The 144,179-nt window shown below is 39.2% G+C and overlaps 2 protein-coding genes across 2 annotated transcripts in view; both read left to right on the top strand.

The window, feature by feature from the left end:
• Positions 1–28,478: 28,478 nt before the first annotated feature.
• On the top strand, positions 28,479–100,198 carry cdh12a (cadherin 12, type 2a (N-cadherin 2)). Its single transcript, XM_053486965.1, has 12 exons — positions 28,479–29,068; positions 52,036–52,411; positions 59,153–59,447; positions 66,530–66,649; positions 67,124–67,291; positions 69,113–69,300; positions 87,480–87,730; positions 89,097–89,233; positions 90,652–90,773; positions 91,999–92,113; positions 96,659–96,910; positions 99,529–100,198. Exons 2-12 carry the CDS (start codon positions 52,193–52,195, stop codon positions 100,038–100,040), a joined length of 2,379 nt encoding a protein of 792 aa, XP_053342940.1. The 5' UTR covers positions 28,479–29,068; positions 52,036–52,192; the 3' UTR covers positions 100,041–100,198.
• A 33,339-nt stretch (positions 100,199–133,537) lies between these two features.
• Positions 133,538–144,179, top strand: part of cdh18a (cadherin 18, type 2a) — a 135,336-nt gene continuing 124,694 nt past the window's right edge. The window contains exon 1 of the mRNA XM_053487031.1: positions 133,538–133,723. The gene's annotated coding sequence lies outside the window, so the exon portion shown is untranslated. The remainder of the gene's footprint in view (positions 133,724–144,179) is intronic.

Genomic DNA, 144,179 nt, shown 5'->3' with positions numbered 1-144,179 from the left:
GCATCACGGCGTGGATGACGAGGCCACTTTGTGCTGCTCGAAATACAAATTACACACACACACACACACACACACACACACGATGTATTGCATTACAAACCCAGAAAACACACCGAGCATTTAAATGAAAAACTGCAGTCAGGTAATATATGGGAAAATATGATGATTTCAGGTTGTTGTTTTTTTTCACAGACATTTTCAGATGACTTCCTGCTCTCTCTTCAGCCTCTGAGTCCGTGAGCGAGTCTCGTCTGTGTTGCATGTCTGCTACATCATCCATAATCCTGCCTACAAGGTGCAGCGCCCACGATAACAGCAAACAACCCGACTGTAAAGCAAACAATTCCTGAGTTCTTTCACCCTGATTTAATAATAATACGCTGCTGAAAGCGACACTATGTTTAAAGGATGTGGAGTTTATCGGACAAAACATGGTGTCGGTGATAAAAAGTGTATCACCTGGGTGAACAAAGGGAACTTTAGGACAGGATAATATAACACAGTTATGCTTCTAATCTCCCGATCCATGCAAAAAAAAGTATATCTTTATCAGAAACTAAATACTAAAAGAAGCTGAATACAATTTCATGCCCTTTTATTTCCGTAGTGTCTGTAACTTTTTTAAAATTAAAATCTTTCGACGACCTCAACTGTCATTCAGATGAAACTTGGCCAGATTTCACATGAAAGGACATAAACCTGAAAAAGTATATTATTCTAAAATGCAAATATTTTAAGATATCGCAACATGAATTTGACAAGGTTACGGACACTACAGATTTGTCTCTTTTTAAGCTTTTATACCCAAAAAAAAAGTTAAGCAAAAAATTTTTACAAGTCATATGCTTCTAGATGCTTTTCCCTAATTTTACTCTTATTATAATTCCCTATTAATATTTTAATAAGCATTTTAAATGATTATTGTTTGAAGCCAAACACCAGTATTTCTTTGATTCTGTAAGCATTGGATTGTTAAAAAGCACTAAAACTGGAGACTCCTTCCATAAACATTAAATATAACTAAATATTGTAAGGCCCTGTGAATGTGTTGTTACCATGGAAACAGTAACACATCATATCGAGCATGTTACATAAATACAGCGTATAAATAGCTTTATTTAACTACTTGCCATGTTCCTGTCTAGCTAACTACAGTAAAAGCCAAAGCTTTAACAGTGGCAATAAATATTAATATTGTAAAAGAAAAATAAATTTATGATGTTTAAATATTTGGAAATTAATTGTTAATGTTTATTGTTATTTTATTTATTGTATTTTAGATATTAGCTATTGCCTGGCCACATCATTTCGGCTACACGATTTTTAATCCTGTGAAACGGAGCATCACCTTGTTTTTCCTCAAAGCTTCTCCAGCGCTCTTTTTCTTTTCTCAGAATCGATAATTAATACTCTTTAAACCTTCATTCCCGTGCCGAGACTCGTACTTTGATCGTGTAATCAGAATGCATGGGACAAGTAGATCACATCACGACCGGGCAGCGAGAGGTCTCGTTTCCATGGCAATAAGCCCCTGTTCACTGTGAAACCACGCTGTCAGTGAAGGTCTCCAATGATGGTGGCCTCCACACACGGTCACATTCGGTTTCTCAGGTTTTTTTAGGGTTTCACCTTATTTGGGGAGCTAACAACATTGTTAAGGACGATAAAAAAAAAAAAAATCCCTCAAACAGTGAAGGTCATCACCACCATCAGCATCAGCATCATTATCACGGTGAGACCAGAAGAGAGGACGGTTTTTCCTTTTCGGTTTCTCTTTAAACTCATCCGGCAGTAATCCCAGACCTGACAATCATTACATATTGTGCTTTGCTTTTTGACATGACTGCGCTAGTATGAGTTATAACTCAGACCCCAAAGAAGCTGTTTTCTTTTTCTTCTCCACAAAAATGGCAGATGAGTCATTCAGCGTATGAATTGGCGATGACTGACAGTTGCCTAGGTTTTTTTTTTTTTCCTTTTTAAAAAAGAGAAGACACAAAACACCAATATTAACAGACACACCCTGGAATAGGATGAGATCCTTTACGACCCAGAGAAGAGACTTGAAAAGACAATGGCGATGATATAAACGTCACAATGGACCCGACGATATTAAAAAGAAATGTATTCCAAAATGAAAATATATAATAAATAAGAATAAGAATAAATGAATGAAAAAAAAAATGCTCCTTGTAAGACACACTTTCGTAAAACTTGGTTATGTCATACACAATGTTAACCGACAGCAGCTAGACTGCCCTCTATTAACCCATACCAGCGCTTTTTAAATGACTTTTTACCACGATCATTGTGGTCTATAGATAAGTTATACTTTAAATTACACTAGTAGTACGTGTCGTTGACGGTTAAGGAGTTTGTATAAAAAGTTAATGTAATAAAGTCTTTAATGTAATCAGTGATGATATTATTATTATTATTATTATTATTATTATTATTATTTGAAGTTGAAGCCCACGTACATGTCTGTGTGTCTCTCTGTACAGCAGAACTCTCTGTCTAACTTATTAATACAAAGAAATCCCATTCTGTAAGGTTGAGTATCTTACGCCTTGTTTACACTAAGTTGTCCTTCTTTGGTGCTCAGACAAATACACTCCCTGTTCGGTAATCGGAGAGTGAATCACAGATGAGAAATGGAAAAAGTAGATCAAAGGATAAAGATGAAGTTTTGTCTTAAAACCACTCCAGCGTGTTAAAATTCACTTATACCACTTCAGCACTGTTATTTCAGCCAAAGTGAAAATATGAACTAATCCCAGTAAAAATATTCACTTTATCTTTTCTAATTAATATCTATTGGTGCAGGTGTTTGTTTACATTGAGACAGTAGCGCATTAGTAGATTATTTTACAGTAGATTATTAAATCCCACACATAACTGTTCATAACATCACTTTTACTAAACATTTAGATTCACTGATGGTGCAGATTAAACTTCAGCCAGAGATCTAAGGACTGCAGGAGATTCGGTAACGTCTAGACAGACAGTTTGTGTGATGCTGAGACAAAATCGGTCTGGACAGACATACAGACATACAGACAGACAGAAATGTTTCTTAAACTGGTTTCTGGGCCTCCAATGTATGAAATATAAAGATATAATTGAAAGATTAAGTTCTGACCAATGTACAGACAAAACGTCTTTTATTTAAGGAAGTTCTCTGTAGACCAGACTGTCTCATTTCGGTCTGTGCAGTTAGTTCCTTTTGAAGGATGCGACTGCCGACATGAAATATGTTTCTATCTCTGTTTCTTTTTCTGTCTTTCTTTCTCTCTTTTCTCTCTCTCTCTCCCCCTTTTCTTCTCTCTCTCTCTCTCTCTCACTCCTTTCAGGCTGTGTTTTCCTCACTGTTTGCAACCACTTCTGCTTTTGATTTCAAGCACCTGCTACATGATGAAATGTTTCACAGAGGGAAGGTAACTCACATAATTATGTATAATAGTCAGCAGGTGGCGATATTACAGCTGCAAATACTTTACTGTGTGTGTGTGTGTGTGTGTGTGTGTATATATTTAGATAGATCTTTATATATATATATTATAAGTCATGTATTCCACAAAATCAGTCAATTATTTCATCCATTGTCAATAATAAAAGAGACAGATAATGCAGCAGACAATATGTATTTACAGAAATACAGAAAATCTTACAGTCAAATTCTGTTCCATTGTTTCTGTTTATTACAGGTTTTAGACTCAGCTGATTAATAAACTGCTGAAGTTTTGACTTGATTGTTGTTGGAAGCAGCTGACGATAATCAGCACGCTTTTTGATTAAATGTTTTAACAACAAAAAATTATCCAATATCATTCATTCATCTTCTGAAATGCTTATACTTATACAGGGTCTAAGGGAGCCTGGAGCCTATCCCAGGAGATTTTAGGCATGAGGCAGGGTGCCAATCCACTGAAGGGCACAAATGCCACACACACCACACACTTATTCACACACTACGGGCAATCTAAGGAACACGAATTAGCCTAATCTGCATATCTTTGGACTGTTGGAAGAAACCAGAGCACCCGGAGGGAACCCACCAAGCACGGGGGAAAACATGCGAACTCCACGCACACAGACCCTGAGGTGGGAATCGAACACGGACCCTGGAGGTGGGGGCTGACGGTGTTAACCACCACGCCACCCTGACGCCCAATGTAATATTAAATTGTTTAAATATCTTACACATCATTTAAACATTTAGTCATAGCAATGATGATACATGTAGTGCAATTGATTGAGATTAAAAAAGAATTAATAAGCTGAATATATTTATAAGAAGTATAATAGCGCATGAAAGGGGACATCAGTGACCCTAAAATGGAAATAATAATAAATAAAAAGACCAAATTGTTTACTTCTAGAGTGAAATTTACAGAATGTCTCTGGTGATATGAGAGACATACAGGTAAAAAATAATCATGTTGTATTGATTTATAGCTTTTAATGCATTACTTATACAGTGGGTCAATGCTGTGTATCCAGTGCTAGCTAGCAAAGGAGACAAAAAAAAGGCTGAGACCTTTAACCAACACAATTACAAATGAGAAAAAATAATTATAATTAATGCAACAACAAAAAAAAAGTGATTTGTTTACCCGTTCTGGTTAGCGCAGAAAAAATATTAGCTAAAACGTCCTATATTTATGCCCTTTTTAATGACTTTGTATTGTTAAAAGTTTTTTTAATTATTTAATTAATTATTATTATTATTATTTTTTTGCTCTGTGCTCCAGTGGGAGTGTCCAAATGAAATGAAACAGTTCGAGAACAAAACCACCCCGTGAGCGATGATGAGAGAGCTGGACTGCGGGTGACTAGATGGATGACTTAATTGTGTAGTCACTGCAACGTCCCCGCCGCTTAGCCGCGGTGTCCTTATTTTGCGGCCAGCCCGAGGCAATTAACTCCTCTTTTTAACCGCTTGCTCAGACCTCCCCGTCCTTCCGCTCAGTATTCAGCTTTTGTCTCCATATTGCTGAGCTCTGCAGTACGCTTTGTCCCTGGATTTTGTAAACTTTTCCATTTACACCTGCTTTGTATTTTTATGAATATTGTATTAACCATGTGTGTGTGTGTGTGTGTGTGTGTGTGTGTGTTTTTACATCAAACACCAGGAGCAAGTCAGTGAGAAAACCGTTCATGATCACTCGTATGACTGACTTTACATCAAACGCAATTTTAAAATCAAACATCGTACCGCCAGAACAAACACTCCATCTCGGGTTCAAGCTGCAGCGCGCGGAATAATAATGTAAGTGATAAAGAATTTAGAAAGAAAATGTATAAGATCTGCCATGACTCTTTGACAGTCGCAGCCCATGAGCTGTCTTTCTGGCTCGCTCATATTCCATTTACGCTATATTAAATATGAATAAAGCACATTAGATTAGCATTCCAAACAACTATTGGCACCCATCTTCACCTCCAACTAGTCCCTGGGACACACTCAAACACTCTGAACAGTAAAATTTGCTTGTGTCTTATTAGCGCCTGCACAATAATTTTTTGACATTTCTGTTGTTGTTTTTGTTTTCTGTTTTTTATTTCCTGATTGTTTCGAAGCTGTTGATTAATTTTCCACGACAGCAGCTCTGACAGTGGCGCTGCTACAAATCACAGGTTTACTCTGAAATTAAAGCATCCGTCCTAAATCGGGTTCGTTTCTATGGCAACAGCTCATTCACAGAGACGGTGGACACTCCGCTAACAATAAACAGATATATTTTCTTAATAATTAAAGTTTTCTGTAAAGAGGTTGTTATGTAACATTTATCAAAGAAATCCCCAGCGTGGGCTTTTTGCAACATTCAGAGGTAAAGCTGAAACTTTTTTTTGTTTTTCTAAAATTTTCAGGACAGAAGAGGTTTACGCTCTGTGGTGTTTTTGCTGAGAGGATGAAAATCAAATTCAAATTCAAATTTTATTTGTCACATACACAAACATACACAGTACGAAATGTAGTGAAATGCATTATACGACTGCCATTGACCCTAGAAGAGAATTAAGTTTACAAATAAGAAATAAATATGAATAAAAGAAATACGATAGAAATTAAATAAAAAATTAAATTAAACTAGGAAAAATAGAACTAAAAATAAAAATAGAAATGTGCTAGGAAAAATAGAACTAAAAATAAAAATAGAAATATGATGTGCAAAAATAGAAATATACTGTACAAATTGAAATATACTGTGCTGTGTGTGCAAATATGCATAGAACAAAGTGTCTTTGTGCAGAGGTTATTAAAGTGTCTTTGTGCACTGGTCCAGGATGTAAACGTAAAACTGTAAAATGTAGTGTAGTTGTGAAGGTAGGTGTGCAAAGTTATTAAAGTGTCTTTGTGCAATGGTGCAGGATGTAAACGTACGACATGTAGTGTATATATGAAGGAAGGTGAGCGTGTAATTGTCAATAGTGTTCATGGATGTCAGAAGATTGATAGATTTGATCAATTATGAAAAAGATGAAAAGATTGTTAGTTCTGCATAGTGGTGTGGTTGTGGTTGAGAGACCTTATCGCCTGCGGGAAGAAGCTCCTCCTCAGTCTCTCTGTGTTGGCCTTCAAGGAGCGGAATCGCTTCCCAGACCGCAACAGAGTAAACAGTCCGTTATTGGGGTGGCTGAGGTCCTTCACGATCTTCCTGGCTTTGGTCAAGCACCACTTGCTGTAGATTGAGTGCAGGTCAGGGAGCTCGATGCGGATGATGCGCTCAGCTGATCGCACCACCCTCTGTAGAGCTCGTCTGTCCTGCATGGTGCTGTTCCCGAATCAGGTCGTGATATTTCCCGTCAGGATGCTCTCTATGGTGCAGGAGTAGAAATTCCTGAGCACCTTGGAGGGCAGTCTAAAGTCTCTCAAGCGTCTGAGGTGGTAGAGACGCTGCCGGGCCTTTTTTACCACGGTGTTGATGTGACAGGACCATGCCAGGTCCTGCGTGATGTGAACACCGAGGTATCTGAAGCTGTCCACTCTCTCCACTGGGCTCCTGTTGATGACGGGGGTCTTTTAGTTCCTCACCTGCTTTGTACTAAAGTCCACTATCAGCTCCTTTGTCTTACTGACGTTCAGGAGGAGATTGTTTCTCTGGCACCAGTTCTCCAGATTTCCAACCTCCTCCACGTAGGCCGTCTCATCGTTGTTCGTGATCAGGCCCACCACAACAGTGTCGTCAGCGAACTTGATGATGGTGGTGGAGCTGGTAGTGGCCACGCAGTCGTGGGTGTACAGAGAGTACAGCAGGGGGCTCAGAACACAACCCTGGGGGGCTCCAGTGCTGAGAGTGAGGGAGGCTGAGACATGTCCGCCCATCCTTACTGCCTGTGGTCTGCCAGTCAGAAAATTGGAGATCCACTGAAACATTGATGAGCTGAGTCCCAGGTGCTCCAGCTTGGTGGTAAGTGTGGAGGGAATTATGGTATTAAATGCAGAACTGTAGTCGATGAAGAGCATTTTCACATAATTCCCCCTCCGAGTGTCCAGGTGAGTGAGAGATGTATGGAGGAGATGAGAGATTGCATCGTCCGTGGAACGGTTTGGACGATAAGCGAACTGTAGTGGGTCTAGTGTGTCTGGTAGTGAAGAGATGATGAAGTCTCTGACCAGGCGTTCAAAGCACTTCATCACTACTGAGGTGAGGACTACAGGGCGATAATCATTGAGGGAAGCAGGATGAGGTTTCTTTGGGACAGGAACAATGATGGACTCTTTGAAGCATGTGGGGATCACCGACTGAGATAAAGAGATGTTGAATATCTCAGTGAACACAGGTGCTAGCTGGTCTGCGCAGGCTCTGAGGATACGGCCTGAGATGCCGTCTGGTCCTGCTGCTTTCCTGGTGTTCACTCTCTTGAAGGCTCTCCTCACGTCATGCTCTGAGATGATGAACGCGCTTCCGGTGCTGGCAGTGACTTCCTGTCTGCAGCCGTTAGCGCCGCTAGCATTAGCATCACTAGCGTCTTTAGCTGCAGCCTCGAAGCGAGCATAGAAAGTGTTCAGCTCGTCTGCCAGAGACACGTCTGCGTTCGTCATACCGGATGTTGGTGCTTTATAATCCGTTATTGTTCTTAATCCCTGCCACAGGCTCCAAGAGTCACTCTGTTGGAGTTGTGACTCCCGTAGTTTCCTCCCGTAGCGCTGCTTCGCCTCTTTCACCGCCTTCCGGACGCTGTATGACGCAGCCTTATATGGTTCCATGTCCCCCGACGCGAGTCCCGTGTTGTAGGCAGCGGTGCGAGATCTCAGAGCATCGCGGATGGTTTTATCCACCCACGGCTTCTGGTTGGGAAACATTTTAATAGTCTTTTTTTCTACGGTATCGTCCGCTAGTTTCCCGATGAATCCCACAACCGCTTCCGTAAACACGCTGACGTCACCATCGGAGCTGTTTCTAAACATGTCCCAGTCTGCGTCATCGAGTGCGTCCTGTAACGCGGCCACCGATTGGTCCGTCCAGCACGCGACCTCCCTCTGAACCGGAACTTCCTGTTTCAGCCTTTGTTTGTATTTTGGCATGAGGAAGATGGCGGCGTGGTCGGATTTACCAAACGGTGGACAAGATTGTGCCTTGTAGCCATCCTTGACCGTTGTATAGCAATGGTCCAGTGTCCTTTCGCCCCTGGTGGGGCAGGTGATGTGCTGATAAAAGTTCGGCGCTGCGCGTTTGAGGTTGGCACTGTTAAAATCCCCCACCACAATAAGCGCAGCGTCCCGGTGCTGTGTCTGATGCTGTGTGAGTGCCTCATGCAGCTCGCATAAGGCAGTGTCCGTGTCCGCTTGTGGTGGAATATAAACGGCGCTGATTATGACCGATGTAAACTCCCGAGGAAGGTAAAAAGGACGACACATGATGGACAGTAGTTCCAGGTTGGGTGTGCAGGAGCGTGTGAGAGGAACAACGCTTGCGCTGTTGCACCAGCTGCTGTTCACCATTAAAATCACGCCGCCTCCCCTTGACTTCCCCGAGTCCCGTGTCCTGTCCATACGGTGAACCGAGAAGAACTCGGCCGGCTGGATGGCGTGGTCCGGCACCGCTGGGTTCAGCCATGTCTCGGTGAAGCAGAGGAGATTGCAGTCCCGAATGTCTCTCTGGAACTTTATCCTGGCCCTGAGGTCATCGAGCTTGTTTTCCAGTGACTGGACGTTGGCGAGCAGGATGCTAGGCAGAGGTGTGCGGTGTGCACGGGCTCTTAGCCTGTTCCTGACGCCGGCTCTTTTCCCTCGGGGCCGCCGCTTTGCGTCGCGTCCTTTGTTGTCCCTCAGGATCTCACTCGGCCAGCTCGGATCCGGAGTTAAAAACGTTGAATTGTGAGTACATTGTATACCAATAGAAACAAGAGTGTCTCTATCATAACCATGGTGGTAATTTTGCCAGTTTTAAAACGCTGTAAACTAACTTAAAGAACAAAAACAAAGAAAAGGTGGTCGGAGCAGTCGTGACGGCAGCCGACCTCACCGGCGCCATCTTGGTAATCTCCAAGGATTGTGAGAGAACAAACATTTATAGCTGCTATAACGTAAGGGAGATTATATCAGTGAAGGTCACTGGATCTTGGATTTAACATTTATTATCATTTATCATTTGATATCGTTTGATATCGTTTGATAATGATATACTTTAAGTAGTTTTGTAAACATGTCATCACCATCTTCACTAAGTCATGTATCTAACTGTTCCTTAAGGACTAAGCACATGCAAAAGTGAAAGCACAAACATACAATTACAAAAGCACAGGAATTACCAATGAATGAGACATCAATCCGAGTTTCCAAGAAGTAAATAAACACATTCAACTGTTGATTTTCAGGTTATTAATACAGTTGTGTCGTGTCTTATTGTGGAATAAAGTGTTATAGTTTATATTAACTGCATTTAAATTAAACGTAGACCTTTAACCATGTGCTTTGAATTTATTTGCTTATGCTTTGATGTTAGTATCCAGCAGTTTTACAAAATGTTGGTCCTTTTTTTGCCTAACTTGGGCTAATGTTTGTTCTAGTTTGGGCTAGCACTCATAGCCATCATTTAATTTCAAACGCTTTTGTTTAATTTCATGAAATCTCTCATGTGATTAAATCCCACCACGAGCCCTTGCTTTTAATTTCTTTCTTCCTCTCCTTCTTGATGTGGCTGAGCCAAGTCTGAAGCTGTCGAGCCTCATTAGGTGCTGCGTTTGTCCAGAACCATTCTGAAATGTTTTTGGGTTCAGTCCTGACAGGTAGAGGAGATGGAGGAAGAGGAGGACAATGAGGAAGGGGACGGGGAGGAGAAGGTACAGATATACTCGGGTTATTTTCGGGCTTGTGCTTTCACTTTTAGAAGCGTTTTGTCCCAAGCGGAACACTTTAGTTATGTGATCCATAGGCGATGCAACTTGCCAAAAATGGTGACATGAACTTGCCGAAATGTTTATTCTGTAATCTGTTTGATTTGAACTTATATTAAAAATAACTGCAAACAAATACATATATATCCTTAAGGCCTCCAGCACCGATCGGTGCATAGGGCAACGAGCGTTCTCCATTGTGTTCGATTGAACTTGTATAGAATTCTTGTTGTTTCCGTAGCGGTTGGGTTTTTACGGGGGGAGGGGGGTCGCATTGCTAGCTTAACGCCCACCCCTTCGGCACTTGAGAACCAGCAACGGCGGATTTCTAGACCTCCGGCTGCGAGATGTTTCAGCATCACCCGGGAACCGAACCAGCGATCTCCGGATGAAAGAGCAAGCAGTTTACCACTGCGCCACTCGGAGGTATGTGTATATATATATATATATATATATATATATATATATATATAAATTATTTATTAATAAACATTGTATTCAATGGGAAATCTCTCATGACACGATGTTATAAAAAAATAAACAATTTCTTATTATAGACTAGCTATGCCTGTGACTTTGTTTGCGTGGAATTTAATCACACACTCATAAGCACCTTTTAAAAAATGTGCAGCACCATCTGTTGAATTTTGGATTCGACAAAAAATTTTACTTGTTACCTTGAAGTGCGCGGAATAAAAGTGTAAGAGAGCATTTATTAAGTAGATTATAATTGCACACTTATAAGCAAGTATTAAAAAATGTACACCACCATCAGTTGAATTTTAAAATTAACTAAGGATTTTTTCGAAGTCCATTTTTTATAATATAGGGGCGTTGTTGATTTTAATTCCAAAAACAATCTCGATGTGTTCTACTGCTCATCTTATGTCCCCCACATAGCATTTTTTTGCAAATATCTTCAATGTACAGACACGCCCACTTTACAATTTTATTATGTGGATAGAAAAACATAAACACACACATACATAAAAATGACATTCTCTCATTGTAACTGGTGAATTGTCAGCTTATAAGAAGCTTTAACTTCTCAAGTACCGCACACAGTTACACTCTACTCTTCACATTTCCCAGCTTGTTAGGGAATTGGGGTCAGAGCACAGGATCAGCTGTGATACGGCTCCTCCAGAGCGAAGAGGGTTAAAAGCCTTGATTAAGAGGTCAATAGAGGCAGATTGGTAATGCTGGGACTTGAACCCCTGACCTGCTGATCAGTAACCCAGCATCTTTTCACTACCGAGCACAACCTGCACACAGAACCTGGCCACTGCTCTTTAGCAATTCAACACCAAATTTTCCTGAAGGTCTAATGCCATGGAAACTAATTTATGTTTTACCTTGTAAGGACGGCATCATAACTCCGCCCCCTCACCCATACAGAACTTTAACTCATAATTCACCTAATGTGTATTTGTAAGAATCATGAAATACGGCTATGCTTCATTCTTATGCAATAAAAATACGATCCAGGATAAGATCACAGATAGAGGCTTAGGTAGCACTCGTATCTTTCCCAATCAAGCCCTTTTGTTTAAATTCATGGAAATCGCTCATGTGATTAAATCCCACTACGAGCCCTTACTTCTAATTCCTTTCTTCCTCTCCTTCTTGACGACGCTGAGCCTGGTCTGAAGCTGTCGAGCCTCATTAGGTGCCGTGTTCGTCCCGAAGCATTTCTGGGTTCAGTCCTGACAGGTAGAAGAAGAGGAAGAGGAAGAAGATGAGGAAGAGGAGGGGGAGGAGGGGAAGGTAAGTGATGCTATGTCTTGCAACTCTACTTACATGAACTGCACCCGCGCTGCCAAACCCCACGCAATAAGGTTCCCTTAAACATGGCCGGGCTTTTAGCGCGAGAGAACATCACAGCCTAGTTCTAGGGTTAAACTTTTGACTGACCATTATATCGATGAATGAAACACTTGCTTTTTAAATCGAAAATTGTAACGTGTTTGGTTCGACCAGCAAGTTTTTAAACCTGTAATAAGAGAAGTTACAGTTGTGTAAAAAAGACATCTGTACTTATATTTTGTCGTTACATTTTACAAGATATCAAACCCTATAGTGAGAAAGACAGAAAAGGAAACAAAAGAGCGGCGTCCCCTAGCACACGTTCTGGCACCACATTCACGCGTAGGCGAACTTGACGTGTCACTTAGACTCGAAGCGCTTTTCATTCCCTAAAGGATCCCAATCACATGCGTCTCAGTCTACCAGAAGAATTAATCGGGCCTGTCAGATCCTATTTGATGCGTCAGGCACTGAGGTAAAATTACATTCTTTAATACGTCTCTGCATCGCCTCCTCATAAGCACGGCCTGTTTTATTTGTATTTATTTATTTATTTTTTTCTATACAACATTGTCTGGATTGTCTTTCAAACACCCTTATTCTAAAGACGTTCCCATCTGGTGCGAGTTTGTATGCAATCCCCTACTGACTCTCCATCAAAAACTTTTTTTTTTTTTGTTTTTGACATTGACGTCACTTTGCATTAGTGTGTTTTGGACGTGTTTGGATGGCAGGCACGGTTCACTTTCTGCATCGCATTTTCCTTCATGCACTTTCTTTGATGGCACTGGCTCGCTCGCTGCGCTGTTTGCATGCTGGGAAAAGATTCATTCAGAAGCCATCTACCTACATTCTCGACATCTTGATGGCCATCTTGAAAATGGAGGTATCATTTTAGTCAAAGCAGCGAGCGTGAACGATTTCAGACCTAAAAACAAATTCATGTAAAAAAAATAATAAAAGTGCAGTTCCAACATTATATATATATATATATAGGTCATAGTAGGACTTTTGATTGTACAGAATAACAGAACACAGTTCTGAAAAATGCCTTTATTTCTCTCTATAATCTCCTGCTACACTAATGCACTTATCCCAGTTTTTCACTAGTGCTTAAACACTATCAAGGTAAAAAGTTTTCTTAGAATGCCGGAACCATGATTTATGTTATATGCTATACTCCACACCATGACGGTTTTGCAGGCTTACCAGCCTGACCTGCTCAAAGGGTTGAGCATTGGCGGGGCTCTTCAACATCAATCCTGGAATTATGCATTGCCACAGACCTGTCTCTTCATGCAACAAAGCAGACGGCCGTGCTATCGGCTGTTTTTATGGCTGCGATGGTCCTTCACGGAGAGTTGCCTGTGGCTAAATCTCACGGGAATCAAGGATAAGGATTGTGTGTTCCTCCTTGAAGCCCCTATCTTTGCCCTCTGGCCGTTTGGCGACGCTGTTGACGTCACCACTAGGTCTGGGAGGCGAAATTATATGAACAAGCCTTCAGGAAATTCCTTCCCCGCCATGCTCAAGATTGCATCTCGGGATTGTAGTGAGAGCTACAGAATCCAGCTCTCACATCGCCCTTCGTGTTTCGATGGCGTGGTCTCCACTTCCGTCAAACCGGAATGGGTGCATCTGCTCTGGAGTTACAGATGTTGCTGGAAAAGGGGCCATAGAACATGTTCCTCTACCAGGCAGAGGGTCAGGCTACTACAGTCGGTATTTTTTGGTTCCCAAGAGGAACGGAGGGCTGTGTCCGATTTTAGATCTTCCCTGGCTAACCGCTATCCAAAAAAAAAAAAAAAAAAAGACAGGTTCAAAATAATGACTGTCAAAGTGATTGTTTCTCAAATCCAACCAAGGGATTGGTTTGTGAAAATTGATCTAAAGGACGCATATTTTCAATATGTATCTGGAAATATTGCCACAACACAGTAAGTTCCTGGGGTTCGCTTTCGAGGGCGAAGCTTACCAGTATCGGGTCCTACCATTTGGTCTAGCTCACCCCGCACATTAGACAACTGGCTGATTTTGGCTTAGTCTCAGGAGCTAGCGCTTCGACATTGGGATGTCGTCCTAGCTCATCTCCGTTCCTTAGGATTGAGATTAAACGCCAGGAAAGCATTCTCTTTCCTGCTCAGAACACAACATATTTGGGTGTCACGTAGGATTTGATTGCAATGCAGGCACAGGTGTCTCTTGCATGTGTCGAATCCATCTTCAACACCCTGAAGGAAACCAAGCTAGGCCAAAAAGTGACTGTTCATCACTTTCAGAGATTTTAGGTCTCATTGCAGCTGCGTCCACGGTGATACCTTTGGGTCTTCTGCACATGAGATTGTTTCAGTTGTGGCTAAATGCAAGGAGATTTTACTCAGGGCCAATCCCCGTAGGCAAGTAAGGGTTATGTGCCAAGGTCTTCATACCCTTTCTATGTGGTTCAGACCCCGGTTTCTGACTTTGGGTCCCACTCTATGTGTGTTTTTGTCATCGTGAGATGCTAACGACAGACGCTTCCCTCACGGGCTGGGGTGCGGTCTTAGATGGCTGTCCAGCCCAAGGGAGCTGGAGAGGCTATCTTCTCGCGTGGCACATCAATTGCCCCGAACTGATGGCTTTATTTTGGCCCTGAAACACCTCATCCAGCAGTTGAGGCTACTATGTCCTAGTGCGGGTGGACAACACTATGGTAGTCTCGTATATAATCACCAGAGCAGACTGTGCTCGCACCACTTGAATAAGCTAGCGCACCAGATTCTGCTTTGGGCACAGGAAGAGTTCCTGTCTCTCAAGGCGATTTACATTCCAGGGCATATGAAGAGGGAAGCCCTGGAACCTTTACGCACTAGAGAAACTTATGCCCTCAAGGTGAGGGTATTTGAAAGGGGTGCTTAGCGAAACATGTAGTCCACTGCCGAATTGTTTCAGTGCTGGAGTTCTGCAAGAAAAGTTGTCCTCGGGCTTATGCCCTAGTACCCTCAGAATGTACGTAGTCGCTATTTCGGCTTGTCATGTTCTGACTGATGGGGTCTGGTTGACACCCCTTCCAAACCGCTAGAGTCAGCTCCTGTCTGGCTTCTGACTCTTAAGATGTTTTTTCTTTTAGTTACTTCTTTCAAGAGAACGAGATTTGCAGGGCCTCCCATCTTGCCCAAACTTTGCCCCTGGGCTAGTCAGAGCTATTCTGCATTCTCACCGGAACTATTTTCATTCTTGACCATGCACCCATTCTTTCTCGAAGCCTCTGTCCTCTGCCTTTACAGCTTCAGAGCAGAAAGGTTTCACTTACTGTCTTCAGTACGCACTCTTCAGATTTACATCCACCGCACTAGCCTGTGGCGTAAGTCAGAGCAGCCTTTTTTATGCCAAACACTGCCACATTAGGTGGGAGATGCTATTGCCCTAGCCTACAAGGCGCGTGGTCGCACTTCGCCTCTAGGATACAGGGCTCATTCATCCAGGGGGGATTGCCTCATCTATTGCGCTGGCAAGAGGTGTTCCCCTGCAGCAAGTGTGTATACGGCAGGTTGGTCCTCTCCGCACACATTTGTGAGATTTTATAATTTGAATGTTCACGCTACTCCGGGCTCACGGGTCTTCGAGACAGCCTCCCAGAGCTAGCTCTGAGATCTCCTTGGCTTTTGTGCACATACGCTACACAACCTTAAGGGTCCAGACACTTGCAGTGCGGCGGCATTGGTATTCTCGTTCCCATAGCGTTTTCATGCAGCATCAAGTGTAGCTTTTAAAAGGGAACGTCTGGGGTTACTTTGCTGTAACCCTGTTCCCTGAAAAAGCGAGATGCTGCGCTCCAATGGCACACTGCTTGCGTGACTGGACGTATTTTCAGACAAAATTGGTCTGAGGAATGTTCTGGTTTACTCCTATTTTTAACCTGCAGTTGCGCTTCATCAGATGACGTCACCTGATCAAGGTTATACAGAAAGATGTTCCCATAGCGTTTTCACACAGCATCTCGTTCCTGCTTTTAGAGAACAGGGTTACAGCAAAGTAACCGGAGATGTTTTTTTTTTTTTAAGATATAGGTTTAGTCTAAGCTGATTTTAAGATTTTAAATCTGCTGTACCTTTATAAAATTGTACCCGATATGGTTATATGTACTGTAAGTTTGTGTTTTGGTTCCGGGGATGAATTCTCGCGAAGATACGCAGCCGTGTCACAAGGTCATCTCTATGACGTAACAGGGTCAAAGGGTCCTATAAAAGGACCCCCCGAGGAGAAGCTCAAAGAGGAGAGTTTGAGGAGTACAGCACGCTATTATGTTAATGAACTCGCAAGCAAAAGCTATTGTAAAGCTTGTTATTGGCAGATATCCAGTATTGTCGGATTATCACCCCTGGTTAACTTCACCACTTCGCTTCTGCTCCATTATCGTGCTCTCGGATTTTTACCAACACTTCCAGTGAGGTCGATCCAGCTCTCCCACAGCACACTCACATTTATTCACTACTATAACTCAGACTTTGGACTTTTGAATCACTTTACTTACTAACTCTCCATCTCGGTTTTGTATATATTTTGTAAATATTATTACACTTCAGGTTTCTGTTTACAATTGGTGTTGGTGTCTTTTCTTGTTCTGAGCGGCTAGCGCAGTACCAGAGGCTAGATTAAAGTTCCCTCGTTAGTGTAAACTAGTTATTAAATCATCCGAGCGTTACATCTGTTCTTGAATTTCTTTAGATCGTGGTCATAATGTTTTGCTTTTTGAGATATTTTTGTGTGCTTTACTTTGTCAGACAGGTCCCATTTAAGTCATTTCTTAATTCAACAAGCCTGGCAGCAATCAGGCCTGGGTGTGGCAAGTGAAATTTAACTTCGCTTTCCAAAACAATATTTTAATTATAATTAACCAGTTAATTCATGACTTATCAAGGGGGTTCATTACTTTTTCACATAGGGTGGAGAGTAAATGAAATCATCATTTAAAAAACAACTTTTTTTATTTACTTAGATTATCTTTGTTTAATATTAAAATTAGTTTGATGACCTTTTGTGTGACATATACAGTATGCCCCAAAAAATAAATAAATAAAAAAATCAGGAAGGGACAAATACTTTTTCACAGCACTGTACTGCAGCTAATAGGCTCATGTACTTGATGCACTTCACCGTGCTTGAAGTCTTCTATAATTGTCCATCGATTTTACGGCTTCATTCATCGCGAGTCCCGGCTTGACTCGAACGCCCCGAGACTCCTTCCGTAATATCACATAAACGTCTCCTTGTGTTTTTGTTAATCAGGTTACTGTGAGTGTGCACGACCCTGTAAGTGAGCTGTTACTATAGAAACGCTAATTTATTAGAACGAGTGTATTAATACAGAGTATCTCTATGATTTACCCTGTGTGTGTGTGTGTGTGTGTGTGTGTGTGTGTGTGAGAGAGAGAGAGAGGGGTTGAACAGAGATCAAAGGCTTTGGCCTGCCTCCACCAGCAGCTTGTATGTGATCTGATGTTTATGCCCGTGAGGTCTCGGGCGTCTCTCTAATGAAGCAAATGAACCTGTGGCTTTGTTCCAACACACACTGATGCAGAGCGTTTCTGCTGCGCGGGGAGGACGATTTTGCATATATATATATGTATACACACTCCGCACCATCTGCTCAGGGGTTAATCAGAGGCAGGGAATCCCACACACGTTGCCGCCGATAGTGAATGGAGGAAATAACACACTATAGTGTTTAGGCTTTATGCCTACACACATAAATAAGAGCAGAAGAGCGCGACATTTCGTAGCTGCACCATTAGCATCCTCCATCAGTGGCTTGGCTAGTTTAGAGCTGTAATTATGCCGCATAAAGCCTTGGGGTCATCGCTAATGGTCCGTATACAGGAAGAGGATGCTAATGCTGTGCAGTTGTGAATTATGCACTCACACACATATATAGTACACACATACGCAAATATGGTTTAATGAGTTGCTATAGGAAGACGTAAATTTGGCAATATGAGATAGAAAAATATTCTGTTTGAAACTTATTTTACTTCTTTTTGTATTATGGTTTCCTACATTACCCATGATGCCTTTCTGCCAGCTGATAATGAATCTAGTGGGACCTAAGGAGAGTCATGCAGCAGCACTTTAATCCCATTTATTGTCAACACGCATCATGTTTGTCCTCTCATAACTAGCCAGGCCTCAATGGTGGCGTATGGCTGCCTGCATTGCATTCTGGGACTTCAAGTTGAGGATTTGCATCAATATTATATCCTATCCTTTAGAATATCCTTTTCTGACATTATGGTATTATTATCCACCACAAGAAGAAGAAGAAAGCGGGAAATCAGCACCAAAATCACTAAACACCTGACAAGTGTTTCATAATAAACGTTTGTTTTTTTTTTAATATCCATATTAAGAGCTTTTTAAACGTAGGCTGGTTTTATGATGAAGCTTACCTCAAGCAGTATTCCTCTATTCCCATCCCACCTGTGTGTGTAGGTGTGTATTGTGGTAAAAACAAAACAAAAAAAACTGTGACTCATTTAGGCAAAAAAAGAAGAAGAAGTGTTTAGAATGTGTAAATGTGCCTCTGATCAGAATTCCAGTTCATGCAGAGACTTCCGAGCTGAGAATAGATGAGAGCAGCGCGAGGATCGATTCACACTGAATACAAAGTACATTCGGAAAAATCTTTAATTGGAAAACTGGCAACCGTTTCAGCGCAAAAACGGCTGGAACTGGGCCGGGGATGAGATAGATTCAGATTGAGTGGCGATGTTTAGCTCTAAATACGTCCAATTTACTTTTCCGGAGAAAAAGCTAGGATTTGTTCGCATCCTAATTTGTACCTATTAAGAGGAACTGGTGGTTTTCATCTAAATCGCTTTACCGGGGACAAGAGTCTTTACTTCAAAAAGGCTTAACAGAGACGGGATTTTAGAGATACAGTGTCGACTTTAATACCTGCAGAGCGAAATCGATGCGGAATCGGAACCTGAAGGTTTGGAAAGATTTGAAAAAGATTTTGTGTTTGTATGTGGAGTCAGGTTCGGGTAGGGACAAACGATTCAGTAAAATAATATGATTAATTTGTGTCGCACTTCGTGTTTTAATACATTGACACCAATTTCTTTAATACATTTATAATTTCTAAATGTTTACATTTGATATTTATAATGTTGCAGTTCCTCTATAATCCTACATGTGGTGCTCTAAACCAGTGGTCCCCAACCCACAGTCCGCCAACTGGTACCGGTCTGTGGATCAAATGGTACCAGGCCGCACAATAAATAATTAAATATTTCCGTTTTCTGTATTATCTTAGTCTAAACGTTATTTTATTTAAAAAAGAACTTTTATTTTGAGAAATGACCAGATACTCTCGGTTACGTCTTGCGCGCCATTACGAGAGCAGCTGCAAAGATTTCTTTTAAAAAAGAAGTCACCGCTGGCAGCACATTTCAGTGATGAGGAATGGGTCGCAAAACTGGCTTTCCGGTGTTCTGGAGAGGAGTAGAGTGAGTATTAGCGGACACACCAACATGCAGAAGTCCGCAGTAAAATTGTCAAGCGTTGACCGGTCCGCGGTGATAAAAAGGTTGGGGATTACTGGGGACCACTGCTCAAAACTATTTACATGTGGGCAGGCAGCACAGCGACCTGTGTGCCATTCGATTTGCTAATTTACTTTAAGAAATGCAACAAAATCTTAAATAAATTAATCAAATCAGGATACTTATAGACTCGCAATACAGTTACTTAGTAGTTGCGTTTTACTGAAAAAAGTGTCATTTTGTATAAGTGACGTTTTCAATTATGCAGTTCATCACAGTTTTGTTTTTATTGTTAAATGCTATAAAATTAAAAATTTGGTTTAACATTTTAAAAGAAAAAAATATGATCAATAAATAAATATATCTACAGTAGCTAAGAACTAACGTACCAGGGTCAGTACTGTTGTCAAGAAAATGCTAAATATATTTAAGAGTTTGTGCCATCTCTAGTTGTTCTAAAATGTTTTGATGCATCTTTAGTCTGGTTATTTCATTTCAAAACATGGCTGTCAAAATGCTTTTTTTTTTTTTTTACATGAAAACACAAATATAGCATATTTAGCACTCTTACCTAGCATCTTGGCTAACCAGCTAGCCTATGAAATGCTAAAACAACAACATTTTTGGAACCACAAATAGACATAATAGAAAAAAAAAAACGATACAAATCTCATTGAAACGTTCCAAGTCAACAATGTTCCTAGAACATCCAGAAAACCAAACAACCTGTTCTACAACAGCTGGGGTGCTGTCTCAATTAGCTCTAGCATTAACAAAGATAGAATAACTGTCATATTATATCATATTCACTCAATAACACTTGAGGTGATCAGAAGAATCCTAAGACATCCTTGAGATACGTCTGAAGGTTTGAACCTTCCTGCAACATTCTTTGTCATTTTATCATTTTATATTAATTCTATATTTCCATTCATTCCATTCCTATTACTTTTACTGGAAACACTTTTACAGAGTGAAAAACAGAGGGCGGAGCCAATGCAAATTGATTCATTCAGCACTGCAGTGTGATTTACTGCACCTTGAGTCTGAGTCAATATGACTGAAGAGCAGGTACTACATTTTTCATGAAGCTGTTTCTGCACGTTGATGCAAAATAAATATATAAATAAATAAAAAAATCACATTACTGAAAACGTTTTCTTAAATTATAACCTTTCATTACAGCAGTGTTCTATTAGGTATTCGCCTCTCTCTCTCTCTCTCTCTCTCACACACACACACACACACACACACACATAGACAGAGAGAGAGAGAAAATTTAGAAAGTTTCTGTGAAAAAGTTTTTTCTATCTTTGCATTTTTGATAGAAACACACACACACACACACACACACACACACACACACATCAGATAACTGTCAATCACTAATGTCCATGCACTCATCACACCCATTAGGTTTTTAGATAGAATGAGACTGTATGTCTGATGGTCCACAGATATGTATAATCACCAGCATTTGGCTGCATATGTATCTGCTTTGTCTTCAGATCTGTTAACTCACTCACTTAGATCTTAGCTATGTCTGATTATCAGCTGTAGGTCCTCAGATTTGCCTGTTTACTCACAAGGTCTTCAGATCTGTTTGCTCACCCTCTAAGTCCTGAGATAATCTTATGTCCTTAGATCACCTTTTAAGTCCTCATTTTAGATTTCTCTAAATACTTATTACATCTAACTACCCACAAGGTTCCCAGACATTATTGCTCAACCACGAGGTCCTCAGATATGTTTCATTCTCTTTTATGTCCTACAATACTGTATGTCTGACCCATGTCTTTATGAGCTTCGCTTTGTGAACTGGTCATGTTGGAACAGGAAGGGGCCTTCCCCAAACAAGTATGAAATCATCCAAAATGTCTTGAGTTCCTTTTACTGGAAGTAAGGGTCCGAACCCAACTCCGGGAAAACCACCCCACACTAGTTCCAACATGACTGCGCAGGTCCATAAAGACATGGATGAGCAAGTTTGGACACTGTATTGGCCTGCACAAAGTCCTGACCTTAACCCAATAGAACACCTTTGGCATTAATTAATTAGAGCAGAGACTGCAAGCCAGGCTTTCTCGTCCAACATCATGGTGAACTGTATATCTGGCTACCCACAAGGTCCCCGCTAGGTCCTCAGATTTGGATGATTACCTATTACCTTCTGTAATACGTCAGATTACCTGCGAGGTCTTCCTATCTTTAAGGTCACCTACTAAAACCTTAGATACAGTATGTCTGATTACCTGCTATAGGGATTCAGATTTGTCTGATTACTCACAAGGTCTTCAATCTGTTTGCCCACTGACTAGGTCCTGCGATACCATATGTCTGATTACTTATTATGTCCTTTCTGTAATATGTCAGATTACCTGCAAGGTCTTCTGATCCTTCTGGTCACCGACTAAATCCTTAGATACAGTGGTGTGAAAAACTATTTGCCCCCTTCCTGATTTCTTATTCTTTTGCATGTTTGTCACACAAAATGTTTCTGATCATCAAACACATTTAACTATTAGTCAAAGATAACACAAGTAAACACAAAATGCAGTTTTTAAATGATGGTTTTTATTATTTAGGGAGAAAAAAAATCCAAACCTACATGGCCCTGTGTGAAAAAGTAATTGCCCCCTGAACCTAATAACTGGTTGGCCCACCCTTAGCAGCAATAACTGCAATCAAGCGTTAGCGATAACTTGCAACGAGTCTTTTACAGCGCTCTGGAGGAATTTTGGCCCACTCATCTTTGCAGAATTGTTGTAATTCAGCTTTATTTGAGGGTTTTCTAGCATGAACCACCTTTTTAAGGTCATGCCACAACATCTCAATAGGATTCAGGTCAGGACTTTGACTAGGCCACTCCAAAGTCTTCATTTTGTTTTTCTTCAGCCATTCAGAGGTGGATTTGCTAGTGTGTTTTGGGTCATTGTCCTGCTGCAGCACCCAAGATCGCTTTAGCTTGAGTTGACGAACAGATGGCTGGACATTCTCCTTCAGGATTTTTTGGTAGACAGTTGAATTTATGGTTCCATCTATCACAGCAAGCCTTCCAGGTCCTGAAGCAGCAAAACAACCCCAGACCATCACACTACCACCACCATATTTTACTGTTGGTATGATGTTCTTTTTCTGGAATGCTGTGTTACTTTTACGCCAGATGTAACGGGACACGCACCTTCCAAAAAGTTAAACTTTTGTCTCGTCGGTCCACAAGGTATTTTCCCAAAAGTCTTGGCAATCATTAAGATGTTTTTTAGCAAAATTGAGACGAGCCTTAATGTTCTTTTTGCTTAAAAGTGGTTTGCGCCTTGGAAATCTGCCATGCAGGCCATTTTTGCCCAGTCTCTTTCTTATGGTGGAGTCGTGAACACTGACCTTAATTGAGGCAAGTGAGGCCTGCAGTTCTTTAGATGTTGTCCTGGGGTCTATTGTGGCCTCTCGGATGAGTTGTCTCTGCGCTCTTGGGGTAATTTTGGTCGGCCGGCCACTCCTGGGAAGGTTCACCACTGTTCCATCTTTTTGCCATTTGTGGATAATGGCTCTCACTGTGGTTCGCTGGAGTCCCAAAGCTTTAGAAATAGCTTTATAACCTTTACCAGACTGATAGATCTCAATTACTTTTGTTCTCATTTGTTGCTGAATTTCTTTGGATCTTGGCATGGTGTCTAGCTTTTAAGGTGCTTTTGGTCTACTTCTCTGTGTCAGGTAGCTCCTATTTAAGTGATTTCTTGATTGAAACAGGTGTGTCAGTAATCAGGCCTGGGAGTGACTACAGAAATTGAACTCAGGTGTGATAAACCACAGTTAAGTTATTTTTTAACAAGGGGGGCAATTACTTTTTCACACAGGGCCATGTAGGTTTGGATTTTTTTTCTTCCTAAATAATAAAAACGATCATTTAAAAACTGCATTTTGTGTTTACTTGTGTTATCTTTGACTAATAGTTAAATGTGTTTGATGATCAGAAACATTTTGTGTGACAAACATGCAAAAGAATAAGAAATCAGGAAGGGGGCAAATAGTTTTTCACACCACTGTATGTCTGATTCCATGCTAGGTCCATTGATCACCTGATCAAACAGCCTTGTTTGATTACTTATTAGGTCCTCAGAACTGCCTGCAGAACCATTAGGTTCTCCAAAATGTCTCAGATCTGTCTTCTTCTTTCTTTCTCAACTCATGAAAAGATCCCCTGCCCCCCCCACAATTTTCTCCTAATTTACTCATGTCCAGTTCCCACTTTCTTGTTAGACCACATGCCCATCAGCAACAGCTATCAACAAGGAAAGGTGTTTCCTCCTCCAGACGTGAAGGCTCTGACCACATTGTATCGAACTGCTGTTCATGGACTGTTACTGAGCGATGCAACACACTCGGAGAAATCAATATCCGTCCCTTCTGCTTGCATGAGCTCGCGTATGCCTGTGATGGTCTAGTGTCGGTATGATTGATGTGGGAGTGCGGCTATTCCATACCCCCAAACACTGACAGGGCATGCACAATCGGCCATCTCGTGGGCTCCCGGCTACGGATGGCTGTAGCGACACCCAGGAATCGAATTCTCAATTTTTATTATTTTTACAAACAGCAAGGGAATTTATCTGCACGTATAAATCAGTAATTTGCAAAAACAAATCTAGTGTGAAATTAAACACACACGGCATTGCAATTTCACATGAGCCACACATTCACACATATATACGGACGTGTGCACGTGAGTGTTGGTCTTTTTGCCATGAACACCACAGAGAACACCGTAGGCATGAGAAAATTGCTTTCAGAGCAAGTTCCTTATAAAATAGGTCAGCCCATATTGAAGGATCCATACGTCAAAAGTAATAAAACATTAAAAAGCAGCGGGAGCGTTTGTGCTAAAAATGAAAGTCGCCTGTTTGGAGAGAGAGAAAGAAAGAGAGGGGTCACTTATCACCACAACTCAGACGTGTTGCACCCAATATTACCTGAGTAAATTTTTAAACAGTGGACAAACCCACAAGATCCCTGAAGGGAAAAGGGCAGAGGAGACGTCCTACATGTGTGCTGTTTATCTAAAGAAAAAAAAGCTGTTCTCCTTCTAAGGACCAGACAAATAATGCATTACTTTTATCCTTGCAGAGACACTCGATTTACATCAACATATAAACGCACACACACACACACACACACACACACACACAGTGTTTCTCACAAGCTGAGATGTTGGTCCCCGTTATGTCTTTCGTGTCCTCATAATGTACATATGTGTGACAAGTCAAGTGAAGAAAGCCGGTAAGAGAAAGAGGTGCTGCAGTTTATAAACACGTGCACACACATAGACACACACACACTTTTCACAAATGTCCCTGTTACATCTTTATTCTCCTTGTCATATACAGATATCTCAAAACAAGAAAAAGCAAGAAAAAAAGCAGGAGGAAGAGATGCTACAGTTAATATAAAGCACACAAACACATAAATCTTTTTTGAGTCATTTATGTTCATTTTGTCCTTTTGATCAGAAATAAAATTACATGTTACATTTTCAATAAACAGACCCCCAACACGTCTACATACACAACTTTTGGCTCTAGTTCCAGTAATAAAAAATATTATAATGCAGCTATGGACATAATATAAAAAACAGAATGAGCAGCTCATCTCTTATATCTTCTAGTCCGAGTCGTTCGTTCTTTTGAATCTATTGCATTGCATAGTGTCACTGCATAGCGTCACTGCATAGCGTCACTGCGTAGCGTCTATGGGAGTCACATGACAAAAGAACAAACAACTCAGACCAAGAGATTTAAAGGTAACTACTCATTTCTGTTTCCTGAACATAACCTACGGAGATTTTGTAATGCTTTGAGTATGCGGGTCTAGTAGAAAATGAACGAATCACTTTCTGAGACTATTCGTTCATCTGAGTCACGTTAAAGACTCAGTTAAAAAGAATGAATCGTTCATGAACAACCCATCACTAACACACACACACACACACACACACTTGACTGTTATAATTATGGCATGTCTTCATATTGGTATTGGTCCCTATAATGATGTTACAGCTAATATACAGTAAAACATTCACAAACAAACACACACACACACACACACACTTGCACTGTTATAATTATGCCATGTCCTTATAATTGTCTTGGTCCCAATAATGACGTTTTTGCCTTTATAGTGTACAAACATGACAAATTAAAGGGAAAACATGTGAAAAAAAAGATGAAAAGATGAAACACACACAAACACAGAGACACTCTACTCGTCACAACCTGAGATGTTGGTCCCCGTTATGTCTTTTGTGTCCTCATAATGTACAAAAGTGTGACAAGTCATGTGTAGAAAGCCGGTAAGAGAAGGAGATGCTGCAGGTTATAAATACACACACACACACACACACACACACACACACACACACACACTCTTTCACAAACTGCAGCTTTGGTCCCCGTTACGTCTTTATACTTCTCGTCATGTACAGACGTGTGACAAATCAAATAAAGAAAAAAAAAGCAGGAGAAAGAGATGCTACAGCTAATATAAACACACACACAAACACACACACACACACATACTTGTATTGTTATAATTATGGGATGTCCTCATAATGGTCCTGGTCCTCATAAGAACAATACATATACAAACATGACAAATTAACGAGAAAACAGGTGAGAAAAGAGATTAAAAGCGGAACACGCACACGCACGCACACACACACACACACACACACACACATTTTTCACAAACTGTAACTCGGGTCCCCGTTACGTCTTTCTTCACCTTGTCATCACAGATGTATCAAAAAGAAAGAAAAAAAAGAAGGAGGAAGAGATTCTGCAATTATATCATATAAAGCAAACACACACACACACACACACACACACACACACACACACTTGCACTGTTATAATTATGGGATGTCCTTATAATTGTCTTGGTCCCCATAATGACGTCTCTGTCTCTATAATGTACAAACGTGTGACAAATTAAAGGAAAAGCAGGTGAGAAAAGAGATGAAAAGAGGAAAACTCTCTCTCTCTCTCTCTCTCTCTCTCTCACACACACACACACACACATTAATTATGTAATTGCTGTACAGTGGTGATGGTATTTACTCATAAACACAGCGAGAGGACAGAGGTGTTTCTGCTCATCTTAAAATTGTTGAGTATTTATTGCTGTATTTGGGAATGATCCCAAAATGACTCTCACACACACACACACACACACACACACACACACACACACATTGAATCCACAATGAGCATAAGGCTCCTGATTACTGTGTCTCCTAAATATTTATAGGGACCAGATTTTTTCGTCTTTAGTCCCCATGAGGTTATAGCTGGCTGCAGATCTGAATACAAATGCATACACACATGTACACACACACACAGACACACACAGAGACACACACACACACACATGCACACAAGTGTGATGTCTGTGAGAAAAATCCTAAGAGGGTCCTTTTATGGCAAGTTTCCATTTTTCTTGGAGTTAACGCACACAAATAAACCCTCAAAACACAAGTGTGTGTGTGTGTGTGTGTGTGTGTGTGTGTTCTGAGCTTCTGATTTATAATCTGTAGATTGTTGAGGAGATAGCACACCCACGTCCACCTCCGTCCCTACGCTACACAGTGTAACAGTGCCAAGCGGCCACACACACACACACACACACACACACACACACACACACACACACAGTCCATCCCTCTTTGACACTGCACTCAGTAGTGGGTTCAGAGCGCTCAGATCAAAGAGAGAGGAAAGGGAAAGGGATGGAGAGAATGTGGCTAAGGGATAAAGAGAATAGGATAAAGGTCAAGAATAAAATTGTTCAAAGTAAGAAAAGGAAAGAGGAGACAGAGGATGAGAAAAAAAAAGGAAAAATAAGTTTCAATTTTCTAGGAAAGAGGGATAAGGAAAAATGGAAGACAAAGGGGAAAATAAAGAGTGATAGACACTGAGACGGAGGGGTAGACCGTTTAAGGAAAGGAAAATAGACAGAATAAGGAAGGATAAGAGTCACTGAGAGGACGTGACAGAGATGGTGAGAACTGGAGAGAGAGAGAGAGAGAGAGAACAGGGACGGGGATGATGGAGAGCAGCAAGGAAAAGGGACACAGTGATGTAGAGGTAAAAAGAGAGGGAAAGTAAGATAAAGAGACGGAGTAAGAATAAGAAAGGAAGGGGTCGAAAAGAAGAGAGACGGAGAGGAATCAAAAGATAATGAGAGAAAAATAATTAAAGAAGGAGTAGGAGAGAAACAGGGGACATAAAGCTGGAGAGAGAGAGAGAGAGAGAGAGAGAGAGAGAGAGCAGGGAAAACCGATCAGAGACAGAGCAAAAAGGAGAGAGAAAGATAGAGATAGAGATGGGAGAAGAGGAGGATTGAAACAGACAGAGAGATAGATGCAGAGGGATTGAGAAAGGGTATGAAAGAAAGAGAGAGAGAGATGGAGAGAGAGCAAGAGAGAGAGGGGGAAAAGAAGGGATAAACAGAGTGAAATAGAAAGATAATGAGAAAAACATTAATAAGGGAAGAATAAAGGAGAAACAGAGAGAGAAAACAGCCTGAGAGGAAGAAACAGAGAGAGGGAGAGAGAGAGAGAGTGAGGGGGAAGAGAGTGAGAGAGGAATCAAGCGATAATGAGAGTAGAAATAAAGAAAGAAAGAGTCGGAGAGAAACACATAGAGGCAGAAAGCCAGCGAGGGGGGAAACAGAGAGAGTGAGAGAGAGAGAGAGGGAGAGAGAGAAGGAGAGGGAGAGAACAGTAAAGAGTGAGTAAGAGGAGCAAATGGAGGCGGGACGTGTGTGAAAGCCGCAGCGTGTTTTTCCAGATCGGATCTCCGAGACCTTTGGACACCGATTTACCCGAGACGAGCTCCTGAGGGATGGACAGAGGAATAGGCACAGGGACGGAGAAAACAAAAGAGAGAAAGATAGATGGATAGATGCAGAGGCAGATAAAGAAACAGACACAGGTAGGTTTGGATTCTACTGCTTCTCCTCTTCCACTCAGGGGGAAACAGCTTGTCGGTGTCCGGAGCCGAGCGGATCAGAACGCTCACAGACGAGTCACGCTCTGCCTCTAATCAGACACTTTCTCATGTCGGCTCGCTGCTCGCTGTGACGGGAGGTCGGCCGTGACAGATGTGTCCAGGTGTTCGTCGACGAGTTCTGCAGCTTTTCTGTCCTTTTCTGTCGATGTGACTGCGGCACCTGAGGGTCAGGACGCTTCACACGCTGACACACTGACAGGTTGCAGATTTACACCGCTGGTGAGGGACGGATCAGGACGCCGTGCTGCCCGGGAGGAAAGTGAAGAGCGTTTGAGCGTTTATTTCACACCGCGTCCGGCTGAAGTTCCGATAAAGTCTCCAGAATCTCGGCTGGTACGTTCGATTTAATATTCAGGCTTTGCAGCTCATCTGATCATTTGACTGAGAGTCAGTGCCATATGAAGACATAATACGGTAATAAAATACTTAATCATGTGCATTGAACATAATTGTCAGGCAGGCAATGATTTAATACGACATTTAGAGTTGATATATTTGAATTTAAGCAAAATAAAATAGAGCAGTGGTAGCTATGAGAAGTGAGCATCCACGCCCCCATTATTAAAATTCATACAGGCCACACCTCTTTTCAGTTGATTGACAGGTCGTCTTTACTGTTACTAAAAGCATACAGGGCACTTCTTCTTCCTAAATCAATGGCAACGTCCCCTGCCTTTAAACTGACAGACAAACCCATGCCTTCTTTACCGCACCTGACTAACACTGAGGCCACACCTCCTTCACTAGGACTGAAGGCATTTAGGCCACGCCTTCTCCTAACGAGGTCTGACACTACATAGGCAACGCCTTCTGTCAACTCGAGCTGCGTTCCGATTAGCAAGTAGTTCCCTGAGAAGTGGACTGCACAGGGTGTTCTGCCCCGCTAAGTTCAATTCCAAACCGCAACTGCTAAGTTGAAAGGGAACTTAGAGCGGTGTAGGGAACAAGTGAACAATACTTCATGACTTCACCGGAAGTGGACATGAAAAATCACCCATCAGTCACTGCGCCTTGCTGGAGCAAAAAATGAAGCTCAAAATGGGATTATTATCGTTATTTTCGGGGATGACATGATATTAATATGTCATAATAAGAATTTGTAATTAATGTGAATTTTAATTTAATTTAAAAAAAGTATTATCAAACAATAAATCAGCACCTGGCTAAGTGGTTAGCACTGTCACCTTGCACCCCTAGGGTCAGAATTCAAATCCCGCCTCGGGTCTGTGTGCATGGAGTTCGCATGTTCTCCCCGTGCTTGGTGGGTTTCCTCCGGGTATTCTGGTTTCCTCCTACACTCTAAAGACATGCAAATTAGGCTAATTGGCGTCCCCAAGTTGGCCAAGATGTGTAAGTGTCTGTGTGCCCTGTAATAGATTGGCCCCCTGTCCAGGGTGTACTCGTACAAGTCTCCTGGGATAGGCTCCAGACTCCCCGTGACCCTGTTTACAGAATTAAGTGGTATAGACGATGAGTAAGTGAGAGTAAATTATTACTATTCTGCTAATAATCATAAAATAATCAATGATAATAAAAATTCTCTGTAATTTCTCTGTATATTTTGTAGATGAATCAAATATTCATGAGTTATACATATTTCACCAGCATACTTTTCTTTTTTCAAAAATCAAAATTGAAACTATTGTAAACACCTATCTGTTTCTTAGGTATTTGGGTTAAACACCCTGCCTCACCCCTGTTAGGAAGGGGGTGAGGGGTTTGGCTAATGGTACTTAAAGTAAGCACTTGTGTAATATACGAGCACTTGTGTAATATACTCTGGATAAGATGCTCTAGATAAGAGCATCTGCCAAATGTCCAAATGTCGATGTAATGGTATCAGTTTTTGTTGTAGTAAAAATTCAATATTTAATTTCAGTAAAGTTTAATGTCTACGGTATCAGCAAGAGGTGTTTGAGGTTCTTATGTTACCAGGCTAATGCACAGAGGAAGTGAACTTTACGTTGGTGACTTTTTGGTTCTTCCAAATGTTGGAATTTTGTCAAGTGCCCCTTAATTCCCCTTTACTGACTTTCCTTGCACAGGGTGCACAAAGTAGGGATCACGCTTTAAAGTACACTGTGGAATGAAACACAGTGATGAGCCAAAGGGAAATACATTAGGCCACGCCCTCTCTTAACATGGACTGAAGGCACATGGACCACTCCTTTCTTTTAACCAGGATTGACAGCACATATGGTTATGCCAGTCCATCTCTCAAGTGAGGCAGTGGTGGCTCAAACAGTTAAGGCTCGGGTTGGGGGTTCAAGCCCTGCGACTGCCAAGTTGCCGCTGTTGAGCCCTTGAGGATGGGCCTTAACCCTATCTGCTCCAGGGGCACTGTGTCCTGATTGGCCCTGCGCTCTCACACAGAGCTCTGACCCCAGCTTCTAAACTGGGATATGCAAAAAAATATTAATAATAATAATCTTACTGTGCTGTAAAGTTCATGTGACAAATAATTAAATCTTAACTAGCACCGATGACACATCACAAGTTTGAAGGCACACTGGCCACGCCTCCTTCAATGGCCACATTGGCCACACCTCCTTTACTAGTGCTGAATAATTATAGGGCACAACCACATCATAGTGACTGATTGAGACAAAAAATATCTATTTTTCATTTCAGATAAATATGTTATAAAACAGAAGAAAGGAAAAAAATGCACAGTTTCACCGGAAACACGGAATATCAATCATCTTTCCCGTAAAAGCAGGAAAATTAATCTAAACAGCATGAGGCATTTTTCATTTCTGAAGTCTTGACAGGTCATTTGCCGTGTGAGTCAGTAACAAACGAGCAAAATCCAACAACTATTACTTACATCACAACACCACATGACACTGATGAACACGAAAACACTTAAAGTGTCACGGAACCTGACTGTTAGACATGTGATGTGATAAAAAGCCGTAGCGATGGGGGCGTGGTCTAAAAAATTCTAATAAGTAGCTTGACTGAGTGCCCCTTAGCACACCTCTTACACTCTACAAAATCCAACACACTCATTTAGCACTGTAGCTACTTCGGCCATGTTGGTTATTAGTTGAGCACCTCTTGCTAGGTTACTTAGTTAGCTGTTGGTTACAAACTTAGCTTTTGCTCACATGCTTCAATTTTGTTGGCTTGGTTAGCTTAGTTGTTTTTCATTAAGTTAGATGTGGTTAGCTCTCATGTGATTGTAGGTTAGTTGGTTTGGGTTTCTTTGCCTTTTCCATATGGATTCGATCATTAGGTTCTGATTAAGCTTCCAATTACTACCTTAGCGTTCTCTGACTAGTTTTTTTGTTGCTTTCTCGGTTAACTTCTGTAATTTTCTTCTCTCATGTCATAAGAGATGACTTTTATTCATTAGCTTAGCTTTTGCATAAAAGGCTAGCTCTGGTTAATTTTGAGATTAGGTTCACTAGCTTGCTAGCATTGACGCTATTGGTCTGTTTTTTCAGGAGTTTTCTGTGAAGTTATTGTGATTAGTGATGAGTAGTGATTTTACAATTAGCATCACTGTTACTTTAACTAGCGAGCTGATGGTGTTGCTTAGTTTTAAACGGCCTAACATGCGAGAACTTAATGTTTTATTGATCAGGGGGGTTCAGGGTTTTTATTTGGTGAAAGAGCTTGTGTAGCTCAAGGATATTTCTTTTGTTTTTCCTCAAAGGTACTTTATTCTTTAACAGATGCTTAAGGTCAGCGCTAACATCGACAGCATTGTGAAGTAATCCTTACAGGTTCCTCTGTAGCTCTTAAAAATCACCGCCATCTAAGACTAATAGGGCATTAAATTAGATTCGGGACACAGCCCTGCAATGATCTTTTATCTTCCAGAATGTTCCACCGCGGCCAGTTTAGCTCAGTGAGCTTCGCCGTTGCTAGAAGTGTCGTCATGTCAGAGTGAGATGAGGAAGCGCCTTGGCCGGCGGCTGCCTGTTGAGTTTCATGAGACTGGAGGAGGCATCGAAATAAAAGTGCTGACATCTTCACTGTACTTCTTTTTTTTTTAATGAATCGATGCAGTGGAGCTGGTTGTTACGGAAAACATGGAGAACTTCCACAGAAGACGAGCTCGAGTTACTAATACTGTGTGAAATAAATATAGACGTCATTTTTGTCAGGCAGCGTGTTATGATTAGCGGCATCGGTGTAATTAGGATTCTTTGACTATTACATCAATATCTTTATTCTAAATGAGAGTCATAGGTGCAGTATGCGTACAATTTTTTTTATTTTTTATTTTTTATCTAGCGCAAGTTTGGAACTTTAACCTACTTAAAGTGGCCCCACCCACTTTACACATCTTCTTAAATTCCGCTCACAATTTCGAAAATATGATCTCTCGTGATATAATTTTTAATATTTAATTATTTTAAATTTAAATTTTTTTAATTACATAAATTATTTATTACAAGTTTGGTTTCATTAAAGAACAAATATACTTTTTATCTGCTCCCTGGCAGTAGTTACGTTATAGCAGCTACAGTCATTCTATTAACAGCATGTCCAAAAGTTTTGGCACCCTAGTGCTTCAAAATAGAATTTATTACTTTATTATAATATAATCTATAATAATTATTTTAGTTACTATTTACTTTATCGTGACTTATCGTCACTATAATCCATTGAAAATTAGGGTTAATAAAATTTTTTCGAATGTTGAAAAGTTACTATAACAGTAAAATTATTAGATTATATTCTAATGTTTCTAAATAACAGGCCACGCCCCTAAATTGTAGCATTCCATAATATTTAGTGCACATTAAATGTGATGGATTTATTTTTTTCTAGAAGGAATTAAGTTAAATTAAACATTAAAGCAATGAGGTGTGTGTGTTTATGTGTGTGTAGCTATCCCCTTTGTTGTCTCTATCACATGACATTCTCACAATTTCATTAAAATGAATTCCTTTAATGTTGTGCAGCATTAACATACAATGGCTTTGTTCCTCACCGCTGTTTTTTGACAGTTCTCCTGAGAAACGCTCCCACTGAGAACTATTATGAACAAGCATAGCCTTGGCCGTGTGTGTGTGAGCGTGTGCGTGTGGAGACTCAAATGCTGCTTTGTGAATACCAAGGCTGTTCATTTGAGCTTTATCTAGAAGGTCCACTGATCCTGTGAATGCAAGATTAGACTCCGCGTCCGAGCCTCAGAGGGAACGGACGCACAATGAAACGCACACATACATCTGTGTATTTACCCTGGCCTTTGTGAACAGAAAATACGCCAGAGGGTAAGGACAACAAAAAATGAGAGAGGATTGAAAGCAGACAGGACTTGGATACAAACTGTACAGAAACACACAATGTTTTGCTCTATACAGATTTATTTATTTCAGAAAGAGAAATCTGATAGAGTAAAAATAAATAAATAAATAGAATGAAATGCCGGATGGAGACTTGAGTCCTGCACAATGGTTCTTTCTAAAGGTCTGATCGGACGTGGTGCAAATTGTAATAGCATTTAGGTTTCTGTGAAATGTAAAACTTATCCTGGATAAAGTGGATTAGCATGTGGCGAGTGGTTTAGAGTCTGCATGGTTTGGAGAATAGCCGTTATTAAAAACCCTTAAACCTTAAGATGTATTCTGGCACCACAGCACAAGTCAGACATCACCCGGTGCATTTGAGTTTTTTTTGGTTTAAGAAATTTATCATTAGTTTTATACTGTGTACATTTTTAAGCTATATGTACTATAAATGGAAATGATGTCGCAAAAATGTAGAACTCTTAAAATGAGCATATTATTATTTTGGTCACAGAAACAACGGAAAACAACCATAAAAAGCCTTATATGATATACACTAGGGGTGTTTTCCATTTACTGTAAATTTCAAAGTAACATATCTTTTCTTCCCGCGAGCCGACTGCGATTAAAGAAAGGCTATATGTTACCTCAAGCTCGGCCAAATACACCACATTGAAATTCCTTCAGTAGTTTTTACGTGATGTGTGCACAAACAAACAGACTAACAAAAATTCCAAAAACCATCTTAATGTGTTCTGTTACTCATCTCATGTCCCCACAAATGGATGGAGTTTTAAATTTTCATTATGTTGCATATTCATGTTATAAAATCTTATGTCACACTATTCTATACTGCATTGTATGATGTCACAATAGGGAGAAAAGCTAATCGGCTCATTTAAGCGCTATACAAAAACGAAGAAAAGGACAAAAATCAGAGAGCGTTTGTGTCTCAATTTTTATTTGGTAAATCTTTGCAAATTTAGCAAAATTGGTGCTCTTTAAGCATTTGATATAAGAGCATGCGTAGCAGACGTTTTCTATGTACCGGTTGTTGTGTATACTGTAATGTAGAGTATAAAAGATAAAAAGACGTGTGAAATATTTATAAATACACAATACATAGTTTAACAACAGGAGCAGGAGCGTGCAGGTGCAGGCAAAACTTTTCTCACTCTGAGCGTCAGGACTGAAGAAAAAGGCGTAGATTAAAAGTGCTGCAGCTCATCTAGTGAATCTCCTACCGTCAAGCCAGGACTGGATCTGCCTTTGTAGTCGTGGACGATCCACACCACCTTGCCACGAGCGCAGTGACTCAGAGCCCTCGCTCTGGGAGTCGCTTTGTCCTTGCGCTCCTTCTTCGCAGAGGTGAAAGCGTTTGAAATGTCATAGCGGGGATTTCTGAGAAGCCCCTTGTCTCCTTGTCACCCGAGTTAAAAGCGCGGACCGGTGCTTAAGGTCTGGTACCATTAAAATGACGGTGTCGTGTTCTGTGTTAGAAGACATTCTCACTCAGCTCAGTGCCGGGACGTTCAGCCTGGTGCTTAATGATCAGAAACACTTTCACTGCTACACAGGGTTTTATAGCAAGAACAAGAACGCAACTTCAAAATCCTTCTGAAGACCTTTAAAAGTTAAGAGGGTGTTATTGTGTAGAGCCAATCAAATGTACGAAGGACAGCGCAGGGAGTTTAACAATAGATTACACCAAGACAGAAAGTGAAATGTCTCTCCGAGTGTCCTTCAAGCCTTATCACACAGAGAACATTAATTTTTGTAGTGCATGGGAATTTTATTAAGAGGCATCCTTCTGGATTTTTGAACGCTTTTCCTGAACCTAATTTTAAGATTTCTCGAAAATGTTTCCATAAAACCATAAATAAAAATAACACACTGATTTACTGTAATTAACTACAAATGTAGTATGTGTGAAAAATGATTTACAGCGGTCTTTATATAAAAGTTAAACATTACAAAAATGCTTAGTAATATATAAATATAAGTTTTTTTTTAATATAATTTGCTAAATAATTACTGACAGTTAAAACAAAAACTTAAATAAACAACTAAACTCCATTTCATTCTTTAACAAAAACTAAAATAATTTTAAACTGTGGATTTAAAAGAGAAATACTGATTCATACTGGAGTGTAAACAAAGTGGCAAATACAGTGAAAATGACAAACAATTAAAAATATAATTTTAAACTATACACATTGGAAAAAATAACTTACTGTACATTAAATGACTTGTAAATGAGTAAAAAACTGTAAATAAAATAGGATAAGAAACATACATGTGTGTGTGTGTGTGTGTGTGTGTGTGTGTGATTTACAAATATAGTTCGCTAATTACTGACTTACATTGGAATTAAAGTAAAAATAGAATACAACTAAACATATATTTTAAATTGTACTGTATACAGAAAATCTGATTTCCAGTAAGGAGTAAATAAAATTAATTAAATACAAGTGTCAAAACTGAAACATAAATAAAGCAACAAGCAATAAAAATGTTTTTAAACAGTAATAATGTTTACAAAAAATGTAAACCTATTTTAATTAAAACTGTCTAGAATCTTCCTGTGTGGTGTCGCCCAGCGGAACATGGAAAGACAAACAACAACAGTTCAACCAAAACCCAAAGTGTATTAAGTGATAAACAAAACCAAAAAGGTGCACTGAAAAACCCACAATATATACAAAAATGGATGAGTGTGTGTGTAGATGGAAGGAAATGTCCTGAGCCCAGGTTATTACTGAGTGTGTGTTGCAGGAGAGATGGCTCGGTCTCACTGGTATGATGGATTCTGTCCGGGAGCACAAAAACTGAACAAGAGGTTTAGTGACTGAATCCGGTAAAGATAAATCCAGTGAAACGGGATGATCCACGTCAATCTCTCTTTCTCTTGTCACAATAAAAGCGCTGTCTCCTTATACTCTCCCCCTTGAGTCGTTTTTGTGGGTCCTCTTTAATGCCGGAATGCTTTGGTTCATGTTAGGGGATGTTGCTTGGTCTGGAGTGGGTGGTTGGTTGGTAGCCCGAGCCGGTGGTCCCTACAATGGCAAGTAGAGCCATCTGGCTTTCTTTCTGCTGAGCTCCTAATATCTCATACAGGTTACTGGGCAGGGCGGAGGACAACGCAGAGGTAAGTTGCGGAGGGTCTGCCTTTGGGAGCAAGGCGTAATAGAGATTAGAGGCAATGGAGAGCCCAGGCAGGGGTGGTGTAGGCTCATTGTCTATTGCTCCTTTATCCACCCCCCCCCCTTCTGCAGATAATCTTTCGCCATATGCGGTCCTTTCCTACTCTCGTTGCCTACCTAACCAAATGCTCACCAGTGCTTACTGCGCCTCTGAAACGAAGGTTGCGACTCCTCAGCTCTTCATCTGCGATGTTTAGCAGACTCTGTAGAGTCTCTTAGTACTGGAAATTTCAAGTGGATGGGTGGTCGCGCACAAGGGAGGAGGTAGCTGGCATATCCATGGAGGAAAGCAGGGTGAATGAGTGTGCTCGGATAGAAGGAGAAATGTCACAGGTTACCTGGTTGATTTTGTGTTGGATGTTTAGCCTAGATGCCACAACTGGTGTCTTGGGTGAAAGCAGATCAGACGGGTGTGATGGCACAGAGTGGCCAGCTTGGTGCAGCGTAGGCATGCTAGTGAGATGTAGCTTCTTCAGTTGCCTCTCCCAGATAGCATCTCTTTGCTGTGACCGCTCTCTCCAGCTTTTCTAGGGCCTCCTGGACGTAGTTCTCCAACTCTGCTAAGCTAGCATCCACAGCCTGCCGAAAACTAGTTTTTCTGTTTATAGTACTATTGGTAGATTTTTTGAAAGCAAGCTCTAACGAGTTAACTTTCTTAGGAAGAGCCAATAAATCCACTTTACATTGATTTACTTCTATCTGCAGTGTTTTTACAACAGCCATATTGGACACCTTATTATCATCCTCATCATCATTATGTTTGTTAGATATACTGTATATAATGAGGTTAATACTGTAGGGATGTTATTTTGGCTGCAGGGTTACACAGCAGCACCTAAAACATCAGTACCCTGCCTATAACCTGAACCAACTGGGTCGACTATATTGATATGAAAATGTCCTGAGCCCGGGTTATTACCGAGGGTGTTTGAGTGTGTGTTGCGGGAGAGATGGCTCGGTCTCACTGGTATGATGGATTCTGTCCAGGAGCACAAAAATGGGACAAGAGGTTTAGTGACTGAGTCTGGTGAGGATAAATCCAGCGAACGGGATGATCCACGGCAATCTCTTTCTCTCTTGTCACAATAACAGCGCTGTCTCCTCATGCTCTCCCCCTCGAGACGTTTTCCGGGTCCTCTTCAATGCCGAACCCCATCACCTAGCAGTCCCTCGAGTTGTAGCCGCGCATGCTCACGAGAGCTTACCCCCGTGACCAAAACACAGTCTTTTGGGTACAAAAAATTAACCATATCGGGTTCAGTTTGTAAGGCCCGGCAGTTTTACTTTTCATTTAACTGCATTTAAAAGTGTAATAATGTATGTATATAAGTAATTAGAGTAAAAAAAAGTAAGAGTGAAAATGTACAATGTAAAAGTATTAATCAATAAAAGTAGAAGTATAATTTACAACTGTACATACTGTATGTAAAAAAGATCAGATTTACAGAGGAGTTTAAATGAAAAAAAAAACTAATAGAAGTGTAAAAACTACTAGTTTGCTAACAACAAAACAAACCTGTGAACATGCTAAAACATTAATCAGCGCTCTTAGCGTTGAAGCTAACATCCAACATGAAACACATTTAATTTATTTGATTGTTTGTTTATATTGAAAACTTTGTGATTACTGATTCTGCTGCTAGTTTGTTGGTTTGTGTTGCGTTGTCGTGAGTTCTGCCAGAGGTTAGAGATTGTGTCGTGCTGACTTCAGTGTTGTTAAGATTGTTAATGAACTTACAATGGAGTTTAACAGGATGGTGATCAGACTTAATGTCAAATACAGCATGGAGAAGTGGAGACATTAACACACACTGTGGACTCCAAATCCCAGAACGCAGTGCGGCTGTAGGAAGCTGATGTTTGAGCAGAAATTCCAGATGAGGAGGTGAGAGTGAATGGACTAAAAGACTAAAGCACTGCTGCATCAGCACTACTGTCAGCACGGCATTGTGGGTAACATAGGTAACATGACTACTTAAAACAGTAAAAAAACAAAAACAACATTTTGCTATGCATTTGAGATAAGAATTCTCTTCAAATATCAATTTATTGTATAAAACTTTATAAAAATATAAATAATAATAAAACAAATGTATTGTTTGAATACAGTTTTTGAACTAAATGCATTAATCATTATTTGTTTTTAAGTTAATTATAAACGGACAATAGATTGTTTAAAAAAAAAGACCTGGCAACCCTGTAAGTCAATAGTCAAAAAGGTTATTTGAACCATATACAGTTCAGTACACAGTGAAATGAAACAACATTACTCTGGGAGCGTGAGGCTACAGAAAACAACACGACTGCACAAGACTATGTCTAGCTAAAGAAAATACATTTATATATTTAGTGCCGACCAGTACATATATATATATATATATAATATATATATATATATATATACTTTTTCCATTTCTCATCTGTGATTCACTCTCCGATTACCGAACAGGGAGTGTATTTGTCTGACGATGAAAGAAGGACAACTTAGTGTAAACAAGGCGTAAGATACTCAACCTTACAGAATGGGATTTCTTTGTATTAATAAGTTAGACAGAGAGTTCTGCTGTACAGAGAGACACACAGACATGGACGTGGGCTTCAACCTCAAATAATAATAATAATAATAATAATAATAATAATAATATCATCACTGATTACATTAAAGATCAGCAGATTATTTATAGTTTTAACCTTTTTTTTGTGTCTGGAGAATATTTTCTCTCGTTGGTTAGCGTACTTACTGTACACAAGTTGATCATAAATCTGATGCGTGTAAACAGGACATGCAGCCATAATTCAGTTTAATAAAATACAGTATTGTTAGTGATTAATCAGCCAGGTCAAAAAAGTGAAGACAAAAAAAAGACAAATTACAAGAAGACTGAAATGGGCCGGTATCCAGTGTAGTGTTTACTGTATGTGTACACAGGTGTGTCCCTCAGATGGGTTCCTGGATGTTAAAGAGTCTGGTTTCTTGTGGAAATAAACTGTCACACAGTCTGTTTGTGTGGCTCAGATGCTTCGGTACCTTTTTCCAGATGGCCGAAGGGTAAAAAGTGTGTGTGAGGTGTGTGTGGGGTCATCCACAGTGCTGGTGGCTTTGCGGTTGCAGAGTGCGATGGAAATGTTTGTGATGGAACAGTAGAAAGACCCCGATGATCTTCTCAGCTGTGCAGTTCCCAACCCAGGCAGTGATACAGCTGCTCCGGATGCTCTCTGTAGTCTCTCTGTAAAACGTGGTGAGGGTGGGAGGAGGAAGATGTGCTTTTCTCAGAAAGTAGAGACGCTGCTGGGATTTCTTGGTTATGGAGCTGGTGTTTAGGGACCAGTTGAGGTTCTGCTCCAGGAGACAACATCAAGAAATCGGGTCTCTATGGAGGAGCCGTTGATGTAGAGTGTGAAGAAGTCCTTCTCAGTTCTCCTGAAGTCAACAACCAATCTTCTTTGTTTTGTTCACATTCAGAAACACTCCCATTCAGTTGTTGCTGATGAGACCCACCACAGTCGTGTCATCGGTGAACTTGATGACGTGGGTCGAGCCGTGCGTTGCTGCACAGTCGTGAGTCAGCAGAGTAAACAGCAAAAACAGAATCATTGTAGTTTGCAGAACAATATTATGAGAGTTAGAGAAAGCTGAGGTGTATTATAGCATCAGCTTCTCGCCCATTTTTGTCTGAGAGTTTTTTCCCCATCAGGCCGAGGTCTATCATTTATACTATTTGTGAGAGCCTGTAAGTGTAGAGGACATCGCCATTTCTCATAGGTACTTTCCAAATATTTGACATCCTTTCACAGTGCCCGGAAAAGAGAGGAAGTCAACATTTAAAACAGAGAAAGTAGCCGGGGGCAGAGTCCCATTAACCAGCTGTCTGAGGAAAATACTGAAAAGAGAGAGAGAGAGAGAGAGAGAGAGAGAGAGAGAGTTCTGTCGAGTTCCTGAATTATAACTTTTAAAAGGTGGGAGATGTTTCAGAGTTTAAGAAGTTGAGACGATGGATGTGGCCGATCAGGAGAAGAAAGGACGTGAGTGATGAGAGCAAAGAGAGGACGATTAGGACGGAGGACAGCAGTCACAGGTTGGAGGAGAAAAGCAAGGAGATTAATTACGATTTGTTTTGTGCTTAAAATGTGTAGCTGAAAATGTTTGTCTTTTATAAACTCTTTAAATGTATTAGTATTCCTTAAGAAGCCATAATTCTTTATCCACCCATAAGACAATCTATTAATTAGAGGTTCCTGTCGCTCGTTGTAATGTACACAGGTTTATTAGAGTAAACATAACATAAACAGATGAATATGTTCTTAACAGACATGATTTAGATTATCACACACTACTCGTTTTAGTACAGAATTTATAGCGTCAGGACGCGTCGTTAAGTTTTTAGTAATAGTTAAAAGGTTAAAGCTAAAACTAATCTGATCAGCTTTATTGTAATCAGTGATATTATTATTTCAGATTGAAGCCCACGTACATGTTTGTCTGTCTGTCCAAATCCAGGGTGTTAAAATTCACTTATACCACTTCAGCGCTGTTATTTTAGTCAAAGTGAAAATATGAACTAATCCCAGTCAAAATATTCACTTTATCTTTTCTAATTAATATCTATTGGTGCAGGTGTTCGTTTACATTGAGGCAGTAGCGCATTAGTAGATTATTTTTAATAGATAATTACATCCAACACATACTGTAAGGGTTCATAACATCCCTTTTACTCAACATTTAGATTTGTGTGATGCTATGAGAAAATCTGGCTGGACAGACAGACAGACAGAGAGACAGACAGACAGAGAGACAGACAGTAAGGAGACCAGAGGTCTGCACTGAGATTAAGATCTTACTGGACTCGATAAAATAAACACCACATTCACATTCACATTTACACATTCATTTAACTAACATTAACACACACACACATGCAGTACACTGTGCTGCTCCACCATTCAGTCATTCTGGTCCTTTATCCTCAGTAACTGCCTGGTCAGGGTCACAGCGGGTTAAGCTCCCCTACACGTTTCTTTTTATTCTAGGAAATAAATCAAACCTAATTTGGTGTAAAGTATCGCAGGCAGGTAAAGAACAAGGTAAAAATTTTAAACATAGCAGAACAAAATAATGAAGTATTTGTGTAAATAAAGAATCCCTGTAGGAATCGCATGTGGAATTTAATTAATTGAGTGGGAATCAAATTTTGGGAGAAAGAATCACCTAGAAATCATAAAAAATATATATATTATTTTGTGGGAATTGCAAAGGAAAATAAACAAATTGTGTGCGTACTGTATAATGTGTAAAAAGGAATAAATGTGTAGGAATTATGTGAAAATGAATGAATCATCTAAAAATTGCATGAGGAAAATCTATGAATGTAGAAATCACATTCAGAAATAATGAATCATGCAGGAATCAAACATAAGGATATGTAAACTGTTTAGGAATCACTTGCGGAAATAAACAATCGGCCAAAACACAGTATTGGTGCTGATTTTAAATTTTTATGTTTTATATACATATAATACAGAAAGTGTGTCAAAGAAGCTGCTTCTGAAGTTAATGCATAAAAATTTTTAAGTTGCTAACTTCAGCCGTTTTAGACAGATGATTTTATATGTGTATCAAAAATGGGCATTATTCAGTGTTATACTGTCTTGCTTCAAACAATATTTATTTAGAATCCAAATTATGTATATTTCTTTGTAAGTATTGATATTTAAACTGGTGTAATCTTCTAAACATATGGCCTGTAAACCTTGTTGCTTTAATTGGTATTTGGCAAAAGCTTAAAAAGCAAAAAAATCTGTAGTGTCCGTAACCATGTCAAATTCATGTTGCAATATCTTAATAATTAAGCATTTTATAATAATAACATTTTTCATGTTTATGTCTTTTTATGTGAAATTTAAATTGGCCGAGTTTAATCTGAATGACAGAGCACTAAAAACGAGTGATAAAGTCCATATTTCTAATACAAACTTCATTACACAGGAAAATTAAAACAAATCTTTAAATGCGAGCGGTGGATGGGCGGCCACTTCTTCTTGAGTCTGATCTCATCAGCTTTGCATAAAATTTTTTCATTGTCTCCGGACGTACTGTAGTGTTGCATTCCTCCGTTTTACTTTATATCACCATCTCAGCACAAGAACAATGGGATTCTACACTTCATAGCGTGCCACGATCTTAGCTCGCTTCTAAACAGTCAAAAGGTCGGCCATCTTTGCTTACGCTGCATGTGCTGCCTCTCGCGGCTGATGCGCGTACCATCGACGCGAGAAATATGAAATCCTTTTTACTATGGTCTATTTATGACTCCAGTGATACTACAAGTTCTGTAGCTATTACATATTGCTGAGTTCGTTTTCACCCACACTGTACACACTGTACAAGGGCATGAAATTGTATTTATAATATCTGTACGCATGTTTATAAAAAATGAAGCATGGATCGGAAGATAAGAAGCATTAGGTATTATGAAAAATAGTGTAAAATGATCCTATTTGAAAATTCACTTTTTCATCTAAATGAGACACTTTTTAGCACCAATACCATGTTGTTGTTGTTGTTGTTGTTTTTTCCGGAATCACATTCAGATGAAAACAATGAATCATACAGGCATCAAACACAAATACGTTAATTATGTGGGGATCATGCGGAAATAAACGATTCTTGTAGGAATCACAAGTGGAAAAAATGAAAGGTGCTGGAATCAGACATGAACATTAATTAATCAAGTACAAATAATGTGAAAGTGAATGAATCATGCAAGAACTGTGTGTGACAAATCATTTAAAAAATCACTTAACCCTGTGAAAACATTCCATGTAGAAAGAAATGGATTAAAAAAAAAAAATTCAAGCCATTATAACAGCTGTGTGTGTGTGTGTGTGTGTGTGTGTGTGTCTGGATTATACAAAGCTGAAACTGGAGTGATGAATCTGTCAGAGCCACAGTGTAGAGCTGACATTGCTGTTGTTCCTCCATCTGGGTATTTTCCAGAGTTTTCCAGGGACATTTTTAACATCCACTCCGGGTCATAACGTGCCACGGCGCTACACGGCTACTCTGTATAAACACTGCCACAGCTCTACATTCCTTTTGATTTAATGATGCTTTTAAACCTCCAGTAAACCCACATCTATATTAAACTCCGCTCCATAAACCCAAGAAGCTCAATCCATAGCTGTCACGCCGGCGCTTGTGTCACTGTTTGTTACCACGTCACATGATTAGCGTCATGTTAATCTTATTAATAAATGGTAATCCTGATGCACATGTAATCTTTTGGGTTTTAGTTCAACATTTGAAGTAATGAAATAATTTGGGAGTATCCTGCGAGAATGCGGTAAATCGTATATAATCATTGATCGCTGCGACTTTCCTTTTCTCCTCTCTGGTGTTTCTGGACAGCACTGAAACTCGGAATGGCTTTTCTGTCCCCTGGGCCGAGCCATCCTCCACTCCCACACCCAGATTCTCAGCTCACTGGTCTGTGCCAGCATCAGAAATGGCTGGATGGATATTAACTCCTGTTTCACCCAAAGCTCACATACAGGGAGCAGAAATATAACCCGAGTTCATGTAAATAACATCAGGAGAGGCAGATAAAACCCAAGTGAAAGGAATCATGTGAAACAGAAACCAATCGGAATGTGTTAAAATCACAGAAAGGAGTAAATGAATAAATAAATAGATCATGTGATCATTTTTAAAAAAATGCATATGAACATAACAATGTGTGAAATGGTTGTGAGAGAGATCGTACAGGAGTTGTGTTAAAGAATAATATGGAAACAAATGAGTCAAATATATATATATATATATATATATATATATATATATATATATTTATATATATATATTTTTTTTCAAATCAGGTAAAAAATAATGATGGTTAAAAAAACCTTGTATTAAAAAATTATTTAAAAAAAGAAAAGAAAAAGAATTATACGTTTTATGTACGAATTGCATATAAAAATAAATAAAATGTGTAGAATATGTGAATCTTTTAATACATTATAATAATTATTTATTAATTATAAATACATTTCCAACGTAGAAATCTTCTGTAATCCTAATCAGGTGAAAAGTATTAAATTATGTAAAAGAGATGATATAAGTAAGAATCCTGTAAATAAGAAAAAAATGTAGTAAGTATGGATCACGTGAAACTTGTTTACACTTAATACAGTAAACAGGTTATGGGAGAAAGTCATTTGATCCTGTGTAATTACAAAATATTTTTTGTTTGTTTGTTTGTTTGTTTTAACTTACTCACTCACTCATTGTCTATACCACTTTATCCTGTATACAGGGTCGCAGGGGGTACGCGGCGGGGTACACACTGGATAGTGTGCCAATCCACCACAGAGCACACACACTACAGGCAATTTGGAAACAGCAATGTATGTAATTATGTAGCAATCTGTATGTCTTTGGACTGTATGCAGACAGAGATAGGAATTGAACCAAGACCCTGGAGGTGCAAGGCGACAGTGCTAACCACTACATCACTGTGCCACCGTTTATTTTTAATTTTTTTTTTTTGGAAATCATGTAAAAAGGACTAAATTATTATGTGTAAAAATTATGGAAAAAAATGACTTGTGTGTTAAAAGTGCACATGACTTTTTCACAAAAAAAGGTAAAGTGAGAAAAAAAAAACAGAAAAAGAAAACCTGAGAACGCTTTTAAACATGTTTGCCAGGTGTGTAAATACACCAGCACAATTCTCACTCTGTTCCACTGGGGTTTAATTTTGGATATAAATATGAGTTCTAGGCCTTTAGAGGAGCACATGTGCATGTAGTCATTTGCTTTTCACCTTGTTGAATGTGACAGCAGCGCAAATAAACTGCACGGTGCTTCATGTCACGTACTAATTAAGTCTCTTAAGAGCTGTTGACGAGCCTGGCTTCGAAAAGGTCAGTAAGCTCTTCAAACACAGAGACCAAGAACACTTTAATGCATGTGATATGTTTCTTCTTCTTCTTTATATATATATATAAAAAAAACAGAAGGGCTTAAAGGAAGACGACATTGACGATGTCCTTCGCTCCTATAGAGGGACGCAGCCGGGTAGCAAATCTCCAGCCCTTGAGAATCTGCTAAACGCTGCACAGACCTCGCTGCTGATTGCTGAACAGTGTTTCCTTCCTGCTTGACAATAATCTCAGACAGGATCTAATCTCTGCGTCAGATTTTCTCCCAGCTTCAGGTTTTAGCGCGGATTTGTACTCTGCATCTAAAGCTTGTCGTATCCATGTATTTTACACGAGTCCAGGATCAAATTACGCTGCAGTTCTGAGACCAGCGTGGCCCGAATGTGTCCCTTCCCCTGAAAGACTCGCAGTGAAAAATGAGCGAAGAGAGGAGTGCGGCCAATACGGCCGTGTGTTAATAATAATGAATGATGTCGTTAAAAGACAGTCTCTTCGCTCCATGTCCCTGTAGGTTTAGAAGTCGTAGTATTCTCTTTTTATGCCACAGTGCTGGACTCTGACTGGTGGTCATTAACTTTTAAAATCTGTTCTATACTAAGAGCTCATTCACAGGATCCAGGCTTCATGTGACCGCTTTTAAATTCAGGGGAAAATGGAAGGAGTCTCCAGTGTCAGCATTATATTGCTCAAAATTTTCCAACATCTGAAAGACAGAGTAATTTATTATTTAGTACTTTTTATTATGTTATTTTCTTTAATTATTATTATTATTAATATTATTATTATTAACTTAAAAAAAGTGCCTGGTGAGAAAAAAACGACTATCAAACTGAGGATGCAAACTTGTTGCAGCAGATGCAATTTATAACGAGCTGCTCTTTAATTAAACAGTATCACACTCTGTATGGGATAGGGGGTAGCTCAGTGGTTAAGGCATTGGACTACGGTTCGGAAGGTCCCAGGTTCAAACCCCACAACCACCAAGTTGCCACTGTTGGGCCCTTGAGCAAGGCCCTTAACCCTCAACTGCTCAGATGTGTAATGAGATAAAAAAAAATGTAAGTCGCTCTGGATAAGAGCGTCTGCCAAATGCCTAAATGTAAATGTAAATGTATCACTAATATTACTTTTATACAACAGAAAAACACCATTTATTATCAAGAGGTTATGATTTTTTATTTTTTTTTTTATCAGTTATTTTGCTCCATCAACACATATCCGTTCCTGGAGAAACTAACTAACCGCGACTGGTGGAGCTGGCAAACGACAGTTAACGAGCGATAGTTAGTGTAAAAAACAGGAGGTAAAAGTAGTTTTTTACACTCTTAGCAGTGCACTGTAACCAAAAGGTGTGCAGAATAAACCATGGAGGTGGTGGACAGTCCTGAGAATCTTACCTGATTTACTTTATATTTCCACTTATTTCATTTTTTTTAGGTCGTATCCCTAATAGTGGTAAATAGAAAGCTAGTGCACTATGTAGGATGTAAAATCCCTTGTTCCACACACCAAGTAGTGCCCTTGATCAGGGGTTAGAGAGGGATTTGAGATTCTTTGATTGATTTTGAGTTAAAAGCTAGTTAGCTTTGTAGCTAAGCGTTAGCCATGAACAGAACGACACGGATGGTTCAGAGGCGATTCAGAAGGACTTAGAAGTGATTACTGCAGAGACGGCGTGTTGTTTAAGACGACATAACGTTATCAGATGTGTGTTGTTGCTAGCCTAAATGAATCAAAAACGTTAATGAATGATGTAACCGGCGTGACTTTGAATAGGATGTAAGCAGACAAATTAATGAAGAACGAACATGAGACAGGTGCACACCCTCAGGTAACACACCGATCACAAAAGAGGAGAAAGAGACAACACTGCTGGAGGAATTTTTTCATTAGAAGCCACATCCACTTCAGAGTTTAAATTCAAACATACAGATTACACACACTTGTACATTATACTGTACACACAGCTGTTGTGTTTGTTTTTGCGATTGCGCTTCTAAGCCTGTTTTACTGTCAAATTATTTGTTTTTTCCGTTTATGATTTTGCGGGGTTGCGTTTTTATTTTCTCATTTTGTGCTGTTTGTTTATTAAACACTCTTCAGCTCAGATGAGATTTTGCATAGCTGGTGTGTTAGGATGGTTGTATAACAGTACGTCACATATATCGTGTGTTCATCACCCGGCACGTTTGTCATTGTACGTACAAAGGAATTAATCAGCTCACAATTACGAGTGAACCCCGCACTAAATCATGCTTATGAAGTGAGACACAAACACTCCATGTCCTCCCCGGACGCTCTAATCATTCACTTGGCGGCGGACGGCCAAGATGGTGAAGTGCTAATAATAAAAAATGCACTCTTATGAAGCCAACAGTCTGTTTGTTCTGTCTCCCCCTGGATTACATCTTCATTTTAATCATATCTGGTGACAAAAAAAAAGGCCATATTTTCAGGGAAACGCAGACGTTAATTTGCCGATTCGCACCGTCGCCGTCTTGACTGTGTGCCAGAGGCAGCATATGTCACCGCCGCTGACTCGATGCACGCTAATCCCTGCTCGCTAGCTTGATTTAGATGAACTTCCACGAGAAAGATGTTAGCTGTTAATTGGAATCGTGTTTAATTAGAGTTCCGGTGTTTTAAGATGCGTTTATGTCATTGTCGAATCCTGTATTCTGATTGGTCGAGAGGTAATAAAGGTTCTAGACAGGTGCGCAGCTTCAAATCACGGGTTTAGTGTATTAACATGCACATGCTAAAACGTTCATCTATAGCGCATAAACAGAACGTGTTTTATATATATATAATGAGAATAACGAGAGACTGGTGGGGGAACGAGTGTTTATAGGTGCTATAACTTATGGAAATTAACTTTGCTTTACCGATGTTTTATAGCACCAAATTAACAATAATTGGATTAAAAAAACATATGATGTTGTCTAAAAGAAATAAAACAGCTTATTGCACCAGCTTGTTGTTAATTATTCCCCTCCTGTATCATGTTTTATTCCTTGCACATGGACATTACAGCAGCTTTTTTTTCTTTGTTTCCTTTTTTAGCCTCGTGTAACCCGACATTATTTCCTTTAACGTCTCAACTGAATAAAATCTCAGGAATATTAAGGAAACTCATTTGTTTCCTTTTAATCTCGCATTGCGTGGGTGTGCTGTCAGCTCCATTTCTCCAACAACCCTTTTGCTTACCTCGTAACTTTCTGCTTAGCCGCGAGCTTCTGGCTAACAATAGCCTCTTTTTCTTTAACTGAATGTGACAGCGCAGGTTCAGTGATTCGGCCGGCTGCGGCGTCCTGAAACGCCGAATGTTTATTCAGCAATAAGCAGCTTAGTCCTGTAACTACTCCAGACTGCTAATGCAAAGCGCCCTGAAGCGCTTTCCTGTTATTCACGCTTCGGCATAACAATGCACATCTTACACATCAGCCAAGACTGTTTACTCTGAGGGAGCAGTTTATAGAAGCCGACAGATTGAATTCACACTTTGTTTTTGATTGTGTACAAGCTGCAGGAGCTTTATATCAAACCATCATTCTGTGGGTTAGATTTCTGCATGTTTCCGGCTATAATCCTTTTTCACCTTGATGACTTTAAAGGTCCCATGATTTACGTTTTCTTTAACAAAGTAACACAGATCTTAAAGCACTCGTGTGTGTATGTGTGTGTGTGTTAATGCTGCGGCTAAAATACTTTTCAAATATCTTACACATACTTTATATAGCCGGAGGAGGGATGTTTTCTTATATGAGGTCATATCAAGGTGGGATCTAATTGGTTCCTATAAACCCTGGCCAACAAAAATAGAAAACAATGCCAAAAGTCAGGAAATGTAGGCTATAGTCTCTTTTTTTGTACACACACACACACACACACACACACACACACACACACACACACACACACACACAATGGAGACCCATGACATTGTCTAAACATTAATTTTGCACAATAGGTGCCCTTTAAAAATACATCTAAATACTCCCTGGTGTTTTTATTGACATTTTGTTTGTTTGTTTTGATATAAAATCATACAGACTAAATCCAAATGGTCATATTTTTATAGCTACTGTAGCTAATACAGTGTGCATAACCAAAGACAGCTTAAAATACACTGGACAAACCCTCTGTGACGTCACTCGTAGGTTCTCTGAAAAGCAATTTTGAAGCTCGGCTGTGGTCAATCGGCCACGCCCCTAATTGTGCATAACTTTAAGGTTTAATTTAATTTTATCTAATAAGTTACATAAAAATTCGCCCCATACAGTTGTCATGAATAGGAAATCTAGCCATGGAGACTAAAACCATTATTTTTTTGTACCAGACTGTAAACGTTTATTTCTGGCTCCAGGAGGATTGCCTCACTTTTAGAGCCGGCTCCTAGTGGTCGTTTGAGTAACTGCATACTTTGGAGTTCCAATGGAATCTTTCAATTTTGGAGTTTGGAGGTCACCCCTTGTGCATAACTAGCGAGATTAAATGACTAAACTAAAATATACATGAAATGTCATGAATAAATTTAATAACTGAGAACTGCCATACAACATGCTGTTATAGGAAAATAATGAACAACATGGTTTTGTGATGGAGCCTAGTAACTATAGACATGGAAATGATTGTGCTTCTATAACAGACCTTCATAGAATGTTTTATTCCTCTTGAGACTCCTTACATAAATGCTAAATATTACATCAGTCATTGTTTGAAATCTGTTTACGAAGCCTTCACTATAAAAGTCCCAGTGAACGAGCTGTGACTACAGAAACGCTAACGCATTAGAATGCTAATATAAATCTGTGATTTGCAGCTGCGCGACTGTCAGAAAGTGATTCAGAACGCAGCAAATCGACAGCGTCGTGGTATAATGAGCTGTAAGTTCGTTCTCCTGGGACGCTCCTGTGTTCCTGCGGACGTCCAAACTCAGCTCTGTGACTGTTTGAGGACTGTCATCACTTGCTATTTGAGGCTGTCTGGCGATTAGCAAAACACATTTTCCTGCAAGATTTGTAGCACACTAGATTTGCCTTGAAGTCTTCTTACACCTTTAACTCACTCCTAAAGGGATAGAAGAAAACGTTTTAAATTCACTCCGACAAGCTGTCGTCTGTTAGCTGATTAGCATTGTTGAGTGCCATTTTTTGTCTTTACTGCTTTTAACCACATTAGCATTTTTGAATGACGTTTTCTTCCACTGTTCTTTTGAATCTGGATAATTACAGAGAATGTTCTCCACAGAGAACTGTGCTGACCTGTGTTTTATTTTCACAATTTAATTTTAAACTTCACCCTAATATACCTTCATTTTGTGCGCCAATATGGTCGAAAGGAAAACTAAATTATGCAGTTTTAGAGTGTGTATGGTCTTCTATTATTTTTTTGACCCTGAGCCTCAGTGCTAGATTTTTTTTTCACAATAAACCATCTGCATAATCAAGCTATAAGCATCCCTGATCCTGAAGTACAGAAGGCTCATTTTTAAAGACTAATGCTTTGCAAAAATCCAATACATTACTCTCCTAACGTACTACTGGAGTCCTTCCAAAAAGCTTACGCTGATAAAAATCACTAAATTTGTACCTATTTTTACTTTTCGCACGCCTCCTAATGCTAGGTTCAAGAGTGCAAATTACACTCAAGTTTCCTCAAATTCCTGTTGCACCATAATTCCCAGGGAAAAAAATATACTTATATTCCTGTAAGATTGCATCATGCCCGAGAAGGCAGGAAGATACGCCTTACTGCCTCAAAGACAAAACCAAAATAGGACGTTACAGAAAAGACATCCATTTTTCCCCCCTATACATATGGATGATCCAAACAACCCAATATATCATCCTGGACGTGCTCAGAAATTAGTACCAGGAATGTTCTGATCCATGTAATGTCCTCTTTCCTACAGGTGGAACGCTGGAAAATTTCAAGCAGTCCTGAACCTTCATCAATGTCATCGAAGCACTGTGTTGCATTTTCCCCCGGATTCGGCGATCATCTCTGTTCAGCTCTCAAAATCACTTAGTATTCCAAACTGAAGGTCCATACCCACCGAAACGTTTCCAATGCTCACGGGGAACTGTGTGCTCCTGTTCCTCTGGTATCTCCTGGACAAGAGCTTTGTTTCTCCAATGCACAGGTGGGGAAAGGAGCACCATGGGGGTCTGAGGGAGCACAGGAGGCACGGCATGGCCGGCATCCAAAGAGTCAAGCGAGGTTGGGTGTGGAACCAGTTCTTTGTGTTGGAGGAGTATATGGGATCTGAGCCGCAGTATGTTGGAAAGGTAAACCATGAATCTGACGATCTGTAATAATAAGATTTAATTTTTCATTTTTACGCAGTGAAAACATACTTTGACAGTTGGCCAATAAATCAATGGGGAAATTTAAAACAAATGAAAGAGATAAGGTTGAACAAATAATCTAAAAGTTGGTGGCTTTGTTTAACAATTCAAGTGAAAAGACCTTCAAAGTATTGTCTGTAATGCTAGCTAGTGTTAGTCCAGATGTAGAAAGAAAGTAAGTACATTTACTTTGTTACTATTTGTAAGTACTCTGTACTCTCTGTGCATGTTTTCTCAGTAGTGATGCTCAGCTTAAAACACTCACAGAAAATAAAACAGCAAAGGCATTCATACCTGCAATTTTTTATCCTTGCAGCAGCCAATCAGTCTGACTTTTCTTGTAATAATAAGGCAAATATAATGCCTGACATTAAGTCATATCTGGAGATCTATCTATTTGGTTTGAAGCCACCATCTGATTGGCATGCTAAGTAGAAATGCCCCAGTTTATGTTTTAAGATCTTAAAATGGACAAGGCATATAATTCTGCTCATATAATGATAGAATACAATACAGGCCTAGTCTAATTGAGTGACTTCTTATGATGAGTTTTAGCACCGAGCCTTCCTGCACAAAGCTTGACTTTGCTAAAAGGATAAGCAAGCATTGATTTTAATTTGCCGTGACAAATTTGTCGATGAAGCTGAATCTTTCAGTAAGATCATGTGCATCACTTCACCTCTGATGAAACAGATAGCTATGATCTGAGACATTTGCTTTCCCTTGGGTTTGGATCGGTATCCTACTTCCCACGTCCTTATTAAATTGTTTTCTTAAAATGATCTAACTTTTAATGAGAGTAAATCTGTGAATAATGGTTTGTGAACTTATGTAAAAAAAATGCATGCTGATGCTATTCCACAGGTCTTTCAAATGCGTGGACGCTGGCGAAAATGCAAAGCTCCAAAAGAGAATTTTATCGGCTTGAGCTTGGTGATTGCTTACTGATTTATGTTGACCGCAGTGGTCTAATCGTACATGGGGGACATGCTATTATCCGTTGCTTATGGCAGGGTAACTTGGCGGTATAACTTGTATCCATTGAGAGCATTGATTGTGCATTCAGTGCAAAGGCATTGGGTTAAAGGGATTTTATATTCTCTCAGATGTTCCAAATTGAATATCAAGGCTCGGTTGTTGAGAAAGCCGTATCCTAAGCTTTAATGGGATCACGGTTGAATTGAACCATCACGTCAGGTCTAGTGGAGTCGTGTCAGGGCAGACCAGGGATTGCCGAGCGGTATTGGTAACGTCAGAGCTGTGCGGGCCGGGTTATCAAGTCCTCCTTCACTTTAGCAGAAGAAGCAGTGACTCTTATAAATTTAACCTAAAGAGTTTTACCTAAAGAAACCTCCTGGGAAAATTGCATCAGGACATAATAGTCTTAAAGACGCTTCATTCTTTGGTTGAAAATGAATCAGAGTGTAAAGGAGGTGGTCAGTGCTCGTCTGTAGATCAAAAGACTAAAAAGTTGGCTGACTTAAAGGTGCGGAGGAAAACTTTGAAAGCTATCTCTAATAATTATGGTGATCTTCATACTGCAGAACCTTTGCACAAAGATTTCTGAGGTGTTTCCTTCAATAATGGTGAAGAATGCAAACTTATAGAGCATATAGTTAATTTGAGAAAGAATAAGTATTTATATAATAGCCAGGTTTCACTCAAAAATGAATGACAATAGAGGACAAATCAGTAGTTCAGGAGGTTGAGTTGTGGTGAAGTTGAGGTGGCACTGGTAGTGGTTAGCACTGTGGCCTTTCACCTCCAGGGTCATGAGTCCCACCATGGGTTTGTGTGTGTTTGGAGTTTGCATGTTCTCCACACCCCTGTTGGGCTTCCTCTGGGTGCTCCAGTTTTCCTCCTACAATAAACAGACATGCAGATTAGGCTAATTGGTATTTTCTAATTGCCTGATTGAGCGTGTGTGTTTCTGGGTTAGTATATCCCAGTTGATATCCCTCTGACCCTACTCAAGATGGATGGGTGGATGGATGGATAATTGATAAATATAAGTTTGAGTTTTTTGAATCTCCTTACTGCTGTGTTTTCTTAAAACCACATTTCTGCTTTCATTGCATTTATTCACAAATCTACAGGTTTACCAATTGGACCCAGTCTCCATGTGTTTTATGACCTTCACAAAAACAGATTTTCGAAGAGCTCGAACTTTCTGACAGTCCAAACCATGTAGATATTTCGAATAGCTTTAAATTGATTACATTCTGAAGAATGTGTCTTCTTCCTTTAAAGGTTAAGACACCATTCCCAGTCAATCCCACCAAGTGCCAACACTGCGTGTGTAATTTGTACACGAACACATTAGGATGACATTTTACAGATCTTTCGACTTCAGTCATTTATACTTGAACGGTACATTTTCAGCAATCAGAATGTAAAAAGAAACAGAGTCGAGCGACGCAGCTGTGAAATATGAAACGTGATCAAAGGTGTCACCTTAGTGTGATCCGTTTTCAGCAATCTGAGCATTTTATACAAAGTGATAAGGGATGGGGATAAGGAAGAAGTGAAAAGCTGTAACACTATCCAAGCTGAAAAGAATTTAAATTGTGTTTTTAACAGAAATTCAGCTTTACAGAAACCCTTTATGAGAAGAACATGAAGAAACCTTGAGAGCAACCGAGGCGCTAGATGCTGAAATTACTTTTGTGGTCACTTTCAGGGTTTATTGATATTCTCTGTAGACATTCCTTCAACAATGATGGGTCAAAATATAAACTCAGATTGGTCAGAACGTATTTGTTTCTTTTCAACAGCAGCTCTAACAGGTTTATTTATTTTTAAGGCAAATTTTGGCCTGACATTCGGATATCAATTTGTTTTTTAATCATATACTGTACAACAAATCTTTAAAGAATTTCTCACCTACTGCATATAAAAAACATTGAGATTTTCAGGCTTGTACTTTCGGGATTTCAGAGTTCTTTCAAAGCGTGATTATACTGCACAGCATGTGCAATTAAGTAATCAGTAAATTTGGCCCATGCTGCGAGTTAGATGAAGAGTGGTGGCGGTGGTGCTAGCTTAGTGATTAAGGTCCTGTAAAAGTGACTGGAAGGATGTAAGTTCAAGTTGCAGGACTGCCAGAAAAAAATTTAAAGTATACTTGCACATTGTAAAATCAAATGTGCATATTTACTGTATTATGTACAGTATAATAGGGGTCCTATAGCGTGGACTCCAATTACAGATTTATCCTGAATTATTCCAGAGCACGTTTGAATTCTGGATTCTGGTTTAACGGAGGGTGTTGATAAATTTTCTAGAATCAGTGTCAGTGTTTGTAACACCAAGTTTCCTGATGTTTAGGATAGATGATGTGAAACACTTTGTAGTTTTTTGGTAACATGACAAACTGTGGTTTTATGTCTTTTTAACTTCAACCAAATGAATAAAGAGAGGCTGCTGATGAGATTAGTTTTTTAACTGCTATAACATACAGTAAGTGAAAACATGAACTTCACCTATCCCAAAGAAATGAGGGAATGAGGCAAGGTACTCCCTGGACAGGGTGCAAGTCTCAATATACTATACATACTCTCAATAACTTTACACAGTGTAAGGAAACTGCAGTCCATGGAAGAAACCCACCCAGCCTGGGGAGAACATGCAAACTCTATGCACACAAACAGAAAGGACAGACTTGAGCCCTCAACCCTGGAGATGTGAGGCCACAGTGCTAACCACTAAGCCACCTTGTCGGTATTTTAAAACATGTTAAAAGCCATACATTTGTTGAAAGCTGCACTTCGGATCAATTTTTATTGACTTTTAAGAAGAATAATTCGGATTTCAATCTTTGATTTACACACACCCTAATGTTATGCGAATAATAGAAATTAGAATCTGATTAGAATAAAAATTCATTTTTATTCCTATAGAACACAATCCAGCGCAGAAACTAAATTTCTGTAACCAATCATAATGCAGAAAGTGGGATTCATACGGGCAGACTAATTTCTAGCAAATTTAGGTAGCAGGCAGAACCATTTTCGACATGTTAAAAAGTTATGTTAAATAATCTGAGCATGTAAACACATCCTATCAAATCAGCATCATGGAAACAGTTAAATCTCTAATCTCTAAATCCCTAATTTAATTGATTTCAATTTAATAAAAGACATATTGTCCATGTTAACGTAACCAATAAAACACTCGTAACGAACATGGTTTTTAAGATACTTAAGTAAGTTTTTTTTAAGGCTAAGGTTTTACTTTTTTACTTCTTCTTCTACTTGGAACCATTCTGCCAGAGAGACTTTGTCCTAGATTCAACCTTCCTCCTGCGGGAGGACTGCATCCATAGTCAAATATCCAATACACTCCAACTTGCTCTGATTGAGATGGAAGAAATTAGAGCTGTCGATTCTAATTGCTTAAAAAATCCATAATCTAGGGTCGACAAGGACAGACTCAGCTGAATCAGGCTAAAAACCAGGCTTGAAAACGAGGTGATCAGCTAACACTACTCCTGCTGAGGGTTAGCTGAATCAGGATAACTCTCAGCACGAGTTAAACAGGTTGATCATCGATTACGGAATATAAATGAAAAAGGGTGAGTAATTGCTTTCGTATGAGAAGCAATCAGCCTTTTAAACTAAAGATAGATTATCTCAGTGGGACAATTTGTTCACTCTGCGTGACCTTTCAAATGAAAATTCATCATGCTACCATCATTAAGAGACTACAGCCAGTGTACCCTAAGAACATCTCGCAGGAATGCTCTGACAGTTGACATCCTCAGCAGCACGGCTGGATGGAGAGTGAACGCTGTCTGTTTTTAATTTGCAAGCCAAACCTTAATGATGTCTTTTATAAAAGGTTAACCATATAAATAAAGCAGAACATGGCGCCTGTTTTATGTCCCTGTTATAATTGGAGGAGTGTCTTGTACCATAGAGCCAGCTTGAAGGGCTACATAATGAATTCATACATGTTGCAAAAGGGAGTGTGGATGGATCTTTTAGGCTTTTCTCTTATAAGAATCACATACACCCTGCTGAGATTGAAAGATGCACTTTCTTCAGTGTGAAGTAGCTCTGTCCATTGCCTATGCTAAATTACCCCAAGGTGTGAGTAAGTGTGTGCCTCTGGTGCTATGGTAACGATCTGGCACACCATTTAGGACATATTTACTCATAGAGTTCCAAGGGTAGTCTCTGGATACACTCGGCTTAATGAGGATGAATGTTTGCACAGAGTTTAAACACGAATAGTAAAATGGACACTTTGGTAGTCTATACAAATACACATTGTGTGATTCTTTTTCCATACAATATTGTAAGGCGTGCAAGAATGGCAAAACCTTTTGAATTGGAAGTGAACATGATTGACAATCATGTTACAACACACACTCACACACCCAAACATTCACTCTAGGCTCTTTGTAAACACTAATCAGTCTACACAGCATATCTTTGAGACGAAATCAAAGTAACCAGAGGAAACCGACCAAGCACCACAACACACACCAAGACCGGAGATGAGATTCAAGCCCCCAACCCACCCTATCTATTCTATTTATTTAAGTCCACTAACTTGCCAATTGTTGGATTATGTTGGTCCATCTTGTATGTTTTTTTTTTTCTTTTTCATTTGTGTTTAAAAAGGCTATGTGTGTTTAATTATAACCCCTATCCCAAATATCCCAGTGTTTCAGATTGAAGGTGGCATACTTGGTACTGTTTCACAGCTCCAGGGTCTTTAGTTTAAGCTTGCGTTTTCCATACCCTCCTAATCCCTACATAGTTTCCCAAGGGATCTCCAGTTTCTTCTCATCTCCAAGAAGCACCCCTGTGGGTGGATTGGCTACTCTGAGTTGTCTCTAAGCATCTATGAGTGATTAAATATATATTTAGTAACTTATAGTTCACCATGTCTCAAAAAATTTACTATTTTAATAGTCTTTTCCTGAAATGTGTATACATTTATTTGACTGACTCTCTCAGTCTCCCTCTCTCATATGTGTGTGTGTGTGTGTGTGTAAATGGTACGTTGTGATGGACTAGTATTACATTCAGTATGTTTTTTTTCTGACTCAAAACAAGTTTTCAAGGGGTAGTTTCTAGATCCACCAGCTATAAAGCTATTACTACAGATAAATAATTACATATCCTACAAAGATGCCAAGTGTATTATCAGTATTCTATGCAATGCGTGCATGCTAACAGAAGCGCATGAACCTTCTGAACAAGTAAGTGGAGGTACCTCCTCCTGATTGATTTGGCTGTCTGTTACAAAGCCTGGGGTTTTACAAGTGCTAGGGATTCTGGCCCCCTTAAAAGTCTAATATAGTAACTTGACCATGACAACGTTTTTCAACTGCCATGACATATTTAGGGGCCCCCAGGAATTCAGGGGCCCCTGGAATTCTTACTACACCCGCGCCCCCATTATGGCAACCTTGGCTAGTAGAGATATTTTATTGTTGGAGCATTGTCAAATATTGCAAAAGTCCTGAATTAAGAGTCACTGACTTGCCCCATCTTAACTGTGAATTGAAATGATGGTTAAGGACAAAATCTGATGATGATCCTCGTGCTTGATGAGCCTTGGGCAGCTCATGAATCTGCTCACTTTTAGCTGTAAGCACTTTTTTGTCCTACTTTCCCCTCGGCGTAATGTGATTTCTGCCTAAGTGTTTCATTATGATGAACCTTGCAGCTACACAGTGACCTGGATCGAGGAGATAACTTGGTGAAGTACACGCTGTCCGGAGATGGAGTCGGCTCCATTTTCACCATCGAGCCCAGCACGGGAGACATCCACGCCTTAAGGAGCCTAGACCGTGAGGAGAAGGCATACTACACGCTGAAGGCGCAGGCTGTGGACGTATTCACAGGGAGAGCCCTCGAACCCGAATCCACGTTTGTCATCAAGGTCCAGGACATCAACGACAATGAACCTAAATTCCTTGAGGGGCCATATGTAGCTAGCGTCCCTGAGATGTCACCTGTAGGTAAGTCTGCTGCTTTACATCAGTGTAAATTACAATCTGGCACAGTTATTATACAAAACATCACATGTTCAGACTTTGCCGCATTCAATTTTTTTAATATGAGGTTAAACTCAATTTCTTATCCCAGTCAAATACGACAAAAAAACAAAACAAAGTATTGCTTTCCAGTTATAAAGGTTATAACAAGGTTCACACCGTGAACACTGTAGCTGTGTCCTTAAAGCAGAAATCTTTCAATTGTGTTTTATTTATTCATAGATTTTTTTTATATTTTATTATTATATATATATATATATATTTTTTTTTGCTCCTGCCACCATCACCCTACTTTTGAGGACATTAATGACTTTTCTCTCTCCCTCCCTCTCTCTCTCTCTCTCTCTCTCTCTCTTTTTGTTTTAGCATAAGTTACATTTTGTAAATGAGTCATCATTTGGAAATCTGCTCTCAGTCCCGTTCCTCCTACACATAACTAATGTCAGAGAATCTCATAAAACTACTTTAATGGTTTATTCCTTTGGGGTGTTATCAACCACATACAGAATGTTCTACTATTTCAACTAATATTTTAATTCCCTTTCCACTGCATCCTTTTTTATTTTTTGCAGAAATTCTAAAGGCCAAGGTCCCATTTCCTCCTACACACGGTGTGTAAAAACCTGATATAGATTAATTGCTTCTCCTTTGAGACTTTTTTTCTCTAAAGATCAGATTCAATTATGTATGTACTATTTATATTTCTTCAAATGCCATTTCCCAAAATCGCCTTGCTTCTGTGTGGCATATTTGTGCTTGATGATGAAGCACAAAAAGATGAATTTCTCCAGAATTTTTGCCTCAAGACAACTTTGTAAAGTGATAGGATTTGGCCTCTCTGTTCTCTCCTCCACTTTTTTCATTATAGCACGGCTTGGTTCAAAGGAAAGGTCTCACTTTTAATCCTTCAGGCTTTAATCTTGAAAGCAGACACTGTCCATAAGCATTTCATTTATTTTCTTTTTTCTGCAGCATATGAATATTTGGTGTTTTATGACTAGATATAAATGCCTGCTCCTTTTGATTTACTTTCTATATTTTCTTTTATACAGCAGTTTGCTCATTAGTGATTTAATTGAAAATTATAATATTAATTAATTTAATTAATTTATGTATAAATAAAATTTCAGGCAAAGGCTAATAATTATTAGTTTTTGCTCAGCACCTTCTATCACTTCATAAGCGTGTGAGTGCTAACATTAAGGTTATCGAACCTGGTTGATAATCTTAACTAAGGCACTAGTAGAGATGTGCGATTTAATTGATTATACAATTTAATTGATCTTTCATTGAATATTTGGGTCTGTTTTAATTTTCTAATTGATTTAGCCTTTTTTTTTAACTATTTGAGTACATTTCCATTTGAGTACAGTACATTAGTGGTCTAAAAATTGCTATATTTATTAAAATATTCCCCAAATAAATAATTCAATCTTGCTAATGTAATTTGCACATTATTTTATAGACCATTGGCACATTAATGCCACCTACTGGACTGGAGTGTGGAGCAGGCATTTGTCAGAACCAAAAGAGTATTTTTACAAAAAAGAAAAACACAGCCTTTTAATGTTTAATTAATACTTTTAGTAGATTTTACTACCTTAGCCCCTGTAATGAATATAAAATATATCTGCTTGAGACAATTCAGGCAAAAATAAAAAATATTGCTGTAAGAAGTTAATCAAATTTAATCAACAAAATCGAACAAACTAATCTAATCAAAATTGACACCATCAATAATCACCAATTCATAGATTTATTTAAAGCTAGTAAAACTGTCTAATAGATGTGGTTTACATGATAGTTACTGTAGTGTTGGCTAGAAAAAGTTTGCAACATTATCTATAAAAAGAAGGAAAAATAAAAGTCCTGTTTTTGGCCAAAAGCCTGAATCCAGAACCGTATGTATTTAAAGGTCTAAAGTACGGCAAATGCTTAAATATTAGATGTCTTCAAGAACAATATAAGAACACTGAACATTTCCCTTTGTATCAAAACTGCTGCTGTTCCATGCAGAGATGAGATGATTTCCTCCTTTAGTGCAGCTGATTGTGATTCACACACTGACTTGATATGAGCCCAAGGCAGAAGGTTTCACATGCTTAGCTGTGTCTCTATTTAATTTTTTTTTTTTATTATTAATATCAAAGCCATCGAGGGTCAAAAATAAAAATGAAAATGAGACATTTTATGCAAAGAAAAATGCTTTTAGGTTCAGACCTCTGGGCCAACCTGTATTAGACACTATACTGTATTTTAAAAATCTTTACCTACACCCTAATCCATATAGTGATAATATATATTTTGTTAAAATATTAATGATTGGACGTATTTTTAAACACACTCTATCATTGACCGTTCTGCAGCAGCTCTCCGTGTCACTCTCTCTTCCAGGGAAATGACCTGAAGGTTCGTTATTGACCCACTTCTTCATTTCCCGTGAGAGCACTCGTCTGGCAACTGAGCTCCATGTCTTGTTGGTCATATGCTCGCTTCAATGTATTTTTGGTACCAATTTGAGTTTTTCATTTTAATTTTTTTTTTCAGGGTGAAGGGATGTTTTGAGGACAGGGGCTCAGTGTATCGACGTAACAGCTAGAAAACCCCACTATTTTGGAGATATATATATAAAAAAAAAAAAAAAAACGCTTTTACAGCGTAATAAAGCTTGGTTGAAATTCTAAGACTAATTTAGAGACAAGGTGTGGAATGTTATTTATCTATAAACTCCAATACCATTCCACTCTGTAACATTCTATACATGTCTCTTTCGAATTAAGAAATGCAACCTCAACCTTATGTAATCAATAAATGCTTAAATGGAAATAATGACCTTTCAACACAATAAACGACCAAAGATACTTTTTTGAATCATTTAACAATGAAGTCATTAAAAATCATTGCTACAAAAACTAAAAATTATAAATACTCTGTTAGGGGTTATATTCCAATATATTTAAATGTGATCAGGTTTGCCATAAAACTAATGTCAATAACTAATAAGAAAACTAATAACCATATAAATGGCACAAGCCTAAATTTCTGTAAGCGCAATTGCAATAACGATCCTTCCGTGTACAATCTTCCAAGCTCAGCAATTTCCCATTTCATATTAAGAATGTTTCACAGAATACGTCTGCACATTCCCAACAGGCAAAACAATACGCTGAAATATTGCTAAATAATTATTAAACTGGGAAATTGCTGAGTTTGAAAGCACACAATTAAGGGACGTGTGGTTTTAAAATAGTGTTCAGGTGGAATGACATTTCAGGACTTCCTGTCTTCCTCCCAGAGGAGGTCTGTAGTAATTATGATCGATTTGTATGAGATAAGCTCTCTCTGTAGCTTATAAATCACAAACAGGACTGTCTTTGTAGTGTACACTCAAGTGTTATGTGTACTGAATATTAATACGTAAAAAATACAAGCTGATTGTTTGGGGATTTATTATTAGTGCTGTAAGTGTTGTGAGAGAGAGCGGGACTAAACATTAGCAGGTCATCACTTACTGTAAATAATGTAAATAAAAATATTAAAAATAGGAAGAAGAAGACTATGAAGAATCTCCTAATTTCTCAGTCTACATGTAGTATTTTATTATTTTCCATTTCAAACACTTTGTGTCTTTATCCTGAACAAAACAGCGCAGAGTATTTATTGTACCAACATGTCATCTGAGATGTAACATATTTTACCTGAAGCTTGCTTTATTTCCGCTGCTCACTTTATAGAAGCTTTAATACTGAGAAAATCTTTTTAGATTCAGGAAACACTGCCCTTAATAAAACAGTGAAATGACAGATTTAAACTAAATTCCCAGAGATACTCCTCTGTGCAAGTCTTGAGCTACCACTTGTTTTTTTAAAAAATATTTTTCTAGGAAAATAAGATCATACAGGTTCAGTGATTAATTGAAACATAGGCAAACATGCCCTTACCCACTACCTATTCAACTGCTTGTTAACACAAATTTCTATTAAGCGAATCACATGGCATGACTCAATGGCATGTAGACATCTCCCGGGTTTAAGTTGTCTGGGTGAAAATGCCTTATTGATACCAGAGGTCAGAGGAGAACGGCCAGACTGGTTCGAACTGATAGAAGGGCAACAGAAGTTTTAATAACATCTTGTTACAACCGAGGTCTGCTGAAGAGCATGTCCAAATGCACAACTCGTCAAACTTTAAGGCAGATGTTCTAAAGCAGCAGAAGACCACAACGGGTGTTGCACCTGTTAGATGAGAATCAGACAATAGAAGATTGGAAAAACTTCACCTGATCTGATGAGTCTCGATTTCTGCTGTGATGTTTGGTTAGTTGAGTCAGAATTTGGCGTAAGCAACATAAATGCATGGATCTGTCCTGCCCCATATCGGACTGGTGGTGGTGGGGTGACAGCGCGGGGGAGATTTTCTCGGGACACTTACACTTTGGGCCAACGTATTCTTCAATACTGCCAGAACTCTCTTAGGTAAGCTCTGTTCCCCAGGCTTCTTGACAGCCATTCCAGAGCTCTTCCTTGGATGCTTGCTGTCTTTTGTTCTGTTCTTTGTCAAAATAATCCCACTCTGCTTCAATAATGTTGAGATGTGGTACTTAGGGAGTCCAGTCCATGACTGATGGTGTTCCACTGTGGGACTTTCCATCCAGGTATTCATTTACTGCATTGCCAGTGTGTTTGGAAGACTACATAAAAAAAAAAAATAGAAAGATATTCTGGCTCTTTGGAAACAAAATAAAAATGATATTTTTTGCCAAATTCTTGGTATTGGTTTATGGCAACCAATTAAAGGTTTAGTAAAAAAACAAAAACAAAAAAAACAATAGAGTTGACTTTAGATAGTCTAAAAGCAAATTACACAAAAAAAAAATGTTTGCCGTAACAAACAGAAGTGGCAAGTAAGAAATGTAACTTTAACAATGTTACTGTAAAGTATTTTTACTAATGTATGAAAGTGCTTATTGGTTAACGCACCAAAGTGATTAACTGTTACCTGGGTGAGCGATCCCGCCCTCTCAGTCCCCGGCCTCAGGATTCTTCTGGCTCCTTGAACAGGTTCACTTCTTACAGTAAGCTAACCTACTGAGCAAAGGGGTTGTGAACTCTTACATGTTTGGTCTCTGTTTCACATCAATAAGAGCATCAAGTTCTTTTAGACAATGATGTTATAATGTTTTGGCACATCCTTTAACCTTCTTGTCTTCTGTACGCTTGCAGTAGACACACATTTATGTGTTAAGGCATACATTGTACATTAGACCTGCATTATACAGAGTAGGAATGGTAGCTCGCAACTTGTTTAACTACAAATGTAATGAAAGACGATAACAATGCCACTCGCCATTTGTTTAATTCATGTCAAATTTAATGTCGTTATCAACGCGTCATGGCTTCATGTCCACAGCCTCCTTTCCATTATCTTTAGTAACTTAATCATCTCTAATATTATATATTTTTTCATCTGCCTTTGTGAAAAAAATTTTCTTTGGTTGATTTTATTTTTTTTTTCCTATTTCAAGACATTTTACCAACCACTACAGAAACCTTTTCTAAAGTTAATCAATGATTTATTTTTAGCATCAAAAAAGGCACAGCTTCATTGAAATAAAACTAGAGGCACAGCTGAGCGGCTGCTCGTACCCCTGTAAGGCGCCTCTTTTTCAACAAAGCTGAATGTTACTCTACATTCTAACTGTAACGTCCTTCATCTACATTAAACCCTTACACACTCTGTCCAGCCTTGTCTAAACCAACCAGCCAAGTCTTTAATATGACTCTTATTACAAAGCTTAAATAAATCGGCCTAAAACATTTTATCTTTTGTAATGGCTACAAGGTTTCATGAACTTGTAAACTATCTGAACACAGTCAATGAATTGTACATTTATTTATCCGTTATTAATGTTTACTTTCATTCTGGCGACATTTTGATATATGACATTTTAGATTTTTGCAGAAAACAAATCTCTCCCAGACTCGCATATTCATGTTGTCAACAGCATCAACTTCAACTGTGCCTAAACTACTGTAAAATACTGTTTATCAGGAGCTCGGTCACAGAAAACCCAGGCTCTTTGTGGAGTACAGTACTTGTATTTTTGTTCTTAACATACATTTTAGAGCATGCACATACTGTACTGTACTGCTTCTACTTTAGGGAAAAAAATTAAGTGCTACTTTTACTTGTAATGGAGGTATTTTTTAGGCAAGTACCTGCACTTTTACTTGAATTTTGAGTTTGTGTTCTTTTGCTACCTCTGGAAACGAATGATTTTGATTAGGAATTCTTAATTACCAAATAATTACTCAATTACCAAGTAATTTATAGTAGCTACTGTACCAATGCTTGCCAATATGGGGCAAAGATTTAAGACTTCTTAAATAAAAGCTCTATAACCACTTAATACAAAATTTCTAAATTTTTCCTTGAGTTAATATTTGGTATATTTCTTGTTTATTAAATGAAGTATAATATTCTGTGATATGTTAATATTTAAATGTCAAGGAAAAATATGCAATATGATAAAGTTGTATTTTATTAACAGCTGAATGATAAAACTTGCCATGCAATTTTCTTATTAAATGACATTTATAATTATATTCCTTTTGGCAAATTCGTTTTCCTTTTTTTTTTGTTTCAATTAGCGATTTATGTGTCAGTTATAAATACATTATTTCTAAGTAATCTGTAATTATAATAATTTATAATGATAATGATTAACTATTATTTTAATTATTACCAGTAATACTTGCATGTAGTATACTGAACATAATATATCCCAAAGCTTTAAAGTTTATCCCAAATACTTTTCGGAAACAATTTTATTTCACAAAGTTGAAGTTGAGAAGATAAAAGACATTCAAACATTATTTTCCTGAAAATCAGTTTGTCTGTTGCAGCTTGATTTGTAATCGGAGCTAATTTCGCACCACATGACGATCGGTTGTAAATTGTTTATCAGGTTCTGATTACGCAGATGCTGAAGAATAACACAACTTGCAAATGATTTCTAATGAACTCTGGCATGTGTGTTTGTACAGGCACGTATGTGACGCGAGTCACAGCCAGCGATGCAGACGATCCCACGTACGGGAACAGCGCGCAGATCGTTTACAGCGTTCTACACGGCCAGCCTTACTTTTCTGTAGAACCCAAAACCGGTACGCACTGCTACAGCATCTACTTTAACACATCATAAACACAAGCCCGTGTCTGTGGCCGGCTATAATTATGAAGCGTAATTATAGTGTTTTGCTGCTCGATGTCAATAAGTCTGGATGTGAGATGAAAAGCCTGCATGGGGTTTCTGATCATCTTCCAAATTCCAAGTCTAGAAATAAACATTTCTGTGTTTCGTGTTGGCATTTTGTTGAGCTGTTTTTTTTTTTTTTTTTGATCAAAAGGTGCTCCCTGTGAGACGGAAACTATTACAGTTGATTAGCCTTTAGCATAATGTCAAGCGCTCACCTTTTATGTCTCAGCTCTTAGGGACATTGATTAATGAAGAGCTATTAAAAACACGTATCTGTCCATCTTTGCTCAGCCACCAGAGGAAAATTGATTTTGCGTAAACTGCAGTTTGATTCGTAGCTGCTCTACATCATTCCCTTCTCCGTCCTTCCTTGTGTGCTCAGGTGTGATAAGAATTGCGTTACCCAACATGGACCGGGAGATCAAAGAGTCGTACCAGGTCATGATTCAGGCCAAAGATATGGGCGGACAGCTGGGGGGTCTGGCTGGAACCACCACCGTCAACATCACCCTCACCGATGTCAACGATAATCCACCGAGGTTTGCTAAAAGTACGTCACGTCACCTAATTTAATATAGTTTCTTTTACACAGCCATGTTATTTAAACTCAGTACACATACAGTATGTGTGTTATTTGTCATGTGATAAATCTGATTTCTGTGGGAATCGTCATGGAGTTTTATGGGTTATCTATTGAAGTTACTTGATTGTTTTCTTTGCTTTGTTTCTTTTGCTTGATTGTGTAAAGCTGCTTTGCGACAATATCAATTGTTAAAAGAAATTACCAAATACAATTGAATTACATTGAAAAAGCTAAGCTTACTAGCATCTAACACGAGGCTAATGCACGAAAGCCTCTAATCAAGGGCACTACTTGCTGTGTGGAACAAGGGATTGTGGAACGCCCTACGTTGCGCAATAGCTTTCCATTTAACGCTTTTTTTTACGGTTTTCGACCCTGAAACCCTAATAACTAAGCTGATAGTCTAAATCGGAATAAGTGGTAATATAAAGTAAATCTGGTAAGTGTCTCAGGCCTGTCCACCACCTTCATGGTTTATTTAAAACTAATTTCACCCCTGTTAATTACGCTAACTGTTGGTCGCCAGCTCCGCCAGTCACGGTTGGTTAGTTCCACCAGGTGCAGAACGAAATGAGTTGGCAGAACAAAATAGTTGGGTAAATATCTTCAGCAGAACAACTGAATCACAGCCGTGCTTATATTCAGTACAACAGCACCACCTCAAGTGCGATATTGCTTAATTATTTGTGAGAATTTGGGAATTTCTGAGTTCCATGGTAATATTTCATTGGTTTCATTCAAGTTGCATGTTTAATTACAATGGAAATCTTAATGGAAGCTTATGGGTTATTTATTGAAACATTACAAAATAAATACTATTTTTTCTTCTTCTTGATTTTAGCTGGTTTTCCATTGGGATATTTAAACATTGTGAGTTCTTACTGGAATTTAATAAAAATTTGGATACACAGAGTCTATCTATAGGAATAATGGAATGCGGTCTGATACCTTTGAGGCACTTGGTGAACACTTGATGAGTTCTCCTCTGGAATATGGTCTGGGGTTCATGCTGTTCTGCTGTGCAGTAGAATATATTTTAATCACCAAGGAAGCACTATTGACCTTTTATGTTACTCATTAATTAATTTATACTACCTAATTCAGAAAGTTCAGTGTGAGTCTCGGGGTCTATAGAAGCTTAGGCTTTAATTTACTGTGTATCTTATGGGAACGTCATGCATGGCATCCTAACCCTATGGCTTTTAATTAAAGTTTTATGAAGATGAGACATTTTGGTTTTCCGTGGCTGGATAATTAAAGGTGTCTTTAATTTCTCTTATATTCCTTCTTATTTCCCACCAGCACCTAATTACATTGGGGATGTTTTTTAAGGTTTTTAAATTTAGCCTTATCTGAGAATTGCAAAACAGTGCTTTGCATGCTGGCATCAGGAGTGAGAGCTGAAGGATCAAAAGCAGCTGTAAACTATTATTTGTACCTCTGAATGCTGTAATTAACCAAACAGCGTCTTTGTGTGCAACAAGGATCCGCCATAAAGAGCGACCCGGCACGTTTCAGGGCATTAGATCCACGATTGTTCTTGATTAAGCCAGCTGGGGGGGCCTCGCCGACACAAATACAAACAGCTTTGTCGGATTTGCAAATGTGATTGCGACGGCTGTACGCTCTGCCAGAGCAGCTGAAGTGATTAGCGAGAAATGAGTGCTAACTACCTCCAGACTCCGACTCTCGCTGCGATCCTCTTTAAGTCTTATCCTGAGTGACAGGTTTGGGGCTGATTTGTTCTACTCCTCTAAATCACACCGTGCTTGTGGTTATCTCTAACAGGTGTCTTTCACCTGCGAGTTCCTGAATCGGCGCCGGTGGGTTCCTCGGTGGGAAAGATTAAAGCTCACGATCTGGATGTGGGGACGAACGCCGAGGTGGAGTACAAGATCGTACCAGGAGACAGCAGCGCAGTGTTCGACGTCCACACCGACGCTCGCACGCAGGAGGGCATTGTTGTGCTCAAACAGGTTTAAAGAAAAGTTTAATACTAAATATGCTTTTTTAATATATTTAAGCTACACATACAAAAACATATTTTTTATTTGAAATATAATTATTGGTTGTTTACGAAAATAATGACATTTAACCAAATTTTGTTTTATTGCGCCAAACCAAAAAAAGAGATGTTTACATATAGCTTAATACAATAATAATAATAATAATAATAATTATTATAATAATATATACGTATATATAAATTTTATGCAAATGTATAAAGTTCATAAATAGATTAATATTTGCTCATTATTTTCATGTTAAAAAGTCAAAAGAAAACTTTAAATATTATATAAACAAATGCATGAACAGACAACTATATGATTATATATTAAACTGTAATGCCACAAGACGATGTTTGCAATAGCTGCTGTAGGTTAGACTTATTAACATTTCCGTTTTGTAAGCTGCAGTAGGTAAAAAAGCTTTAAATCACTAAAAGAAGCTAATCATGTAAAAGGGTTACATTTATCATAGCGAGAAATTCATGTACTTCTTTTCATTATATAACTCCGGAGTTTATAGTGAAAGCTGAGGCTAAGCTAACTTATAGCTGACAAGCTTATTTGATGTCACTGTTGATTAAGTTATGTAATTAAAACCCTGTCATTGTTCTATGCTAGCACATATATAACATCTAACCGCGCGTTGTGCTTCTTTGCTCCAACATATTTTCCACACGTCTGTTTTCACCCCAAGGGTGAGCGCCTCTTATTACAGCCCACCATCCTGCCTGTGCTCTGTGAATAATGCATTACCAGCCATAAAACTGTTATTTTCTACACACTGCCTACTCCAATCAAAAATCAGATCCATCATCTCCTTAACGGTGGTTACAGCTTTCCCCGGGACATGCCGACACCCCGACGTACAAAAAAAAAAAAAAACGCTCGACGCAAAAAGGCGAAACCTCTTGGAAACGACACACTGTGTGATTTTGGCAGGAAGAAGAAGAAAAAGTGGACTATCTTTCTGGACTTCAGAAACCATGAATAAATAAATTGGTGCTCGGCGATCAGCTCTACTACCTCTTGATACGACGTGACAAGTAGAAATCCCCCGCACATCATCTAACGAAGCCCACTCACGTCGCCACACGTGTACGCATGTAAGTGCTTCGGTAAAAGCTGGAGGACGGGGCTGAAGTGCACTCGTTCTCCAGAGAGATGGATCGCTTCATCATTACTGTGGGTTTAGCTTAGTGACTCTGTGATGGCTGGTTGAGACTTTCAGGCTCTCATCCCAGATCGCACATATCTGCAGTGCAGAACAGCTATGGGCACAGATATTGTTCCAAAAATGAATAAATAAATAAATAAATAAATAAACACATACATAAATAAAATTGAGAAGCAATTAGACGTTTATGCAAAAAGAGCCGTGTGATATTTTTTATTATTATTATTATTATTATTATTATCTGGTCTTTGATTTTCTTTTTCCACCTGCCTATATTCTGGGTTTATTTTTTTCCCCCACTTTTATTCCCCAAGCTGCATTCAAACTCCTGAGCATCTGGAGAACAAAGTCACCCAGTCCTGACTCTGCAGAACCATATCTGCTGACCCAAAAAAAAAAAAAAGGCAGGAATATGAATATGAGAATGAGAAATCCTCACCGTGAGGCTGAGAACACAGAACAGGGTCAATGACAGAACCGGGTTCCTGACATCGTCCGTCCTTCCTGTTTTTTCTTTCCCTTCCTTTTTTTTCCCCCCTCTTCTCTTTTGCATGAGGCACCTTGGTGAAATGCTGAAGCAGTGCATTCTGGGGTGTCTCCTTGCTTTAGGGAATCAGGTTGCAGCTACTGTACAGGCGGTGAGAAGCCTGGTGGATGTTCGAATGCGTGGACGTACAGTACTGAACAGAGACACGACTCTCTCTCTCACTCGTTCATTCTTATAAAAATCAGCTACATACAGTATTGACATGGACGCTCTGACACGCCCTTCACAGATCCCTCTGTATCCAATCATCTTTTTTATTAATGCATTATGAAAGCTTAACATGCTGCAGCTGTAAAGTGATATCAAACGCTGACACGAAATCGAACGTGGCTCCTTCTTCTCCGACCGAATGAATAACGTGTCATTCTGATGCTTTTCCACAAATACTGCGAGATGAGCCGAATCCCACAAACACATGATCCTCTCTTTCTTTTTCTCTCTCTGACACCTGACTTTATGATGATTTGCACCTTCAGTTCTATTTTTTTCTTCCTCATTAGACTTCTTTCATTCCCAAACCCAAATCCGTAACATGCTTGCTTTAAGCAAAAAAAAAAAAAAAAAAAAAACATGAGCAGACATAGCTAAAAGAGCTTATGTGAGTAATATAGCGGAATTATGGATTTATGACTAAAAGGTAATTAATGCAACGAATTAATTAAAGCCTGGCAATGTGTCATTAGCTTTGAATAACAAATCGAGTCTGCAGATTTACATTAGATTTCCAGTGAAACTTATCCGGGTGTAGGTTTCAATTGCTAACGAACGAGGCAGAGGCGACAGCGCCAAGTGACGAGGAGCAAAAAAAAAAAAAAAAAAAAGGAAATACAAGCCTGAGATGACGTGTGGATGAAAGCTAGGCGGCTTATTGTGTTCTGAGTAGTGCAATTATAAATCTTTACAGTGTACAGGTGAGGAGAAAGAAAAGACAAATTGTTGTGAGGGATGTGTTCTGTCTGAGAGTTACGGAAGCATTTACGCTAAGAAAGTTAGGTGTGTTCAGAGTTCAGTTCTTCACATCTGTTTTTGTTTGTTTGTTTGTTTGTTGTTTTGTTTTGAAAATAAGTTGCACATGAGTTAAAGGACAGATTGATTAACCACTGAAGTACTACACACATCACATTGTTCATTCATAATTTAATACTATTGTAGAAACTCGTCCCTTTAGATGTCTCTTATTAAAGGTTTTTTTTTTCTTTAAACTTTTTTTTAATCCAACTTGCTGTATAACAGTACTTGATCGTTGTACGTTTTTCCACTCTGCACACCACTGACAATGAAGTTTGTTCCTCGGAGAGCGGGTACAATGCAAGTACTCAGGGCCAAATTCCACAACCCTTGTTCAGTGCAATAACATATTCCAAAGTTCAGCTGAGCTTATAATTCATATAACGCTTCTGCGGTCCCACTGAGCTACATCCAGTTGGTATCTTTCAAAGTTACAGTGTACAAATTAAACACTTTTCTGGACCAGAGCTATCCATACAGCCCATTTGTGGGGAAAGAAAAGAGTTATTAGTTAAAACCAAGACCTACAGTATTGCCATGTATTTGCTATTAATGCAAAGACTTAAAAAAATAATAATCTATCCCTTTAGTGTACTGTACATCTTATTTTCTGTGCCATAACAATGTATTTAATAAAAGTCTCAGAAGGCATTATGTTGTGTATCTAAATATATATTTTTTATAGCATAACATACTGTGTTTAAGACACTGGCACAAGTAAATGGAGGTTAGAAAGCCCACCCCTTTCTTTTATATAATGTCTTTATACCCTGTCGATTGTGTGAATATACAGTATACAGTATATTTCCATTATTCCATTGAGGAGCCTCTGTAGTTTGGCGGATTTGTGACTGCAGTCACTCAATACTTTTCCAACAGTCTACCGAAACCTCCAATAATGAACTGAACTTAAACACATCTCCTGTTATACTGAACTTCCAGTCTCACACAGTATTATGCAGATCAATCCCTGCTCTTCGTTATCACCCAGATGAGGATGGGTTCCCTGTTGAGTCTGGTTCCTCTCAAGGTTTCTTCCTACTGCCATCTCAGGGAGTTTATCCTTGCGACTAAACTCCCTTGTTGCCGTCGTCCTCGGCTCACTCATCCAAAGTTCAATCTGATCATTTTGATTCATATACATTTATCACTTTTTATACAAACTTCCATAATTCTTATGATTGTGTAAAGCTGCTTTGCAACAATGACAATAGTTAAAAGCGCTATAGTCGAATAGTCCAACAAGGGGCCGTGGAGGCCAGTGGTGACCCCTGTATTTAATGCCAAGGTTTTGGGTTCCCCTTGTCCACTAGGGCAGCCCACCCCTTGGGCGTGGCTCTGCAGGAGTCTCTGGAGGTGTGCTTTGGTGTCTGGCACCAGACTGTTGGCAGCAGATCTTTGGGTGCTGGGGGTCGTGGAGTGACACCTCCGTGGATTGGACTTATTTGCCTGAAATATCCTATGGGTCTGAAGGTCAGATCAGCCAGGCCTGTTTGGCCCCATGGACGGTAGGTCGTAGTCCTTTGGGTGTTCTGGTGCCTTTTTATCATGAGTAGCACTTCTTTTCTGGTAATTTGTGCTGTTTTGATGATGGATTGGACCAAACAGACTGGCCTTTGATCTCTGTGGGCATGGGTGAGGCTTGTGTGCCCATCATCCTGTCGCCGGTTTACTGGGGTAAAATTGTTATGGCTGATCTGTGTGTGTGTGTGTGTGTGTGTGTGTGTGTGTGTGAAAGAGATTTTCATCTGTTCAAAGTGAGAAAAAAGGTTTTCTTTTATCCAATATTACCTTCATATGCATTTTAATGACATTCTGAGCTTCAGCACTTGGTGGAAAAGTGCATCGGAATTTAGAAGAAAGTGTGTGTGTGGGTGTTTTCTAATCACATGTGAGTCACGCATCACTGTTCTCTCATATTCCCTGATTCTCCGCTGATTACTTTGCTCAAAAGTATACGCTCTGATTCTAAGGCTTTGTGTTTCCTTCAAAGAAAAAAAGTAATAAATAAATATCATTTTTGCACGCAGTCCTGTTTGTTTCTGAAAATGTGTGCTCTCGATCATGACAGATATTTGAGCATTCAGCAGCAAAGGCTGACGTGCCGCAACCTGACACATGCACATAACACTTTTTTTTTTTCACTCTCCTTTTCCTTTTTTTTTCTCTTTTTTATTATGACAGGATGCCAAGGCGAGCACGGGGTGTCTCTGAGCGGGGGGAAAAGTTTTGTGTCTGGCATATGTGAGAAAAAGAATCAGTTCAGACAGAAACTATTAATATTATTAATGTTTTTTTATTACATTTTTTTTTTTACTTTAAACCTGCTTAGACATGTTCGCCTTTGAACCTCCGGTTTTCCACCCGTGAATAATCAAACTAGTGATTAAGCTTTTCAGCTTTTATGAAATCAGTCCTAGTTTGTAAATTCAGCTTCAAACAGCCTGCCGAGGGCTTCTTGTCTAACTTCAAGAGGACGAGAAAGTATCATGTGAGGCGAAGGGACTGTTTACAGCTGCGATAATATAAGTACTAAACAGTATTTACTGTCATTAACTGTAAACAGATGAAAAAACAAAAACAAAAATGATCATTCCTGTAATTGTTATCGCAAGGTAAAGGAAATGAACCGGCTTTGTGGTTTAAAAAAAAAAAACTGCCTCCGCTTCATCACACCGTAATGTTTTTTTACACCGCAAGACTTTTTATCTGTTTTTAGTCAGAGTGTCTAGAGATAAGATAAATCTTAGTGACATGTGCCAATAACGGACGTCTCTGAGCTCACACACGCTACGTAGCGCTTTGCTCCGAGTGTGTTACATTGTGTCCAGTGTTGTGTGAGCTCCATTTTGAAAAGATGCAGCTGTCACATGTCTCAGAGGAAGCGGGTAATAGTCTTCACCCAACCTGTAAAGGTTCAATTTAAGCACGAGTCAAATTCAAATTCAAATTTTATTTGTCACATACACAGTCATACACAGTACCATATGTAGTGAAATGCTTATACGACCGCTATTAAAGCTTATAATAAGAAATAAATATGAATAAAAGAAATACGATAGAAAAATCAAATTAAACTCAGATAAAAATAGAAATAAAAATAGAAATATGCTGTACATAAAAATAGAAATATACTGTACAATAGAACATTTAAGAAATTTTGAGATTAAGATTATTTTGAGTCAAAAAATGATCCGTACTCCGATTATATTAAATCTTCTGTTGGTCTTATCGGCGCTTTACGTCCGAGGCTCCTGTCGTCCCATCGCTGTGAACGTGGACAGAAGCGTTTGGATATCTGAAAACAAAATGCGGAGTGATACTCCATGGAAGGTGAAAGTGTCTTGAAAGAGAATCATTACCGGTGATGAGACACGGATTTATCACTACGAGTCTGAGAGTAAACAGCAGAGTGTGGAACGAAAACATCCTCCATCACTGACGAAGAAAAAAGTTTAAAAGTTGACCATCAGCTGGGGAATTCATCAGCGCTCACAGTTTTCTGGGATTCTCAAGATCCAGAAGTATTGGAACACTATCAGGAAAAAGGTTCCCACCATCGCCAGTGCTCGTTACAGTGAGACGCTTATTAAAGAACCGAAGATTAAACTTCGGATTAAACACAGAGGACTGATATCTAAGGGCATCATGATCTCACGTGACGATGCACGTCCGCTCACTTCTGCCCACACTGTCGACACACTGATGTGTTAAAGCGTCCTCACTATAGTCCTGATCTCACTTCATCAGTCTTTCACCTGTTTGGTCCCGTGGAAGCAGAACTACATGTACAAGGACGAAGATTCACTTTTGATGAAGAAGTGAAGACAGCGGTGCATTTCTGGTTTAGAATAAAATGTTTTTTAATGGTGGAATATGAAAGCTTTTTGACAGACCGACAAAGTGTATTAAGTGTATTAGTTGATTATCTCTATTCAATTCAATTCAATTCAATTCAATTTTATTTATATAGCGTTTTTAACAATGGTCATTGTCCCAAAGCAGCTTCACAAAAAAAAAATTAAAGATTTTTTTTTTTTTTTTTTTTTTTAGAAAAGAAAAGAAAAGAAAATAATTGGAAGTGTGTATGTGTGAGAAAAATGTGTCTAGATAATAATGAAATGAATGAATGATGAATGAAATGTCTCTGATGAGCAAGCCAAGGGTGACGGCGACAGTGGCAAGGAAAAACTCCCTGAGATGGCAATAGGAAGAAACCTTGAGAGGAACCAGACTCAACAGGGAACCCATCCTCATCTGGGTGATAACAGATAGAAATAACATCAAGTGTGTTGTGCAGGTGAAAGTTCAATATATCAGAAGTTGTGTAGATTCAGTTCAGCAGTAGGTGCAGAGGGCAGATGGGGTCTGGATCACTGGAAGCACAGGAGCAGGATGTGTAGCTCCAACCATCATAAAGCAGAATCTAGCTGGAGCAGGTCCTTCTCAAGATGCCTTAGAAACCTCGCAGGGTTGGCCTTTGTCTACTGAAGCTGGCACAATCTCCAGATGTCTCGGGATGGGTAGAAAAATACAGAAAAGATGGAGAGAATTAGCGTAGTTGCCATTCAGGATAGGTGTACTGGAGTATGAGGTTATGGGATGAGTTACGCGTATGCCAGATTAAAGAGATGCGTCTTGAGCCTACTCTTGAATTGGGAAACCGTGTCTGCTCCCCGAACACTGTCTGGAAGGCTATTCCAAAGCTTTGGAGCCAAATATGAAAATGCCCTACCCCCTTTTGTAGATTTTAAAATTCTGGGAATTACCAGAAGTCCGGAGTTTTGTGATCTTAAGGGACGTGGTGGATTATAGCGTATCAGAAGACTGGTTAGGTATGAGGGAGCTAAACCATTTAAAGCCTTGTATGTAAGTAATACTATTTTGTAATTAATTCTAAACTGAACAGGTAGCCAGTGTAGGGATGATAATATTGGGGTTATATGATCATATTTTCTGGATCTAGTGAGAACCCTGGCGGCTGCATTTTGGACTAACTGAAGCTTGTTTATTGAGGATGCAGGACAACCACCTAGTAATGCATTACAATAGTCCAGTCTGGAGGTCATGAACGCATGAACTAGTTTTTCTGCATCAGATACAAAAAAAAATCTAAAAAAAAAAAATTATTTGTCGTTTTTTAAAACGTGAATTAAAACTAATTCTACAGCCAGAGTGCGGACAATTTTTGACTCACGGTCGTAAAAATAAAGATATAAAATAAATGCAATGCAATTTTCGGTTTCTAAATGTAAGGTATTTATAAGTAATAATTTATGCAAATTTATGCCAAATATGAAATATTCATGTGCCTTCTACTTTTCAACCTGTTGTCCTGTATGAACGTCACTTCTTGGCAGAATCACTCACTCTTCGCTCTCGTCTGTTTCTCTAATCATGTGACTAAGTACAAATTTTTGAGACATTCATGAAAAATTTGCAATTTCAAAAAGCTTTTTTGTAATAAACTTTTTTGCACGAATTTGGAATTTTATGCAAATTGTAACCTTAATTAATATTTTAACATTGTTGTAAGCAACTGAAATATCACAAACATTATGAAAAGTTATCATTGCTGTGCAGCCGTCGATTAATTTTGTTTTTATTACACTTTTATAAAGTGATATTTACAACTAATATAGAGAGATATGATTACACCAAAATGATTGTAAATCTCAGTAAAAGTGCTTTGATTAATAGAATTTAATACAACAATGTAAAAAGAATTCTTTTGTAAAGGTACAAATTATTGCCACCTATCTCACACGTTTCAGCGTAGACTTCTTCTTATTTTTCTCTGAACATGAGAAAAGAAAAAAAAATGGCCCCCCTGCCACGTGTGAGCTTTAATCAACTGGGCATAAACACTCACCATTCTACGAAATCTCTCACGTAGCCGCGGACGCGTGATTGATCTAATATGCCTTCAGAAGCACTTCAGCTGAAATTTATGGATTGGATTTTAATGCAGCGTGTTTAGAGCACTTAAAAAGGACGCAGATCCCATAAGTAAGCTTTTACCTAACACGTCATGAATAAACAATCGACCCCAATCAGAGCTAATTGAAGCAGCGTGCTCAGACGCTCTATATTTAATAAAGGCTAAGAAAGTCTCTGTGGAACCTTCTAACAAGCTGGTGATCACGAGGAACAGTTACTGCTTGGATGGTCAGGATTTCCACAGACCTCCTGAGAGAGCCATTTAATGTCTAGGTTACGTTTAGGTTAAATACGTGATATATAATGCAGTGAGAAACTGAACTCATTGATGGTTAAAGAGTTTGCAGACACATTTAAAAGGTTAACTCTAAAAATAATCTGCTGATTTTTTATGTGTTTAAATCAATGATATTATTATTATTTGAGGTTGAAGCCCACGTACATGTCTGTGTGTCTCTCTGTACAGCAGAACTCTCTGTCTAACTTATTAATACAAAGAAATCCCATTCTGTAAGGTTGAGTATCTCACGCCTTGTTTACACTAAGTTGTCCTTTTTTGGTGTTCAGAGAAATACAGACCTGGGGCCTCATGTATCAACGCACAAAAACTTTGCTTACGCCAGTTTTTCACGCTCGCGGTCGGATTTACTAACAGTGAAATTAACGTGAGAATGTGCGTTCTTCCACGCCAACTTCCTGTCTGCCGTACGTGTATTTCTTGGGTGTGTTTGTTTTATTTCCGTTGGCGCCTCCTAGAGGCAATTATGTTCAATTGCACACTACAAAGTATCGCACCAACACATGAAAAACATTGCTATTAATTTATAATTGATAAAATGGGTTAATTGACACAATATGTTTCTACCAATTATGTGATTTAGAACAAATAAAAGCATTTGCAAATGTATACAACCCTTAGTCTATGGCAATGGCAGTGTTGGCCTTATTAGAGGACATTGTCAATGGCCGAATCCGAAGGGATGCGCTTTTAGGGATCACAGTGATTTTCTGGCCCACGATGATGACTGGCTTATTAGCCGTTTCAGATTTCCAAGAGCTATCCTCTTGAAGCTCTGTGCTGAGTTGGGTCCAAATTTGGAAAGAGAGACAGCGAGGAGCCACGCATTACCCGTTCCCTTACAGGTGCAGACAACGCTTGGTTTTCTGGCAACTGGTTCTTTCCAAAGCGAACTGTCAGACCGCTCGGGGGTTAAGCCAGTCGTCTTTGAGCAGTGCAATGCCAGCTGTATGGGACGAGATCATCTGCATGTCCAGCAGGTAGCCTATATAAGGTTTCCATACCATGCAGTTGACCAGCCAAACATTAAAGCGCAATTTGCAGCAATCGCCGGTTTTCCTAATGTAATCGTAGCGATCGACTGCACGCGCACTGCTATAAAGGCGACATCTGAAGACGAATTTGCATACGTGAATCGGAAACATTTCCAATTAATAAATGTGCAAATAATATGTGATGCTCAAATGCACCTAACAAATATTGTGGCAAGGTGGCCTGGGACAACCCATGATTCATTCATCCTCACAAACAGCATGGTTGGCTATGAGTTGGCATGGTTGGCTATGTTAAAGCATGAGGCTCCAGGGTGGCAGGGTGCGCGATGGGTGGCTTCTTGGTGAGTGATGTATTTAAAGATTTTATCCCAGCTAAGTTTTTTTTATTTTATTTAGTTATTAATTCCGGAGGACAAACTTGCAAATAAGACGATTTTTTTTTCCAATTCACATTCTGTGAAGTTTCTCTTCTTGCTTGCTTTTGCCATTGCTTTTTCGTTTGGTTTTGCCAAAGTGGAGTCATTACCATATTTATACGGAGAAGGAAGGCAGGGAGGGGTTTTGCGCTCGTGCACGTGCGCTCAATTTCACGTTAATCCGGATGTACAAAGAGAATATGCGTGGAATTCCGCGTACGCAGTGTTTCATACATCAGATTTTTTTACTGAGTACGCACATTTACAGCTTTGTCCGTAAGCAATGTTTTAGTATAAATTCAACGCAAGTCTTTGTGCATGAGGCCCCTGGCCATTAAAAACACACGTTTCGAGAAAAGGGATCCTGTGATTCGCTGCTGCTGCGCGCGGCAAGCTGTAAAAATGCCCTTCATTACCTGTAGGGGGCAGTCGTGTTTCAGTCTGAAGTATTGTGTGTCTACTGAGCCAAAAATGTGTTATCTCACTTAGGCGCCTATTAAAAGCAAGCGGCAGAGCTTATAAACGTGTCGAGCTCAAACTGTAAATAGTGATATATTATTCTTCATTTTCTTCTCTCCTTCAATGATGATACTGTACTTCTTTAACTGCGCTTTCTTCATTCAGTATTATTATTATTTTTAGTAGTAGTTCTCCGAATGTATTATTATTGTTATTATTCTTATTAATATTGTAACACACCAAGAACACAAACATGTATGATATGTTAGCCTAAAACAATATTGTTTTATTGTGTTTATGCACTTTAAATACACACTAAACAATAAACACTGCCTTTTGCAAAGTGAAAGTGAGTTGCGCGTGCGGCTTTTTGATCAAAAGGCTGATAAACGCGTGCGCAGATATGAGCGGATTTATGGATAAAACAACAGACATAAAATGAAAAAAATATATAATAAATATAAATATGTGCTACTCTGAATACAACGCGACAGCACGCAGGATCCCCGGGCTTTGACTGCACTTCCTCCAATCATTAGTACTGTAGAAGTACACTAAAAAAATGCTGGGTTTCTGTAAACACATCGTTGGGTTGTTTATGCTGGGTCAAAATTCTGTGTTATTACGGGTACTTTAATCACACTGTTGGGTTGCTTTTGCTATGAATACTAAAAGTGCTGCATGATTAAACTTAATGCAGAAAAATAAATGTCTCCGTTTCATCCCCAGACCTTTTGTTCCGGTGTTTATGCAGTAAACCCATGGGTGAACAGGATGATTTAAGAACTTAATTAATCACGAATATATATAAGTGGCATTTTAATTCTAATTAAACATTTTGGTGGTTAGTGATCGGTGCATGGGCGTCACCTCGCACGTCTTTGCAAGATTTTCTTTATTATATAAAAGAAACGTCAGTCCAAAAAAAGAAACGTCCTCTGACTTTCACCTGTTTTTACTTTCAGTAAACTTAATGTGTAAATATTTGTATGAACACTAAAAGAGTCACCACCATAAGACATAAACAAAAAATGTTTCCCAATGTGTCCCTGAATGAAGGGAGGCTCAAAATCAAAAGTACCAGTCAGTATCTGGTGTGGCCACCAGCTGCTTGAAGTACTGCAGTGCATCTCCTCCTCATGGACTGCCTATTGCGGACAGTCTGAGCACTGATGGAGGGATTGTGTGTTCCTGGTGTGACTCGGGCAGTTGTTGTGGCCATCCTGTACCTGTCACGCGGGTGTGATATTCGGATGTACCGATCCTGTGCAGGTGTTGTTACACGTGGTCTTCCACCGCGAGGATGATCAGCCGTCCCTCCCGTCTCCCCGTAGCGCCGTCTTAGGCGTCTCACGGTGCGGACATGACGATTTATCGCCCTAGCCACATCAGCGGTCCTCATGCCTCCCTGCAGCATGTCTAATGCACGTTCACGCAGATGAGCAGGGACCCTGGGCATCTTTCTTTGGGTGTTTTTCACAGTTGGTACACAAGTCTCTTTAGTGTCCTGCGTTTTTAGAACTGTGACCTTAAATGCCTACTTTCTGTAAGCTGTTAAGGTCTTAACGACCATTCCACAGGTGCATGTTAAATAATTGATTATGGTTAATTGAACATGCATGGAAAACATTGTTTAAACCCTTTACAATGAAGATCTGTAAAGTTAATTGGATTTTTACAACATTATTGTTGAAATACACAGTCCTGAAAAAGGGGGGATTCTTTTTTTGAAAACAGATGCTTTAAAATTCAACTAATTCAAATAAGAACTTTATTTAAAGGCCAGACCGACTAAATTTCTCATTCACTGCTCAAGTAGTTAAATATGTTTATACTGTAGATACGTAGGTTACATTTTAAAAGTACAATCGCAAGTAAATTACAAACTGCATGTAATGTTGTAAAATATAAATTAACAGTATTAGACACAAATATATAATATGGTAGTATATATGCAATGAAAAAGCTATTTACACGAGTGCTCAAATGTAAAGCAAACGCAATTATTAATTTATTGTGTATATTTAACTTTATTCAGCCGTTTAAGTTATAGGAAAAATAACGTTCCTACCAGCCTACTATTATTTTCTGTTTAAATTTAAGATGCCCGTGTGTGTGTGCAAAAAGACGAATACAAAAGTGAATAATCGTTAATAAAGTTAGCCTAATACAATATTGTTTCCAATGCTGAAGAAAACATGGTTATGTTTTAGTCTATACGCTGAATACAACGCGACAGCGCGCTCCGAGGTGACACCCACAGAACCCCCCAGTTACTGTAATCCCCCTTCTCACCTTTCATTCACGTTAGGTGTGAAGTTATCAAACCGTTTTTCACTGATGGCGGATTCACAGAATTGAGGGGTTTAAAACGATTTAACAAGACCGAGCAGACCTACATGAAAGGTGAGATGAGGTTGTCGCGATGTTGCGTTGTATATACTGTACAACACGCGTTTATCAGCCTTTTGATAAAAACGCTGCCTTTTGTAAAGTAAAAGTACTTTATTTTAATTTAAAAATTCACAATCACATCACATTCCAGCTATTATTTCCAGCCGTGGTTAATAATGGATGAAATAATTATTTAATGCTGGACACAAACAGCAAAAAACATGATGATTATTATTATAAAAAGCCCGAAGCACTTTGTGTTTATAAAACAATATTTACTTAATATGATACTATATATATATATATATATATATATATATATATATATATATATATATATATATATATATATATATATATATATATTGTTCATTCATGTCTTGGCGACACATTTTTACGTTTTAAATAAGATATGTTGGCATATTCATGAATCAGGACATTCGCATAGTTAACACTATCAGATAGCCTACTATCAGGAAATTAAATTAATTTTAAGACCATTTAAATCGAGGCATTGCCATGTCTTTCACTGTTTTGTCCCTGTTAAGACATTACAAAAACTATAAAAGAAACTTTTAAAGCATAATTTTGGGCATTTCAGTTTATCATTATAAAAATAATATGAACCACATACACTCAGATTCATCATGAAAGATCTGTTGTTAAACAAAACAAAATTCATGTTTGCTTCAGCATTGGAAAAAATATTGTTTTAGGCTAACTAATTATGCACCATTCTTCGTTGTACGTGGTCTGGCTTTTAGATAAAGTCCTTCCATGCGCCATCTGGTGGATATTCAGTGAAGCACAACACATTTATTTAAATTCCCGAATGTTGCTTGCGGCAAGTTACGGCACGCACTGGATAACACGCACATTTTTAATAGTCACATCTGTACACTCCCTGTTCGGTAATCGGAGAGTGAATCACAGATGAGAAATGGAAAAAGTAGATAAAAGGATAAAGATGAAGTTTTGTCTTAAAACCACTCCAGCGTGTTAAAATTCACTTATACCACTTCAGCGCTGTTATTTCAGCCAAAGTGAAAATATGAACTAATCCCAGTCAAAATATTCACTTTATCTTTTCTAATTAATATCTATTGGTGCAGGTGTTTGTTTACATTGAGACAGTAGCGCATTAGTAGATTATTTTAAAGTAGATTATTAAATCCCACACATAACTGTTCATAACATCACTTTTACTCCACATTTAGATTTTAGCACATAACACCAGGCTCTCAGTTCTGGTTTTATACGCCCTCACCTCGGACTGCTGCCCACTGTTTTAAAACCAGTTTGTCTTATATGTTTCAAAACTACAGTATAAAGAGTAAACATACATTGATTTATCCAATCATATTTTTGAAAGTTCAGTTTTTATACTTTCATCCTACTACATTTTTTGAAGAAAACCAAGCTGTCTGTTTCTTGAGGATTTGAGCGACTTGTAGGTGCATTAACGTTGTTTCTGTGTCTTCTGCATACTCTGTGTATACACGTTTATAGACAGTAAACTATTGCGTTGATTGGTTCTGTTGAGTGACGTGTATAGCCACGCCCACCTTAAGAGAAGAAGTATTATAATTGTCGAAAAAAAAAAATAAACGGATTCTGTAACGTCATCTGAGACAAAACTGCTCATAACCTCAAATCTGCTCAACATTTTGGTGCAGTTTTAACTTCAGGCAAATACTGAAGGACTGAAAAACGCTTCATTATATTCTGCCCAGACAGTTTTGCACGATGCTGTGATAGAATCTGGCTGGACAGACAAACAGAAATTTCATGGAGACTGGTTTCTGGTCCTCCAGTGTATGAAACATAAAGATATCATTAAAAGAGCGAGTTTTAACCAATACAGACAAAACCCTTTTTCTTATTTATATAGATAAGACCTTGACTGAAAATCCTCCTGTAACATAGAAATTCTCCAACATGTACATATTTGTAATTTACTAAAGCTCAACCAGTGCTACTTATCTATTTATAACTACACGTATTGACCTTGAAATGAGTTAGTTCATGTTCTTGCTTATATAATAGTATCTAGAAACGTATTTTTCCCTTACTGCAACTTATTTTTGTGGCATTGGTGGATCAGTGTGTTAAGGCTCTGAGTTACAGATTGGAAGATCAGCGGTTCGAGCCCCAGCTCAACCAGTCTGACGCATGTGCAGTACACTGTCAAAATGTTCAAAACGTACAGTTTGGGATTTGGCACAAAACTGCTTCACTTCCACTTGACATTTAGATTTTTATTTATGTTGCAGATTTAACTTCTGGTAAATCCTGAAAGACTTGCAAAGTTTTCTTAAATTCACAGCGTGATGCTGTAACAAGTTCTGGCTGGACAGACAGACAGAGAGACGGACAGACAGACGGAACAAGCTTCTAAGACTGGTTTCTGGTCCTCCAGTGTATAAAACATAAAGAGATCATTAAAAGAGAGAGGATATACAGTTGTGTAGAGAAGGTTAGGAACGCTCTGGAGTTTACTTCCACGAAGTTGGACATCGAGACAAGAAGACATTAAATCAAAGATGTGACGTTTTTCTTATACGACAAATAGCTCTTGGACTTTCCATGTTTTTGAAATGCAGACCCACAGATTGTAAACTTTTACGTCCTGAAAATGTCACGAAACGTATATTTTTACCTCTGACTGACGCAAGCGCTCCGAATCCCTCCGTTCAATCAGAATCCAGAAGTCACTCAGAGCTGCACTGTATGAGTGTAATAAACACTACGGATGATGTGGGTAAATACCGTCGCTCAGAGCGCGGTGTGTCGAGGAGAGCGAGCTGCGCAGCCTGTATGCGGAGTGTAGGAAGTGCGGAGGATCTGATGCAGCTCCTGACAACATGACTGGAATTTGAAACGCAGCTCTGTTCGTGCATTGACATGATGCAACGGTGAGAGCTTGAGGAACTGAAAGCTCCTGCCGAGATAAGAGAGGAAGTGGAGACCGGAAGGCGGAGGAAGAGATGCCCCGATGCCACGAGGCACAGAGACAAGAGAAAACGCTGCGCTTTTATGTCAGGATACGACAGGATCTGAATCATACACCAGCCAGAACAAGGGAGATGTGAAGCGCTGACGGGGTGTTCAGTCTCTCTGATATCACACAACCATGTGTCCTGTCAGACAGCAAGCCGAGAAACACACATCGTCTGGAAGCTCAGGAGCAATAGCGTTAAAATCATCATCTTCATCATCATCATCATCAGTAGTAGTGAAAGAAGACAAAGATTGGGCTAGATACTGTATTATCACAAATTTACTTTTTGATTATCATTAATTTATCATCAAATGTAAATAAATAAATATTTTATTTAAAACATTTTATTTAAATTTAAAAGAAACAGATAAAAGTTTTTTGACTTTTTGGAGATTTGTAATATTTTTGTAATATATAAAAAAATATATTTGTAATAACAGATTTTATTATGTAACATTTAACTTTTTAATTTAAAATATTTTTTTAAAAATATGTACAGTATACTTATATAAAATAATTGCACTTTCTAAAACATTTTTCAGATTGAAAACTTATATATATTTTAATATTTTATTATAATTGTTTTTATTATATATTATAATATAATTTTATATTATTTATTTTTATAATTTAAACTTTATTTTCACTTTTTCATTGACATATGTATTTATTTTTACATTTATTTTACTCCACTTTAAAAAACTTACCACTTTTTGCGTATGAAAGCGTATGACAGGGTGCCAATAGAGGAGCTGTGGTATTGTATGAGGAAGTCTGGAGTGGCAGAGAAGTATGTTAGAGTGGTGCAGGACATGTATGAGAGCTGTAAGACAGTGGTAAGATGTGCTGTAGGTGTGACAGAAGAGTTTAAGGTGGAGGTGGGTCTGCATCAAGGATCAGCTCTAAGCCCCTTTTTGTTTGCTCTGGTGATGGACAGGATGACAGATGAGGTAAGACAGGAGTCCCCATGGACTATGATGTTTGCAGATGACATTGTGCTCTGTAGCGAGAGCAGGGAACAGGTGGAGGAAAATTTGGAGAGGTGGAGGTATGCTCTGGAAAGCAGAGGAATGAAGGTTAGCCGCAGCAAGACGGAATACATGTGTGTAAATGAGAGGGACCCAGGAGGATCGGTGAGGCTACAGGGAGCAGAGGTAAAGAAGGTGCAGGATTTTAAGTACTTGGGGTCAACGGTCCAGAGCAACGGGGAGTGTGGAAAGGAGGTGAAGAGGCGGGTACAGGCAGGTTGGAATGGGTGGAGAAAAGTGTCAGGTGTGTTGTGCGATAAAAGAGTATCAGCGAGAATGAAAGGAAAGGTGTACAGGACAGTGGTGAGACCAGCGATGCTCTACGGCTTAGAGACAGTGGCGCTGAAGAAAAGACAGGAGGCAGAGTTGGAGGTAGCAGAGCTGAAGATGTTGAGGTTCTCTTTGGGAGTGACAAGGATGGATAGGATTAAGAATGAGTTTATCAGAGGGACAACCCACGTTAGATGTTTTGGAGATAAAGTCAGAGAGGCCAGATTGAGGTGGTTTGGACATGTTCAGAGGAGAGATTGTGAATATATTGGTAGAAGGATGCTGAGGTTGGAACTGCCAGGCAGGAGGTCTAGAGGAAGACCAAAGAGGAGATTTATGGATGCAGTGAGAGAGGACATGAAGTTAGTTGGTGTGAGAGAAGAGGATGCAGAGGATAGGGTTAGATGGAGGCAGATGATTCGCTGTGGCGACCCCTGAAAGGGAACAGCCCAAAGACAAAGAAGAAGAAGATTTTTACCACTTTTTCCTGCGTTCTTATCAACCTTTTTTTCTCTCTATTTACACTTTATTTACATTACTTTTAAAAATACCCTTAACACCTCTTTACACTTTAACACTGTGTTTCTTCACCTCTCTCCATGTCCCTGTGTTCCAGCCGCTGGATTACGAAAGCAGGAAGACATACAGTTTTAAAGTTTCTGCCTCGGACCCGCGCATGGACGCCCGTTTCCTGCAGGGCGGCGCACACAGTGACTCGGCCGTGGTGAAGCTGAGCGTGATGGACGTGGAGGAAGCACCGATCTTCAGCAGCTCTGAGTACAGCATGGAGACACGAGAGGGTTCTGCAAGGAACGCCATCGGGGCGGTGAATGCCCATGACCCTGACACGGGGCACAGTCCGATCAGGTCACCACACACACACACACACACACACACACACACACACACACACATAATCATACCATAACCATACTGTATATTTAAAAAGGTTTTCATTTTTAAGTGTCTCGCAGTATTCTTTTTTTTTTGCTCTGTGTGTGTGTGTGTGTGTGTGTGTGTGTTCGTCAGGTGAAGAGATCTTAAGTACATGGCATTGAAATAAGTATTTCTTTCTGGATGAATATTTCATAAAGAGGACACAAAGGAGACGCCAGTGATTTAGTACATCCAGAGTGTTTGCGCTCTGTTTTTAATATTTCACTATTGCACAAATACCTAGAGTTCCCTGGAGACAATGGAATCCGCAAACACACAGTAACACACCGGCAGTTAGTGTGTGACACCACGCGTAATGCAATTCTGTGTACAGTCCTTAATAGTCGCTTCCTTCACATCTCGCGTTCTTCACATATTCATGTGACGGCTACGGAGCTTGGTGCCTAAACGCAAGCCCTGTCTCATGAATATCATGAATAAATTTAACGAAACGTACTTATGATCTCCTCAAACTCTGTGACAGAATGTATTAATGTGGAATTTTCATGCACACGTTTCTGTAAGGACACGATGAAGCACGGTGGCGGTAGGATCACGCTCTGGAGCTGCATGTCCTCAGCGTGGTGCCCTGGTCAAGGCAATCGCACGCAGGTTGAGAGAGCGGTGACGGGGAACCTGCAGCTTTCGGTTAGACAGATGAAGATTAAGATATAAAAAAAAATGCTCCAGCTTTCAGCATAATAATGAGCAGAAATTCGAGGTTTTAGAAAAAAAAAAATCAATATTTTAAAAGATCTGAGATTGAAATCGTACAAATCAAAAACCCGTAACTTGAAGAGGGATGCGTGTTGGAGATCCGTTGGCGATTTGATCGATGGGAGGAAAAGGTGAACAGAACAGAATTATGACCGTAGAATATAAAGCAAAAAGATTAAGCTTCAACAGATGTATTACAAGCTTTAACAAAGTGTAAGCAAAAAGGGTGTGTATACTTATGCACCATAAGATTTTTTTTCTTGTCTTCTTTATTTTTTCTGATAAGTTGGTTGATTTAATCTAAATTAACAATTGAAAAGAATACTCTGACATGATTTCTGTTTTGCAACAGGGGTGCGTAAACTTTTGCACAGTGCGCGTTATTCCACTTCTTTTCTCAAATGCATTTGATAGTAAAATATATTTAGATAGATTTAGTCTACCAAAATTAAGAAAAAACATGAGAATGATGTCGTGTCACCGCCTACATGTGTAACTTTCCCGATCACTCTCGTATTAGGCCACGCCCACTTTTCAAAAAGGTTGTATAATGTATGATAACAATACTTCCGTTCTGTAGGTACTCGGTCGAGTGGAACGCAGACGCTGAGAATTACTTTGACATCGATCCTGTCGAAGGCACGATTTCATCCCGAGAGCCGCTGGACAGAGAAGCGACACCGAAACTCAACATCATCGTTGTTGCAACGAAAATCCGTAAGTACACAAGACCCAAGAACACATCGACACACACATCGACACACTCCTGGTGAGCTTCACCTGACTGTGTTAGAAAAGAAAACACTCAATGTGCACTAAAGATAAACTGAACTACAGTGTATTATCAGTGTGGGGAAATTCTTACAAAGATCTGATCTCGCCATCTAGTGGAAGTAAGTAGGAAGTGCAGTCGTATACACCGGCATCTAATGCAAGTCCAGCTGCTCTGCTATGTTTATAATATTCTGTACATCGTACACTTAATTAAAAATTATTTTAAAACAATTCAAATTAATATAAATAACAACATATTAAGGCTAATTATAATTAACAAAACAATTAACAAATAATTAAGTTGCAAACTGGTATATTTATAAAGCCAATTAAAAAAAGCAAAAAAGGTAAATTTATACATAATAAAAAATATTATGTTACCTAAAGGGTAAAAGGCAAAAAAAAAAAAAAAAAATTTAAGAAACAGATAGCAATTATTCTTTTGTGTGTTAGTCATATACATGTAAAATGTTTAAAACAGTTAAAAAGTTACAAGGACTTACATTTAAAGTATTTAAAGTAAAACTTTTGCGCATGTGTCAGTGTTGGAATTCTCTTCATATCTGTCAACATGGTTTGTATCAGATGGTGTTGTGTATCAGCAGTGTTGTAGATCCGTCAGTGTTGTGTATCAGACTGGTGTATGAGTCAGTGTTGTGTGTTTGGGTCAGTGTTGTGTGTTTGGGTCAGTGTTGTGTATCATCAGTGATATATAGGAGACAGTGTTGTGTATTCATTTTTTGTATCTGTAAGACTTGATAACGGGTCAGTGGTGTGTGTAAGTCAGTGTTCTGTATGGGTCAGTGTTGTCTGTAAGTGTTGTGTGTCTGTTGTGTGTAAGTCAGTGTTCTGTATGGGTCAGTGTTGTCTGTAAGTGTTGTGTAGGGGTCAGTGTTGTGTGTTAGTGTTGTGTGTAATTGTTCCGTACGGGTCAGTGTTGTGTAAGTGTTGTGTATGGGTCAGTGTTGTGTGTAATTGTTGTGTAGGGGTCAGTGTTGTGTGTAAGTGTTGTGTGTCTGTTGTGTGTAAGTCAGTGTTCTGTATGGGTCAGTGTTGTCTGTAAGTGTTGTGTAGGGGTCAGTGTTGTGTGTTAGTGTTGTGTGTAATTGTTCCGTACGGGTCAGTGTTGTGTAAGTGTTGTGTATGGGTCAGTGTTGTGTGTAATTGTTGTGTAGGGGTCAGTGTTGTGTGTAAGTGTTGTGTGTCTGTTGTGTGTAAGTCAGTGTTGTGTGTAAGTGTTGTGTGTTAGTGTTGTGTGTTAGTGTTGTGTGTAATTGTTCCGTACGGGTCAGTGTTGTGTAAGTGTTGTGTAGGGGTCAGTGTTGTGTATCTGAGTGGGTGTGTCTTGTTTGCTCTTCCAGACAATCCGCTCCTGTTCAGTCGGGTCAACGTCACAGTCACGGTGCTGGATGTCAACGAGTTTCCTCCAGAACTTTCTGCTCCATTTGAGGCATTCGTTTGTGAGGATGCAAAAGTAGGCCAGGTAAGTGAAAGTGTGTGTGTGTGTGTGTGTGTGTGTGTGTGTGAGAGAGAGAGAGAAAGTGTCTGGCTACTGTATAAATATAGGCTTCTGATTTTAAGAGCAACATTATGTATGTGTTTTTGTGCTCCTGGAGTACATTGTGTGTGTGTGTGTGTGTGTGTGTGTGTGTGTGTGTGTGTGTAAGAGAAAGAGAGTGCTTAGCTGCTGTTTGCCGTTGGTGAAAGCAGGACATTGATACACTGTTTAGTTTGGAGGTGAGCGCTGTTCTCTCTGCACTGAAACCCTTCAGTCCTGTTTTCTCCATTTTCTCTAAATAAACTTGTCTCACTTCTCTGCCTCGGGTTCAATTTTCAGAACAAACCATTGTCCGTTTTCATCACAGAGGACATCGTGTTCAGTGAACGCTCTGTATTTCTTTACAAAAATATTTCTGAAGTCAACCTAAAGTATCCCGGATGAGCTCGAGTGTTGAACGCAGTAACACGTGACGTTTCTCCATAAAGACGAAGACGCGTTACCTTTAACGTGTTAATTAAAATAAATGATGCCTAAATTTCGATATGTTTTTTTTAACATCGTGTCTGTGAATGATAGTTCTCAAACCATCCACGATCTGGAGTTCATCGTGCCGTCTACTCTGCCTCGTGTGACTCACTTTAACAGCTAATTAGAGGCAGCCAAGCTTTCTAGTTTACTGCCAAATTTCTTCACCCTGTTAACTCTCGGGGAACAAATCCCTGCCTGTGCGTCGCCCGCGCGCGCGTTCGTCTAAGCAGTTTGCACAGAAAAGCAATTTCTCACAACAAATAGGATTTAGCACATGATATAACCGTAACAACAGATCCGCGCTGAAACGCTGATTAGCTCGCTCGGAATCCGATTCTGGAATCTGATTGGTTGGGAAGTGTGGATTGATTTTCTATAACAGCAGCTCTGAGAGTAGAACAGCTTGGAATCTTGGATTTATACAGTGCTAGCGCCAGTACGCGTCGTTACGTCAGTACGCGTCGTTGACGTTTGTTTATTTAGGATTTTGGCGGCCTGCACTGACAAAGTTTTAATAAATTTAGTCTAAATTTTCAGGTCCCCCAGTGTATTAAACATAAAGATATCATTGAAAGAGTGAGTTCTGACCGACGTACAGACTTTTTCTTTGTATGTCGATAGTCACGTCTCATTATCTTATTAATTCAGAGGGATATATTTACGTTGTTCGTGTCTCCAGGTGATCCAGATCCTCAGTGCTACAGACAGAGACATGCCCAATTTAGGACACAGATTCTTCTTCAAATCTCCCCGAGAAAACCGGAACAGGAACTTCACCATCCGAGATTACGGAAGTAAGTACTGCTTATAGTAGTGACTAATTGCGCTGTTATGGTTTAGTTAGGGTGTTTCTTTTTACTTTTTTTTCTGTTATGTTGACATTAGTCCAAGATTCAGTCTGCAGAACCTTTTACATGTCACATGTCTCAGTCGCATGACGTTTAATTTTATTCACCTGGACCTTGTCTTGTCTAATTAGTTGATCTATTTATATCCTGCGTTTTACTTTGATCTTGCATCTGTTGTCCTGCTGTTCTGTTTACAGCGTTGTTTTGGTTGTCTGTTTTTCATCCCTTTTGCTTATATTAAGTTGCAATTAAGCCATAACTGTGAGTCCCCGCTCATTATACTTTAATACGTTTTTGATTCCAAATCAAGGTGATGGATCAGCTCCTGATGACTAGGAGCCCGAAAAATAATAACTCTGCCTAAAAACTCTGGACTTACTTTGAAGGACAAAGAAAAGGTTTATTTTTTATTTGTCTATTATTAGGTCCCTCATCCAAGGTGTCCCCAAGGTGTCCCCTGGTCTTATCACAACCAACTAAACGTTTGTGACCATAGCTCTTAAAAAATGGACTTAAAGTTGTATATGTTAGGTATCATTGCTGTACAGAATATAGTGACATAATGACGTGACTCTCTAGCCCATGGAAAAACTGGATCTGAACCAGCACTAACACCAGACATGAACTAGTACCTGGTTCACTTTGGTGAAAACGGGTATAGGGAAAATTCCTAGAGTTTACCTAGTGTTTGCACTACTGGAATATTTTCCGTGACAGCACACAAACGTCTGGCCGATGTCTCCCCGATGTATAACGTTACGGCAAGATTTGCTAATTGGCAATAATTACAGTACACACAATATTTCTTATCGGATTTTTTATATCATAAGGATCATTACATCAGATCATTGAATCTGCAGTTTACTGGCACAGTTTTTACACCCTTCCTGTCTCAACCCTCAACTTAGGATATTGCTAGAAAGTGGTTACTTGGTGGCCGTGGTGCTCCCACCCCCACAAACCTCTAAACAGTGACCCCGAGCCTGAACCACCTGAGCCACCCCTGCCCCAGCTGTTTACCAGATGCTCTCTTGCTTTAATTGGGTGACCCCTAGTGGCAGAAAATATATAGTGTGTTAAAGCATGCCCGTGTTGTTTTATTTCACACGTGAGGAGCATCTTCCCTTCTGCATGGCAGGTGACTAACTGGGCATATCGTAAACAGATATGTGCAGGAACAGATATGCTCTCATTAGTGGGCCGACCTTAGGCTGACCTAGCTGAGATGTTTGATAAACTGGCAAAATTACATACTTTGGGCTATACAGTATGAGTATTATACATCAGAAGATATCCGCCGATGCTTTTCAGACGTTTTAAATAGTAGGCGGACATGCTTATGTAAAGAACTCGCCCAAACTCCTGTTAGTACGGTTGCCAAGAAAAAGCAAAGAACTATACAAAGAACTTTTGTTTAAGTGTGCATTTGAATAGACACTTTCAGGAGGATTTTTAAGCACGAAAGGCTATTTTTATGAATATGATCAAGTCCGGAAGACTTTCTCTCTTACACAATATAACATTTTTCAAGTTGGTAATACTGCTAATCCAACCTATCAGCTCGATTTATCATCATGGCTGTTAGGTCGTGTACAAAGTGTAAGAAGCACTTTAATCTGTCCAGGACAGGGAGGGATGAGTGCTGGGGATAAGAGCTTTTACTCTAAAGAGTAATCTAATGAGATGTTCCGAGTTGATGGCTTCACACTTCTCAAAATTAGCTCGGTACTGAGGATCCTGGATGCATCCAGCAGGACTGTGTGTCTCCAAGTTATCTGTTTGTGCCAACAAAAAAAAACAAAATATGTGTTGTTTGGTGCAAGTGAGGATCAGCACCTGATTCGAGTGGACAGCATGACTCGATTCCAAGCGAGCAAATGGCCAGAAGGTTCTCTCCCACTCCTCCTGCCCTGTCAAGTGCAATCTGCTGCTCACCCACCCAGGCACGAAAAACCTCAACAACAGGGTCAAGGGACCTCACAGTTAAGAGCAGGCATGTCTGCACACATTTAGACAGAGCTGACAACACCACCTCCACTGGCCAGACTACAACTTTAGACACTAAAGACTGAAGAGCTTGTGGTCTCCTTTGGTTGGGTTAAAGGTGAGCCAGGCTGCTGAAAAATGTATAAGGTGTCAAGAACGTTTTTCTGCTTTTTTTTTTTTTTTGCTCAGAGGTTCTTTTTAACCTGAACACAAATACTAAATCTAATATTAGGCGACTTTGATTACAGAATTACCGCCGGTTACAAGAACATGAGGCTATTCATTCATTCATCTTCTACTATACTGTGTATTCTGTTCAAATTACAAATCGCCGTCAGGACTCCCATGTAATTCCCCTCATCTGTACACAGATTAATAATAGAAATAAAAAACACGACATAAAGATATAACAAGTCATCATTACAAAGACCCGGCATGCTTCGGGAATTGACATTGCATAATTTATACTGACTTTTTTTCCCCCTTTAATCTAATTACAGCTGTTCAACCATCAGACAGACTAAAAATGTGAGTTCTGCTTTAACGGCCAATCCCAAAATTCATGTCTTATTCACCAAACAATTATGTAACAGTCCCTGGTGGAAATTTCTTTACAGAAAGAGAAAAGTCAAATTCCCAGCATGGGCACTTCACACTTATCAACCCGCCTTTATTCTTATGAAATGTTTCCTAAGAGTGTCTTAATTTCATGCAGATTTATGCAGATTTGCCCGAGTGCTTAAGGACATCTGACAGTAAGCCATATTTATTTCTGCCAGAACTATCAACTCGCCTCCTCCGTGTCTGATTCTCTTCCAATCTGGTGTTGATCCAGAGAGAGAATTTCTTCACATTGACTAGAGAAACTAAATCCTTTTGTTCAACAAAACCTTCAGGAATGCAGGTTGCCTTTTTACCTCGTTTTATCTTCTCAGAAGGCTGGTCCTCTCAGCAGGACATAAAGCTGGTGAAGCTCATAATGATTTCACCTTCAGCCGCTGTCAGTGGATTGTCTTTGATGCTACCGTCTATAAGTCCAGAGTCTGGCTCGCTGAGTTGTATTTCTCCACTGCAGAACTCGCAATCAATAGGCATCTTTTTCACTGGTTATGAATCAAGATCTGAAATGATGATGGTTTTATCGGGTTGTGGTACATTTTCATTTATAGACAAAGTTGCATGACAAGGGGAAAAATTGACTTAAAGTGCAATGTTATGTTTAATATAAGACACTGATTGTGAACTGAAAAAAAATAAAAACTTTATCCAGTTGTTGAAAAAAATACATCTGTATCCAGGGAGCAAGTCCTGGTCTAAATCCAAAGAATCCCGAATCCCAACAGGGGGTCCAACTTCCAATAAAATGTCCAAATGATACCAGGGGATCCAAATCCCAACAGGGGGTCCAAATTCCAGTGGCTTGGTGTCCAAATCATCCCCCTCATCCTTGCAAAAAGGCAGAACTTATCCCAAATGCAAGTCCAAATATCAGTGAGGAGTCCAAATCTGAACAGGGGGTCCAGATCCCCACAGGTGGTCCTAATCCCATTTGGGAGAGGGTGTCCAAAATTGTAATGGGGAGTCCAAATCCTAACAAGAGGTCCACACCCTTTGCAATAAGCCCAAATCCCAATTGCAGGTCCAACTACCAGTGGGGAGTCCAAATTCCCCACAGGGGGTCCAAATCCCAACCATGCCAGAACTCTGGCTAGCGGTTCAAGTCTCAACAGGGGTCCAAATCCCCAGTGATGCTCCATTTCCAAGAGAGTAAAACTGGGCCAAAATTGTAGCATGGGTATTTATTATTATTATTATTATTATTATTATTACTATTATTCCACTTTTCTCTATCAGTCAGAGTGACAATAACCAGCCATGTTCATGAAAAGCATGTTTTGAGCTAAAAGCCATGTAGCGTTATTTTGGTAGCAGTCATGCAACTAGAGAAAATGAGTTAATTGGTAAAAATAAAAAATAAGTAAGAAAAAATGGGATGAGATTTATTTCATTTTATCCTGGTCAGGGTGTTGATGAACTCATTAGTGGTGAAATGTACTGCAATAATATGACCACACATAGTAGGCACGTGCCTTCTGCTCAGTTTGGGCCAAAAGGACTTATTTTAATTTAAGTCAAGTCTTTATTTGCCACATATATATTATGTACAGTGAAATTCTTTTCTTTGCATATCCCAGCTTAGGGGTTAAGGGCTTTGCTCAAGGACCCTTGGTGGAGCTAGAGCTTCAAATGCTGACCTTTTGATCAGTAACCCAGAGCCGTAATACACTGAGCTTTAAATATGTACTGAAAGTGAAGGGATGTGAACCATAAATTGGCATCTAAAAAAAAAAATCATAAAAAAAAATTCTAAATTGTATCATTATATTAAAAACAAATAGCACAATTAATTGCTATGAAAAGACTGAACATTACAGAAAACCAAAGAGACCATGCGGTGTGTGTGTGTGTGTGTGTGTGTGTGTGTGTGTGTGTGTGTGTGTTTAGACAACACGGCTGGGCTTCTGAACAGACGCACCGCATTTCGGCGGATGGAGAAGAGCGTGTACGAGGTGCCAGTCGTGGTGGAGGACAGCGGGTTTCCTGTCCTGAGCAGCACAGGGACGCTAAGCGTCCGGGTCTGCGCTTGCGACGTCTCCGGCTCCGTCCTGAACTGCAGCACCAATGCTTTCCTTCTGCCTCTGGGTCTCAGTACCGGAGCTCTGCTGGCCATTCTGCTGTGCGTGATCATTCTGCTAGGTAAGAACTGTTCACACGAGATACACGAGATGAGAGACACGGATAAGCTGGACATTGTGACAGATTCATAATGACATCTTGCAACACCGTCAGCTTTCAGTGTCCTTGTTTTTAACCCTTTTTTCGTCACAAGGGAGTCTTGTAGTGTATCAGAAAAAAACGTTATTGTCTTTTTGGTTTTTATTTAAATGTATTTTAGTAAATAAGGCGTGGCCTTTGTGTCTACAATTAATAATGAAGCTCAGGCTCAAGGAAGTAGGCGTGGCCGGTGTAGCTTCCAGTCCCAGTAAAAGGGTTGTGACCTTTTTGTACTAAGAAGGTAACGCCTCTGTATCTTTAACAGGGATGTGCCCTAATCCCAAGAAGGGGGCGTGTCTTTAGACTGAGGAAAGAAGACCTATTCTTAGACTTTACCACACTGAAGCAGACGCCCCTTATGTCCACGCATGAGCGTGGCCAGGACAGTTTCTTGTTCCCCACTAGGGGGCAGTGCAGTAAAATAAAAGTGGAACCCTGGAACTGAACCAGGAAAGAAGAACACCAATGGCTTCTTAATTACAGTCTCAGGTTTATGTAGCCAATTTTTCACGCTGGTTCTCTGCAGAACGAGTTCTTACATCTGATTCATGGCCCTGTTAAAGCCTCGCTCTTTCTCTTTTCTCTCTCTGTCTTTCTGTCAACCTCCTGCCGTCTACATTTTTCTCTGTTTCTGTCTTTGTCCCATCCATCTCCCCTCTCCCTCTGTCTTTTTTTTCTCTTATACTCTGCTCCTTGCTCATGCATTTTTCCCCCCAGGCTTTTCTGTGTTTATGTAGCCGGCAGCGCGGTGGCTTAGCGGTTAGCACTGTCATCTCGCACCTCCAGGGTCTGGGTTCGATTCCCACCTCGGGGTTTGTGTGCATGGAGTTTGCATGTTCTCCCCGGGCTTGGTGGGTTAGGCTAATTGTGTGTGTGTGTGTGTGTGTGTGTGTGTACCCTGCAATGGATTGGCACCCTGTCCAGGGTGTACCCCGCCTTGTGCCCTAACTCTCCTGGGATTGGCTCCTCCCCCACGATAAAGTGCTATAGACGATAAGTGTGTGTTTATGTAGCTGTCTGGCAGCATCACGTCTGTCTGTCTGTCTTCCTTGCACTTTCATTCTTCATGCTATCTCTCACATCTTTCTGTATCCCTTACTTTTTCTCTCCCTACTTGTCCCATCTTTCTTTCTCTCTTTCTTTTTGTCTCTTTTCTCTGAATATCTCAATCCCCCTCTCTTTCCTTCAATCATCCTTCAGTGATTTACTCTCTCTTTCTTTCTCCCACCCTTTAAATCTTTCACTTCATCTCCCCAGACCTCTTTCCATTCTTCTCATCTCTCTGTATTTCTTTCTCTTTATTTTCCTTCCCTTGTGTTTCATCGTCTTTCTCCCTATAATTTCTCATTTTTTTTCTTTCATCACTTCTTTCTTTCTCTCTTTTTTTCCATTCTCTTTCTATCTTGGAATTTCTCAATCCTTCCATCCCTCCCTCTTCCCATACTGTTCTCTCCTTTTTTCAAAAATATTTCTATCATCCTTTAACCCCCCCTCTCTCTCTCTTTCACATCTTTCTGTATCCTTTATTTTTTCTCTCCCTACCCCTAAATTTTCTTCTATTTTTCCCCAATAGTTTCTTTCTTGATGTTTGCCTATTTACCCAATGCTACTCTTTTTCTTTCGTTTTTACTTTTTCATCGTTCTTTATTTCTCTCTCTAAATCTCAATTTCCTCATCATTGTTTCTCTGAATATCTTAATTCCCCTTCTTCTCCTTCAATTACTCTCTCTCTCTGTCATCCTTCAGTGATTTACTCTTTATTCTTTCCTTCCCTCACCCTTTAAATCTTACACCCCTCCCTCCCCCCCCTCTCTCCGTTCTCCACATCTCTCTCTATCTCTTACTCTTTTTCTTTTCCTTCCCCTGTGTTTCTCATTTATTTCCTTTCTTCCTTCCATTCCTTCCTTTAATCCTTCCTTCCTTCTCTACTTGCTTCCCCTCTCCACTTTCTCTTCTCTATCTTTAAATTTCTCAGTCCCCCCCCCATCCCACCCCACCCCACCCCTCCCCATCCTCCCACACTGTTTTTCTCCTTCTCCATCTTTCTCTCATCCTTTAACCCCCTCGGCTATCTTTCTCTCTTGCTTTCAATCTCAATTCCCCTTTATTACCACACTCCTCTTTCTGTTTATCAGCCTTGTCCTTTCTCTCTTTGTCAGTCCTTCTCCTTCCATCTTTGTGTTCTGTCCTTTGTCCTGACTGTAAGAGACGGAAATAAAAGCTTAGTCTGTCTGTCACTCGGGGAAGCACGACAGCACGTCTAAACAGTGTAGGAAAAAAGAGTCAGCTAATCTTCCATGCGCGTGCACACACACACACACACACACACACACACACCTCTCAGGGTCACACTTGTCCTGATTCAGCACTGACACATCCCATACAGATGATGCTGTCTTTCTTTTTGTCACATCACTTTTATGACAGATTAACACACAGTTAATTCATCACATGTTACCTACATAATCATCTGTGTGTGTGTGTGAATGTGTGTTAACATTTAGCAAAAAAAAAATCACATCCAGTCTTATGTGTTGCAGTGATTGTGGTGCTGTCCGTGTCTCTGAAGCGCCACAGGAAGAAAGACGCTCTGATGTCCTCCAAAGAGGACGCGCGTGACAACGTGATCCGCTACGATGACGAGGGCGGCGGCGAGGAAGACACGCAAGCCTTCGACATCGGGACTTTGCGCCACCCGGAGGCCGTGGAGGAGACGTCCGTCCACCGTTACGATCTGAGGGACGATGAGGACGGCGAGGACGTTCACGTGTACCTCCAGCAGCGGTTACAGGAGAACCACATGGACGCCACGGAACTGCCGTACGACTCTCTGGCTACGTTCGCCTACGAGGGCGAGGGCTCCGTGGCCGAGTCGCTCAGCTCCATCGAGTCGCGGCATCACGAATCCGACATCAACAATGATCTGACATCAATCGGAGACCTGGGGCCACAGTTTTACACTCTGACTCTGATCCTGGGTGGGAAACATGAGGGCGAAGATGAAACGTGTCTCCCGCATGCCGAGGGATCAGAACCGAGACGAGACGACTGATGCCATTTTATTATTATCATTATTTTATTATTATTTTTTTTTTAGGAAGCAGCTCTGTGAAAGTGAAACGCCTGCGAAGATCATTTCAGGCTCAACACTTTGACCGAGATGGTAGGAGAGGCATGGGGTGTTTTTTTTTTTCCTTACTTCTTCTTTTTTCTTTTTTCTTTTCGCACGCCTCTCCTCAACCTGTTTTCAACTCATTTTGGTTGAAAGTTGCAAATCCTTCCAACTGCGTTTTCACTCCGGCTTCATGTTTGCACTTGTCAGAAACTGAGTTTAAAAAAAAAGAATCCTTTTGGGGGATTTTGACGCTCCCCTTTGATATGAAAAAAAGTGCCTCAAAACTTTTTCTTTCTTCCTCTCTCGGTTCACACACTCATTCTTCGAAGCTAAGCAACTTCGCTCTGTAGCTTGACTTTCTCAATACTTGTTATGAAAAAAATATGGACTAATAAATAAAGGAATAAACATCAAAGGCCTCCGTATTGCTTTTTAAATGAGTTGACGTCACCTCTTTCAGTTCATTTCCAGTGATTCACTGCACAGTAAAGACTTTTGTATAAGAGTGTTGAAATATTAATTACACAGTTATGCAAGTGAGGATGCTATAAAGTGGGCCCGCAAGTACACGAGTGTGAACGCAACGTAACACTAAAGGCAACAGACCGTGTTCGAGTACTTGATGGAAGCATCCCTGGGTGTATAAGAAGAGTATGCTAATGTACAGTGTGCTTATGTATGCTAGTATGCAACTGTACACATGATCGCTAGCATGCGATGTTCAGGCATGTAGCACGCTAACGTGTGGCCCAGGTGTGTAAGTATGCTACGTTACTATGCAATTGATCTAATGTTCAAGTCTGAAGGTACAAGATTGTACAATAGAGTGTCAGGTTAAAAGACTAGCACTTGAGTGAGCAAGTGTGTTAACGAGCTAGCATTAATTGCTAAGAGTTAGCTAATGCTATACGTTCCTCCTCATATACAGGTTTAATAATGTTTATTAATGATATTAGAGATATTGATGGACTTTCGCTTACACCAGCAGAGAGTAGTGCAGTCGCAAACCACACGTTTATATCAATGCACTGGTTATAATACATCGTGGTCATTAGGGACGGGAATCACCAGTCGCCTCCCGATATGATATTATTATGATTCCTCGGTGCCGATTCGATTAAATTTGATAAATATCCCAATTTGATATTACATTTTCCCACTGATTTTGTTACAATTTTAAACCTTAAAAAATAAATTTATTAAGTAATTAAATGTAGCTCATTCCTTATAACGTTAGTTTTCTTAATTAAAAACCAAGCGCAGCATTTAAACAATACAAACTTATTTCAAATACAAGAGTTTAACATTTAACTCGGCAGCATGAATCTCTGTTATCCACCGTAATTATTATTTTTAAACAAACTTAGCAAATCATTTACTCCTACAGTACCACACAGGATGAAAAACGTGTAACGAGAGTGCGCCACCTGTAGGATTATAAATGAACGTGGATGTTTTACCGCCTCTAACACCTCCAACGACTAAAAAAATCTCAAATCGACTGTGAGCGCGCAGGTTGGGTGGCTGCGAGCACGCTGGCACACTTGGCTTGGAGTTTTGACTAATTAGTGCTCATGGTGTTGTGAGACTGGTGTAAGAGTGTGTAATGAGTCTAATTCCTTCCCAGAGTTTGGGGAAAACGGCAAATCGAAGTCTTTTAACACTTGCGATATTTGATAATGTAACAGTAAAAAAGCATTTCTGTTGCGCCACTCGAACTCGTTTATATCTGAGGCTGATCGTCCGAGCACCGGCCTCGTGATTCTGCTCACTGCCCGATCGACTGGTTTATCTCTATTAGAAACTTTTTTCCCCCCAAAATCTATTTTGGGGTCAATGTGGTGATACGTGAATCTCTAATTGTTACCATGGTTACAGCTCCTTCACATGGACTGTGGACGCTCAAGTGATAATAAACAAATTAAGAAGTGTGTTCATATGGTGACATCGACTTCTGGAAGGAGTCTCCAGTTTCGGCGTTTTATGACTTTTGAGGAAGCAGGAAGGTTTCATCAGATTCATCATGAGGACACGGTCCACGGTTTGGAGTCGTCGTCTCTGAAGTCAGACAGCGTAGCTAAGAATGTGTGTTGATGCTCGGGGATGCACTATGAAGCAAGGTCATGGCTTTATGAGAGCGTTCACCTCTCTAGATTTATCATGCGGCTCAAAAGGAATACGAGCCCACGAATGAATACAGTTCAATAAGGAATCCGCTCGTTTGTTCCACCGGATTTCTGATTACAATGTCAAACAGCGGACCCGCAAACCCTGTTTCATAAACAAAGACAAATGAGACGAGGCTGAGAAAATGGACCATTGTCTTTCCATTTGCATTTCAGCTCTCATAATCACCTTGACAAAAGTGCATCTCTATACACAGGTTTATACACACACGCACACACACACACAGACGAGTGCTCACATCCCATGTCCAGTTTTATGTCCAATAAAAATGATGCAAAAACATGAGTGCTTCTGGTTTTTCTGGCTGACTTTAAAACACCAATCTCTTAATTTAAGCTCAAATGTCAAGTGGCTTCCAAATGTCAGATGGCGCACCGCGTTTTACGATAACGAGCCGCCGGAATCTTCCATCACAACATGACTGGCATGATTAGACAGGCATTTAAAAAAAAAATCTCAACACATAAAAAAAAAAAAAAAAAATTCAGACCTTTCACAAATTTAATTTGCTTTAGTGGTGAAAACGTTTGTTTCTTACACACTGAAAAGACTGAAAAATAAAAAGCGAGACTCAAACACTGAATGGGTTCAAAAAGGGTGTATGAGAGGTCGTATACTGTAGTCACTCGACACACACACACACATACTGTAGAGTATCTATATATCCAGTATTTATATATACACACTGCATATCTGTGCTGGTGTGGATGTTGGTGATGAGGAAAAAACAGCTGATCTGAGAGTAAACAAAAACAGAGAAAGATAATTACACTGTAAATAGAACCTTTTTTAGGATGAATTGAAGGGCACCTATGATGCAGATTTCACTTTGTGGTCATGTTTAGACATTCAGGGTCTCCAGTGTGTGTGAGCAAACAACAAACATAAAAAAAAATAAATCATACCATATTTTGTCATTTTTTCATGTTTCTATTGGCTGACACTCAAAATTAAACAATCAAAGTTTCCTCTTCTTCTCTTTCCATGTTGATGTTCAACGGCGGTTGGAATCCAATGGCGGGTATTTTTCTATTGATCATGTGATATATATTAATTACTAATCATTCCGCAACATATTCCCATCGGTTGTACAATATATTTATTAATGAGCCTGTAATTTATTTATTTACTGTGCAATATATACTTTTCCAGTTGTGTAATATATTATGATTTATTCTGTAAATAATTTACTGTGCAATACATTATTATTAGCTATTTTCCCCCTTTTCTTCTTTGTGTCAATATCAGTCAAAACAGAGAGTCAACTGCAACATAATTTCATTTTGAATGTGCAATATTGTTGTAAGTTTTTAAATGATAATAAAGTACTCATCCACAAAATTAATTCATACAGTAGGTTACCCCGTCAAACCCATGTGATCTTCCTGACATCAATCGGATCTCTCCTTCAGCAACTGCCCGCAATCTTGGGGTAACTCTGGAGGATCATCTGTCATTTTCCCCACACATTGCTAACCTCGATTTCGTCTTTACAGCATCAAAAGAATTTAGAAGAAAACAGGCTACTCAGGTCCTTGTTCAGTCCCTTGTTATGACTACTGCAACTCACTCCTGGCAGGTCAGCCTCTGTCCACCATTCTTCCTCTGCAGCTGATCCAGAATGCACCTGCACATCTTGTTTTCAACCTTCCCAAGTTCTCCAACACCACCCCACTTCTCCGCTTCCTGCACTGGCTTCATTTACTGTAGCTGCCTGCATCAAATTCAAAACCCTGATGCTCACCTACAAAGCTAAAAATGGTCCAGCACCGACCTACCTCTCAGCTCTAGTTACACCTCACACCGCACTACGTTCCCTCCGTTGCTCCAGCACCTCCAGCTCCAGCTCAGCTGGTCGTCCATCTCTCAGGGTTCTAGGAAGAAGTGACTCTTTTCTGTTCTGGACCTACAATAAGTGGTGAAATGGACTTCCTCTACATATCTGAGTCTCTGACAATCTTTAAACAATGACGTAGGACATATCTGTTTCTTCAGTACAAAAACAAACAATCATCTTTAAGTAATAGTATTTCGTTAGTAACCTAGTACGGTTTTAACCAGTGATGGAAACTACAAAGCACTCTGGGTAAGAGCATCTGCCAAATGCTCACATGTAAATGTAAATCTATAGATCTCCCTCTCCTTCAACTCAGTATTCCTTCTGTTGTGATGTAGCATGTTGCTCAGCTTTGCTGTTCTCTTGGCTCAGCACTAGCTTTGGGGAGCACTGAGACCTACGCGTGTTTTTTTTTTTTTTTTTAAACATTACAATATGAGGCCTTTAATAGAACATTTGATAGGATACTATGATCAAACAATGTCACTTCAGGTAAAGAGGTCGGCACAAATCACTCACACTTTGTTTTTTTTTTCCGGAAGAAATTCTTTCTGCTGTTCCTTATGTCAAATTAAAGTAAAATACAGTACAGCGGTACCTTGGCATACTAATTTAATCCATTCTGGAGGCATGTTCTTAAGTTAAAATTTCATATTGCAAAACACATTTTCCTATAGGGCCTAATGTAAATGCAAATAATCCGTTCAAGCCACCAAAAATATTACCAATATAACCATTTTTCAACACTCTGATTATATTTTTGCATGTAAAAACAATCAAAACATTTAGAAAAGACATGTAAATTAGGTAAAATATAAAATAAATAGACATTAAACCTTACTTAACCTCAATTTGTGATTCCTTGTGGGACCGGCTGCTTTAAAAACCAAACTGAAAGCGACTCCCTTTTCTTCTTGCTACCGTCTTGATAACATTCTTGGGACCCGCAGTGCAATGTCTTTACTAAATTATCACAAAAACAGCCTTTGTCCATCTTAGAAATATTGCCAAACTTAGGAGCATCTTATCTGCATCTGATGCAGAAAAGCTAGTCCATGCATTCTAGTCACAGTAAAGACCTAACCAATCACAGACAAGACTGAATTTTTATATGCACTTATTGCGCAGAATGTAGGATTTATCAAGAAATAAAAAGGAGCTATACACTACGTCACACTCTGCTCCCACTGCATCAACGACAGATAAGGTTGTGCCTTACAGTTGGTGCCTTTCCTCTGGGCTGGATGATTTAGCACCTATGAAGTCATACTCAGTCTCATTTGTACACACTGCCCCTTAAGGTACTTCTAAGCTATGCCAGTTTAAAGCCGCAGTTTTGAGCAATTGTGTAAAAACTGGTCTCATTGTACTGTTTTCCTTGCTACTGTCACCCTCGGCTTGCTCATCAGGGACTATCTGACCATTTTGATTCACACACAGACTGACCTCCAGACTGGACTATTGTAATGCATTACTAGGTGGTTGTCCTGCATCCTCAATAAACAAGTTAGTCCAAAACACAGCCACCAGGGTTCTCACTAGATCCAGAAAATATGATCATATAACCCCAATATTATCATCCCTGCACTGGCTACCTGTTCAGTTTAGAATCAATTACAAAATAGTATTACTTACATACAAGGCTTTAAATGGTTTAGCTCCCACATACCTAACCAGTCTTCTGATACGCTACAATCCACCACGCTCCTTAAGATCACAAAACTCTGGACTTCTTGTAGTTCCCAGAATTTCAAAATCTACAAAAGGTGGTAGGGCTTTTTCATATTTAGCTCCAAAGCTTTAAAATAGCCTTCCAGACAGTGTTCGGGGCTCAGACACAGTTTCCCAGTTTAAGACGCATCTCTTTAATCTGGCATACGCGTAACTCATCCCATAACCTCATACTTCAGTACATCTATCCTGAATGGAAACTACGCTAATTCCATCCTTCTGTTTTGTATTTTTCTACCCATCTCGAGGCATCTGGAGATTGTGCCAGTTTCAGTAGACAAAGGCCAACCCTGCGAGGATCCTGAGGCATCCAGAGAAGGACCAGCTCCAGCTAGATTCTGCTTTATGATGGCTGGAGCTACACATCCTGCTCCTGTGCTCCCAGTGATCCAGACCCCATCTGCCCTCTGCACCTACTGACTCGTCCCTGTGCTGAACTGGACTTCATGTAAATTTTAAGAATAGACAAAAGTTGTGGCACAGTGATTTTTTTCATGCTTTTTTTTTTATTGCAGGAATAAACTTCACAAACACCACACAGAAAAAAACACAAAAAAAGGAAACATTTAAGTCCATAAAATTTACATCATGTTCAATACAATAAAGACCAAAGGTGTCCAGGGTTCTCCAGAAATGGCTGTTGTGTGTGCTCAGATTTTCATTCCAACCAAGTAGAAGCCACGCCTGATAGCCAAGAACATCTAATTAAACAGGTGGAATCAGGTGTGGCTTCTGCTTGGTTGGAATAAAAATCTGCGCGCACTGGCTCTTACTGGAGGAGATTTAACACCCCTAATATAGACCATGGATGTGAAAAGGCCAGCTGAAAATGGTAGGTTTTAAGTGGCGACTTGAAGAGGAACAATGTTGAATATGAGAATGGACCGAGCTTCAGCGACTTGGCACAACATTAGAGAACGCTCTAGCTCCTACTGTGCTAAATTTAAAACCTGGTCCTGAAAACAATTCTGCTGAAGACGATCACAATAAGCAAGTAGGAGTGTACATCTGAAGCAATTCTGATAAATACACATGGGCAAGATTATAAAGAATCTAACAGTAATGTTTTTGACGGAATGCAGTAAGACACTAGGAATAGAAGTGTCATGGTGTAATAATTTATGTGCAAAGGTTTCTTTAAGATATTAGACAAGATGAAATTACAATATTCATGTGAGATGCGTGTCACAAAAGCAATGACCGATATCTCCTAGCAATTAAAGAAAGTGTGCTGTCCATAATATCACCAACCCTCCCCCCTCTAGAGGAACATAGCAAAATAACCATCAGCATTAAGAGAAAAATCAGACACTTTTAAGAGAGAAGAGTTGGAATCAACAATTAGGCACAATTGATTTGTACTGTAACCAGAAATGATTGCTCCGCCCTCCCCACTCCCCCTGCTGCCCCGCACTCGCGTTGTTTTTTGTACTTGGGTACGCTTGCATATTTACACCCTCAGATACAGTGGGTCGCAGGATGCACCTACTTGGTTTCTGAGCTGCCATTAAACACGAGAGAAGAATATAACAAGGAAGTCAACTTTCACGTTAAGTGTGCTATAATTGATATTTCAGGAAAAAAATGTCAAGAGCAATGCTCCTTTGTGCCTTCCTACTCTATCAGCTATGGCTATGTAGGTCAGAGGATGAGAATGATACTGAGATTTCTATAGATGAAATTGCATCTAAACAGTGATTTACTTCCGTTATCGAGACCACCTTGAGGGTCAAATGTTCTCAGAAACAATCCAGAGCACTAATGTGAAAAAACGCTCTTACTATAGCATTCTGTTCAAGGTGATTGCTGGTCATTCATTCGCCAACATCACAGAAGGAGGTCATTAGCTTAACAAACTAAAAAAAAAAAAAATAATTCCCTTTAGCAGCAGGTATGTAATGAACTGGAGTGGTCCAAGGACAGAGCCTTGGAGTACTCCATGTTTAATGCTGGAGCTCACAGACCTACAACTACTAATCTGGACAAACTGCCTGCTACTGTATGTATAAGACAGGACACAAACTACTGATATATTGTTAATCCCAATGCTAGAGACATTCTAGTAGCATCGAATGGAATATTGTGTCAAGAGCTGCACCAAGGTCCAAAATAATAATGATGGAAAGCGAGCCTGTGTATAGCATACAAAGAAGATTTTTACCAAGGCTGTCTCATTGCTAGATTAAAATGCCTTGAGAAGCTCCTTATTGTCAAGGAATATCTAAATAAAAATAGGCCATAGCCAATAACATAGGTTTAATCATGGCTGTTTTCAGCGAGGCAGGAACTGTGCCAGGAACAAGAGCTGATAATCGATGTTATTAGTGGCAGGCATGCCTTAAGAAAGCTTGTAGGAAGTGGATCAAGCTGACAGGTGGAATAGATTGACCTAATAATAATAGAAGAGATTTGATCCTTTGTCGAAAGATTACAATTATGAAAGGGCGTTTATAAACACCCGGGCATGTGGTTATATAGAAAAAGCCAGCCACCCATGAGCTGACACGGCCTTGGAAGTACATATACAGTACAGTCTTGTTCCTGTAGTAAATAGAGGCCTAAAGTGCTGCTTCTCGCCACCCCGGTGATGTGAGTAAAGTATAAAGTTCTGCCAAAAGAGACAGAGATTTTTTTATACTGAATTACATCATCGGCATACTGGTTCAATTCAATTTTATTTGAATTATTTTGTATGGAATGTGAATGTGTATGAATCAAAATAGTCAGATAGTCCCTGATGAGCAAGCCGAGGGTGACAGTGGCAAGGAAAACAGTACAGTGAGACCAGTTCTTACACAATTGCTCAAAACTGGGGCTTTAAACTGGCATAGCTCAGAAGTACCCCAAGGGGCAGTGTGTACAAATGAGACTGAGTATGACTTCATAGGTGCTAAATCATCCAGCCCAGAGGAAAGGCACCAAATGTAAGGCTCAACCTTATCTGTCGTTGATGCAGTGGGAGCAGAGTGTGACGTAGTGTATAGCTCTTTTTTTTCCCCTTGATAAATCCTACATTCTGCGCTATAAGTGCACATAAGAATTTAGTCTTGTCTGTGATTGGTTAGGTCTTTACTGTGAGTAAAACTGCAATCCATTTAAAGCCATTAAGGCCAGTAAATGTTGTATCTTTAGCGCTGTTTAGCTAATGTTATACAACAAGTATGTATTAAAAGGCCAGGACTGCTCTAAAACATGTTTATGCATCACCATTAGTTATCTTTAGGATTGTCATTAATATTGAGGATGATTTTGTTACTGTTGCATCTTGTGTAGCAATTAAAGAATAAGTCTCTTGGTCAACATAGACCCAAACCCACAAGATCCCCTGAAGTTCAAACCAAGCATCAGAATGAGGAAGAAAGGTGGCTTAAGTGGCTTTAAACGTGGCATGGTTGTTGATGGCAGACGGGCTGGTCAGTGTCCAATACTGATGATCTACTCGGATTTTTCACACACAATCGTCTCTACAGTTTACAGAGAATCCCCAGTGAGGGCAGTTCTCAGGGTAAAAATGCCTTGTTAATGCCAGAGGCCAGATTGGAATGACCAGACTGGTTCAAGCTGATAGAAAAGCAACAGTAAATCAAATAGCATCATGTTAAAACTGAGTTATGCTAAAGAGCATCTCTGAACACACAACAAAGCCTGAAGCAGATGTGCCACAGCAGCAGAAGACCACACTGAATGCCGCTCCTGTCAGCTAAAAACAGGAAACTAAGGCTAGAATTTGCATAATCTCATCTAAATTAAACAAAAGAATACTGGAAAAACGTTCTGGTCTGATGAGTCTTGATTTCTGCTGTGACAATGAGATGGTCTGGTCAGAATTTGACATAAACAAGATGGATCCATCCTGCGTGTATCAGCGGTTCAGGCTGGTGTGGATGAGATTTTTCAGACACTTTGGGTCCATTAGTACCAGTTGAGCATGGTTTAAATGCCACAATCTAGCTGAGTATTGTTCCTGGTGGTGTCCATCACTTTATGAGCACAAGATAACCGTGCCGTGTCACAAAGCTGAAATCATTCTAAACATGACAGTGAGGTCACTGCACTCACGTGGCCTCAACAGTCACCAGATGTTACTCCAGTAGAGCGGTTTAGGGACGTGGTGGAGGTTTGGGAGATTCTCATCATGGACATGCAGCTGACAAATCTACAGCAACTACGTGATGTTGTAATGTCAATATGGACTGAAATCCTTTAGGAATGTTTTCAGCACCTTGTTGGAACTACGAAGAATTAAGACGGATGGCGTCAATGTTCCAACCCACTACTAGCAAGGTGTACCTAATTAAGTGGCCAGTGAGTGTACTGTATACTGTATAATAATAAAAGGACTAGTTTCTTTCTTCTGCATGCCTTTTTCCATGTCCATTTAAGTGCTCCGGAGAAGCAGAGGAGCGTGTTTAGATAACGACTTGGAAAATATTTGAGGTTCCAAGTACAATGGATCGCAGCACACTCACACACTCACACAAAAAAAAGATCCTTAGACAGTGTAACATGATACACAACTTTATTATTCAGCACATTTTTGCACTCATTTATTTACTTTTCTCATTAACTGTGTGGTGTAAAAAGCAATGAAGCTAGAAATGGTATTTCTAACCAGTATGTGGCTATTGATTAAACTGCATTCCTTGCTGCAGAAATAAAAACAACATAAAAACATTAACGTTCAGAAACGGTTCTGGGTTAAACTACTGATTTATTTATTTATTTATTTCAATTCCTGGAAGTCATGCAACCTAGAGCATGTACAGTACCTACCGTACAGTATATTAGTTATGCATCAGTGAGCTACCTGGTTCTTAAACCATTGCAAAACTATGTAATTACACACGTAATTATGCAGGATTTCTTAACGGAGTTCGCGCCGAATGCAAACGTTGCTGTTACTGTACAAGCTGAGGTCACGGTGAAACAGAAACCAGCCCAGACAAATCGTTACTACTTTCTCTTCAGTGATTTCTTCTTCGATAACTTCAATTGAACTGCGGTTCGATTTAGTGTTATTTTATTTTTATACCCTCGCAGTACGGCTCCTGAATCTGTTACTCAGGCGGTACAGGCCTCAACGCGAACTAAGATTTAGGATATGACCCAAGAGAACACTTTGTATTCGGCCGTGATCTTAAACAATAGTTTCACCACATCAACCATCATCATCCATGGACCCATGTTGGTGTTTCCTGCACCTGCTCAGTTGGCATCTGTTTGTGTTATTCCAGAAAATGTTTAAGGTTACAGTTTATGATGTTATTGGAGAAAAAAAAAAAAAAGCTGTGCCGTTTAAAGCCAAGCTCACATCAGTCATGCACACATTTAGGTCATAAATGGCTTTAAAAGAAATTCAGGCAAATTCAGTAAATTACAGTCATTTGGGAAACGCGCAAAGCTGAAAAAAACTACAGTACAAAAAAACAAGAGACACAAACAATGTTCAACAATATAAACGCAGGAGAGCGGCGACACCATAAAAGCCAAACTTGACACAAAAGAAAATTCTGGGAATTGACAATAGTGTTAAGAAGGCAGTAATCATGTTTGTAGGAAACACACACACACACACAAACACATGCACAAAATGGCAGCTAGGGTGTTTGTATTACGAGCAAAATATGTTCCAAACTGCAGAATTTCAATGGCAAATAGCTGGGTTTTTTTTCATGTATTTTTGTTTCATTGTTCTATTATAACAAATAAATTATGCATGTTGAATTTGATTTATTTACTGTAAATACAGCACTTTGTTGAACATACTGTAGTAGGGAAAAGCTTTAAATATGCTAAAGCTCCTAACACGTAAAACTCAATCTTAGCCATTATTTGTTTTGCTGTCTTCTTTTTTTTTTTTTTTTTTTTTTTTAATACACGCACGGTAAAACCTTGGATTGCAAGTAAAACGGTTGGTAAGTGTTCCACAAAACGAACAAAGATTTTCAATAAATTTTGACTTGAAAAGCGAACAAATTTCATGTAGCACACATGCCCTTCTTGTTTTGACACTGAGTGTCATGTGATCACAACTGAGCCAAAAATTTTTCTCTCTTTTGTGCTGTGGAATTGTGGGTAATCGTCTCCCCTGCTGGGTCTTAGTGCGCATCTCTTACTGGTACAAGCAACATCCATGCACGCGTGTACTGTTTATTATAATGCTGTGTGTGTGTGTAAAACATTTATTTTGTGTCTGTATGTGTCTGCGTACAGCGTGCAGGTAAAGCAAGAGCAAATCTCATTAGAGAGCTTAAAGATCCATTTTCTCTCTCAGCTTAAGACTCAGTCTGCTCCGTGTCTGTGTGAACGCGCGTCATTGGACTCCGTGCCACACACACACACACACAGACCCCTCCTACTTTTACCTTCACAGACACGCACACTCTTTCTGCTCCACACAGAAACACTGCTCTGTCGCGATTATTTTTTAAAAGGTAAAGTGCAGGTAAATTTGTTTTATTTTTACTTTACAGCAGTGATTTCATTAGTGTTTTGCTTAATCGAGTGTCATTAAAGAGATTTCTTGTTTATTTTTTCCCATAAAACAGTGTTTCCGTTGTGTGCGCGAGTGTTTGAGTGAAAAGAGTGGAGGAAAGGAAACTGTGTAAGACGAGAAGAGGGAGAGGGAGAGGGGCTTCCACCGTCCGTGTCGTTCTGTTCACGGTCAACGCTTAGCTACAAAGCTAACTGGCTCTAACACAAGACTAATTCCCAATATAATATATATAATGGTTCAATAAATCTCAAAGTGGAGAAGTTGTGGAAGTTCTCTCTCAAGTGGAACAAATCATCATGTGAACACCATGTGGGTCGTTTCAGCCTGTATGATGATGATAGACAAGCGAGAAAACCCAACATCGATCTAAAATATAACATAATACACCTGTGATTACCAGAACACCACAGCAACGGCGAGTGGTTTTTATTTTTAGCCACACTTGTTCCGCTGTTCAATACACGCTCTGATTTAATGCCTGGTGTAGCTGGTAAAGTGAACAAGTATTTTAAAGAACATGTGAAGCCTGTGTTCAAAGCAATTACGGCGAATGTCATCAATCAGCTATCTTTAGAAACCAGCAAACTGCATTTCTAATTGAATAAAGTGAGGAATAAAGAATCACAATGTGCATTTTATAAGTAACATAATCACTGACATGATGTCGTGATGAAGCAGAGGCATTCTTACATCAGACTTTTCATGTTGCACAATGTCACAGATATAAAAGAACAACATAATTTTAGGATTTAATGCACACACTAAAATGTCTTTAAGTCTATACAGTAAGTGACGATCCCAAAGACATATTTAATCTCCAAACAGATCGGGTGATTGTTTAGTCTGAGTGCGGATGGCTCCAGAGACACACAGCCAGGGGCGGACGGTCAATAAGGAGCGCTGGGGCGCCGCCCCCTTAAAGGTAGGCAGAGACAAATGCTACTTTAACATGTAAAGTTTTTAATTTTAATAATCATTAAGTCACAATCATTCCTCTGTATTACTTAATATAATTTATTTATAATAAAAATAAAAATATATATAAATTGTATTACGTTCATTTATGTTTGTGTACGCAGGGCCCCGGACAATCGAGTGTCTATGTAGGCGCGTAAATTTTTGAAAAGCATGTGATTTGAGGCTGAGCTCTAATTAGATTTTTTCAAATCACCCTTGGGGTGGAGCTCTGTGCGCCCGGAACACTTTCACTTTTGTTCTTAGTAAATCAATATTATTTTTAAATATTTGGGCTCATGTGATTGGACGATTCTCAACGAGTCTTATAAACGTTCAGCGGATTGTTAGTTAATGTATTGAACAGTGATTGATGTGGAAGCAGCTAAATATGAGAGAAATTTTATTTTTTTTTTCTTCTAAAATACCCCTTCGCAAGGTAAAAACAGTTAAAGAGCTTGGACCAGATCGACGTGATCTTCTAATTAAACAGCAGTCACGTGATCACAGCCGAGGCTACACCCGGTGCTTTGTGTCCAGCACTTCTTATGGCAAGCGGAGCTGGATGACTGGACACGATGTGAGCCATGCCTTTATTTTATACTAGTAGTAATGATGCTTAATCACCTGATAAATGGCTATTTGAAGGCAATTACTAAAAATTTTATTTTAATTTTGTTGGCCCCCCCAAAAAAAGAAATTTTGTGCACCAGCCGCCACAGCTACGACTCTAGTTGAGTTTGAAGTAGAAATGTAAATGGAGGACTCAATTCACTACTTGATTCATATTTTGAGATTTCTCTACTTTTCCTTACAGTAAGTACAGGCTTTGTGTACGTCGCCTACCACAGCTTGTCATGTTACTGAGAAAGCACAAGGTGTGAAAGCACTGTCCTGAACAAGTCAAAAGACTTTACAAATGTGTTATAAAAACTTAGCATGACGATACTGACTATATCTTTATACTGTACATGTATAACATCCATACATGTTACTGTACATAAACACCATCTTATAAAAAAAACTTCAGCATCTATATTAATACAGTTTTGAAATCATTTTATGTGAAATGTCTGTATTAGACAGTATGTCCATGTGAATGAGTTGTTCTTACTTAAGCTCTAACTTTCACTATTAAACATCTCTCTGATTTATACTGTCCCTATTTTTATTTATTTATACTGATTTTACCATCGGGTTTTAATAATGCATTGGACAGTTCCTAACCCAATCCCACTCAAGCCAGCTTTATCTCCTTAGTTGTTTTCTTTGGATGTTTCGGGATCTTCTTAAACCGTGTTTTTCTTTTAGCCAAGCAGTGTTATTTTAAAAGCTTTTGTTTTTTTTTCCATCATTTTCATCTTGGTAGCTTCAGAAACAAAGAGTTCCATCTGATCAATAGGCAATAAACGACTTTAAACCTTATTAGGTTGCATAAACTTAATCTAGCTTATATAACTGTGAGTAATAAAACAAGTAATAAACCTTATGTTAGCCACAAGGTCACAGTCATTTACTCTGGACTTAAAGACATGACTTCAGCTGAAAGAGTGACTGAGTATAGTGGGTAATAAAGATCATAGAAATGTGTGTGTGTGTGTGTGTGTGTGCGTGTGTACTGTACCACTCCTACAAAAGAGGAACAGGAATAAATGTTTCTGCACCATTCTTGTCACGCCTACACGGACCTTTCCCTCTGCATGAAGAAGAAAAAGTGACTTAGCATAAAGTACACAGGATCTCTGGTGGTTGGTGAAACAACTTTGCGGTGACATATTTAGAGCACTGAATGTGACACGACTGCAACAAGGAAACACACACACACACACACACACACACACACAAAATACCCCGTGCTAGTGTATTGTTGTGGTTGGGAACTGGGACAACGGGCTGAGGAAGGATCACCCTGGAGATACTCTTACACTAAAGAAATAAATATCTCATTGTCGTTTTGGCAAGACCTATTTCCTTCTAAATACACGATTCTCTCCTTCATGGTGCTGTTAGAATCCCAACATCATCCCTCTCCAACACAAAACATGCTCATGAGTCTTTCATCTTCCAGGAGCACATTGTGGAGCTCCTCGTCCCAGATAGCAAAATAGGCCAAATGCTTTATTATACACACTGAGTATCAACTGAAAATGCAAAACCTCCTATTTTACATTGTTTGTCATTCTAACTGTACGAGGAGTAAACCAACCTGGGGGAAAATTATCCAGCAGCATTACTGTTACCTGTTAAATAGCTTTTCATTTAACTAGTGTTAGTACGTGTCGTTGGCGGGAAAAGAGTTTGTAGAAATAGTTAAAAGGTTAAAGTTGAAACTAATCTGCTGATCTTTAATGTAATCAGTGATATTATTATTATTATTATTATTATTATAATTATTATTTGAGGTTGAAGCCCACGTCCATGTCTGTGTGTCTCTCTGTACAGCAGAACTCTCTGTCTAACTTATTAATACAAAGAAATCCCATTCTGTAAGGTTGAGTATCTTACGCCTTGTTTACACTAAGTTGTCCTTCTTTGGTGCTCAGACAAATACACTCCCTGTTCGGTAATCGGAGAGTGAATCACAGATGAGAAATGGAAAAAGTAGATAAAAGGATAAAGATGAAGTTTTGTCTTAAAACCACTCCAGCGTGTTAAAATTCACTTATACCACTTCAGCGCTGTTATTTCAGCCAAAGTGAAAATATGAACTAATCCCAGTCAAAATATTCACTTTATCTTTTCTAATTAATATCTATTGGTGCAGGTGTTTGTTTACATTGAGACAGTAGCGCATTAGTAGATTATTTTACAGTAGATTATTAAATCCCACACATAACTGTTCATAACATCACTTTTACTCCACATTTAGATTTTAGCGCATAACACCGGGCTCTCAGTTCTGGTTTTATACGCCCTCACCTCGGACTGCTGCCCACTGTTTTAAAACCAGTTTGTCTTATACAGTATGTTCCAAAACTACAGTATAAAGAATAAACATACATTGATTCATCCAATCATCTTTGAAAGTTCAGTTTTTATACTTTTATCCTACTACATTTTTTGAAGAAAACCAAGCTGACTGTTTCTTGAGGATTTGAGCGACTTGTAGGTGCATTAACGTTGTTTCTGTGTCTTCTGCATACTCTGTGTATACACGTTTATAGACAGTAAACTATCGCGTTGATTGGTTCTGTTGAGTGACGCGTATAGCCACGCCCACCTTAAGAGAAGAAGTATTATATTTGTCAAAAAAAAAAAGCTGGATTCTGTGACATCATCTGGCACAAAACCGCTTATAATTGCTCATAACCTCAAATCTTTTGGTGCAGTTTTAACTTCAGGCAAATACTGAAGGACTGTAAAAACGCTTCATTATATTCTGCCCAGACAGTTTTGCACGATGCTGTGATAGAATCTGGCTGGACAGACAAACAGACAGACAGACAAACAGAAATTTCATGGAGACTGGTTTCTGGTCCTCCAGTGTATAAAACATAAAGATATCATTAAAAGAGCGAGTTTTAATCAATACAGACAAAAACCTTTTTTTTATTTATATAGATAAGACCTTGACTGAAAATCCTCCTGAAACATAGAAATTCTCCAACATGTACATATTTGTAATTTACTAAAGCTCAACCAGTGCTACTTATCTATTTATAACTACACGTATTGACCTTGAAATGTGTTAGTTCATGTTCTTGCTTATATAATAGTATCTAGAAACATATTGTTGCCTCACTGCAACTTATTTTTACAGTGGCATTGGTGGATCAGTGTGTTAAGGCTCTGAGTTACAGATTGGAAGATCAGCGGTTCGAGCCCCAGCTCCGCCGGGTTGCTGATGTTGGGCCCTTGAGCAAGGCCCTTAACCCTGTCTGCTCTAGGGGCGCTGTAAAATGGCTGACCCTGCGCTCTGACCGCTGCCTACCAACAAGAAGCTGGGATATGCAAAGAATTAAGCGTATGACTGTGTATGTGACAAATAAGATTTGAATTTAGATTTTTTTTTCTGCTAAATGTAAAATATCCCACCTTCTGAAAATGTTAGAAAATCTACAGCTTTACCTTGAAGTGTTACTAAGCACTGTAACTGGAGAGACTCCATCCCATATTTGACTAATTATTTAACAACCTATTGAACGCAGGTCTCTGAACTTCAGAAGCACAGATTAAGTATTTAATGTAAATGAGTTACTGCTGAGCCACGCCCCTATAGGAAGTTGCTGAGCTGAGCAATAACACAGGGGAGGGGGCGCTGTTCTTATATGAGGTCTTTTTTGGAGAAAAATTAAATTGGCTTGTTTAAACCCAGGCTAATACAAAAAGTAAAAAAAAGATTTTCTTTCTCATATTTCGTTGTTGTTGTCGAACAATGACTGTCTAAACTCGCCTAAAAAGTGAATTTTGCATAATAGGTGCCCTTTAAACATCAGACACCTGTAAACCCTGTGAATGATCTGTCTGTAGGCCGGTCTTAAATGAGCATCGCCTCTGTTTATTCCTCCAGACAATAAGTGATGAGTAGCCTCAGGTTTTTCTTGGAACGAAGTTGAGTTTTACGTCGAAATAAATACACTTTATCTCGCCGCCGTCGTCTCTGCAGTCAGACAGAGCGGAGAGCTTTACGTTGTTTGATCTTTACTGGAATGAATATCGATTTTTGGATGATTGTGCAGCAGGTTGAGTGCAGAGTACAGACCGTTTCCACATTTCCAGTGATCTCTGCTCTCTGATTTAATGCAGGTAGTGAACACTGAAACGGGGTGTAATATAAACATGTCCGGACACAGAGATGTTTTTATAAACCCCCAAAAAAGCCATTACTACATTTATTACTACAGTAAGAAGTGATTTGTGATTTTGTGCTTATTGATGTACAGCACAGGGCGAATCTCCCCAACATAAATGAACTGAAATAATAATAATAATAATAATAATAATAATAATAATAATAATAATAAAAAGTTCTTTTAATATGAAATTCTTTCTTATTTTTTTTTTATATGTCGTATGGCTAGTACTGATTATAATGCCCGCGTTAGCAAGTATTATAATGAGACAGCAGTTTAAGTTTGGAACATCGACTTTAATTAATCAGCTCCAAGCTGGAAACAGTATTGTACACTCTACATACAGTAAGTGAAAATTAGGAGTAGCTAATATAGTATATACAGGTTTACTGTAATCATTAGGCATCATAAAGTGTTATTCATGGTTTATACTGTACCATCATATACAATTACTGTATTATATACATTATATGTATTACTGTATACAGTACTGTGCGACGTCTTGAGCCACATCTCATTTCTTGATTCAGACATTTCATCAAAAGTCCTGATTTGACTTGAATGCACCTTGAAAATAAATTGAAATAGTGAAAAAAAAATGGTAATGTAGTAAAAGTAATGTTTTACTGCAACATGGTGCGAAATGCCTAAAGACACAATGTAAAAACTGGTTGTTTATGTATTAACATAAACAGCGACCTCATTTCTCCCCTCGTCTGTTCCAACCACTCAGAATTCAGCATCAGCAGTAGGCTAATTACCGATCACTAATCACTAATCACGATCTGGCATCATCTGCACCTTTTTCTCACTGGGCCACATTCCTCTGAAAAAATTCCTCTGTTCAGGACTGAAAATAACAAGAGATAAAAAAAAGTCCTTTAGGGAGCCTGGAGAACTATTCCTCAAGACTACATTAAACATACAAGAAAGACTCTTTGGAAGCAAATTATTAATAAATTGGGGGTTGAGGGGGGGTCAACACTTTTGCATAGTTTGTTGATGGTCTTACCAGAATACTTTACCTGTATGTTTATTTCTGAAGCAACTTAAAGGTATAATAGTAAAATGAATGCTTGTTACTGTTTGCTATTAACTTGGTCATATTTGAAGTTTCCTCCTGGGAAAAGTGCAATCTTTTAAAGGAAAAGTACAAATTTGACCCAATACGCCTTTATACTGATTCTTTTTATTTGTCGATGTGGTTTTCCATCGAGCCGCAGCTCCGCATCACATTCCGGCCGTAATGGTTAACTTCAATTCCAAGAGCTCCCAAAAATGCTGATGTAGATTATGCACATTCAGAGAAGGTACAGCCGTGTCCTCATCCAGTCCAGTCCAGGCGTTGCCGATCTTTCTTTTCAGAAACATCAGGATTGTAAAGCAGCACATTACACTCCCTGCCTCAGCGAAATCCCACTCTGACTCTAATGAGGAAAAGCTTCACAGGAGATTTCACAGGCTCAGAGGCGGCCAGATATCAGAAAATTAGCGCCCCCACCCTCGCCACAGAAGAGGAGGCGGCTTCTTGGAGGTGAGCCAGATCGTTTCTGCAATATGGCATGAAGACCGAGTGAAACGCTGGAGAGAAGAAAAGCTCGTAAACACGGAAAGAGCTCGGGAAGATGATCTGAAGTTGTTGCATTTTTTTGCTCGTCAGTGAGTTAATGGAGCGGCAGCGCCAGATCAGTGTGTGTCGGAGTTGCAGAAAGTGTACTCCAACTTTCACTTTCTAAGGAGCCCATGTTCATTAATCACTAGAATTGTGTTTGGAGTTTATTTTTATTCTTTCTAGAAACTCTTATAATGCTTCAAAAGATTTAATAATGTGCTACGTTATCAGTTACATTACTGTAGACTGCTGTGCTGCACAGCTTCTATAACTATTAATGATGATCTGTTAATATCCATAAGGCCACTTGAATATTAATCAATAACTAATCATTATCAATGCAATATATTACCACTGATCAATCAAAAAATTATTATGTTTTTAACCTAGGAACGTCATTTGACATCAGTTACAAATGGACAAATGTTTTAAAGATACGTATGTTCTATTGTGTAAAAATATTATATAGAAATATATAATAAAATGTAAAGCTTGGATAGAGTCTAGTAATGGATCATTCTTTGAATCTCGTTCATCAAAATGAAAAAGAAAATCTCTTTTTGAGTCATTTAGTTCATTTTGTTCATTTCAGAAATCAGAAATAAAATATAATGTTACAGTACATTTTAAATAAACAGACCCCCAACATGTCTACATACACACATTTTGGCTATAGGTCCAGTAATGAAAATATTACAAAGCAGCTAAGGACATATTATGAAAAACAGAATGAGTAGTTCACCTCTCATATCTTCTGGTCTGAGTCATGTTTAAAACTCGGTTAAAAAGAACGAATTGTTTATAAACGACACATCACTACAGTGGACCACAAACCAAACCAAACTCATGCAAATCACTGCAGCGACTCCACCCCGACCCGAGTAACTACAAGGCATCGGATGGTTTGACCGAATGACAGACGAAACAATTAATAGTTGTGTTGCTTAAAAGTCACAGCCCTTTTAACTGAAAGAGAGAAGACAAGCCCTGCAGCTTTACTCTGGTCTAACAACATTAGGTTGTTCCCAGCTGTACCACATCTACCTGTGGAGGGATCCCATGCCAACATGCTGGGGGGCAATCGAGCAATTTTGTAAGATAGTAGCAAATTTCACTTCCTACTGATCACACCATGTACCAACTACAGCAACACATTGCGCAATCATGCCATCCTGTCGCCCCAGGCACGGCACACCAGAACCCTGTGGAACGCTGGCTGCTCAGGCTGGGTAATGTGTCTGGGATGATCAAACACTAATTTGATCATTTTAGTCAGCAAGATAATAGAATAAAGTCCTACTATATATATACACACAAAAAGGAAAATGTAAAATATATTACACAAAAAAAGTATTTGATTAAAAATGAGGAAACAGCACGCTCAGAGCATCAGAACAACATCAAAAGAGCAAAGCAGCAGATGGAAGGCCTGTGGTTCTGCTCGTCCCCACACCACCACATGCAGAATGATCCTAGGAGGTACATGCTCTTCTGCTCAACTGGAAAACCACAAACGCTTTCCATTTGCTCAGGATAGGAATCTCAAAACGACGTCCCTGTAGACCTTTACTGGAACTTTACAATACAACAAGGTTAAAGTAGAAGCATGAACCACTGTACTTGCAAGGGATTTTTAAAGAGCTGCATGGCATTTGCAGAAAATCATCATGCAAAACCAATGCTTTTAAAGTTGGTATTTGATTGAAATGGAAAAAAGTGGGGGGAAAATAGCAAAATTTTGGTTACCTGCCAAGAAAAGTCCCGATTAGTGAAATTCATGCACAAGCCTTCTTAATATTCATGCCGAGTCCGTGTCTGTGCCTCCACCTGACGGAATAATGAATCCCACTTCGCCTACTGTAGTACTACTGGAGAAAATACAAACCCTGCCTGTATTTCTTTTATTCCTGTATTATTATAAGGTTGCATTAGCATATTAAGGTTAGCAAATGCAGCTAAAAAACAAACACAACGCTTAACAAGCTGTTTCCCGCCTCACGCTTACAGAATCCCAAAAAGGATCGCTTTTAATTTTCTCAAAACCGGAATTTTAATCATCTACTGCCTACTCATGATTAAGATCCAGCTCCATCTCAGAGCTAATCTTCCGTTAAGCCCACAGAGAGAGTCGAGGCGAGTGATGGCAGATTTTTGGAATTCACTTACAGAAAAGTCACATGAACTTCACAAGAGGGTTGATTTTTCGGGACTCTTTACATGTTACGCATACAGTAGGACACTTTTCATTTACAGTGCTTGAGGTTTTAGTCGGGGGCCAAGCACTCAATATGCACACCTTATGGGAATTGGGAAGTTGTTTTTTTTTTTTTGCTTTTTCATTATTAATACTATTATTTCTATTATCATATTAATTTCATTATACTTTTCAAATGAGGGGCTGTTGTTTTCAGTATGTTTACCATATTTACTCTGCATTGCTGTGTCATAGAAATACAACTTTCCCCCTCAGTTTAGTTTAGTTAGTTTATCTATCTATTTATTTCCTTTATTTATATTTATTGTCATGGTATTGTTATTATTTTTTATGTATTTTTCTTATTTGATTTATTTATTCATGTTTTTTAGTGTAGTTAAGTAAGTGTAGTTGTACAGTAGTATGTATTTTGTTTTACATAATAAAAGGTCCCCTATTGTGCAAAATTAACTGTTTAGTAACATTTAGACCTTTTAGATGTTTAACCAGTGTCGTTTTTTTTTTTGTCCTTTTATTTTTGTGTTGTCCAGGTCTTAAACCAGAAAATTAGACTTTTCTCCCCTAACATGACTTCATATGAGAAGAGCCCCTCCCCCTGGTGTGGCTCAGCAGTAGCTCATTCACATAAACATTGTAATGGTACATTTGAAGGAGGAGTAAAACAGAGGGAGATTCAGGTAGGAAACTGGTATATATCTAACTGGTATATCGCTAACTTGTTGAAGAAATAATAATAGTAAAATATGGGACCTTTAATGTGTCTTTGTACAATTATGCATGTATGTATGGAGCAATTCCTTTGATTTGAGGATCTGAAACAAATTGCTCCTAGAGGAGAAAATCTTTAAACCTTTTTGACATATTTGACATCCTGACATTGTGTATCTTTAAAAAAAAAAAAAAAACTCTTGTTCTATGTGAGATGTTTCATCCAAACATTAGATGGCCATCAAAGTCATCAAACAGGAAGTGATGGATATCTCATGCAACTCTTTCACACATCAACTCCAAATTTCTAATAAATCATATTTTTAGTAATTATGGACTGGTTGATCACCTATCGATCGCAATGTCACGTGTGTTTTTTATGACCTCATGACCTTCATTCCACACAGGTCTGAAGGGTCTTGTGCATGGAGCTGATGAGATATGAAGCCTGTCTGATGCCTGTCACTGGTATCTAAACCTGAACAATCGGACAAAGCAGACTATTTTTCTCCTTATTGGTCTCTTTCTCTTTCGGGCGCGCGCTCACATCTCGCCTTCTCCCAGCAGTTATAATGAGACGCTCCTGTCACAGCAGAACATTTGATCCAGCTTCGAGAAAGAGCCAGCTCTGGCCATGGTCCAATTAAAAGCTTTAAGGTGGAAAGGGAAGTGTGACTGAGATCTCATCTCCACTCTGACACCTCAGGCTCCAGTGACCTTGGGACAGAGATAGCATGGATTTCAAGTCGTGTTTGTCACCCGCTGTCTGAAGCTTCCACAGAAAAAGTGGGATTTTTCTAGCTTTCTTTTTGCTTTCTGTTCTCTTCTTAATATATCATTTCTTTTCATCTTTCCCTTTCTCACCCTATAGCTTGATTCCCTGCCTTCTTCTTTCGTATCTAACCCAACCCTATCATTTCCAATAATTCCCAGACTTTATTTCCTTCCTAACCTTTCCTCTCCTTTTTATTCCCTAACTTTCCTCACTCCAGCTTGCCTTCAGAATTTCTCTTTCTCTGCCTCTGATTTCCTAAACATTCCAACACTATTCTTTTCTCTCCTCCCCGTTATACTTTATTTTGATGCTCTAACCTATTCTTTCATTTAAGTCATCGTTTGCATCCTTTGTTCTTTTCTTTACAGGTACATTCCTTTCTTTTCTTTCTTTTTTCAGATTTATTTTTTTCTGTTCCTTCCTATTCATCTATCTTTCTTTCCTTTCCTTCCTTTTATGTTCCTCATTTACTTCTTTCCTTTCCTTTAATGTCTCAGTTTTTATCCGTTCTTTTCTTTCTGGACTCTTCTCTTTCCTAGCACTTCTTTCTCTTTCCTTCATGGGAAATTGGTAATATTTTTAATACTTTTGGGCAGCTGGAACAGCTTATCTGCATTTACATTATTTCCCATAGAACAATGCGTTTCACAATACAAATTTTCACCTTAAGAACTCACAGGAACCTGAATTGGTTTTGGCCGGAAAGAGTTCGTGCTCCGACCACAGCGCTCCTGAGATTTTATTATTTTATAGATTTGTTTGTTTGCATGTTGTATCCTCGAGTGCTGAGCTGTAAGGTTTTTTTTTCACTATTATTACCATCATCATAAAAATAATTATAGACAGAAGCTGTTCGTTTCATAATTACGGGTCTTTATCTTTCAGCGTGATGCTGTTAGAATTCCGCGTGCGGTGCGTTATTCCATTGAGGTGCGTAATTGCCCCTGTGGGGCAAGTTCACACACGGCGGCGGGATCATACTTAAGATGAGATATCTCAGGAGACTGGATAAGATGAATTGATATTAAAGCACAAGAGTTAAATTGAGAATGAAGAATCGGTTTGCAAAATGATCTAAAGCAGAAAAGCTCGAGTGTATATACGAGTCCATGTGCGAGTTCAAACAAACCCAACCTTCGAATCTTTCCAGGAGTCTCGGGGTGTAACTGGTTCTGATGTGACGATCTATCTTCTAATCAGAGCTGCCAACTCTCACACATGGAGCGTGAGACTCATGCAGTCACTCGTCTTCACACGCTCTCACACCGAGCTTCCACTTTCTCACACTTTCACAGTCAAAACACTTCCCTGTGGAAGACACCAGCGAAACCACCCAGCTCCAGCCTCGCTCGGACGATTCAGCTTTTTATTTCGAAGTGCGATTCTTCACATACACATATATTTGTGCAATCTGGTTGAAATTAGAACATATTTAAGCTGTGTGAGACATCAATAGAACACAAAAGAAGTGAGAATAATAATCAGAACGGTCATAATAGTGTTAATCAGGTCAACAATCTAATAAAATAAATCAACACCCAAATGCGTTTACATACCAGCTGGAGCCGTAGCCCTTAAAGCGCAGAGCAATTTAGACACTATTTGTTTTGCTGGGTTTTTTTTTTTTTTTTTTTTTTAATAAACATATACAGGGCTCAGGATTGTGCAGTATAGAGTGATATCCTTTGTTTTTAGCACACAATAGATGATATGATGAACCGAATTACAGTTCATTTTAACCGACTATAGAAACATGACTGAGCAATAAATTTACAAAATAGGTTGCATAGGGAAAGAAATAGCACAGATGCACACAATCACATGTTTTTATTATTGTTTTCGGCTGTTTCTACGACATAATAATAATAATAATAATAATAATAATAATAATAATAATAAACTGTGAATGTGGGCAGTGACATAGAATTATTTAAAGAAGGAAACAAATATCAGTATTTACAGTGACATTCAAATATTTGCATCAAGTTTAATCATGTAGCATTTGCTAAAATGCTAAAAAATGTGTGTGTGAGAGAGAGAGAGAGAGAGAGAGAGAGAGAGAGAGACTCACGCAGGAGGAGGTACTAATACAGGTCAGTGTTGTAGTCAGTGAGTACGGGAATGGATGCACTTTGATCTCTAATAAGTCTCATGTCAATTAAAAAAACAATGTACAGTATTTGGTTTAGTTTATAGACAAACTAAATAATTGTGCAGATACAATAGGTTCTTGTGTTGACTTTGTACTTTGTTTGTTTGTTTGTTTGTTTGTTTTTTTACAGCAATCATGAAATATCATAACCTGCACCTTCAGGGTACCAGACTTAAAACTGGTATTCAAATACATTATTTATAGAACTAAAAAATTATAACAATAAAAACAATAGATTGGCACTTTGTCCAGGTGTACCCTGCCAAGTGCCCTAAGTCTCCTGGGATAGGATCCAAGTCCCCTGTGAGCAGGTATAGAGGATAAAGCGGTACAGAAAATGAGTCAGTGTAGGCTGATTGTTTTTATTATTATTATTTATTTTTTGTTCCATAAATAACATGTCCAAATAAACATTTTGGATGTTGGAAGTTGCATTTAATGAAGCCCGTTTGATCTTAACAGCATATGAATACCAGTTTTAAGTCCAGTTCTGCTTGTAAGGTTCTCACCCACATGCATACACACTGGGGGAATTCACCCTCTTATCCACTTTGTAGAACTCTTTATTTTTAATATTTCTATAGTGTTTTTTTAACAATGGTCATTCTTTACTGTAAAACAATACTGAAGGTGTTTATTCCAAAATACACAATAATCTCATTTTGAACAGTTGATATTGAGATGTTTATCTGCTCCTTCTGCTCTGTAAATCTTCATAACGGCTCTAATCTGAGGTGCTGGTTGTTAATTGGTGATTTCTGAGGCTGGTGACTCTAAATGAACTTCTCCTCTGCAGCAGTTTTGCTCTTGTTTTCCTGGGAAGGTCTTCATGAGAGACAGTTTCATCATGGAGCTCGATGGGTTTTACAAACACACTCGACACAATACTGTTCTTGCAAGAACTGATCCAGAACCGCCGATCTTCATGTCTTAAAATGACAACTGACTGATGTTGTTGTTACTTAATTACCTAATATCATATGTGTAGTTTTGAAAAAAAAAAAAGTATTCTTTTAGAATATAGAAAACCTCAAAAATCATTGAAGCAGTCTTGTGCGGACTTGACTGGTTCTTTAATACTGCATGCACGTTTTTGTAATCTCGTTAATCTTCCCTGATTGTTCTTAGAAATGTAAACAGTGATAAATTGTAAACTAAATGCAAATGATTGTAATTTTCTCTGTCCTGTGTGTAAATAATTTTGGGGAATTGGGGTCTACTACAGTACCCAGGGCCATGATGACACGAGGGCTCCAGTAAGCCTGAAATGAAAAGAGAGAGATATTAATAAAGACTGTTTTTTTTTAGTTGTTCCGAATGTCTTCTTTTTTAAGAATGATGGAGGCCTCTTGAAGTTCTTGAAGACTTTTAATCCTCCAAAAAGATTATTGTATCCTCCCTCAGATCTATATCTTGACATTATCTTATTTCTGGGGTCTACAGATAATTCTCTCTACCTCATGGCTCTGTTTTCACTCTGACATGCACAACCCACTGTGAGACTTTATCCAGACAGGTGTGTGCCTTTCCTAATTATGTCCAATGGCGTCAATTAGACACAGCTGGTCTCCAGTCAAGTTGTAGAAGCATCTCGGGGACGACTGCGGACGCACCAGAGCGCAGGTGCAGGTGTCATAACAAAGGGTCTGAATACTTATGGAAATGGAATATTTTGGTCTTTTTTTTTTTAAATGAATATATATAGGCCTATATAAATTAACATAAAAAAACCCTGTATTTACTTAGTCATTGTGGAGTATTGTGTGCAGAATGATGAGAAAAGATAACGTTTGAATACATTTTGAGATGAGTGTGAGACACAACAAAATGTGCAAAACTTCAAAGGGTCTGAAAAGATTCAGTCGGCGTACGTGTAGGTGTTTGGGTCAGATATCAGTTGTACTAACCGGAATAAATATAGTCACATGCAGCTAAAACAACACTGAAACCTGTATTGAAATATGCATTGAACCTGAGCCAGCTGTATGCTTAGTGTTAGACAAAATGGCTGGGCATCAAGTGTGTGTGTGTGTGTGTGTGTGTGTGTGTGTGTGTGTGTGTCTATATAGCTCTATAGTTTTTTTGTAATGAGAGATCATACTAAGATCCTGAGCTAACTCCAAGTTCCGAAAATGTTATCACAGTTATATGCATTTCTTCCTTTTAGCACATAACTAGCTAATGCTTACTAGCGCTTACTGTTTTGTAATGTTAGCTTTGATTTTTTTTGTGTGTAGTCAGTTAGCTAAAGGACAAATCCTTGATTCATTAGTTAACTAAAAGCTTCAGTGTGGTGTGTGTTGGTGAGTAAATTGATTATTTTTGTGATAGTTGGAGTGAAGTGTAACGCAGAGGATCAGCAGGAAAAGAAAGCAAAAAAAAAGCAAACAATCAACAACACAAATTACAAGGTGCTTCGATGTTCAAGTGAAAGAAATATTTTTCATCTCATTACATTATTGTCTGACGTTAGCGCTCAGGTTTACAGACTGGAGCGTCTCCGTGCCCTGTACTGAACACTAGCTAATGAATGGAAGAGAAAATACAGCACATGCCAAATCTTGCGCTATTTTTTTTTTTTTATTTCAATCCCCCTTCAGTATTTATGACCAGGCTGCTCTCACAGATTTGCTCGCAGCATTTCGCCCGCCCACACTGGCTCTTTGACCAGCCGCTCCTTAGTGCGACCTTCCAAATGATTCCAGCGCTGCAAGCTGTTGCGCGGCCTCCGATGGGAGTCGATCGGTAATGCAGGTCTCGGGCCTGAGCAAATTTCATGACTGACACTGTTCCAATTGCTCAGGCTGTTTCTCCAAGGAAGTGGAAAAGCCTCACGCCTACTGCTGCTGCTCAAGCTAGTTCCTGTGTGATTGCGCGCGCGCGCGTGTGTGTGTGTGAGAGTGTGCGCATTATGCTAAAAACAGCAGCTGGGCTTCTGACAAGACGCTCAAACCATGCTGCTTGGCAAAACAATCTCAACCTGTTAATGCTAATTGTAAATTGTACACACACACACACACACACACACACACACACACACACACTTACACACATGCAGGAGAAAATGTCTATACTAATGTCATTTTATATTAAGAAAGGGACGAAAATGTGGCAAAAAAAGTAGTTTTTGTTTGTTTGTTTGTTTGTTTGTTTGTTTGTTTGTTTGTTTGTTTTTAAGAAGCATTTAGCACACTGGTGTCATTTTTACATCAGCAGTCACAGCTTTTTATAAATTTTCTGTTCACCCCACCCCGTTCACACCTGATTATAACGACTAATCCTATTTCTCACTAACACCCAAAACACACACACACACACACACACAATCTATTAATCACCTCCTTCAGCTGCTAGTCATATTGGTTACAACGTTTGCTAATTGACTTGACGCTAACTGAATTAGTCCTTGGAAATCACGTGACTCCCATGATGTCACTCACAACAGCGTACGACAGCAGCGTTAAAATGTATTTTTGTTAATAATAACTTTCAAGGTCTTTCAGGTATTTCAGGGTCAGAAAAAAAAAAAACCCTGACGATCAACCCGGATCACATGATGCTTTGACACAGATAAAAGTGTTACCTTACTGTAGTAATCGATAGCTTGAGTTCTGCTGATTATTTTCATAGGCAGTTTGTCATTGTGGACTTTGCCACTTACTCAAAAGAGAAACGAGCGTGTATAAATAAATAAATAGAGTGATAAGGATATCATAACGTGATTAGTTTAGACAATGTAGAAATATGTCATTCGTCCTGGATTTGGTGGCATTTTGCTAGCATTAGCATTAGCTCATTCAGTGCTTCTGTTGCAAATGAGATGATACTACAGTATAGAACAATCTGTGCTTTATTTTCCATTAAACAATGTGTAGGTAATGATAACTAATGATATTTCAAGCTTTCTAACTAATAACTAATTCACTGTTCTAGGGTTTTTAATCCCAAATAGGTTTAAATGGAAAGATATTGCAAGATATGTAGGATGTATAATTCTTTGTTCCACACGGCAAGTAGCCGTGAACTAACCACAACATGGACGGTTCAGGGCGACTGAAAAGCAATTACTGCAGAGTCAGCGTGAAAAGACAAAAAGGAAAGCACTGGTCTTGCATGTGGGTTAAGGTTTTAACATCCGGTAAGTAACATCCCTTTAGCAATCTGGAAGTGGGCGGGACCATGGCGGACAGACATCGTGACTCAGTACTGTACATTAAACCCTCTTTTAGATAAACAAAAATTATCAGAGCAGGTGTGGTCCAACCATGGTGGGGTTCGAACCCAGGACCTTCTGATAACCACTCCAACGCTTTAACCACTGAGCGCTACCCCTATATATAGCTACAGTACAGACCAATAGTTATGCATTAGCTTAATGTGGTTTTTTTTCTTACAATAACACGAACAAACCGTCATCTTTCTTCATCTAATCTGCTTTCAAATCCAAACCTGCTTAATCGAAAAGCTGCAAATCCCCACCCGAGTCCCGACAGAATCTTTTTAATTGCTGTTTTCCTAAACATCGTGGCGTAAATACCACGTTACCCGAGAGAATTCGAGCATCGAAGCAAGCCACGCCGCATTTGCTCTTTCCCCCCTGCTCCGGAGCTCATTTTCTGCAATCTGCACGTGTAAACTTTCCCCACAGCACTAATACGGAATCCCGCAGAGCCGAAACGGTCAAATAAACAATTCTCCACCAAAACAGCATCCGTTATTTATCCACGGGTTACATCTGATTCACTAGGTCGCCTCATGCCTTGGGAATATTCAGCGTATCATAATGCGGGTCAGGGGCGCGAATACATTCAGGAAAAGATTAATAGTCGTCATTATTTCTCCTAGGTCTTTTGTAGTTGGTTTATGTGATGAATGATCTGTTAATATATGGAGCTCAGCCTGCTGGTCTTTCATACTGTATTTTCTTTATTACACAAATATTTCAGATGTTTCTTTTACATCGTGTTATAACATGTTACATGTGAACCCACGCAGAAACCACACTTCAGGTCGACAATCAGACCTTTAATAAGGAGCGAATGTTAATGCTTCTCTTCACTGATGAGCTGCTTAATAAGAGACATTTCTTTGCAAGGCCTGATTGGCTGATTAATGAGCTCTTAAGATGGAGTAAGACACGAAAAGTCAGACAGAGTGCAGAAGTCAGAGAGTGAAGTGTGAAGAAAAAAATGCGGAGATTAATGATATAATTGTAAGGCAGTCTGGGAAATTTGTTGGGTGTTAGTGAGACTTTTTAAACTGCCATGTTTTTTTTTTTTTTTATTTCTCACTTCCTGTCACCGTTTCCATGGCAACAAGGTGTTAGCTTTGGGTTCTGATTGAATCCTAACTCCGCCCCCTTCTGTCATCATTGGTTCATTTTTCCGATTGTTCTCATCTTCTTCTTGGTAGAGTTAGACTGTACAGTAGATGTAAATTCTTGCTTTAAAGCAAAGATATCCAAAGTGTTAAAGGTACTCCAGGCGGGTACAACCTAAAAATTTTTATGAATCCACGTGATTCAACCTACATTATTTGGTCTTCTAAAACATAATTTTGTCATATAAAGTATCATGTGATGCTCTCCGGAAACAGGCGGCACCTGTAAAACCTCCGAGACAATCACAAATGAAGGACAAAGCTTCTGAATGTGATATACAGTATCAGTAGGTTTTCATTACACTTACTATCTCTAAGGACTTTTCTTTCTTTCTTTCTTTCTTTTTTTTACAACTTCTTGTTTTTCTATTGTGGTTTTCCCCTCCATTATTTTCATGTGAAACGTTATCACATCTCACAAAACATTCGTATCTTTTTTATTATCTTCTACAACCCTGTGAAAATCAATATCTTCTAGATTAGGGCTTTTGAGGATGTGTGTGTGTGTGTGTGTGTGTGTGTGTGTGTGTGCGTGTGTTCATGATCCTCATTGACTCTGAACTCGTCTCCTCACAGGGAACTAAATTAAGTTCCTGTCTGAGTGAATAGTTCATGCCTTAACCTACTGCGTCTGTTTTGTGTTTTAACTCATTAGACACTTTAATGGGGTGCAATTGGAAGAAAAAAATGCAAACTTTTTGAGCCTAAGATATTTCCACTGTATGTTTTAAAAGATTTCATAGCAGAGATCTTAGGAAATGTGGAGGGAATGCAAACTTTTGCATGCTTGAACCATCATACGGCTGACCTCATCATCTGGTGTCCTTCATAATGTCCTGAGCTTCCAGTAAGCATGAGGCATGATGACACCATCACTCAGCGTCAGCTATTTAATTATGTATTTAGCATCAATTGATCTATTAGCGATCAATTCAAGCTCACTCACTCACTCTCTCATCTTCTATACAGCTTTATCCTGTATTCAGGGTAGCCTATCCAAGGAGGCTTAGGGCACGAGGCAGGGTACACCCTGGACAGAGTGCCAATCCATCACAGACAACCACTCATACACTATGGGTAATTTGGGAATCCCAATTAGCCTAACCTGCATATCTTTGGACTGTGGGAGGAAACCGGAGTACCTGGAGGAAACACACCAAGCACAGGGAGAACATGCAAACTCAACGCACACAGAGACGGGAATCGAGCCTGGTCGGGAATTAAACCCGGACCCTGGAGGTGCAAGTGACAGTGCTAACCAATACACCACCGTGCCGCCCAATTTAAACTCTTATTTATTCATTTTGAACTGGTAAAGGTCATTTGGTTGTTCCTCTATACAGAGTGAAACTATACAACAAAGTGGATCCCTGTCAAAAAGGGTTTAGAAAGGAAAATAGCGGAAGAGTCTTTAAGTCCCCCTGCCAAGGGAACTGAATAACACAAACCATATCAGTTATACCCCAGTAAACTGGTGACAGAATCATGGAAACCCTACTGTAGACTCACCCATGCTCCCAGGGACAAAAGGCCAGCCTGTCCGCACAGTAAAGCCACCGCAGCTGGTGAAAAGTCAACACTGGTTACGATAGGAAGGGACCAGAACACCCAGTTCACACATGGGCCAGCAATTAAAGTCTAAGGCCACCGACCCAACCTCCAAACCCCCCAGATCCCCATCCGATCAAGCACCAAGGAGTCATTGAGCTGTCCTGGTGGCACAAGGAGAACCTACACAATACTGGACATAACGTTTTGCATTGTGTTTGTATTGGATGTTTGGTGTATGTGTTATTAAATGCAGTAGGTTTAAATATCCTTTGGTTGGTCCTCTGTGGGAACCATTCATAGATCTACAGTATATAGAACCCTACAGCAGTGCTTCCTCATTATAGTGGGTTCTAAGTAGAACTAAGAAGCCTGATGAACCCTTTGAAGGACGTAGGAACAATTTTATAATTCAGCATAGTTCTTTGGTTGGAGCTCACAAAGGTTCTTCATTCTGTATAACCGTGAAAACAGTGCATGTTACCTAAAATGAAAAAGTAAAGTTTTTTACTGAAAGTAAAAAAACATGATCCAAGAAAAAGTTTAAACAGAGGAGTACACTGTAGTGTATGTATAAACAAATGTAATGTACACCTATTATTTGGCGGTTACTTGGTTGTTGCTCTTTGGGGACCCTTAAATGTCTTATAGGGATCCCTAAGAACCCTGAATAAATACTTATGGACCCCTGAAGAGTTTTTGGTTTCCCTCCAAAAGTGTGTACTGTATATAGATTAAGGAAGTGTATTGTACAAACTCTTGCCTGTCTTCATAATGTCTAGTCCCAGTCTAGAGATTTAGCTGTTCATAATTGGAACTTGAAGGCTTCATTAAGACTGTGTAGTCTTTTTAAAGGGTTCTACCTGGACCTCTGGGAATAAATTATATCTGGAAACATGTGTGTCATTACTGCACCAATGAACAGAACATAATGGAGAGAGAGAGAGAGAGAGAGAGAGAGAGAGAGAGAGAGACGGGGGTGTAACTGGATGATACGCAGAGCAAACAGATGCACTGGATGGAAAGCAGGCAGAGCTTCTCTCTCTATCTCTCTCTTCCTCTGGTTTCCTCTCCATGTCATATCGTATCGTTCTTATCATCCTGCGAGTGTGATACACAGAAACACACACGGACGTAGTCGTGGACGTCGAGGAATCCCACGAGCCAGACGATCGTCTGTGTCCAGCTGGTCGTTTGCACATGGAGCTCTGACGAAAGGAAGAAAGTGAACAGGTAGGGCGCGTTCCTTTTTCCTCTCATGCACTTCCTGTAGCAGAAATAAGATCCTCTATTATTTCATTTTTTACATTTAAAAATAGACATTTTTGAGTTAAAATGTTAATTTGAAATTGCTATTTATTTACATTTTTAAATGTTTGAATTAGTTTATTTATTTATTCATGTGTATAAACGGACAGCTCCAGGGTTCTTAATTCTCAATTGCGTTCTTTGCATGTTGTGCATGTTCTCCACATTCTCCTTAATGCTCATCAGGGTCCTCTGGTTTCTTCCCGCCTCCTAAAAAACATGTAGGTCTCTTGTTGACTCTTATGTTTGATGATGGTAGTTTTGATGGACTGGTATTTTCATCTCTTGATGTATTTATTTTCCTGTGATTTCAAATACATCTGACAATGATGAATGAATGAATGATGCATAAATTAACGACTTATTGCCAAATAAAATTTCAGCCCAGATGTCTGCGAGCCGACTGATATAATGAGCTGTCACAACATCGCATCAAGCAGGAGCATAGGATTAATGCTAATGAACACGTAAATCTGTGCCATGCCGTGTTGACTGTAGTGTTGACGGAGGTGTTGAGTAACTTCAGAAAACAGGTTACAGGTTTTTGTGGATGGACATGTCTTCACCTGCGCATTCAGGTGATAATTGCGTTTATGAGATATTCGAAAAAAAGATCTGTGTTAAGGAGTGTGTAGATAAGGGTGTGAAAACGAAAATGTTGACCGCACGTGACGCCTCATTAGTCCGAAACTTTGTGAAACATTTGCAACACGAGCCGCGTTGTCTGCCAGCAAGCCTTCTGCTGCTCGAGCATGAAGCGAATTTGTGTCGACGCTGACTCCGTGCCAGGCGTCAGGCATCTGGCCTCGTCTCCAAGAGAAAGCCTTTCCAACAGGCAGGAAGCAGCTTACAGCAAGATCCCGGAGGTAGAACAGAAGCCAGAGCTGTTTATCACTTTCCTCTGCACTGGAGGACGATCACGAGCTGAGAGAAAGCGCTCATCACAGGTTACTTGTTAGCTTTATTGCATCTGTGTGAATATGAATAAAATTTTAACTTGAGCCTGAATCAGTGCTCATTCTGCTTTATGTTTAGCTGATTGCATGTTTATTTTTGATCTGCTCACGAGACACAGAGGTACCGTAAACGAATATGGAACAGGAAAAATGTTATGATGAGTAGAGTTTGGGGTTAACCTGGACAATCAGGGTCATTTGCGAGTAAAATAATCCTGATGACATTTGTATCTTATTAAGATTTTAAGCTGATATCTCACATAGTTCATATTAAACCCTAGGAACGCTAATGTTTTTGTTCATTTTGATGTGCTTTCCTGGTAATGGGTTTCCTTAAATAAAGAGATCAAACACTTATTTGTTTCCCATCTAGTATGGCTAAACTTACTTCATGCATAATATCTCCACAATTATATTAATAATAAGGATTCGGCTTTTGATATAAGCCCTGCCTTTGAACATGAATTGAGTAAAATAGAGATATTAATCAATTAAAAGTGTCATTTTTTTGTATTTAATATTGTCCTTGAATAGCATGCTTCACTCGAGCTGCTCTGCCTATCGTAGGCATTCCACTATTAAAGATACAGTAAGTCATAACCTTTTAACATAGCATCTAGGCCGATTCCTATGTCTGGTTCCTTATTATACACACAGGAGTAGCTCGACTCGCAACTACATTATCTGGAGGTACTAGTCCGACTAGACTGAGATGTTTGATTAAGTTTGATTTTAGTCAGATTAATACACTATTACCAAAAGTAACATCCAATTCTTAATCCATAGAGTTTAATATGATGTTGACCTTTTGCAGCTTTAACAGCATCAACTCTTCTTTAAAGGCTTTTCACAAGGTGTAGGAGTGTGTTTATGGGAATTTTTGACCATTCTTCCAGAAGCGCATTTGTGATGTTGGATGATAAGGCCTGGCTAAAAGTCTCCGCTCTAATTCATCCCAAAGGTGTTCTATTGGGTTGAGGTCAGGACTCATGTGCGGGACAGTCATGTTCTATCAACCTAAACTTGCTCATCCTTGTCCTTATGGACCTTGCTTTGTGCACTGGTGCGCCGTCATGAAGGGGCCGTCCCCAACCCATTCCCACAAATTTGGGGGCATGAAATGTTGTGCTGAAACTGATCACATCAGTTTCAATTCACTTCCACTTTGTTATAATGCCACTAACTGATGGTGGAATATTTAGTAGTGAGGAAATTTCACGACTGGACTTATTGCACAGGTGGCGTCCTATCATAATATTACGCTGGAATTCCTCTGAGCTCCTGAGAGCTACCTAGTCGTTCACAAATGTTTGTGGAAGCACTCTGCATGCCTAGGTGCTTTATTTTATACACCTTTACCCATGAAAGTGATTGGAACTTCTGAATTAAATGTTTTAGACGTGAAGGCTAAAACAACATTATGTAAACATACCGACTGACTAGACTGTGAACTAAATTTGTTGAGATCAATGGATTGTGGATATAGTCTTGTACAAGTTTTAGATACTTGTGTCCTGGAGTTATGAATGGTTTGGTGATAGTAAGTAGCATGAAGTTGTTTATTAAGAATCAGGATAACCATGAAGAGTATGGGACAGAAACACAATTCTATCTGAGACACACTAGACCAGGAGTGCTACGTATACAAGCATACCATAAGGGTCACATTACTTTACTTTTTAAAATTTCTAGTTTGCATTAGTCTAGGAGGGTGTTGAGCTGACAATCGATCACCACCAGATGGTGAGTTAGATCAGATGGTAGTGGCTAAGGTCTTTGGCTGGAAGATCTTCTCCTCCAGTGAAGCATCTTCTCCTTTCTAAGGGAGGCTGGAGACATTGAAACGGAATGGGTCATGTTCAAGACGGGAGGATTGACACCTGGTGTATAGAACAGGACAGTGGGCGGAACATCTTATGTCTAATCTAATAAAGCAACACCTTCAGGGGGAAGACTTGACTCAAAAATTAACAACATGACCCAATTTCACCTACAAGAACAGGACCGGACCCAGAACAGGTCCTGATTGAGCTTCGACTGAGTTTCAGTTGTGTTTCAGTTCAGTGTATTTTAAGATTAGTCATCAGGACATGACGCAAGGTTTAAGAGATGTTCCTACTGAGAAATCTAATCGAGAAACATGCCTTGCTTTAGTACGTTACAGCAGGCCTTGAGCTTTACCATCTGGTGCTAGCGCCACATGATGTTTATTCATGCTGTAGATGTCTGACTTTGTTATATATTGAACTTTTGAAAGAATGTGATCTCAGAGAGCAGAAATGTAAAGAAGTTTCCAGTATGGCGCTTTACCGCAAACAATCATGTATCGCTTTGATCAAGGTGTGATTTCTAAACCTGTTCTCATGCTACAACACCTGTGTACTTTTTCTCTCTCTATCTTTAACTCGAGCTTCAGGAAACAAACAGGGAGCTCACATTTTTAGAAGGTTATTTGGACATTTAAAGTGTAAATAGGAATGCAATTGTGGATCTGCTGAGCCTTTAAGGTCTCCTCGCTCTGAAGAATTTAAGCTTATGACATAATCTTTTGGTTAATTCCTTTAAATAAAAAACGTCTAGTTTAAAGGATTAGCTGGCCGAGAAATCAGGGAATGTTTACCTATTACATATATAACCATGTTTTCATAATAGCTGGATTACTGTTCATTTAAACTGTTGTATACTGGAAGTACTGGGATTCTTCATACTTCATCCGAAAAATCTGTGTGTATATGTCTACACCCAGTCCTGGTACCACTTCCAGAGTTCTTGCATGGTAATTCTGTTAGATCGTCAGAAATCATGTGTGTGACCTGCTGTAGCATCTGCAGCAGAGTTTCGAGGATCACAGAAGTGAAACAGGGCAGAAATTTAATCACACACTTATTTCCCTGAGTGGGATTGTAATGGAAACCCAATGCTTATGATTAATTAGGAAAAGCTCCTGTATTGTTATGAATGTAAAGTGAGAAGACTATCACTTAAAGGTCACAGGTCACAAAGAACACAGGTCTCAGAGCTCTTCCTGATGTGTGTGTGTGTGTGTGTGTGTGTGTGTGTGTGTGTGTATACAGATATACTAAATATCAGTTTCATACCTAAAATTCCCTCTCTGTTTCACTCCTCCCGCGAATGCATTGTTTTAGTGTTCATGTAAATAAGCTCCTGCTGTGCCACTGAGCTGAGCAGCAAAGCGGGGGAGGGGCTCTTTGTATATGAGGTCACATTTCATCCATCCATCTAGGAACCTCTGAAGTCCAACTATGGACCATGGAGACCAATGGTGACCGTCGTATTTATTCCCATCTTATAGGACCATCATAGGACATGAGGTCACATTGGGGGGACAATTAAAAAAAATTTTTGTTTAAGCCCTGGACAATACAAAAAATAGAGAAAGGACATAAATTAAAAAAAAATTTGGAGGGGGGGGGGGTTGTATACACTTCTACAAAATGCCTTTGAAATAATGCATGGCCTTTAAATCCTATTGAAGTAAGTTTGCTTAAAATTATATATTTATATTTAAAAAATAGTTACAACTGTACCTGCTCTCCTTTACAGCTCCACTTCCTTTTATCAGCTTTGTACTTTAAAGTCCCTAATAATAGTGAGCATGGAGCCCTTTAAACCTTTAAACCTCCCTAAAGCTCCCTGCCAGGCAAGTGTCACTTTGTGATTTTTTTTCCTTTACTCTCCGATCCTTATAAAACACTTGAGCGTCACAACATGATGTAGAAGTGTCTGGAACGAGCTCGGTAACTACCTGAGCTCTGCAGGTCACAGCCAGGCTGGTATTTCCTTCAGAGCACTTTTGACATGGTTTTACTTCCATGATGATGAAGGTAAAAGGAAGAACATTTACGTCGCAGTGCCAGAGTTAACTCTGCTTTCCGAGCCTTTTAGTCCGCTGTGAGAAGGTTTCATTCACACCGACTGAATTAATAAGTAAGAATGAAGACAGGAGCAAGAATGAAAGAAAAAAGGTGACAGAAATATAATCCACAACAAAGTGTTGAAGTGCCTTATTAAGTGGAGGCTTCGTCGCACAATTCCCTACATATGAGCTGTTTCTATGGAGACGATCGAGAATTGTAATGAGATTAGTATCATTGTAAACTTTTTGCACTTGTTCTGAGCAGTTACATCGAAATACCGCAGGCTTTCTGACCAATCAGGTATGACAACCCTGATGAAATGTCTCACCATAATGTCCTGCTTTATAAAAATACAGGATTTGTTAGCCCTATGTGATGATTTTATAATGGCATTATCAGCTATCCAGGTTTCATTCAGCTCCTTGAAGCATTTTTTCAATCGATCTCCCCGCCGTCTTGCTAAGCCATGTTTATTTCCAGCATAGTCACGATCCATTCCCGAAGGGTTCCTCTGGAACGTGCCTCTTGGCCAGACCAATAAGGAAGGAAAGAAAGAAAGAAAAAAAGATCAAATTAAGCAAACCTGAGCCCAAACAGAGCCTCCTGCTTCCACATGAGCATGGTGGGGCTAATTTCCACTCCAACACGGCTGATTCATCACTCCGTGGGGCAGCCGCTTCCATCACTCACGCTCTCGTTAATCGCCACTGAAGTTGGAGGTCTGTGAGTCAGTGCCAGAGTAAATACAGCTGCGTGGAAGAGGGTAATCGTCAGCAAGACGCCAGGGTTATGTGGGTGGATGCTAATCCGGAGAGGCAAAATTAAGACCTGCGTCAAGGTCAGGGCTTTGTTTTTCAGAAAATGAAAACAGGTTACAATGGTTTTTATTAAACAGACCTTCTCTACTTCCTCCATGGGAGTGGCTAGTTGTTGTCAAGAACTTCTTAACTGACCGTAATTAAAGATACCGGTTAGGTCTTGTAATGGTAGGTTTGTGCTAATGCTCCATTCTAATGTTGTAAAAGCTGGTTTTGGAGGAACAGAGACACAGAAACCCCACCCACTATTGGTAGATTATGTAATTAATGACCTTAAAGATACCTTTTATGGATACTTACTTCTTTTTAGAGAAAACATGAGTGGATGGTAAAATAATAAAGGAGAGAGTGGAGTGATAAAGCAGTGTCACTGTTTCCCCCCCACAGCTTCCAATATGAAACCTCCTGAAGCCTCCTGATGTTTTCTGTATGCGTTTTAGGGAGAGCACAAGGATGATAGATAAATACATTGAATACAAAACAGCATGTTTTTAATTACAATGCAGAGCAAATATTCAGGGTGCAGAAATGGAATAAGTGCTTGAGCCTGAGGCTAAACAACCACCGGGATATAAACAGGATATGGGTAATGGATTAATGTGTAATTGAATAAATCTTGGAAATTAAGCACCAGGTAGCATCACGTTAAGTATGTTTACGCAGATGTCCATAACATTCAACTAATAATGGAAATAAAAGAGCATGATGTAAAAACCTCAGTTGGAACAGTCTGACCCAAGCCAGCTCGGTCCAATTGAATGAGGGGTTGTAACGTAACGTAAATAATAGTCATGTAAACACTTGATCTGAATACAGTTTTAAGAAAAACAAGTTCTTTTTAAACTGAACAAAAGGTTTTACAAACTGATAAAATGGTATTAAAAAGCACAAATGCCTAAATTGTATATTAAAATTGGTTGGGTTATAGCAGAGTGAAATTTGTGTGGTGTTTTGCAAAATGCTATAACTCCACCTCCCACAGTGATGTCGTAATGGATAAATCAGTTTACAGTTGTGTTTGCGGTTATTAAATATGCAATTTAGCAATTAAAGATGAAGTGACTTTGAGCAACAACAAAAAAAAGTTATTACATTACACTATCATCAGTCTCGTCATTTACTAGTTTCAGTAACAGAAAATATGAAAATGGTATTTATCTAAATTTATCTCAACTGTTTTTTTGCAAATATTTGCCCCATGTGAAGGTAACATTATGTGTCATGACAAATTTGCGAAAGATAAATTTAGCTTCCATTCCTAATCTGTAAACTCTGTAAGAGCAAATAACTCTCTTTACTTTAAACTGCTGGGTCTCTGGCTAAGGATGGGGTTCTGATTGGCTTATCATTTAATGAATAGTAAAGCATCTAACCAATCATAGATTAGGCAGAATTCTTGTAACCAATCGAAATGCAGAAGGCGAAATTTATCAGAGAAGATGGGAAGCGTAAACTAATGTCAACTACTTTTTCTTCTATTATACTGTATTTTCATCAGATTACACATTTCACTGCGAGCAGCAACACTTTTTAAATAGTTAAGTTGGATTGATGAAGTTGGATCTTCTGTTCAAACAGAATTTCTTTGGTTTTGTGGCATAGCTAAGATGTTGGTTAAAATCTTAAATTCTGTTAAACCTTAAGAGGGAAGCAAATTTGCTGTGATTATACCCAGTAACTTTAATAATGCATGCTTATAGACATTTGCAGGCCGTGTTTACTAAACGAGTGCGACTGCATCTCCTGCAGTGTGACTCACAATCCCAGTACTCGGTTGGCGCAGAGTCATCTTCTCCTACAAACACTGATTCATCAACGCGTCGTTAAATCCACCGTATCCGCCACGACCCTGAGGAGGAAAAAGCACTTACTGAAGAAGAATGAAAACAAAAAGAAACATATGGACTCCGTCAGTAGTCACATTTGATATTGAGTTTTAATTCCACAATTTAAAAAGTGGAAGTGCTAGACGTCACGATGAGATGAATAACATGTAGGAATGCCAGAATTGAGGTAGTTTGTGCTTTCCTGTTGTTTTCTAGGTGTCTTTCACTCCGAATAATGACTTCATTTTGCTCCTTGTAACCCACTTTTTTCTACAGCACAAGGTTTTAGGGTTCACATATAAAAACACTGACATGGCACAAACAGCACCGAGTAAATCTGCCTGCAGGATGGAGGGGCAGGGATAAGAAGCAGCTTCATGCTTGTGATTTTTCAGCAATTTAGCCCTAAAAGCTGTTTCTCCATCCAAACCTCTTACTTAATTTAAGCATGTTGTAAAAAAAACAGTGGAAAAAACATGCAAATCTTCTATTATTATTATTATTATTATTATTATATTGGGGAAATTTTTGTTAAACTATTTTGTCAATATTTTCTCCTGAAGAGCTAGTTCGCTACCAACCAAAGGGCAAAAGCTAACATGATCACTAGCTCCTCCAGGACGAATGAGGAATATTACAAGAAGTACAAAAAAAAGCACAGACAATTCTCCATTTAAAAGGAATGCTTTTTAAGGTAACGACACTCGCTACATCACCATTGCCAAAGGCTTTACTCAAAACTTCTTGAAAATAGAAGTTTTGTGTGCATGTTTTATTTTTTTGTATTCGTAAAGTTAAAATAACACTTTATATTTAAAATAGCACTTTATAGAAGTCTTGGATATCTGTTCTATTTTGGCAAAGAAAAGCATGTACACCCTTAAACACAAAAGGGTCTAGCATCGAGCCATGAGGTATTCCCCAGGTAACCAGAGCATATTACAGTCTTGGTCAGTAAACCATGTGTGATGTCTGAAGATTGGTAAATGAGATCCAAGGCTAGTACATGGCTAGGTAATGAACACTTCTAGCCACTTATTTAGCACAGAATGCTAAACAGAGCAGGGTCTCATCCATAAAGTTCTTCAGTATCAACTCTAGGCCAAAGGATTTGCCTTTGACATTAAGTGAGACGCGTCACATTTCCTGTCTAAAACATGATGCGCTCTTCATAACAAATCAAAACAGCAGATACACCTTTGCTTCCTGTCATCCATTTCCTCACCATCCCCTTTCTGCTTCATATGACCTGCATACAGTATAAACGGCCACAATCTAAGATGCTCCTTTGAAATATAAGCCTGTCAGTTCTTGACTGCCAAATGTCATCAGGTGCACCACTACAGCCACTCTCTTAAACATGGCCAGGGGAGAGCACAGCTCTGGATGCTGGGAAATGAGCAGGGGGGTGATGAATGGCTGTGATTAGCGACTCGGAGCATGTGGCTTTATGGTCCAGCGGTGCTGCCGTTATCACTTAAACCTGAGGCGAGCCGTTTTATCGCGGGTCTGAAGGTTCAGCGAGGATTGACCAAGCTATAAAGGCCACTTATGTGTTCAGGTAAAAAGACAATTATTTTCTCTGAAAGCTCACATTTGGCTTTTGTAGCATCACTGGGTGTCATGCAAAGATTCAAAACGATGTCAATGTGTTCTTGGGGATGTTTGTGTTTTCTGGGAATTTAAATCTTCGCAGGTATCACAGGCATTTCCAAGTGCATTCTTAAGGATATCGATTAGCCCTAATGCACTAACAGATAATGGTAAGCTCTAAAAGGAAGCCATTAACTCACAAGAGTTTCTTAACCATTTTTGGCCAGTAACACTGATTCCAAAAGCATTACGTATATAATTCAAACTGGTTATTAAAAGAAACTACAACACTACCACTTGGAAGCAACAACCACTTGATTAGCAACTTTATTATTTATAGGTTATAGTTAAAATTGGCCAATTTATAAAATACATATATTCAATATCGCTACATGGATTTGAGCAAAATTACAAATTCTGGTAAGTGTGCCTGCTAAACAGTTAGTTTATAAGCACCAATTAACCAAATGCTAACCCCTAGCTTGCTTTGGGATTGCTAGCATTTTTTGACTTTACGCCTTAGCTTAAGGCATCTTGACATCCGTTATTATTATTTTTTTTATTATCTCCAGCACATACAGCACATACCACAGTTCCCCTGGTGCATTTCTTCTTGTTTTCTCATCCATTTCCAACTTCCACACCATTTTTTTTTATTCTAAAAATGTAAAAAGTCACCACCCTAGCAATAACACATGCTACTTTGCCATATAGAGTGTACGTCTAAGATTAGCTCGGGAGTTTATTCCTGTTAAAAGGTATTATTGTATTTTTCCATGTACATTAGAGTGTGTATATATGATGGAGCACTCCCTTGAAACCTTTTTCCAGCTGGCTAGATGGGACTTTGCAAGTGTTGTAACACATCTAATGAGCATCACTGACATTTAGGCTTAGGAGTTCTCATAGACCCTGACTGTAACATGCTGTTCATTTTTTAAACGATACTAAGCCAATGTGAAAGGTTTTGTGCACCTAGCCAGTTGTTTGTCTAGCCTGTCTGGTAGCAACACCATTGCCGATGTCTAAAGGCTTTATATAGCTTGCAAACTTCTGTAAACATTATGCTTTATGACTGTAATTGATGTGCTAAAATAAACTTTATTAGTCTATTAGGATTTACAGCTTAGAAGGATCGTCCATGTGCTTCGATATTATAGATGGAAAATATAGCATGAATGTCAATTCTGTAGCTTATTTGTGTTGTAAGTAGTCACTGTCTATAGTATTAGATGCATACACCAATTACGTCCATAACATTATTACCACTGACAGGTGAACTGAACAACTGGTGACAGTGTCATGGGCGC

The sequence above is a fragment of the Clarias gariepinus genome, chromosome 25 (genome assembly GCF_024256425.1).
Source record: "Clarias gariepinus isolate MV-2021 ecotype Netherlands chromosome 25, CGAR_prim_01v2, whole genome shotgun sequence".
NCBI classification, from domain to species: domain Eukaryota; kingdom Metazoa; phylum Chordata; class Actinopteri; order Siluriformes; family Clariidae; genus Clarias; species Clarias gariepinus.
Note: the sequence above shows the minus strand (reverse complement) of the source record. Positions and strands in the feature narration are given on the sequence as shown.

Bases quoted from the DNA above. Each gene is read 5' to 3' on its own strand.
- cdh12a (XM_053486965.1), top strand. From the start codon at position 52,193: ATGCTCACGGGGAACTGTGTGCTCCTGTTCCTCTGGTATCTCCTGGAC. The intron at 66,650-67,123 runs GTACGCACTGCT...TTGTGTGCTCAG, and splicing joins TTCTGTAGAACCCAAAACCG to GTGTGATAAGAATTGCGTTA. The intron at 96,911-99,528 runs GTAAGAACTGTT...TATGTGTTGCAG, and splicing joins GTGCGTGATCATTCTGCTAG to TGATTGTGGTGCTGTCCGTG.